This window comes from Dermacentor silvarum, chromosome 3 (genome assembly GCF_013339745.2).
Source record: "Dermacentor silvarum isolate Dsil-2018 chromosome 3, BIME_Dsil_1.4, whole genome shotgun sequence".
Lineage (NCBI taxonomy): Eukaryota > Metazoa > Arthropoda > Arachnida > Ixodida > Ixodidae > Dermacentor > Dermacentor silvarum.
Window position 1 is genome coordinate 218,917,428 of NC_051156.1, and position 121,896 is coordinate 219,039,323.

Consider the following 121,896-nt stretch of genomic DNA (forward strand, 5'->3'; position numbering starts at 1 on the left):
TTCCGCGTAATTAATTGAGTTATGTTTTCTCGTATATTCATTTTACAGTCCGAAGCTATCATGTCTGCAGCCTGTGTGTAAGCCGTACTATACGTATCTTTAACGCAGTTTACTTACAAACATTAATTTAGTCCACTACGGCACTTGCGCTTGGCCCAGAAGAATGAGGATGTATGCTGCACTTTCGCACACGTGCGTGCGCGCGTCACGTACGTCGCTTGAGGTGAGGGTGCTTGTGTAACCGTTTTCTAACGTCCGCGCCAGCTTCGCTGCACATAAACTTTCACAGGGTGGAATGGAGGCGGACTTTTTGACAGCGGAGCTGTGTAAGCTCTTGGTTAGGCCGCGTAGTGCGAATAAAAACTGCGGGCCAATCCTGGAGGTAGTGCAGAAATGGTCCAAGCCGAATGGCCCATACCCGTGCGAACTAGCGAAGCTGTTTAAGCTCGGGGATGGTCCGTCGGGTGTACGCCGCAAAACCTCCGCCTGGCGATAACGTCACCATGCGTCGCCTAGTAACGCGTCGCCCCAGCTGCGCCGACCGCGCCGAACCTCGCCACAGCTGCGTGAGCTGTGACGCCATTGCGCGCGCCGCAGCTTTGCCGAGCCATGAATGCACCACGCTGTGCAGAGTGGTTGCCGCGGCTGCGTAGAGGCGGAGCTAAGCCGTGACGTCACTGCACTGACCCACGGGATATATAGCTCCGCGTCGCTGCCGCGGCGGAGCTATATATCTCGAAGGAGAGGAAGCGCGGCGCGAAAGCCGCCATGCCTCTACTTGAGAGCGAGTGAGACGACTTCGGTCCGATCCCGAGTATCGCGCCGCCGAAGCGGCGGCGAAACGTCGGTGATTCGCAGGAGATCCGGAGTTACGAGCCCGCGAAACCGAGCAAAAGTGTTTGAGCGTCCAGAAGCCTCCAGATACTTTATTGACCGAGTGTTCGTTGCTTCTTGGGCTGTCGACGATTCCGGGGCGACGCTTGCGCAAAATGTGGCCGAGTATCGAAGCATAACCTCGCAGAAACTTAGCCGAATCAAGATAAAGCTAGTTGGTTCACCAGCTTCGCTGTTTGCCCAGTCTTCTCACTACTAGTGTGAAGCTGCCCCTAATTTTCTTCTTTTAAGTTCGTGTGCCATTATCAGGTCGCCCACTCGAGCTGGTGGAGCTGTGAACCGCTCCATGGTGATTGCACAATCTGGAGCAGGCTTGTTTTTCTTCGCTTTCTTTTTCTTCTTTCTTGTTTTCCTTTTTGACAGCGTTCCCACTATGAGTTGCACGAAAGGTGGATGCTGTCAGTGGTCTTTCACAAAAACCGAAGAATAGCAAAAAAGAAAAAAAAAAAGGACCTCACTTGACAGTCGGCACAGGAAAAACAAGAACAAAAGGATTGACATGGACACACTTAGCGACAACATTCAAATTTTGCTTTTAGCATGAAAACAAAATAAAGATAATTGGAAATGTATCCTCACGTGTGAGCGCGCGCCTCTTTCTTTCCTCGTCTAGTTTTTTGTGCGTTTCTTGCTCAGAATAATGCATTACCAGCACGTTCAAACCGCGCTACACTTGTAATCACGACACCTGCGGCAGTTGAAGTCGAAGCCTCGCAATAGATGTGAATGAGAGCGCAGCTATCGGACTTCCACGCCAGCTTTACACGGAGCGCTTTCGCATTAGTTTCGTTTTGCGCCGTCATTAAAGATGCGGATTCAGCCTTACTAAACAATGCGTCACGCCATGGGTTTCTTCGCAATTGTAAAACAAGTTGTGCTAAAGCTGCAAAGTTAAGTTCGCATTAACATTTCACGAAAGCACCGGCGCACAACTTGTGCACCTTTCCGAACGATAGCGCGGCGTTTGCGCCTACTAAGCGTTTCTCTATAGAGGTGAGTGTTATTTGTGCACCGGTTCAAACCCATCAGGCGACTTCAGCGGGCCGCTTTTTATTGAATTTGGCGGTCTATAGAGCCGTAAAATACAGACTGAGCTGAAATTAGATATCATTTTCATAAGCAACTTCGCGTGACAACTTCCACCGTGATCTAGCTTGGAGAATGTTTTTTTTCTTTTTGCCCTGGTGGATTTGATTTCGTTAAACATGGTCGCTCCCTCGGACTTTCTGGTAAAAAAAAAGTTGTCGCAGTTTCACCTGAAAGGCGAAGCATCAATTGCGATAGCAAATTTGTAGAGAGCTATACGGAGTAATGATAGTAGCTGTATGAGCTGTATAAACTTGGACATGCAGCAGCACCGGCCACACGCAGAACTGTTGTCGACGCCGTCGGCGTTTCGCCCGCGTTCGCACAAAATGCGTGCGGCGTTGGTGACTGTTGCCGGAGCCTCTGATATAAATAGGCACTTGGTGGCGCAGCTAAACGTCACCTCCCTTCCCTCCCCCTCCCCCCCCTCCCCCACGGCCTCTCGCGCGTCGGGAGAAGGCGCGTTTTGCTCTACATATATGGTGATTGTAAAGGAGGAAAGAGACGCCTGCTTCTGCAGCCCTTAAGCGAGCACGGCGCAGAACGCGCGTTTGTTCTCCGCCGTGCGTTCACTCCCCGATAAGTGGTTCTTGAGGGAAAGGGAAAGGTTGGCGCTATCTTCTGCAGCCCTTGAGGGAGCACGGCTCAGCGCCAACGGGGAGGGGTAGGTGGGAGCGAAAGAAGGGATAGAGTGGAGTCGCCATGGCTGGGCGAAGCAAAACCGGCAGGCATAGGCGGCACGTATCAGGCCGAGATGGAAGGCCTTGGTGTGCTGCAGAGTCTGCAGGGGTGTTGTGCCAGGCCGGTCAGGCCTGGGGTGGGGTGGGAGGCCGTGAGGCCTTCCCGCTTGTAGAAATGTCCTTAGAGGCGTGCGGAGAGCCCTGACGAGTCAAGGAACTCCACGACGCCTCGAAGTGCAGAAAGGTGGTGTCGGCCGGGGAAGAGGAGATCTTCCTCCTTGCCAGAGGGGAGGCCCAGGCGGCGGAACTCCTGCAGGAGTGGGCCCCGCTGCTGGAGGTACGCCGGGCAGGCCAGCAGGAGATGTTCGATCGTCTCCGGCTCCCCGCAGGAGCTGCAGGCCGGGGACGTCGCTCGTCCCAGTCGGTAGCTGCGTGCTGCCGTCCAGCTGCAGCCGATGCGGAGCCGGAGAAGGAGCGAGGTCTCCCTGCGAGCCAGGCCTCGCTGGGGGAGTGGTCGTGGGGGGCATCCCAGTGCCACCCGTTTGTCTGGGTGGTGGGTCGCCAGGTGTCGCCGCAGCCTCAGTCCAGTGAAGTCGCCCTCCGTCACGGCCCGACTGAGGGGCACAGTGGTGTGGTGGGCGTCCTTCGCCAGGGTGTCGGCTGCCTCGTTGCCCGGGATCCCTACGTGGGCGGGGATCCAGTGCAGGGACACCGGGTGGCCTGCGTCCTGCAGCGCTGTCAGCCGGGTAGACAGCAGTGCGACTCCAAGGCTGGGTTCACTCCCCGTGAAAGCGGGCGTCCCTCGCGCCCTTTCACTCGCACATACAGCGTTCGGCGGCGCGCGGCGACGATTTCATCTTCATTGACGTCATACGGAACCTCACGGCGACGGCGACGCCGACGGCAGAAATCTGCTTTTGAGTGTCCATATAATTGCTATCGCAATAAAATTACCTTTAGCACCGCTAACACGTCAAGGGTTGAACCTCGCTGCATAGAGAATGAATACAATATTATGTGTATTCCGGCATTTTCCGGAATTTATTGATTATTGATTGATTATCGATTAGCTATTGATTGACTATCGATTGGCTATCGATGACTGACTAAGCTTAAGTAGCCCCAACCATGTTTAGATAGACTTTACCAGGCTCAGCTTCGATAGTTCACAGAGATATGTGCCATTGCCCTTGGACCCTTTCTGCACTACCGCCAGGATCGGCCCACAATTTCCGTTCGCACGTTACGGAATAAAGCTCGGCTTAAACAGTTACGCTGTTAAAAATAAAATGACACTGACGAGAATGAGATATAACGGCTCTATTACTCTCTGACGCAGGTACACCGTTGAAAGTGTAAAATATTAGAGTGAACCACAACACAGACAACGAATACTTTCTCATGTCCATTTATTCGCATGCGCGTATGCGCTTTGCAGAGCTTATATGTCATTGTTTTCCATTGGTTCATGCAGGACGTCCAGACACAGTACGTGGTGGGCCCCAACCTAGAGCAACCTGGTGTCCTTAACGTGCCGAAGCCCTGATGACTTGCGTTACCAAGACGACCTCTCGTGTCGCTCCAATAGTAGTGTCGGATCAAATATAATGCCGCCTCATTGCAAGCCCGTAGGAAAATGCGGCCGTAATTATTGATACTTTCCTTGTATTCTAGCTTGTGCTTCACCGTATTTTTTATAGAATATTAAACAATACAACATGCATCGCAATCACGAAAATTAGTGAGAGAAACAGAGGACGACAAGGTACAGTTCACGCTTGCACAGGCTAGGCTGCATTGTGTGAACAACTGCGGAATTAATGAGCTCTATCACTGATGAAAATATTTTCATCTCGTCATCTCGCGGTGCTCGCATCCAGACGCACTTTTAATTAAACACAATCATCTCTCAGACAATCGCGTTTGTAGCTAAGTATTTAGCAAGCGAAAGCCGCTTGGTGGCATAGTCTATAGGGGCAAATACAAGCAGCAGCTGAACGAACCGGAAAATTTTTATTTACTTTGTATTCAATTAGGAGGTATAAATAGAACTAGCTACTAATATGACAACCTGTCATATTCCATGTATTTTTGTGCTGAGCAAAGACGACAGTAAAGTGGATACTAGCTATTCAGCTTATCGAATTTGTGCAGAACGTCGTTTAGAATGTCGAAGCGAGTAACACAATAGAAATACAATAATAGCAGTGAGCGGTAAAAGAATACACGTCTAAAGGATACTCGTTGTTTGAGCACTCCGTGGAAGGATTTAGATAAGGTGACCAACGGTGTGCTGAGACAGAAGCTACCACTTCTGTGGAGCCCCATTAATTAATTCTAGAATAGCCGGTAGAGGGGTTATGATGACATAGAAGAGGCATGCACAACGTTGAAGGTAAGTTCAGCATTCTGATGACTATAAACCGAGTCTAAAAAGGTTTTTCAGAAACGGCATCCGCCTTCCATAGCTTTTGTCAACATTAGGGTTATGTATATTGTAATATAGGCTTAATGTGTTATCTCTAGATCAGTACATCGACTATTCTTTCGCTATCGCAAATCGGCGCCATGCACACTAGGTGAGCAACAGGAGATACCTTGAAGATATCCAAGGCAGCACTGGATGTCATTTATGTTCTAAAATATACGTGTCCAGATATAATACGATTTAATATAAATACAGAATGCTAACTGTAGAATAAACCCTATCGAAAAGATAGAACAATTTCTAGACATTCACAATATTTTTAACAGATGTGAATGTCGTCATCATCATTATCAGCCTATTTTTATGTCCACTGCAGGACTAAGGCCTTTCCCTGCGATCTCCAATTACCCCTGTCTTGCTCTAGCGATGGAACGAAAAATCTTAGGACTAACGTTAAGAGACAGGAAGAGAGCGGTGTGGATCAGAGAACAAACGGGGATAGCCGATATTCTAGTTGACATTAAGCGGAAGAAATGGAGCTGGGCAGGCCATGTAATGCGTAGGATGGATAACCGGTGGACCATTAGGGTTACAGAATGGATACCAAGAGAAGGGAAGCGCAGTCGAGGTCGGCAGAAAACCAGATGGGATGATGAAGTTAGGAAATTTGCAGGCGCAAGTTGGAATACGCTAGCGCAAGACAGAAGTAATTGGAGATCGCAGGGAGAGGCCTTCGTCCTGCAGTGTACATAAAATAGGCTGCTGCTGCTGCTGCTGCTGATGATGATGATGATGATGATGATGCTCTAGCTGATTCCGGGCCGTCCAGCGAGCCGAGGAAGCCGCTTCGAGACAAGGTCTCGGAACCGCGTCCGCGGCGGGTGCCCAGACCCACTAAAAATACGCCGGACTCAAATCTTATCGATTTGATAATAAAGTTTACGTTCTTCTTCTTCTAGCTGATTCCAACTTGCGCCTGCAAATGCCATAACTTCATCCCCCCCCCCTCTAGTTCTCTGCCGTACTCGACTGCGCTTTCCTTCTCTTGGTACCCATTCTGTAACTCTAATGGTCCACCGGTTATCCATTCTACGCATTACATGCTCTGCCCAGCTCCATTTTTCTATCCGAATGTATCAGACGTGAATGTATCCGAAGTGAATTGCTTTCGAGCGAGTAAACGGGGGCGCTTAACTATAGACATGGACAAAAAAAAAATAAAGGGGGTGACGAGCGAGTGAGTGAATGAATGAGTGAAAACTTTATTGAAAATAAATAAACGAAGGCACGATGGTTGGAGCCCGTAGTCCAGGGCTCTACTGGCACGAGCAACTCGCTGGGCTTGGTCCAGAAGAGCCGATTGGCTCTCCCGGCCCTCGTCCACAAGCCATGCCTCCCGCTGCCTATTCCTCATTAGTGGAGAGAGAGAGAATAAACTTTAATCAAAAGAGCACACGAGCGCAGGTAGCTCTTCCGCTCTGCAGTAGGTGGTCCCCTCAGTCCAGGAGTCCAGCGGCCTTAGCTGCCCTTCTCGCTCGGTTGACCAGGTTGAGCTGGTCCGTCGAGTCGGAGCTGGACAGCGCTGCCTCCCATTGCCGTGTGGTGGGGTGTGTTATGGATGTGAGCTGTGGTGTGTTTGCGCAAGCCCATACCATGTGGTAAAGCGTTGCACATTAATCGCAGTGTGGACATTTATAGGAATACAGCGCAGGGTGTATTAGTGGATGTTTGAGTATTATGGGGCTGTGTATGTGCGGAGGCCTCTTTGTACACTCCCATGTGATGTGCTTTAGTGTGGGTGTGCCTGTGCACCACGGGCACTCGTTAGTGAAGCTCGTGGGGTGTATTCTGTGCAAGTGGTGCATGTTGGGGTATGTATTCGTTTGAATACGACGCCAGTCCCTCTCCTGTTGGCTGTTTAAATTCGAGTGGTGATGTCCATGGACGTGTGTCTCGTCCCATTTTTTTTCTTTCCCCTCCTTGCCCACGTTTGTTAAGTGCATTTACATGCTAACAATGCTCAACCAACTCGTCCAACTACTTGTGTTGAATAACTGAAGTTGTTATGTACCCGTCAGTGGGTGGCGAGCGACGTTTACGTGCAATTAGTACGCTTTGACCGCAGAAGCCTAATCATCCACATGATTGCTAGAAAAGCATTTAGCGAGGCGAAGATGTGCTGAATGCCGTCATACGATCCCAGGGTGTCTTTAAAGTAGCCTGCATGATAAAAACAGATATAGCAGAGATACGTTAAACAGAATAATAATAAAAAAATACACATTATCCCTCTATCCTGTATACGGAATTGGCTTTAATAAATAGAAGCGAAGACAACACAAGCGCTTTGTTGTCTCCCTTTTTATCTGTATTGGTCTTGCAACACGAACTAGCCCAACGTCGAGTACTGTTGCAGGTCACGCTCCTATAGTTCATGTCATGCTAGCTCCACACCTCGTTCAAACTTCCAAACGCATACCTTGGGCATTATCCGGGGGAGGGGGGGCACACCGGACACGTACCCCCTCCCCCCCACTCACCCTTCTAGCCCCCGGTCAAGTGCTTGCCCTCCCCCGCCCCCCCCCCCCCCCCCCAAAAAAAAAAAAAAAAAAACTGGCTACGCCTGTGGCACTCCACGTACGGAACAAGCAGTCGGATATTCGTATTGAGAATGCGGCATGGCACCTTAGAGACAGCAGCGTATAAGGACATCGAAACGGTCCCTAGACCGTAACTCAGTAAACAAAAAAATGTCGCAGTTTCGCCCGAAAGGCGAAGCATCGATTGCGATAGCAAATTAGTAGAGAGCTATTCGGAGTAGGGATAGTAGTTTTATCGGCTGCATAAACTTGGACACATTGGCTTACTAACTGAATTAACAATCGTGGTGTCAGCGCGCACAAGCAAACATGAATAGATCACACTGAATGACCGCAGCCAACGACTGTCAAAACGCTGGCAGCAAGCGCGGGTTCGCGCGGTCTATCGCTTCAACGGAAACTGAGCGGCGAATGCACAGCGTATACAAAGGTCAGAGCCGTGTGGAGATAAGAGACGGTGCGGGCGACCGGCACCGCCGGGCAAAGCGCAGAGAAGTTGTTGGCAGAGGAGAAGCTGCCCCCCCCCCCCCTCCTAACCCCTCTTCCCGTTTCTTGCTTTCGCGTGGGAGATTGAGTGGCAAGATACGCCTTTGGTGCCGGAGCACAGCGCCGTCCCGCCTCCCTCCCTCCCATACCCCCACGGCCTTTCGCGCGACGGTCGCGTTTGCTTTCCGCCGTGCGTTCGCTCTCCGTGATAGCGCGCGCGCTTTCGCTCGCGCATACGGCGCGCGGCGACGATTTTATCGCCCTTGGAATCTATACGGAACCTCACGGCGACGGCGACGACAACGGCGACGCCGATGGCAGAAATCCGGTTGAAGTGTCCATATAATTGCTATCGCAATGATAAAGCGCTATTTACTTCGCTCTTACCTACAAGTGGCGGTCTGCCGAGTAGCACGACTCCCATCACCGTGTAACATCCGCCGATCGCTAGAGAAAGGTTCTCGCAGCCGAAGTCCCTGATGAGAGCGGGGCAGGCCATCGGCGCCATCACGCCGCAGCTTAGGCCCTGTACGACGGCGCACGCTAGGAGCTGACCGCCAGAGAGGGACCAGACGAGGCCTTCGCAGGCTGCCGCGTTGCCACAGAGACCCAGCATCACCGCGGCGTTCAAAGACAACAGGCGTCGATCTACCACCACTCCAATGACCAGGCCTCCCAGCACGACGCTAACATTAAATGCGAGGAGAAGGTACCCCGCGAAGCTTGCGTCTATGCCGCAGTCTATCGTCACGTCCAGGTAAAAAAGAACGAAGTTGGACAGGGAGTAGTTCTGAACTGAAAATGACAGAGTGTCAAAGAGGTACAGCGGTGTCGCGATAACCTTCCAGTTTTTTTTAACGAAAGAGCTGACGAAATTTCTCAAGAACGCCATGATTTTGCACCATGGTGTTGCAGATCTTGAGATGCTGATCGCCGGGCAACCATCGTCAATGTGCTGCACTTTTATACACGTGATGGAGACTTTACACGGGTATGCGACAAGTAGGCTCTGTCCTGGAAGAGAGGTCTCAATGTCATCAAGAGTGCGGCAAGCCCCACTTGCTTGCTGACCTTCCGGGATATCCCGCAGTAAGGATTCGGTAGCACCCGCAACATCAGATGTCACCGAGATGTCAATTCCAGCCGGTGTGACGTCTGCCCTCTTATCTTGAACGCTTTTTAGGGACTGTTCGTTGGTCGCCCCAGGTATGGAACACGTGGGCACAGCGCCTTTTCTTTTGAGACGCCATGGCGGTGTCCTCACGAGGAGAGCAGCCACGAATCCGTTGAGTGACAGAGCACCCAGCAGCAGAAATATCTCGGGGGTGCCGTAGTGCACTCGAATGTGATTGGCCGCAAATGGAGTCAGAAAGTGGGAGCTCTTGGCGGCAGAGGAAATGGCGTACGCTGTGGCTCGCCATCGAACGAAGTACTCGCCCACCACCACGGATGTGACCACGAACATGCCGCTGGCTGCCAGTCCTGGAAGTATGAATGAAGGCTGGTTAAAAAGCTTGAAAGAGTAGCCGATGTGCTCTACCTCAATCTCTCCACAGCAAGCTATGTATAACAGAACAGAACATAGAAATGCGTTAGTGCATGGTCTGCCTATTTAGAGTACCTTAACCCTGTAATGCCCAAACACAGTTCCACATCAAGGAAACATGGAACAAATTGTTGACATTTATTTATGGCCATGGTGTGTTCATTAGTAGAAGAAGAAATGCTGGCTCTCCCGTAATCGAGAGTATATGTAAGCATGAAATGACTATACCGTATGGCGTCTTTTGCAGCCTGTGGTGCCACCGCCTTCAATTATTTTTCTAAGTTACAGCTTGAGTGATATTGTGAACAAACTTCAGGGAGAAATCGGAAGCAGTACTTGATGTAACTTGTTCAGGAAGTATCTAGTGTATGTAATGCGGTCCTGTACAGAGAGTTTGGGGCCTGAGACCACATTTTCTTAACTTTTGTCTGGTTTACCGGATGGTCTCGTTTTGGTCTCGCAACGATGCTGCTCCTCTATTGGCTGGGACATTACCGCCGAACGCTTATTCCGCAAACTACAGGCAACTTTCTTCCGACAGCGGTAACGCCAGCACCGCAGTATGCGGCGGCGGCGCGCTTACAAAGCCAGCTTGTGCATCTAAGGAATACAAAGTGGCGTACGGCATGAGTTTCAAGGCTTTGTGAAATGCTGTGTGCGACAGCTGGGGGTACCTCCAGGGACAGCTACTGCACAAACATGGATAGCCGTTTTATCGGTTTGCGAGTCTCGTCTACTTCAGCGTTAGCTACGTTTTGTGGTGCTTCCGCAACATTGCAGAACGATCCCGGCTGCCAAATAGAGCAATATACCCCAGGGTGCGCAAACTACGGGTGGTAATATGGGGTAATCTTGAAGAACAGCAGTTCAAACTCGGTGAAGCGAGTTTCTCCCGCACTGGTCTACGCAGTACCTAACCGTCTCTCGACGATAAGTCTTCCTACACCCAGAATGATGCCCAAGTTCTGTTTGCCTGAGTAGAGACTCTGTACTTGTGTGTGCCTCGAGTGTCATTCATGAATTCGAGACTGAGAGAGAGAGAGAGAGAGAGTAAACTATATACAAAAGAACACACGAGCGTAGGTAGCTCCTCCGCTCTGCAGTGGGTGGTCCTCTTAGTCTAGGAGTTCAGCGGCCTTAGCTGCCCTTTTTGCTCGGTTGACCAGGTTGAGCTGGTCCGTTGAGTCAGAGCTTGACAGCGGTGGCCTCCCATTGCCGTGTGGTGGGGTGTATTATGTGTGTGAGTTGTGGTGTGTTTGCGCAAGCATATACCATGTGATAAAGCGTTGTGTATTGATCGCAGTGTATGGCGTGGTAGAGACTGAAATGTGGATATGTGTTTGTTTGGACTTTTCGCCATATTACGGCTTACTCTCGCGTCAGAGCATTATGAGGCGGCGGTAGTGTTCTTCGTGAAAGGTGATAGTATTATAGGATGTGCGTGTAGGTTAATGGTAACACACACACACACACACACACACACACACACACACACACACACACACACACACACACACACACACACACACACACACACACACACACACACGCACACGCACACGCACACGCACACGCACACGCACACGCACACACACACACACACACACACACACACACACACACACACACACACACACACACACACACACACACACACACACACACACACACGCACGCGCGCGCGCGCGCGCAGAGAGCGAGACGAGTATCACTGTAGACACTTCGTCTTTGGTAAAAAAGCGCGCAGCATAACGCTCATAAAGGCACCATTAAGTTTTTGTTTTGCAAGCGCAAAGCCAGTCAAAGCAAGCGACAGCTGACGACCGAAATCGTCGTCTTATAATTGGCTGAAGATGTTTATTCTAAACCCAAACCCCAGATTGACATCATTCCTGGGCGAAATGACGTCATTCACGTCTTCCAGTCGCTTCGTGTGATGTTGTTTCTATAGTTCACTCCTTTCATTTACTCTCGCTTAAGAAGCCCTTCATAGGCGTTTGTGAATCCAGGGTAGGAAGTTTCGTCCAGCCGGCAACCATCTTACGGTGCTCCGCGCCTGGTGCGCGGTAGTCAGGTCAACATGACGGTGGGAAAAACCTGGCCACAGTGGCCTGGTATCGCGAAGTGAACAATGTGAAGCGTGCCCGACGCTAAGCGAGGTCACTAACACGCGTCGTATCAGCAAGATCAGCATTTACGTCGCTCGAATTATGCTGCCTTGTGCCCTCTCACGGCGGCGTACAGTTCGATCACTTAATTCAGTGCGTTTGGACAAAGCTGCGACATTTGTATGGGATTAGCGATGTAATTGCGTATCGTATGAATTGTACTGAAGGACTGAACGAACTTCACACCAGGGCCGTGGTGCTTGAAGCATACGGTTGACAACTGAATAATTATTTCATTTATGCACAACTTCCATATTTGCGTTCAGCCACAGCGCACGTATCCGCAACTTCCAAGGCTTCAACTCTGTCTCAGTGATAGTTCTGGCTTCACATATTTTAATTACCCGCAAGAAAAGTGGAAAAATGCTTATCGAGAAAACGGTCAGGCAAGGAGACACAATCTCTTCAGTTATATTAATTGCATGCTTATAAAAAGTATTCAAGCTATTAGACTGGGAAGGATCAGGGGCGATGATCAACGGCGAATATCTCACCAACCTTCAGCTTGCCGGTGACACTGTCCTGTTCAGCAACGCGGGGGACACATTGCAACAATTGACTGAGGACCTTAAGCGAGAAAGTGTAAAATACTTAACACAGTAAGTTAACAAAGGTAATGTTGAATAACCTGTCAAGCGAACACGAATTCATGATTGGCAGTCAGGCTCTAGAGTATGTACAGGAGTAAGATTACATTGGTCAATTACTCACAGCGAACCCTGATCATGAGACGAAAATTTACAGAAAAATGAAAATGGGTCGGAGTGCATACGCCCGGCATTACCAAATCGTGACCGGGAGCTGACCGCTGTCGTTGAAAAGAAAAGTGTACAATCATTCCATTCTTCAAGTACTATCATATGGGGAAGAAACTTCGAGGTTAACAATGAAGCGAGAATAAGTTAAGGACCACTCAAACTGGCGATGGAACGAACAATGTTATCCCTGACGTAAAGAGAAAAGAAGAGGGCGTTGTGGATCAGAGAGCAAACGGGGGTAGTGGTACGTAGTTGAAATAAAGAGGAAAAATGGGAGCTGGGCAGGCCGCGTAATTTATAGGGCAGATAATCGATGGTCCATTAGAAATACAGAGTGGGTGTTAGGTGAAAGGAAGCGCTGTCGAGGACGGCGAAAAATTAGGTGGGATAATGAAATCAGGAAATTTGCAGGCATAACTTGAGATCCCACTATCGCAGATCAGGCGTAATTAGAAATCGCTGGGAGAGGCCTTCGTCCTGCAGTGATCATAAAAGCACGCTGACGACGTTTTAGAACATTAAAAATTCGTGCGGAATTTTAACGGACTGTTGCTCTTGAGCCGCAGTTCGCTTCGTACTGCGACGCCACATTCGCATGTTTACAGAAGGGCGTAGGGGCGCCGCTTGCATACCACCAGCCCCATCTTGGCATATGTGCAGTGACTACTCTGAACAAAGTACGTCAGTGTCCCGAGATCGACGACTTGAACATATTTGATCCGAAACCAGCTAGAATGTTGAACCGCAATGTGCTTCGAATACGGTGCTGTGCAGTATTCTGACATGCTCTTGAGCGTGCGTTCTTATGAGGCTGGAAAATTTATGGCAACGTTGGTGCTGAGCATCGTGGTGATGTTGAATGATTAGCCTTGACTTTTATGAAGTGCCACATGGGCAGACAGCGTAGTTAGGGGCTCCAGGACAAGACGCACATCACCAACCTATGATTTATTACCGGTCTACAAAATTGATGTGCCTTCGAGTATTTTGCCTCTGTCGGAATGTGGCCGCCTGAACCTTCAAAACAATATCTTGACCTGGTGCGAGGCATCATCATGTTTTATCAGCTGAGGAGAAGCCAAGAAGAAGCGATGGACACTGATGTGACGTCAAAGTGTGATAGGCAGCGAAGCTTGCAGGTGTGGATGTTACGTAGTGAAGTTTTCTGTCATAATTTGGGAGTGCCGACAGGCACGGCTTCTTTCTGCATTTATTTTTTAGGGCTGCTAGTTTCATAGCTCCCCGTGCCCTCGACAGGGATCCTATGCGAAGGGAGCGTGCGTTCTGTCACCGGTTGGCGCTTGACGACGTCGTTTGATTAGAACCGCACCTGCAACCGTGTGCCGCGCATCACGTACCGACCCGGTGAACTTATGGGTGCAGTGCCCCTTGCCTTGAGGCCATACGAACTATATATTTTGGAGCATTTTTTTAATTTCCCTAATTAGTCTCGAAATAAAGACATTTAGTGGCTTTTTAATAGGGTGGTGGTGATGCATACAGGCGTGGTGAGCCTGGGAGACCTGGCGGGCAATTGCTCCGACTGAGCGTCTCTTTCTGCGCCAAATATGTCACCATGTGTCCCTCAGTCCTGTCTCTCGCAGAAATATGAGAAGAACGCATAATATTTTCATTGCAATTATTTTGACGATGGTGCCATGAACGGGCGAACGCGTTTGAGCATGTCGGTGCTGTAGCAGACGCCCGGAAAAGGAAGCTGTCGAATAGTGGTTCGCAGTGATTTGCCGTAAGAATATAGCCTCAACTACATATGCACGATGTGCGATCATGCTATGAGTTGACCGCACTTCTTTCATTTCTTGTCGTTTAATCCGAGCTTTGCTTCCTTCTCACTCCATAAGACGCTTAAGTTAAATGCGCTGCCATTTCGGTTGCAGCCTTATCTCAGCGTATAAGAACATTTTGGCTAAGAAATTGCGTACGAACAGCGCAGCTTAGTGAATTCCGCCCCTGTTTTGTTTATATCAAGTAAGATGTATTGCATGACCCGCCGTGGTGGCTCAGTCAGCTAAGGCGTTGCGCTGCTGAGCACGAGATCGCGGGATTGAATCCCGGCCGCGGCGGCCGCATTTCGATGGAGGCGAAATGCGAAAACGCCCGTGTGATTGCGTTGTAGTGCACGTTAAAGAACCCCAGGTGGTCAAAATTAATCCGGAGCCCTCCACTACGGCGTGCCTCATAATCAGCACTGGGTTTGGCACGTAAAACTCCAGAAAGAAGAAGAAGATGTATTGCATGTGCGATACGTTATATTGTACTCTACGTTCACACCACAGTTGTACGCGTGCCTACGGGTGAATAAATTTTCTTGTCAGCAACGATGCGCAGATGTTCTCGTTCGAGTGCCCGGATGTTCTCTTTTGAGTGCCAGGATGTTCTCGTTTGAGTGCCCGGATAACGGCTCTGGCTTCTGGCTCAAGGTCACTTGAAGATCGCCGACAAGGAAGCTAAAAGCATTTCATGCTTAAAAAGAAATGTGTTTCAGTTACAACTTAAATCAGCACTAATTAATTAATTAGCAAATGGTTCGTTACATTGCCAACTGCTGGAACTTCACTCCAAAAAAAAAAAAAAACACTATGAATTTTGTATTAGGATTCCACCCCCATTTCAATCAGCATTTTGAGGCATCAAACTCAGCGTAGCATATATGATACGTTAGGCATTACAGGGTTAAAGTATACAATGAGAACGGCGAATCACACACGCACACGCAAGAAGAAAAAAATACTTGCGCGGCCAGACGACGAGTAATTGTAAGAGGGAAGTGCATCCTTTTTTCGACTTTATTAATTTCTCTTGTATTTTAGTACCCATCCTTCCCGTAAAAAGTTTGTTCCTCGTCATTATTCTTTCCCCTCTTCGTGATTTTTCTACCTGTTCATTTTCTGTGCTTCTGGGCACTTACGTGATCGGCAGTACCACGTACGAAAATGGCATCACGTTTCGCGATATTCGTGTTTTTGACGTATTTCAAATCTAAGTTACTACAACCGTTTCTCCATATTACATGCACACTCGTTATTGTGCGTTTTACAGTAAAAAATACCTGAAAAACTACTGTTTTGCACTGCTCCACATGCACGACTAATGAGAGTTGTCGGTAACGCACGACGACCCCAAAAGTCCACCCACCCAGACAAGCACACTGACAAGATCCTGTAAGTATGTAACTTGTATACAAGAACCAGCGAAGAAATTTCAGTGAAAGGGACCTAACCTTGTACTGCCCCGAAGAAGAATGAAATGAAGGACACGGTAACGCCGAAGTAGCACACTATGAGGGCCAGAGACGAAATCAGAGAGCAGCCGAGAGCCATGTGTCGTAGCGAAACCACCTCGCACAGGAGGCTGGTGAAAATTCCTAGAACAATAAAGAGTAATTCAGTAAATTACGAGGTTGCCGGCATCTATCATTCAGTGCCACAAAAGAAGCAGCAAACTGCTAACTATAATTGATTAAAGTGACAGTTATAACTTTAAGCGACCCGCAAAACCACCCTGAGCTCGAAGGCGAGCGAAACCCCTTTCGCTCGCCTTTGGTACATTCTCCAAGGATGCTCTTTCTTCCTCGCCGCGTACTTCTCTAGGATAGATTTTCCAGGAGAAACCTGGATGCTACGTCAGTATACCATACGTCATGTTGGCGCTCTTGTTTGATAGAACCACCTACTTGTGATTGCCAAGGCTCTGCACTTTTCGGTTAAACGCTGTTGCCGCCGCACTCGCCGTGTCGTGCCATGCACCCGAAAAAAAAAAAAAAAAATTCGCAGACCTCATGTGTTGTGAGAATCAATGTTATAAGCGAGGCATTTTGCAGGCAACTGGCTATCCAGCATTGTTCGGTGTTCCGCAAAGCGTCACCCTGTAAACCAACCTGCGTCTGTAAGTCGAGTAGCTTTGTGTAGGACGCGAGTGTTAGGTGTATATGTGAGTGTACATGACGACAGCAGCAAGGTGCCGACGATGGCGACGATGATCGTACGGCGGACAGCCGCACGATTCCCGTACTGAGCCCGTTCGACACGAATTTACGATATGCCGATTGCTGAGTTCTGCATAGGTATTGAACGGGCTTAAGCTCGAGATACACGGATCGTGCATTAAAGTGATCTGCCACTAAGTGTTATACAATCGTACGTACCTACATCGTGTGGTCTATGTTAAAACGACGATGGCTTTATTAAAACGTGGTCAGCGCGGGCAGATCATGACGGTAGTAGCGTTAGCTGCTATGAGGAACGTACTGGGGGAACGTGGGCCGATCCCGAAGGCAGTGTAGTTTAACAAGGCGTCTTAAAGCACGGGATATAGCTGTCACGAGAAACTGGCACGTGACGCACGCGCCAAACGTCTCAAAGAGCTGGTATGCTTTGACACGAGAGTATTATGTGTGCGATCGTTCCCTAATGGCGTAACCGCCTAGTATCCTAACAGTATTTGCACTGAGACGCTAAGCTGTTTCTTAGGCTTCACGCAATTTGGTATCGATGGGTTGCACGTTACCGGGACGATAAGTCAGCAAAATAAGTGAAACTTACTCTGACTCACTCACACAATATATATATATATATATATATATATATATATATATATATATATGTGTGTGTGTGTGTGTGTGTGTGTGTGTGTGTGTGTGTGTGTGTGTGTGTGTGTGTGTGTGTGTGTGTGTGTGTGTGTGTGTGTGTGTGTGTGTGTGTGTGTGTGTGTTCCACTGTCATAAGAATGCGGCCGCAATGGCGAGGATTCGAATCCGCGACCTCGTACTAAGCAGCCGAACACCACAGCCACTGAGTCATTGTGGCAGGTAGGAGGAGAGTGCCACACTCTCTGAGTTAGTGCAGAATGTGCATACAGACCGAAGAGACCTATGGTTAAGGAGCACTCGACCGTACCTCCAACTAGACAGAGTGAAGACTGCAGCGATGGCGGGAATGAGGCGTCGCTGTGGCTGGCACCGAAATGTTCCCGCATGCCGACGTACAGGGCGCCCTGCGAACGGTTTCCTAGAGTTGCAGTGTGGAGCATGACCGTGCACATTGCCAGCGTGAACCAGCTCCTGCGACTGTCTTGCAGGCGAAGGCGCAGAGACTTGCCGGTCCTGGCATCCATAGCGACCGCTTCGGATACTATCACGGTTGCTTGGCTGCACGTCACTGTGTACTTGTCGAAGAAACAGATAGAAAGAGAACTGATTGACTGTGCTCAGAAAATAATGATCAGCGATATCAATACGAAACGGGGACAGACAGCAAGAAAGTGGTATCTCTGCGATGGTGTGGATGATACGAAGCGGAAATGTTTAAATGTAAGACGGTTTATTTATTTATTTATTTATTTATTTATTTATTTATTTATTTATTTATTTATTTATTTATTTATTTATTTATTTATTTATTTATTTATTTATTTATTTATTTATTGGTTATTTCTTCGGTGTATTTCTTGAAGTGATCAGGACTGGAGTGGTGCACCGCGTCGGTGGGCAGGTGGTTCCAGTCAGTTGCAGTTTTGACGAAGAACGAGTGTGCGAGCGCAGCTGTGCGCAGAGGGGGGGGGGGGGGGGGGGATAGACGGCTTTGGGATAGGTTAGTAAGTTTCGAGAATGTACAGGCCGGACACAAGTTACGTCTTATGTAATTCAAAATCCAGTTAGCTTTGTTAGCAAGGCCTGTTATACGAGATGACCAACTGAGATTATGGGTTATATTGATGGCTAAATATTTATACGATGATGCAACAGATACTTCAGATCCGATGTGGGTGGCTACGTTGGTTTGTTGGTATGGCATCCTCTACTTTGTTGTAGCCAAGCTGAACGACAGGGGCACAGAAAGGCACATTTGACAAACGCACAGCGCTGAGCGTTTGTCAAATGTGCCTTTCTGTGTCCATGTCGTTCAGATCCGGAGATGATGTATCTGTGCCCTGGATATAGGAAGACAGGGGCACAGAAAGGCACATTTGACAAACGCACAGCGCTGAGCGTTTGTCAAATGTGCCTTTCTGTGTCCATGTCGTTCAGATCCGGAGATGATGTATCTGTGCCCTGGGTAGGAGAGCCTTCAGTGAAGCAGTGATGTGGTGATGCGGTGAAGCGGGGAGGAGGAGGAGTTACATTGACATTTAATGACATCAGCCATCTTTGACACCAAATTTCGACGGTTTGCAAGGCCGTCTGCAGGATAGAGTTACCGTTGAGGCTAAGAATATGGTGAAACAGAACACAATTGTCAGCGAAAAGTTTAGTACCTGAAGAAATGCTTTTAGGCAAATCAATAGTATAGATTAAGAAAAGTAGAGGCCCGAGGACTGTGCCTTGTGGAACGCCGGAGATAACGGGATGTTAAGGAGGAGCAACGGCTGTCAACGTGCGCAAACTGCTGCCTGTTTGCTAAGAAGTTACATAACCACTCGGAAAGAAAGGTATTAAGATTCACACGGGATACTTTGGTAATGAGCCGATTATGTGGAACTTTATCGAAAGCTCTCTTATCTCTAAAAAAAGAGCGTCTACTGGTGTGTTAAGATCAGTACTAGAGCTAATGCCGTTAATAAATATAGCTATTCGGGTTTCGCACGAGCTGTCTTTTAGGAAGCCATGTTGCCGTGGCTAAAAGAAGTTAATGGATGCTAGGAACTGCATAATTTTATAACAACTTATATGTGCCACTAATTTTGACGATACACGTAGTAGTACTGCTCAAAGAAAAGTGATGGTAGTTGTGAGGTGACGATGACGAACCTTTCTTCTCCTTTGTATTGAGTTCCGCCACAAAGTGTTCTACATAGGTTGGCGGAGAGGTTTTCATAACAGAGAGAGAAGGAGAGAGAGTACAGTACCCGCGGTAACTACACTTACAGACGCAAAATAAGCAAATTCAGCACAGATTATGAAGTGAAATCACACATTCTTATGATGCACGTAGCACTTGCAATTGCGCATTGACGGGCAATGAGGCTGACAGGCTCAAACTGCTTGCATTTTCTGGTGGTATAACCTCTTTTCTTACACTAAAGACGGTCTAAAATACCACAAAAGATTAAATTTAAAGCAAAATTGAAAGGTCGTTCTCGTAAAAGATTTGTCTAAGTTACGGATAGCCATTTTCGATCAATCGCATTCCTCATCCCTAATAACGCACAGGGACTCAAAGGGGCAGGGACCTTAAAGGGCAATGTCAGATCCTCAGAAATGTGGATCGGCCCGGTTAGCTACACCTCTCCTACCTCACTGTTCTTGCTAGTGCTTGTTATGAAAGCATCCATTCGCATACAGTCCAATTTCTTCAACTTGTTCAAGCGCTTGAAGGTCTTCTTCTTCTTCTTCTTCTTCTTTCTGGGGTTTTACGTAATAATGATATCAGCTGTTACCAAGACTGAAAAGCAAACAATGGAAACTCCAACTGTCCATCTAGTTGGATCAATTCCACACGAACTAATGTCGATTCTCCAGCAATATGTGTCCAACCAATAGCGGCTTTAATTAACCTAGCGTTTAGGAGACAGCCAGGTTCCTTCATCAAAGGTTGGCGGCGGATCGGAAGCACCGCAGGTTTAAACTTAAGTAAAAGTGAATCGCGCGTCGGAAGCAAAGTACTCACCTCGAGTAACAAGGCTGCTTTCTGGTCTCCAACTCGCCTGGTAGATAGCTCCGGTCAAGCTGCTATCAGCTCCACAGACAACGTACGATCGCACGCACCTATCCACCCAGCACGTATAAATAACGGCTGACTAGTAGCCCGGCGTTCGGAATAAGTGGGGAAAGGCTCGCAGCACAGGCAACACATTTCGCTGTTTCCATCCGGAGACGAGGACACGTTGTGCTCTGTGCCAGGGTTTCCTGCTTCGGCAGCTGTTGTTTGGAAGCAGCTGCCTTGAATTGCTCATGCAACCCTCTGACCGTGTATTATATATACGCCTCCGGCCGACGCAAACATCGCTTGGGGAGCAGTGTCCAATGATAGCCAACGGAGTAATCGAAATTAATTTTGACTGCTTGTGTGCGGTGACTGTGCTGTACACCCTTAGGTGAACTGGTAACGACGGGGTGACACAATCGACCTCTTATACAGCGAAAGCAGCAGTTGGTGTAAAATGCAGTGAAAGCAGTATCTTATACTTTCTTTTTCTTTCTTGAGTTGCGACGAGTTATATTTCGTGAAATACATAAAAGAATTTGGGCCTGTTTCAAGCAGTTACTGCAAGAGGGACTGCACAATTCATGACACATTGCATGAGGTTGGTCAGCCCGTCACCCAACATTCCTAATGTCCTTTTTTGATGGATAGTCTTCGTCCCAGTGCAGCCATTTTCGCACTGTATGTGCGCGAGAAAGCGTAGCACATCCATTATAGAACGTAAAACGCGTACGTCATACGTGACCTCGTTTCAAACGTCATTGGAACTTGGGAAGTTGTGAGTGCACGTTATGTGACAGGCAATGGAGTGGAGCCGTTCAAGTCACTGTATTTATATATCAGTGAATTCACCTGAATTTAAAGATTTAATGAAAATTGAATTACGGTGTTTTACATGTGAAAACCACTATTTTATTATGAGGCCCGCCGTATAGTGGGGGACTCCGGAATAATTTTGACCACCTGGGATTCTTCAACGTGCACCAAACGCACTGTACAGGCGTTTTTACATTTCGTCCCCATCGAAATACAGTCGCCGCGGCCGGATTCGATCCCGCGCCAGTGGCTATGGCGTTTCACTGCTGAGCTCGAGGATGCGGGTTCGATCCCGGCCGCGGTGACTGCTTTATGCGATGGGGGCGAAATAACATAAAAATAATAATAAAAGGAAAGCGCTAGTGTACTTGTGCACGTCAATCCGGAGTCCCCAAATGCGGCATGCTTCATAATTAGATTGTGGTTTTGGCACGTAAAACCCGAGCATTTTTGCCGCGAAGCTGTTAGCCTCTAGTTGGTCGGGATTTTTCGTGAGCTCGGTCTGTGCTCACCCAAATACAGTACCGCCACCTAGCCGTCGCGTCCACTCAGACAAACCTCACAACGGCAGCTGGTCTAGGGCTTCGTCTTCGAGTTTCCGCGTAACAGAATTATGTTTCCTCGTTTATTCGATTTACAATCCGAAGCTATCATGTCTTCAGCTCGTCTGTAAGTCGTACTTTACAAATTATCTGAAGCAATTTACTTTGAAAAATTCAATTAGTTCAACAAGGCACTTGCGCTTGGCGGAAGGCCTACAAGGATGAGGATGTATGCTGCACTTCCGCACACGTGCGTGCGCGCGTCTCGTACGTGTACACACAATGTATCTGTCCTTGATGCATGGGCGCTCAGCGTGTGCTGTGACTCTAATCGACATGTATTTCGTCTTGTAATCGACATGCAACCATAATCGACGAGCACGTATTTTGTCTTATTGCCTGAATGCCGGTAAGACAAAATACATGCTTTTTGCTCCTGTGATCAAGCCAGGAAATTTCAGCGTGAGCATTTCATACCAGGGGCATTTATTAGACCAGGTCACGACTCAAAAATTCCTGGGAGTATGGTTTCAGGAGACTTATCTTGGAACGAACACATAACAAAATTAACGGCCGAATTAAGTAGAAGCATTGGATGCATGTACAAATTAAATTCATCAATACCACTGTGGCTCAAAAACACGCTCTACTATACTCTCTTCTATTCTCGACTTTCTTATTGTGCGCTTGTGTGGGGAACAACGACGTTGACCAATTATACTAAACTCATTATTTTGCAAAAAAAGGGTGCTGAGAATTTTCGAAAACTATAATGGCCCCTTACGCGAGCTGCGGACAAAACCACCTTTTCTAAAGTATCATATGTTTAAAACAATCAGGTATACTATTTCAATTTGTTTCAGTATATAAAAAGCAATAGACTTTTTTGCTTGCAAGAGTTTCAGGGTTCTCCTTATCCTTTGCGCACAATTGTTAGAAAGACTCCAAGGATTCGAACCACTTATGGAAGGCAACACACTACATATCAGGTGCCTACTTTGCTAAATAAAATCGACTGCTTCTTAGTCATAGACAGTACAACCTCTAAAAAAGTTTAAAATGGCTTTGATAAAAAATAACATTGAATTTTCTTAAATCTTTTTTAAATGCTCTTATGTTTCCCCTTAAAATGTCTAACACGAAATCATTACCTGACACTATACTTACATATATATCTACCTTATTATCTTGCGTGCTTCGTGTATATTGTTTTTTCTTCGAGTACTGTGTGTTGAGCAACTATAACTTGTGTGTGATGAATGGTTTCACAGTACAAGTGTCCCAATGTAACACTACGTGTGCCTGTAAATCAGGTCGCCTTATTGTGTGTGTTTCATAATTTTCACGTTACGGAACAAGTAGAAATTTCCAAAATTATTGATTCTTTTTAAAGCAATTTTTTTTCTCATGTGTTGCAATGTGTTAGTATATGTGTTTTGTTGTTTTTTTCTCAGTGTGCATGCTGGCCTGTGTGCCGCACTGTAATTGGAGCAGAGGCCTTTGTCAGGCTACTAAGCCTTTTGCCTTTGCTCCTGTTTCTGTACCTGTACAGAAAGAAACAAATAAATATGAAATTATGACGAACACTGTCCAAATAAAAGTGTTCCATCAGAAGTTTGTGATAGCCTAACGTCGCTTGTGCTGGCCGTGCTTGTATAACGTTGTCTGACGTCAGTCGGCGTGGTGGTACTAGTCTAACGTCGGTTGCGCTTGTCTAACGTCGGCGACAGCTTCGCTGTACATCTGCTTTCACGGGGTGGAATGGAGCCGTATTGTTTTCTAACTTGTCTCTTTTGTGCAGTCTTCGTGTACTGTTATTTTCTCCTACTACATCTGCATGTGATATTTGTGGCTGGATTTCAACGTCAGCCAGCAAGTGAGAAGAGAAAATTTATGCAAAGTTCGGGACGTGCACCAATCAACAATGCCACCAATCTTTAGACTACGCCGGAAACGCTTTTAGTGCCAAGCGCCTATCCCGTGCATTGATTAACTGTCGCAAAAGAACAGGTAAAAAATACATTCGTATTTAGAATGAAGGCATCGCATCGCCAGCTGCTTTCTTTTCATGTTAAAACTTGTTCATCGCCCCTACAATACAATAGTATTTTTGTTTGATTCTTTGTAGTTGTTTTTAAGGGACACACACCAAAGTGAAAAAATATTTGAAGGGGTGTGCGAATAGTAATTTGATGAGACCGAATTGAATAAGAATCGAATATTGCCAGAAGCGAATCGAATCGAATACCGAATACTTTTCGAATAGCTTTATAATAATGAATAGCCGCTTTCAAAATTAGTATAAAACGATGTTCACATCCCAGTATTCTTACATTCAGTAAGTTCATATCATTACGTAGTTCTTCATGAAGCGTCGTTTATTAAAAGCACATATGGAGCATTAGGTGACAAACAAGTAGTTTCTTCGCGTGTACGCTCAATATGACTTACAACACGGGAAAACACCCTTCAGCTTCTTTCAATAATAAAAATAACAAGTGCCATTTTTTTGTGAACAGGGGGCTACCAGTAATCGGAACGGTGTTGAGCAATTTAATCTGTGTACGCGCTGCGATGCTGTCGTACGGGCACTGTATAGCAGCAGTGACGTCAGGGCTTTTCAGAGAGTTCGAATGATCGCTGTACAGCTTGTAAAGTATGGCTACCTAATAGACGTAGACTGCTCCACTACGCAAGTTCTAATGTTTTATGTCTGTACTGTGCCCGCGGGGGTGAAAATTTACCGTACTTTTGCTCTAATTTTGTGTTTATTCGGGTTCAGTTGACGTTTTGTAGTATTAGAAAAGTATTCGAAAAATATTCGCATTTACGAATATTTCGATATCGAAGACCAAATCGAATAGGATGCTATTCGATTCGTTATTCAAAAATTTCGAATATTCGCACACCCAAAAATATTTGGTAGAGTAAAGACGAAAAAAAAAACAACAATAAACCGGTGGTGACACCACTTTCAAGTTCCCGCACCAGCTTGTCGTGACGCGTTTACTCGGGCCTAGTTAATTTTTGATCGGTAAACACCTAGTCGACTAAATTGCATTGTAAATACTGAACTTAGCAAGTTTCATGACGTTTTACTGAGTCACCAACGGCCCAAATACAAGAAAAATGCTTCGAAATCCACGACGTCACCCTGACGTACCAGAGCCGGCGCTACGACTCGAAATTCGAGAAATGGAACTTTGGCCTTCATCTCCTCTTCTAATAATCAACCTATTACCGCGGAATCAACAACGATAGAGTTTTAACGATTTATTTACCAGCCTAAACTAATTCAGTGTTTCTTTTTAGCGTCCCTTTAAGCACGCGCACGTGAGCTGTGCCAATTAAGTGCCCCGCCGAAAGTGCACAACTTAAGGTATGCTCGATGATTTAACGACGCAAGACTGGGAATATAACAAACATGCCGATAAACTTGCTATGATAAGCTACTGCAGCTCAGAAAAGCAAGGTTTCCTCTAACAAGGAACATTTATGTGCTGCACGGCGTACAAGACTCTCGTCTGGGCAAAGAAAGCGAGAGAGGGATGCAAGGTTAAATGCGAAACTAGAGAACGCTAGCCTGGCTGAAACCCTGGCATATTAGTCCGCATGTCCGGTGAAATATGGAATGACACATAAAGTGAAATTGAAAACACACAGCTGGCACAAAAGGCACGTACACGCACATTAAAGAAGGGTATACAGGGGCAGAAGGCAAAAAGATGTCAATGAAAAATTAGGAAGGTCTTAAGCTTAGATTAGCACAAACGCGGGAATTGTTATATGCGTTGTTGTTATAGGCAAATGCTCGAAATTTTCGAAAACAAAGATCATGAAGTCGATGTACGTGGAATATTTTAAAGTATGCTGACTGACTAAACGACCGACCGACCGATCGCGAGAACGTCCGATTGGAAACCCTACACAATGAGAAAAAAGAAAGATGACACACACACAAAAAATGTCACAGTTTCGCCCTAAGGGCGAAGCAATGAATGCGATAGCAACACAGCAATGTCATACGAAGTAAGGTGAGCGGCTTTGGTAGCAATATGAATTGTAGTAAACATGAGCTGATTAAGTAAGCAGGTGTGCTGCGGCGTAAGTAGACCGACATGAAGAGAGACTCGATGACCACGAGAAGGCGCGTGTGAAACGGTGGTGTTGATGAGAAGCGCTTCCCGTGGGCAGCGCGTGCGAAGGGACACACCTGTAGCGCTGCACTGCCGATCCGGGCAGCATTACATGTGTAGCGTGCGTTGGAAAATGTGGCCCGACTATTACTAACTGAATGAACAAGCGTGGTGTGAGCGCGCACAAACACGAAGAGATCACACTGAATGACTGCAGACAACGACTGTCAAAACGCTGGCAGCGAGCATACGCCGCCGCGGGTGAAGGTACGTGCGGTTTATCGCTTCAACGGAAACTGAGCGGCGAATGCACGGCGCGTAAAGGTCAGAGCCGTGTGGAGATAAGAGACGGTGCGAGCGAGCGACGAGCGCGGTTGTTGGCAGAGAATTGCGCCCCCCCCCCCCCCCCCCCCCTTGCTCCCTCCGGCGCTGGCTTCCTGCTTCCTTGCTTGCGCGTGGGAGATTGAGTGCGTTCGCTCTCCGTGATAGCGCGCGTACCCGCACGCTTCCGCTCGGGCACACGGCGCGCAGCGAAGATTTTATCTATAGGGAACCTCACGGCGACGGCGACGCCGACGGCAGAAATCCGGTTGAAGTGTCCATATAATTGCTATCGCAATAAAAAAGAAAATTACGTAGACACGCGTGCGCACTAGGGAAGCGTCACGTAGTCACGGCCGCTTGCAGAAACCACAAATGATAATTCAACGCACACTTACACAGCACGCACGCACGCACGCACGCACGCGCGCACGCAGTATCAGTTTCTTCAACTGTGCGGGGGTGGTTAGCACGACCATTGCCCTAGTAAGAGCGTACTGTGTTACTCCTTATCGCAGGTGAACTCGAAAAAGTGTTTATGAAAGTGATCTTTATTGTACACGTTTGATGTTTTTCGCGTCTTAGCGGACCGCGGATAGAAGACGCGGCAGCAGGTAGTCTTGGTATACGTGACGCCTGGGAGATACGTATAGAGAAGGGACGCTCCTTTCACCACACCCTGCACGTCTTCGCGAAGTTCATCTTGCTTCCTGGCGGGCACTTGAAGGCGGATACAAACTGGGGCGTGTTTCCCAAAGCCACGTTGACCCTGTAAGAGCGTTCATTTGGTTTCACAATGTTTGCAACATCACCATGGACAGTCGGCCGTATTGCCACGTCAACGATAAACCGGACGAACGCAGACAAAGAAAAAAAAAAAAAAAAAAAAACGGAGCGCTTGTAGTATTTGGCGCCGTGAGCCCGTATATAGAGGTCTCTTTAACTAGATATCACTCGCATGCCCCGCTCTTACTTTTCAGCATTCACGGGGCTGTTCCGGACAATAAAATTTGTCGGCCCATCCACTCCGTGAAGATGGTTAACCAGCGCAGCTGAAACGTTGCGCACCGGTGTTCATCACTGGCTAATCCCGAGGGCTCATTAAAGTATTTCTCAATTATGAGGTTGTAGACACGTTCGGCAGCGATGGAGAGAACGACGTCACTGACGGTATGCCCGCAGTCCGCCGCTGTCGCTTGCGTTCGATGTCTCGAGTTTTGCTCGGCGGCATGGGTAGCAGCACTAATTCGCCAGCCATAGCCGCTTGCGATTCTTTGAACTTAAATTCCTTCAAAATAAATATGTCCGGTACGTAAGATAATGAATGTCTCATACCCCGTTAACTGTCTCGCATGGTTGTTTCTTTCTTTCTTTCTTTCTTTCTTTCTTTCTTTCTTTCTTTCTTTCTTTCTTTCTTTCTTTCTTTCTTTCTTTCTTTCTTTCTTTCTTTCTTTCTTTCTTTAATTATGAGGACTTGCCTCATAGCCATAATGAGCTGGTTGTTGCTGTGCGCTAGAGCCACGGAATCTCACATGGATTTGAACAAATCCTTATGCAGTGCCGAAAGAAAAAAGAACTCAGACACATTAGCGATTCTGTAGCAATTGCTAGTGATGAAAACAATATGATGAGGTAATATTTACCGAAAGACAAAACCAAACAGTCGCAGTTTCGGCGGAAAGGCGAAGCATCGATTGCGATAGCAAATCAGTAGACAGCTAGCTATACGAAGCAAGGATAGAGTAGTTTTATCGACCTTATAAAGTTGTAAATATATGCTTACTAACTAAATAAACAAGCATGGTGTCACGCGCGCACACGTAAACCCAAAGACATCTCGCTCGATGACCACGGAAACTCGTCAAAACGCTGGAGTGAGAAAGCGCGCCAGTGGCAGAGAGCAAATTGACCTTCGCGCCGGCTCTCGCTTCAGCGCGAACTAAACGTTGAAAGCACAGCGCATACGAAGCTACCAGCACTCGGCTCATGCACTTTGTCCCACCGTAGATCACTTTGAAGATGAGGCCGCCGCGGACGCGTACTTCTGCCACATCGCAGATCGCTTTCAAGATACGGCGCCCGCGCGGCAGCTTCGTGAGCAGCAGCCGCAAGAGCAGAACAAACCACCCCCTTCCCTTCTTCGTCGCCTCCTCCCCGTCTCTCGCGCGCGAGCGATGAACGCGCCCTTCCGGCGGCATTCCTCTCTCGCGTGCGCGAGATTAAGCTGCGGTTGACGGCTCATCCTCGCACGCTTTCACTAGCATTCACAGCGTACGGCGCGCGGCGACAATTTGATCGCCATTGGACTTAATACGGAACCTCACGGCGACGACGACGGTGATGGCAAAAATGTGCTTGGAGTGTCCATATAATTGCTATAGCAATAAAAATGATTATGCGAGAGCTGTGCGGCCGCCGTAAACTTACGCTACATTTTAGCACAGCAAAAAAAAAAAAAAAAAAAAAAAGCGTAGCACTGTATGTCAGGAATTAGGGCTGAATTCATGAAGCTTTTTGTTCGTAAGAGGTGTCTGTCATTAGCCGGGCACATTCGCTGATTTCACTATATCATTACTGACTGGTGCTTGTTTTCACGAATAGGTCTAGCTTAACAAATGCTTGTTGAATAGGTGTTCTCACTTTATTTTCAACGAGCTCCTCTTTCTTCCCTCGCCTTCGTAACACACCTAGCTCTTTTAATATGGATTTCACCCCTGCATGAAACGGCCTACCTCTGCTCAGAGATGGAGTGAACGTCCTCTTCAATCACGAATTTCTTCTTAGCCAGGTCATATTTCTTGCACCATGGCTGTGAATAAATATTATAGTGGCAGGTTATGTATACTGTGTGTAATGTTAAGAGTATACTGTGTTTAGCAAAGTGGAACGTTGTTATTCTTGATACGCGTGCCCACAAAAGTTCTCAAAATGTGGAAACGTTTCAGAGAATAAAGCAAAAGTACTGCAACCCGTGTAGTAGAGTGATGAAAGGTCATTATTTCCCGGCGAAAGATGGTTACCATCAATGTACACCAGGAACTTATGTGATAAGAACTGATAAATTAGCAGTTATTATCGAGCGAGTGCATGTTGCGATTGTGGCATTGAAGCTGGTTAATGCACAGAGATGTTTAGTACCACACATTTCAAGATATTCGTCACCAAGATCTGCTACGAAGATAAGCTACGCCCTCTGCAGGACAAAACTAAAAACTCTTTGATCTAGCTTTGTCCTGCGCGGCTTTTAGTGAAAATAAGGATTTAAAGAGCGTTTCCCCGCAAGTTCGCAGAAGATGGGTCTCGAAATGAGCGGTACGTTCGAAACACTTATTTAGGAACATGCCTTGAACGCCGACTAACTTAAGTTCGACAATTGAGACAGAAATATATATATCAAAACGTAATTTAAAGAATTTAGGAAGAGAATCAGTTACTATCACATGATTATTTGGTGGAAAAGAAACCCTAATGCACTTCTTTTATGAATTAGTATACGTCAAAATACCCGGTACTATACAAATACAAATAAATATGGCGAGTTTATACCATCGCACAAATGTTTATTGAGGTTCTAAATGCCTTTATTCTAAAATAAATTTATGTGAGGAGATGTGAGCGCTTAGTAGGGACCCCGGTTACTCCGTTCCTACTTGCAATAGAAATAGAAAAAAAAACTTTTGTAAAACATAAAACCATATTCGCATAGTTTTCAAAAGTCGTGGCACACTACCACGGAGGCACACAATTTTAATGCAGTCCGTGGGAAAAAAGAAACAAAAAACAACGCAGGGACCGCCACAATACACCATATACCACAATACAAGAACATACATTGAACAATGAACATAACATATGGAATAATTTTTTTAAAGATTCTGTTGAAACGATTGGACTTCCTGCATTTGGTCAACAGAACTCTGACAGGAACTTCCGTAAACGCACCTGGGCAGCACCGATGAAGTGAAGTTGCTCGAAAGTGTAGGACTCAAGACCGGGAAGCAATTGCATCGAATCCTTCTCCTGCTGCATCAGCGCTTGGAATGCCTGCGCGGAAAAGTGGCAGTGCAGATTTATAGCCGTTAAAGCAGGGCTGGGGCCGCATTTCTTTCTTTTCGTTCTTCTATTCCTTTCCAGCCTTCGTATTTGGCTCTCACGAAGCCGCTCCACCTCTATCGCCAGAATTGTCCTCGAAGAGTGACGCATGGCATGAAATGAATTTGAGGAAACGAATCATTTCAAAACACAGCCCCCGATCTCGTATCTGAGGCTATATCACCAGCTCACAGGCAGAATATAGTTAGCTACTCACTATAAGAAATTAGAGGCAAAATTGAAAATATGAAATGGTCTGTATTCCACAGACCAAACGGTTAACCATTACACGACGAAAGAAAAAATGAGAACACGCCCATTGTACGAGATTTTATCATTGTATCATCCCGATATCGGAACAAGCAAGGGAAAAACCTAGACTTCACTTGCTTGGAAATTCGGCCTAGTTGGTTATTCATGATCATCTAATAACAGTGCGTAAAACTAGGGACGAACATAGAAGAGACATACTCGATTCTTCCATGTCTCTTCTACGTTCGTCCGTGGTTTTATGCGCTGTTGCTCTACAGATGAGCTCAGAGTGAGTGAGTAAGTGAAACAACTTTATTCGGTCTACAATAGACGCGAGTAAACAACTTAATTTCCACATTTTCGCAGTTTGCTGCACGGGAAGAACCAAGTTTGCTTTGAATCGGTACACATTTTTCTTGCGCGAGAACTGTGCTCGAAGTTTCACTCTGCGCCACTAAACTTTCGTAATAAAGACAATTTCGGCCACCCGGCATACCAATGACACTTTCCGACGGATGGAAGTAATAGGCCTTCGCTGGGGTTTCTGTCGACCACGGTAGAGTAAGCTAAAATGATGCTTTAGCGAGAAGAGTTTTCGAGCAATTTAAGATGGGTCATTCTCGTCCAATAACGGTGCAAAAAGTAAAAATACGGAAGAAGCAGAAAAAGGAAATCGTGCCCTTTAAAAAAGAAACACAAAAGAAACATTGATCGTCAAAACTATAGCGATTCGCAATATGGGCTTCCAAAGCATGACGCGCTGATCTAGTGTTCTCTTGGGCGCTACAATATCACCGCGAGCTTCCACGCTTCCGTTTAAACACTTTTCTAGGGGGATTCAGGACATGGCTGTCTGAGCGAAAGAAAAATTTTGCTGTGAGCGTACGGTATTCAGACAGACATTTAAAATAAACTTACCAAGTAACTTTGACGGCCGGACGCGTTGTCGGAGATGTCCTCGCCCAGCGTGTGAGAAGACGGCAGCTAGAAGAAAAAAATTCCTTGAATACGGAAATAGAACTTTTGACCCATATATGCAGCAGTTACACATGGAGAACAAGAATTACGGAGGCGTAATTTTCTAGATGAGTGAAGTTCCTTCAAATGTCTTAAAGGAACACGAGACACAGTGAAGCGGACAAGACGTTTACCAGCGTAATGAACCACCGCCGCATAACGCGATGTGCGAATGATTCTCGCAGTTTCACATCGTTTGGATCTCGCCTATTGTGTAATTTATATAATAGAGGCTATTGGCCTTTGACAACTACGTTGTCTATCTCACGGGTAGCCTGCTTCTAAAGCAATTGGTCCTGCTGATCGCATGTGCATCTTATTCACTTCTGCACCCTCTGTTTCGTGCTGTTGAGAGAGACCTTAGGAAACTGCACTTCTCTCGGAAGCTTAACTTTCACTAGAAGAAAATATTCTGATGATTTGTTCGGTCAGCGCAGAAAACTAGGATCGCGAGAGAGGCTGCATATGTAACGCTGTTCTATGGTTCGTACTAAGTGTAAAAATGAAGATATCGACATGCTAATATTGGGCAGAGCACTAGCTAGATATGAAATATTGTAGGCCAATTGTTTAATAACAACAGTGGCACACATTAACTAGTGTGATAAGTGATAGAGAGAATTGCATGCATTCGCTTGAATTTATCGAGGACGGAGACTGCAGCCCGTCGTCAGTGTTATCGAACTTCAGCTCCTGCTATCTGTGTGACGTCGCCGTAAAAGGTTTGTCGAGAAAGAAATACTTTCCAATTACAGACCCATATCCTTATTACCTACCTGTTACAGAGTGCTAGAACACATACTTCACAAGTATAGCATTTCGTACCTGTCTGCCAACAAGTTTCTGTTAAAAAATTAGCATGGTTTTCGACCTGAGTTTTCTACTGTGACTCAACTTAGTCAATTTAGTCATGACATTGCCTCATCCTTGAACTTATGTGGTCAAATCAACGCTGCTTTTAACGACTATACGAAAGCATTTGATATGATTTGTCACACCAAGCTAATTCTCATACTCGGGGCATTTTTTAAATGGTAAACATGGTACTAGATTAGTCAAGTGGATAACAGACTACTTATGATTAAGACCTCAATGTGTTACATTTGACCGCTCTCGGTCGTCACCGCTCACGTGATGCTGCAGGTGCGTCCAAGGCTCAGTATTGGGACCCTTTTGTTCCTTATTCATATAAATGACGTCATTCAAGTCATATCCAACACGCCACGTAAAATCCGCTTATACGCAAATGACTGCATTCTGTACTCGAGTGTCACTAAGCCGCACGAACAAGAACTGTTGGGGGCCCCTGTATAACTATTCTAAACTATTTTTATTCCAATCTCCTGACATCAAATTTACGCAAGCGCCGCCGCAAGCACCGGGAGGTGACCCGCAGCGTCGTTTGAACAGCACCCAGCCTTGCTCTCTCTCTCTCTCTTCAATCCAACACTTTCCTCGTTTATAGGAGGTCACTTTTGTTTGCTTTCAAAGCGAGCAGCATTACCTGCTTTGACAGGTTGGGCTTATCTGATTTGGTTTGTGGCGACGGTAGACAATGTGGCGTTCAACAAATCTGCTACTTCGTCAATGGCAGCGAGCGAGAGCGCTGCAACGGCGTAATGAAACTTTGAGGCTTGAGAGCGGATACCAGCGACTTGAAATTGCGATTCGGCCTGAAGAAACCACGCCGAAGGATGCTGGGTACAGTTCTGTGGGAGGCGGACGGCGATGGCCGAACAGGAGGGCTCACCGCGTTCGTCGGAAGGGTTCTGGCCTTGAGCTCTCGTAGCGTTGGTCTGGGTCCATGGTCGTCTCTACCACAGGAGCGTATGGCAGTATCACGTCCGAGGTCACCAAACTGTGGCGACGAGCGACCACGTAGACCGGGTAAAGTCTGTCTGTTCTCTCCCGCGAGAGCCCTGAAACTTTACCGGCCTACGTGGTCGCTCGTCGCCACAGGTTGATAAGAGGGGAGGAGCACGCAGAAGTGGAGAGGGTTTCGAGAAAGGGGAGGGGGAGGGGGGCTAAGCTAGCACAGATAAAGTAGATAACTGGATGAAGAGGGGGATGATGGCGTTTGGGATTGGCCCGCTCACCCTGGTTTAGCTTCCGGTGGCTGGTCGAAAATTGCGAAGGCGTGCAACCGGAAGGGTAAAAATGCCAATATAATGTGTCCTCAGTGAAGAATAGTTGGGAGACCGTTGTCGTGTACGTGCCGAAATGTTATATTGCCCCGTAAAAATGTTTATTATCCGCAAATAAACCCGTTCTCTCCGGCAGCTCCGAGTAGCAAGTGCCAGAGTGATCGGTGGGCAGATGTCTTCTATTCATTTCGGAACGGGGTTGTCCCCCGCTATTCTGAATAAAGTTCAGTTTTGTTCGGCATATTAATGCATGTTTGACGCGTACGCGTCACTTTGGCGTGGTGAACTATCATGGTTTTTTGACGTCGGGTAACAGAAAGACGAAGTGGGCGCAGCCCAAAAACATTTGACCAATAGCAGAGGGCTAATGGCGAAAGAGGTGTGCAATCAGAAATAATTATTTTTCCTTTGTTCGGTGTAAACATGCGTAATCAATGTTTCATATCCAATGGGGAGTTCACGCGGTTTTCGTGTCTGGGATGGCCGGCATGGCTGAGCTTACGGGCGAAAGTGCACACACGTCTCAGCAATTGGAAGTCAGCGTCTGTCCCGCTTATATGTATCTGTTATTTATGGGCGCCTGTTTCGCACTGAAATAATTTACTATTACGCACAAACTAGCTTAAGAACATAAACGTTTATCTCTGAGAATTGCGCATCACCCTTTCAAACTGCCTGTGGCCTACGACTGATTCTTGACTTATTTGTTTGTCTTACAGTGAAGCTGCTAGCCTCTATAGTTGGTCGGGATTTTTCGTCAGCTCGTGCTCATCCAAAAACAGTACCGATACCTAGCGGCCGTGGCCACTTAGACAAACCTCAAACGGCAGCTAGAAAAGGGCTCTGTATTTGAGTTTCCGCGTAACATAATTATGTTTTCTGGTATATTTGATTTACAATCCGAAGCTATCATGTCTGCAGCTTGTGTGTAATGCTATGTTCAGACTACGTTCGTAACGCGCGTAACAGCTCTTTCGGCGTATCGAACGTAACGGCTGTAAAAAAAGAACGTTACGGCAGTTAAGCCGACACCTTTGTTCACATTTACTGCTGCGTAAATTACGGCTTTTACGAGAGGCCCATCAAATTGGGAGCTGCCGAATCGACGTCACCAGCGGTCTAATATGACTCCTGTCAACATGAGAGCGCTGGCCGAGATCGAAAAAATTCACGCTCTAAACGAGCTTATAGTCATGTACTCAATCGCCCGAAGATGACGAAGGCGATGCAGAAGGGTTTGGGTGCGGCAAGTATTTGTCGACAGGGCAGTCGACGGCGACTTTCACAAGCTTTTCGTAGAGCTCCGAGTTGGTGGCGCTGCGATGTTTCATAACTTTATGCGCATGTCACCGCAGCAGGTTCGAATTCTTTGGAAACCCAGTGAGACCACTGGTCGACGTTCTGAGCACGCATCTGCGGCCATCGATTTCCTCGGCGGAGCGTCTTGCTGACGTTGTTTGTCCCTGTACGTTTTCAGACGCTGGTCAAAAAGCACGGGTCGCTGACGCACTTCTTCAATTACAAGTCGTCGCTTGCCAGTGAATCCATTTTGCACACTTTTACACTGCACACAAACGCACAGCGAAGAAACCAGACGAAATAAAAACAGTCTCGCAAGGCGCACTGCGCAAATTTTCACGGACTTGGCGGCAAACAACACCGCCAACAAATCGTGCGCACGGAATGGCGGAATGGCACTTCCCGCGGCCGGAGCTGCCTGCAGACGGAAGGCCGGAAGTCTCGCGTCCCCGGTTGTTGAAAACCGAAAGCATATCGGTCATTTGCTGTGTCGTAACGGTCGTAATATCACAGCCGTAAAAGTTGCCGACCCTTTAACACTCTCACCCACTATTTATGCGTGCATTTCGCACGTTGGTACATTTACCTTCTGACACTGAACTATAGACGCATACGCTTTTTGCGCTTCGGCTTACGCATGTTATGAAAGATCGGCGCCTCACGAACGTAGTGTGAACATAGCAAAAGGTGTACTTTACGAGTTTTCTGACGCAATTTAAGTTGAAAAATTCAATTAGTTCAACATCGCTTGGCGGAAGGCCTACAAGAATGAAGTTGTATGCTGCACTACCGCACACCTGTGTGCGCGCGTGACGCGTACGTGTGTGCCCATGATCCGTGGGCGGTCTGCCCGTCGCATCTGTCGCACACCGTGTGCTGCGACCGTAATCGACATTGTGGCAAACGCTGTCCAAATAAAATAATTACATCAGCAGTTTGCGGTTGTATAACGTCGCTTGTGGGGGTGGTGCTTGTCTAATGTCGTCTAACGTCAGTTAGGGTGACGGTATACTTGTCTAACGTCGGTTGTGCTTGTGTAACATCGGTAACAGCTGCGCTGTACATCAACTTTCGCAGGGTGGAATGCAGGCGGATTTTTTTTTTTTTTTTTTTTCATCTATTCGGGGTGACAACAAATTCGCTCACCTTCATCTGAGTTTCGGCGTCTGTGATGTTCCCGTACTGGTTCACGAAGCACTGGGCTTTGTCGCGAAATACTTGTGCCGTATTCGCAGTCCACCAGTCCAGTTTTCTGCCCTTCTCGTCATACAGCCTCCCTATACGAAGCACGAATGCCAGCCGGGAAATTAGCGTCTGGTTGCTGACCACATAGTTGTGCTCCAGTGGGAAAACTTTTGAACTTAATGGGATAAGGATGTATGAGAACGTGGGTGAAGAGGAAGTAGCTTCGATTATTAAATAGAACGCCATATACGTATCTCACCGTGTAAAAGAGACGCTGTATAGTGGAGGGATCCGGATTAATGTCGACATCATGGGGCTCTTTGCGTCTTCACTTCAACCGCATCCGATTGTTCTTGCATCACGCTCCTATCCGGAGCGGCCGCCGTTGTATAATTAATGCGGAGTTCAGGACTACGGTATTTAGCTCTCATGGTAATATGTTCATCATTAATAACAACAAAAAATTGGGGGTTCTATTCGATAGTTAAAGGCTCTTTTTTCTCCATAAATATTGTTATTCCATGACAAAATTAGATGCCGAATTCACAAAGGTTTTCGTTCTTGAGCGATATTACTATTGGCCGGTCGCCTACGCTAGTGATATGTCCAGCATTGAGATTGGCTGGAATTTTCTCTAATGAACAATTCTAGCATAACAGTTTTAAATATGGGCCCAGTTCTGCAACAAAAACTTATTCTCCTGGGCTTCGAGTTCTCGATGAATGCGGCCTCGCTCTGTGACGTGCGAGCCTTCTAGTTAGCCAATATTGTAGTGCGACTGCCCCGAGAAGGTTTTGGACTCAATTTTGATCCCAGTACAAGAATAGTCTTGCTTCAAGTGCGAAGCATTCTGTCTGAAAAATCCGAATAAGTTTCCCATATAGCTTCGTGCTATACTCTCCCGTGTATGACAGTGTTTTCCTCTCATATTCGTATACAAATCGAAAACTTGAGCATACGAACTCGACTCTCGAGTACGTGCCCGGCAGCAGAACCCGTAGCCTGCCTCTGAGACGTCGGATCTTAAATGCAAGAACACACTTCTCTGGAGAAGTGCTTTTTGCACAAGGTGCTCATAATTTACTCGTCCTCTAATACCTGTATGTTAAGCAATAAATAAATAAATAAATAAATAAATAAATAAATAAATAAATAAATAAATAAATAAATAAATAAATAAATAAATAAATAAATAAATAAATAAATAAATAAATAAATAAATAAAAACTGAATCCTCGTGAAATAGCCAGTGATCGGCACTCTCACCTTGACTGTCGAATCCATGAGTAATCTCATGAAATACTATGTAGCCGAGGATGGCATAATTTATGTACCTGTAATAAAAAGTGTGGCTGTCATTGTGAAATGCACGCTGTAACTCCGATTTTTTACTCCTTTTCCAGCTGTAAGAAAAGACGCAGTATGAACAACATTTACCAACATTTGAACGGCGATAGAAGGATTCTTCCTCATTCCTGTGTGGAATGGAGCTGACCTCATCCCTCCTTCCATAATTAGTTTCACTGTAGTGAAAAAAATGTCACAGTTTCGCCCTAAGGGCGAAGCAGTGAATGCGATAGCAACACAGCAATGTCATACGAAGTAAGGTGAGTGGCTTTGGTAGCAATATGAATTGTAGTAAACATGAGCTGATTAAGTAAGCAGGTGTGCTGCGGCGTAAGTAGACCGACATGAAGAGAGACTCGATGACCACGAGAAGGCGCGTGTGAAACGGTGGTGTTGATGAGAAGCGCTGCCCGTGGGCAGCGCGTGCGAAGGGACACACCTGTAGCGCTGCACTGCCGATCCGGGCCGCGTTGCATATGTAGCGTGCGTTGGAAAATGTGGCCCGACTATTACTAACTGTGGTGTGAGCGCGCACAAACAAACATGAATAGATCACACTGAATGACAGCAGACAACGACTGTCAAAACGCTGGCAGCAAGCGCATATACGCCGCAGTGGGCGAAGGTACGTGCGGTCTATCGCTTCAACGGAAACTGAGCGGCGAATGCACAGCGCATACAGGTCAGAGCCGTGTGGAGATAAGAGAAGGTGCGAGCGAGCGACGAGCGCGGTTGTTGGCAGAGTAGAAATGCGCCCCCCCCCCCCCCCCTCCGCTCCCTCCGGCGCTCGCTTCCCGTTTCCTTGCTTGCGCGTGGAAGATTGAATGCGTTCGCTCTCCGTGACAGCGTGCGTCCCCGCACGCTTCCGCTCGGGCATACGGCGCGCGGCGAAGATTTTATCTATACGGAACCTCACGGCGACGGCGACGGCGACGCCGACGGCAGAAATCAGGTGGAAGTGTCCATATAATTGCTATCGCAATAAAAAAGTTGCGTCAGCGAGTGAAAGGGTATTCAGTCGATGCTCATGTCACAACAGCTGGAAAATCTTAAGTGACCTCATAAAAACCAGGTCGGATATGGATTATGAGAAGAGTGGCGCCGTCCATCTCGCTCCAACATCTCCTTGCACACACTTAATAAATAAAAAAAAGGAATCCAGCACAGCTCTGTAGGCGGTGCTGTATCTCATTGTCGCGCGCTGTAACTAAAGGTAAGTAATATACTTATGCGGCGATAAAGGTAAGCGTGAGGCTTCGCACAGAGCTCCCGGTGAGCCGTGCGGCTGCAAACTGCAGTGAAATAAAACTGACACAATTAACTGTAAGCATTCAGACTAATAAGGTGTGCAATCATCGCCTCTACATTTGCACTTCTATTTTCATTTACTTAGAAAATTGCCCCTATGGTGTCCTTAATGTCATTCTTTGACTAATAAATACTGGCCCCCTCGATTTCCTATACATCATAAGAAGCCAACAACGAATGACAGACAACATAGGGTAAATTACTTGTACTTGCTAATTGAATTAAAGAAATTATAAATTACTGGAAATGAAAATGGATGAAAAAACAGCTGACTGAAGGTGGGGAACGATCCCCGTCTTCGCATTATTACGCGTGCAATGCTCTTACCATTGAGCTTCCGCGTTATATATATATATATATATATATATATATAACCGTAGTGGGGACTTAATATTACTTTATCCACCAGGAGTTCTTTTACAGGCACCTAAATTTAAATACGCGAGCGGTTTTGCATATTGTCCTCATGGAAATGCGACCGCCGCGCCAGGGATCAAACCGACCACACTTCTTGGTGAGGCCAGGTTTATATCAACATCTCTGCCATTTTTTTTTTTTGAGTCTGTAGATTGAAAAGTACGACTCTCGAAACTTGAAAAAGTACATGTGTTCTTAATATGCGCAGTTTGAAATTCAAGACGAATATTTAAACCACACTGAATAACTGTCAATGTTTTTGGCGCAATAAAAAAGTGGAAAGAAGAAGAGATTGATAGAATGAGAACCAAACTTCCTTTCTTCCGCTTTCCCTCCTCGCTAAACAGATTGGTAAGTATGTACTATCGACCAAAAGCGTCTATGGACCAAGGGATGTGACAAAAAGCTGAACATCTCCGCAGGCTCAAAACGAAGCCTGGTATTCCCATTTCCAGCCCTTGCTGGTATGTGCGAACAAGCAGTGTGATGTACGGTTTCACTGGCTCCTTTTAAAGGCTGCTCGGATATTTAGCGCTTTCTGAGATCCCCTGGGCTGTAAACTTTTTTGGTGGATAGTACGTGTCATAGCCTAGCACCCGGTTCATTCTGCTTTGTTTATAATAACGCTTCTGCACGCCTCTCTCCTCGGTACTGCTTTCGGAAATGGTCCCTAAGTGTTACCTTATTGTTTCAAATTTTATGACTATTATCATGGTTAAAAGCTAGGAAGCGTTTGCATTCGAAACTCGGCTCCAGAAGGTTGTACTTTTGCATGCGTGAAGTATATGCCTTGGCCGACCAGAATCTATGTATATCGTTGGCTGAATTCAAGTTTGAATTTGATGGGATATTCGCCAAAACGCATTTCACCGCTTGTTTTCTGCTCGAGAGCTCTGGAAATTTTGGCTGTTCTTGTCCAGAATTTTCACTAATGAGATAACATGTTTAGTTCTGCCATAAAAAAGTAATTAAGCCACTCGCAGAATGCATCTAGTTTGAATAATTGCCGCCCTTACTATTGACTCCAAAGGAAAGTGTATATGTTGCGACATAAGCATTTAAAAGTGTATTGAAACGCTCTTTGCAGGAAAACTATAATAAAAAGAGAGCATAAATGCCTAAATTAGCAACGCACGGCTTACTTGGGTAGTCCGGGGTCAAAGAAGGGCTGTTGCATGATGCCTGCCGGGATATCTGTCGCAAAGAATCGAAGCAACACAATATAGGATCATTGTAGGGTGGTGTTAGCACAACTAAGGGCGCTAAAATGGTGTCTTTTTGTATTTGCATCCTCAATTGCACCTATTTAGCACACATGTGTGACACTCAACAACATCACCAGGACATGCACGCACGCACACACGTGCACTGTTTATCTCGCAGTAAAGAAAAAGGAGATAAGGTACTCAATTTTCAACTATGTGAACGTGATGTATATGCAATAAAAGAAGAATGGAGATGAAAACAAGATAACAAAGCCAGCCCGCATGTAATGCCTCCTAAGTGGCCTCAAGAGAATGGCGCTTCAACCGCACAATGATGGTTTGCCGTTGTTCATATAAACAGGAACATCACTTCAGTCCGGTTGCCCAAAAATGATGAGGTTAGCGCTGTGCAACCTCTCTGTGCTGCATATTTTCATTCATTCATTCATTCATTCATTCATTCATTCATTCATTCATTCATTCATTCATTCATTCATTCATTCATTCATTTTTATTATTAGAGAGGCTCTCGTCAGAGACTACGCATAGAGCATCGAAGTGAGCGCTGCTTTCCCACAACCGTGCATGATATGTGAAAAGTACCAAAACATATCCTCGCGAGCGAATGCACTAAATAATGCCTCACAGATTTTGTTTTCCGTCCACTTGTAGAAGGCGTTCACCATGGCAGCGTTGAATGCTTCGCTGAAATTCAAAGGTGTGCAATCAAATTAAGCGTATCCAGCATTAGATCAACCATAAGTAAGGTCCACACTTTATGATATAGGCTGCTCCGACCCAAAGCACAAGTTTCTTTTGCTAGAATATTAACTTCACAATCTTTGGGCTATGCCATCTTGAGGGCTAGTATGGAAGCTGTACTATACCTAAATTCACATTCATCCGTGCAATCTGGGAGATAGATAAGTTATCGATTAACTGAAGCAACAATACATCAACTAGAGAAATAAAGCAACTATGACTATGGAATACTGCCGCAGTGTACTTGTAGACATGTGGAATGTTTGTAAACAAACAGACACAGTATTGACAATACCAGCAGTCTAGGTTCCTTCTTCGCTGTTCACCGCTTTGGACAATAATCTTTGTGAAATACCAAAGAAACCACGCTCACGTGCGTTATTCTTACCTTCATAGAAAATCTGTGGCATTAATGACACAAAAACCATTTTTTGCCCTCTCGGAGTGTGACTCATCATCTTGATCTCACGCTCTGCAGCTTGTCTATATTCTGCTGTCGCTTACAAAACAAACAGACCACCCAGCATATTTTAAACTTCAAGTTGGCATCAGCTGATAAGCCCGAATAACATATTAAAGCAGAAACAGTGACATCTATACTGTACGAAGCAAATTATTGAGGTCACAACTGGAGGGGCGGTCCTTTACTTTTGCACAGGAGGTTCCGTACACAAGTAAATGTTACAAAAATAAATTGAACGCAGTAGAAAGAATTACAGAAACGTTTCCTGTCAAAACGTCTAGTGTATACGATTTCATTTCAACACGTAACTCCCACAAAACAATGTAAAACACTTTTGGTTGTTGGAAGCAGCTGCTGCGCTAATAATGAACTCCTTTGACTTCGCAAAATTCTCTCAGACTAAAGAGTGCTAACAGAGATAAGGAAAGGCAGAGAAATAAACCAGAAAAAAATCCGGTTGGCTATACAGTGCACGAAGAGTAGAATGAAAAATGAGCGAGAAATGAAAGAGAGGTTCAAGAAAAAAAGAAAAAGGGGGGGGGGGGGGGGCGAAAGAAAAGCGTCGATAACGCGAGTGCATACGTGAAGGGACACACATTACAACCGCAGTCTCTTAGACATGTGCTTAAGAAGAACGTGTTGCTGCGGGCAGTTGGCGTCTAAAAGTAAAGTACCAGATTTCAGCGAAGCACAGACGACAGTGGTAAGCAGTAGATGAATGAATAGGATAGGCGATGCCCGTTTATGATCGAGCCTGTTCCTTTGTGGTCGTTTGCTTTTGCGATGAAATCTCGCAATTTACTCTCCCGGACAGCCCGTTGTCTTGAAAGGGCGCAGCAATGCCATCGAAAGCCAGCGTTGTTAATATTGGCTGCGAGCTTGCTTCTAAAGTTCAAAGTCTCGACAAGGACGGAGTTTCTTACAAAAATCACTATAAGGAAATCCGGTGCTATATTGTCTACGGTAGCCGCAACAATGACGCGCGCGCCAACATGGAAATCAAGGGAAGCACACGAATTTGCCTAAACTTAGTCTTTCTGGCTTAAAACGGCCTAGTGATTTTGGAAAGTGATCGTTTCTTTCGTGATCTGTAGATGGCTTCATAAATGCAACAATTCGCAATGACTATGCATGCGCGCTGAGACATACTGAAGCTTGCCCTGTTTCGGAAACTATGATTGCTTAGGAGCCATGGAAACATAAGGCGTACAAAAATTAATGATGCTAAATTGTCTGAAGCCAAGGCTCGAAGCTTAGACAAATCCGTGTAGTACATACCCATCATTCCCACGTTAGCTAATCGATCGCAGCTCCAGGGTTACCTCTAGTAAATTTTTTTTAAAAACATGCTGTCGACAAATAATTCACAATGTGACGGAAGGCCCAGCTCACCCCTCCGCCGGGTCCTCCTCCTGACGCAAGGAGCGCAGCTTGCTGACCTTGATTCGCCGTGCAAATGCAACGTAGTAGTACACGAAACGCTCTCCACCGACGTCATCGGACTGCAGCGTTGAACGCATGGATCAGTTGCACTATAGCATCAAACTTATAGCACGACATTTCTTTTTCCCTCGAAGTCATTTCGGTGGTGTTGATCGCGCACTCATATCTAAGGAAATAAGCCAGAGGCAGATAACGAAAGATAGCTGTCTCACTCTCTGCTTGGTTCTTATCTCTTTAAATAAATGTGCGCTATGAACACTATCGAAATGAAACGTTATCAACTTGCCCAAACATCCTAATTTTCACTACATAAGTCACGTTAGCTTTATTTCCCATTTGGTAGGGCAACTCTTTATTATTTGATATTGAGGTAAAACAAATTTGTAGGCAAGAACACCGCAGCTTACAGGTAATGTTGCGGTTTAATATAAATGACCTCTATTTGACCTTGACTGTCATAAGTTGGATTTCGCATTGGCTTTGGGACGGAATGCAACGCGCTGAACATAAGAAAGGGTGTTCTCGAGAAAGGTCAAATAGACGCATTAGGCGCCGTCTACTGCGCTTATTTGCAATAATGAACTTAGTTACACAGCGTCATTACGTTTCAGGAGTTATGCTAATATTCATAGGGTGTTTTAATACTATACAGAATTTTTTAAGATCTCCTGTGGCAGATAGCACAATTCTAGTACTTGGGCTAGTTTATTCGAAGAGGCAGACGTTCTTGTACGAGGAATTTAAAAGAACAATGGACTGATTAACAAAATTTTACTACTTTGGTTTTTAGCGAATTACTTTACTCCCATATTGTAATTTACGAATTGTACCGGATGCATTCACTTGGAATGAATTCGAAATATGACCCCAGTTTCAAGATATTCATTCCCAAATTGTGCAAAGAAATAAATTTGTGTTCCAGATATGTTCTTGCTTCAATGCGCAAAAAAGGTGTTTTGTTAAAGAAAAAAAAGAGTAAGTGGAAATACAGTGCCCTCTTACGGCAAGCATGGTATAAATTTTTTAACTGCGCTAACTCACACTGACAAGGACGAGGCAGACAAGACGTGCGCAGTTAAAAAATTTATACCAGGCATGTCAACCAACTAGCCCGACTTGGAGCTCTACCTCTTACGGCAAGTTTGACGGCGGATATCTCGAAATCGCTGCCATCCTCAGATTTATTTTCAAATGGTTGTGCCTTGTACACTAACTGGCTACAATTCGTAAATTACAATATGTGCCGTAGAGTAATTAGTGAGAACTTACTTTGTAAAAAATAAATTAGTCAACTATGCATTTCAGTTTATTGCGCCACTATTGTCCGCCTCTTCGAGTAGTCTGGCTCAAAGATTAGAACGTTGGAATCTACCACAAACATTTTTTTAATATTATATATATTTTAAATGGTATAATCTAAAAATACGTCCTATAAAAATGACCAAAATAATGACAACTATGATGCGACTGGTTTTGACTTACGCTTGGTGCCTCCAAAGAAATCTTCGTTTCGTTCATAATCCACTGGGGATAACCAACCACAGAAGACATCTTGGCAAGCTTGAAAATGGCCAAGGAGTGAACACGCAAATGAAATAAGTTTCAGGGGTTTTTACTTTGCGGTGTCGCTCGGGAGAAAGAAATCATTGTGCCCTTAAAAGTTAATTGTTTCTATAGCATATGCAATGTCTATAGGATGCAACCTATAGATTTTGTAGAGTAAACTTACTTTTAAGCTTTGCACTTATTGAACGCGGCTAAAATCTCACGTAGCTCGGAGGAAGCTCTCAGTCATAGGTTCGAATGATTGATCATCAGTATTCTTAATACACAATAAGATTTTGAGCATCTAGTGTCATCACTATCAGCATACTTCGCTGCTCAGGAACACTACATAAAATTACAAGTCATGCTAGAGCGGTAGATTGCGTTCCCGAAGTACCATAAACCGGACTTTTACCGAAAGCAGGGGCTCGATATATCATAAAGCCATGTCGTCATTGTGCCTCCACATTGTTCGCTTTGTAATTTTTATAAGGCGTCACAAAAAGCGCTTCGTGTGCCTTAGATCTGTATAGCACAGGAGAAAGTTATCCGAATGGCAGTTCAGTGAGCACCTTTGACTTACTTTCGATAAAGCTGCCGCTTTCGTTTTGTCGTCCATCCAGTCGCTGCTTTGCAGTTCCTTGCGAAATATGCTCTGCTGAAAGTTTACCATTTCCTGGACCTGAAAGTACAATCGTGACAAACATATGGCAGCTCAATCAAAGAACATACCCACTATACGATAAAGACGTAATTCAGTAACATCGTGCTGCAAATGCCATAGTCATCATATTTTGTATGCACGCGCCTGTTGTTCATTCGTAATGACAAGTGTTCTTAACACTCAAAATGTAAGTGAGTTCTTAACCTACTAGGCTATAGCCCTTAACGACTCTCCACTTATGGAAAACAGTGTTTATTATTCGCCGTGCTTGTTGAGTATACTACGTCTACAACCGATTTCAGTTAACCATGTGTGCCCCTCTCTTTTGGTTACAAAATACGAACGTTTTCCAGCCATATCGTCAAACCAATTGAATAATAGCAGCAAGTAATATACATGTCTGGCGAGTGCATCATTTGCCCACAATGATCAGAAAATTCGCGCAGCCTAGCGTTTCAAAGCTGACATCGCTCATGCGCGATAACTAAGATAGTGTATGTAGGCCATCTCTTGCACAATTAAAGGCATCGCACTTACGCAGAACAAATGTTCAATTAATTATTAACTTCTGGGGTTTTAGCATGTTACAATCACGATATGAGACACACCGTAGTGGGGACTCGGGATTAATTTTGACCACCTGGTTCTATAACGTACACAATGCACGTAGCACGGGTGTTCTAGCATTTCACCCCCATCGAACTGCGGCTGCTGCGGGCGGGATTTGAGCCCGCGCCCTCGCGGGGTTAGCAAGGCGCAACGCCTAATCCACCACCGCGGGTGGCTTTGGCGTTTACAACACTGAAACTGTTGCAGCACCTCCTGACGACAGCGCTGCTTCCCCACGTAGCAGAGCCTAAGGCACATTTTCGGAGATGGGTGTGCCGATTGAAGCACAACTGACAAGACATGCCGACGACGTGCTTGCAAGCAGCATGCAGGAAGAAGGCCTGTATACAATACGCAAGTGGCGTATTAGACGCATTGGACAGGACGGCTAACTACCAAATAATGATACCTTTCTGATAGTTTAAGAAGTACAATTGAAGTAGAAACGCCCCTCTGACAAGCCATACTGATACAAATAAGTCGCAGTTTCTCCCGAAAGGCGAAGCATTGATAGTGATACCCGCAACATACGGCGCGTACGCGCGATGGGATCTTATCGTACTTGGACTTTATACGGAAGTTCACGGTGACCCCGACGACGACGACGAAAATTTGCATGGAATGTCTATACCGGGTGTTCAAAATTAAGCTTTACGGAATTTTTTTTAATCGCCTGCGGCAGGTAGCACAATTCTTATCGTTGAGCTGGATTATTCGATGAGGGGGACATCAGTAACGCGAGAAATCGAAAAACATACTCAACTAATTAACAAAAATTCACTAATGAACTCATTAGTTTATTACTTTACGACAGATATTGCAATTTACGAATTGTAGCCAGGTGAGCTTGTCAGGCGTATCCACTTGGAATGCATTTCCAGAATGACACCAGTTTGAAGATATGCGCCATCAAACTCGCCGTAGAAATGCACTGTAGTTCCACTTACTTTTACCAAAATGCTGTTTTATACATTGAAGAACAAAAGCAACTGGAACGCCCATGTACTTTGTCCCACACATTAAGAAATAATATCTCGAAACTGGTGTCATCCTGGAAATTCTGTTCAAGTGGACGCGTCTTGCAAACTCGCCGGCTATAATTCGTAAATTGCAATATGCGTCGTAAATTAATTAGCTAAGAATTTCATTAGTCAAATTTTGGCAATTAGATGAATATGTGTTTCTATTTCTCGTGCTACTAATGTCCGCCTCTTCGAATAACCCAGCTCAACTATAAGAAATATGCTACCGGCCACAGGCGATCTTTACAAATTCCGCAAAGCTTAATTGTGAACACCCGGTATAATAGCCATTGCAGTGAAAAGTCTCTTACGATGGGCACGCTCGTCTTGTCAAAGAACTTGTCGACGTAGAAGCGGCTGTATGCCGCCGGCGCCACTTTGGCCAGGGCGGCGTTGCACTGCAGGGTCTGCGGCAGGACGGTCTGCGTCACGCTCCGAACTTTGCTCTTGAAGGCGGCGTTGAGCTCGCGCACGCTGGGTATCACTTCAACTCCCACCGTTTGCAATGCGTGCCAGACGAGGACATTCGAAACGATGTGCCTGAGGTAGAATTCACTTGTGAAGTGCAACCTGAATACTGTCGAATCTGAACAATGAGAAGCTGTCTTCGCGGTCCTTACCATTTATACAGAGCAAAAATGTGTGCACCCTAAGGGGTACCTGTTTGTTCCATGGATTGCACGTAATGCTGCTTAAAAAAAGGTTTTTGTGCACGAAAGCGAGCTAGCTGCACGTGCCATGGGGAAGCCGTAGTTCAAAGCTGTGTAGTAATTCTGACCACCTAGTGCGCACGAAAAACATCTGACACGAGAGCTTGACAGTGATGGCTGTTGAAGTTTATTTCATGCAGTTTTCGTGTCGTAAGTCGGCACTATAATCATGTTCACTTGCCACAAAAAGTCGCTAAACGAGAATCCTTTAGTTGTCCCCATCAAGGATTTGATATCACCCATTAAATGTGATGGTTTTAGCCATAGGACAGCCCAGTACCCTTAAGGGTGCAAAATTTTTTTTTTCTGATAGAGGAGCGCTGATGTGACAATTTTGACTTCCCCCCCTTTTTTTCGTTAAACCCTATAAAAGTATACTGGCAAAAGTCAAAATGACTTAAATAATTTTATGTAATATTTGCTTTTGCGAAAGACTAACCCCCGAATCTTCTAACAATATTCGACTCAAAATTCTTCTTACTCTCCTTGATGATGATGATTTACATTTCCTTCGAAACGGTGCGACGACAAATGGTCAACTAGCCTGCTTGAGTTAGTCAGGTATTATGTAAATCAGTTGCTGTCTAGCATTTTGTCTATCTCTTCTTCATCTTTTCTTTCTTATACTTACAACATCTAGCTCGATATTGAACAATTATCTATGAGTACCAACTCCGGTTCTATCAGTCTCTTCCCTGTGTTTTTTTTTTATCAACACAACGTATTTTATACTTATCTCGACAGCTGACCAGTTAATGCTTCTATCCGCTTTGAATCCCAGCACTTGTGCAAGGTGAATGTTCCCTACGGATCTTGCTTGGCATTCCAGTTACGAGTTGTGTTCCACAGAGTTCACTCTCACTACGCTTCTCAGTTATTGTTGTGGAGTGCCTCTGTAACGCAGCTGACCTATTTTGTGTATGGGCGGCACTGCCATCAACGTTCTCGAGTCGAGGTGGAGCCTTCAGTGAAGGAGCGTTCTAGAATGCGCGGGGGTCAGTGTCAGTACCCACCAGGGTTGCATGCGTCATGACGTAATTATACACTGGCTAACCCCGTTCTTGCAATCAGTGCAACTGCCCCACCCGGGCGTGGACGGAAGGAACGCGCGCAGCACTCTCTTTTATTTTTCTCTGGGCAACATCATTGTACCTATAGCCTTACTGCTACACGACGTCAACAAATGTTGTTCTGTCTCATGACGTCACGATAACGTGACGCCAGGTCCCGCAGTTAGAGCTTCAGTAGTTAAGTTAAAATATCTGTTAAGTGATCCTCAACGCCTGAATACTTGCCAAGTCCCACCTTTTTCGCGCAAGAAACGTGTGATAGAGTTTCTACAGCTTCGAAGATATGTCAGTAAGCTCCCTTAACGAAGTAGGGTTATGCTGTTTGTTTCTTTCTTTCTTTTTGTATCTTTTTAACAACGCGCAACCTGGCAACATAGCAGTTTTTTTTCCTGCGCAGAAAGCACGCGCAGGAAGTTGTAGTTATTTCTTAGTTGTCACAACATACACTACGTTGAAAGAACTGCAGTTGGTTTCCGCTGTTACTAATCGGTCCCAGCTGCCCATTCCGAACGCAATTAGCACCACCGGACACAAAGTTTTTAGCCTATAATGCATATATCGGATATGCTCTAGAATAGTGGCTCCAATATATGAGTTATAGGTGCGATACATGCGTTAGCATTGCATCCGGTGGAGCTAACTGTGTTTGGAGTTGGTAGCTGAGACCCATTAGTAATCGTGGCTACCTTGTTTAGTCAGTAATTTTGCTAACCCTACCATTATCAGCAGCAGTTATACCAAGGTAGTGAATGCTGCGACAACTAGTTAGTAACTGCAACGACCTTTTTTAAAGATTGTATTCTTTAATTGTACCAACCGGCGGTTTATTTCGATATCTCATTCTTTTCGAAATCTCATTCTTTTAGGAATGCGCTTCAAAAGCAGAAATGATCTGATTTTGTGGCTGCTATATATTGACTTGTATTAAATTTCTTACGTTTAAGAGAAGAGGTCAGTCTACTACTGCTAATCAAATTCTGTGTTAGGCATTAAATTTTCTTTGATTCTCGGACTTTAGAACGCCGCCCACCTCGGACGATTTTACCGTCTGCTCATTTCTGTAAATAACGTTTTCCTAACCCTCCTGTCGGACTTTGGAAAGTCACCGCCACCCCTAAATCCACTACATCCCGAAGGAAATGAGATAAAAATATGGTGAACTGTACAGCACACTCGCAAACTCCGCCGTATTTATTATCGAGATCACTTTTTCTATATGTCTAAATGCTGTTCGAACGGCACCACAAGGGTGTTGGAACATCTGTCACAGCTTTTTTTTTCTTTACTTACAACCTGTTATTCATTTGACGAGAAAGAAAATAAAACTGTAATTGAAAAAATGAAAGGAAGACTGCAGCATTGGCTTACTTTTCCCATTCACCGCAGGCCTTGAGAAGTAGCCGTACCTTGGCCGGTTCTGACAAGAGCACCGTATCGTTGATGTCCACGGTAACGTTGGCCGCGCTGAATATGTTATTCAATATCTGGTAGACGTTAACCATAGATCGTCTCTACGAAACAAAAGACGGAACGATAAAAACGAGGATCTGGCGAAATCTTGTCTGATCGCGGTGAAGATCATACACACAGCGCCGACTAAGGTAAAATGTATTCAATGAAATGTTTCGAAGTAGGACGCCGTGGCCTGAATAATGAGAGATTGTGCGTGCAAACCAAGAATCTGTTTTCGCTCAGTGGCGATGACGCAGGCGTCATCCAAGTTGATCGCGTGCCTAGTCGACACAACGTGCCCTGCGAGGGCATTAGACGCCATGTTGCGTTTTATGAGCCAGTGGTGACGCCTGTAGGATAACGCCAATGAAAGAAAACAGCAGGTGATAACACGTACGTAAGTTAAGTACTTCGCCGTTTGCTGTCATTGTGAAGAAGACTCCCGTGGTGAAGCCAAAGTGTATTTTAATTCAAAGCATTTTACCTTAGTCGGCGCTGTGCGTATATTTACTAAAAGACAACGAAAGATTGCACCTTCACGCCCCCCTGATCGCCTGTTGAAACTGCAGAGCACCAAACACTTTTAGTAGCAATGAGGAATCTCGCTGGACCCAACGTTTCAACAAAGGCACTTGTCTTCGTCCGGGTGCTGTTTCACTTGTCGAAACGTTGGCTCGAGGGGCATTCTTTGTTCTACCGCTGGTTATCACTTCCAGCCTCCATTTTCCTGTGAACCTCTGTCTTATCTGGATTCCAGAGGCAATAAACAGCATGACACTTACAGCACTGAGAGAATGCACCATGTAACGGCATCACGTTCTCTTTGAATGGAAACGCTAAATATTCGGAGGCCATATATTATTTATACACTCCTAGACTGTGGCGCGTCTCGACCTCTCGTGATTCAAGAAGTTCGCCACTAACTTCAATGATAAGTGCAGCACTCTAGGGACGACTTACATAAATGCCTACAGTTTTCTCTCCCTACTGATACAATTAAAGCAGCACTGCAGAGGCAGTTTTGTTCGCAATGTGAGACAGTAAAATCATGAAATAATTACAAATGTGTTACGTATGTATGCAGCAATCAGAACTATACTGTGCGTAAAACGTTTACAGGGTGTGGGTTTTTCAAAAAAGCTCACTTTTCGCACAGTGTTGTCGCGCAACTTTTCAAAATGTCGACCAATGTGTAGCTAGTACAGTGGTCGACAGGTGCCCCCCTCCCCTTGGCGCTCGCCAAACTTCATACTTCAGCAAAGTTGCCTACTTGCCAAGAGCAACTTCACTGTACGCGTTCTCTTGGTAGTCACCGATAAGAACAAAACTTGCCCGTAAAGATCCTTATGTCATCAACAACTATTCGGGTTTCTTTCCAAGTCTCACTCCGCATTTGTGCTTTCATTGCTTGGAACACTGAGATGAACAAAGGCTTCCTCACCAAATCGACGTCACTCTGGAGCTCACTGACGCTGGTAATGCTTGGATCAGATTCGCTGCTCTCCTTGGAAAATATCTACGCGCGTGAAAGGGAAAAAGGTGTGCATTTCATTCCGCGGCATTAGACAAAGCTCTTTGCAATATACGCATCACTCAAGGAAGGAAGGATCGCAGATGAAATGAAAGTATGTCAATATAAATGAAGGGAACGACACTACGCACACGTTATACTGCCAAGCGTCTGTTATTATTAGCCGCGCACCAAGCCATTTCTTCGCACGCAAAAATGTCTATACTTGTGTTTTACATCTCAAAATCATGATATGATTATGAGGCACGCCTTAGTGGGGGGACTGCGGGTGTTTTTGGCCACCTGGTTTTCTATATATATATTTTTTTCAAAGTACACCCAATGCGTTGTGCACAGGCGTTTTTGCATTTCGCCTTCGTCAAAATGCGGCACCCGCGGCCGGGATTTGATGCCGCGTCCTCGTTTATAGCAGCGCAACGCTAACGCCACTACGCCACCACGGCTGGTTCTTCGCAAGCAAACGTAGAAGCTTGCTTAGTCCTTCGTAAGGAGCCACTCACTCTCCACCACTTCCATGTTGACGAAGCCAAATTGTGGCGCACGGCTAGTTCGTGCATGACAAAAGTGAAGAACGTATAAAAGCGAAACAATGTGATTGTCGCTACTACTGCTACCGCCGTAAAAAATGAACGCAGACGAGACAGGCTGCGTCGTCTGCTGCCTTTCCGTCTTATCTTACATGTACTGCCCATTATTTCATGGAGATAATATCAGAAACCGCACGTATAGAGTTTCTATACTGCTGAATCTACATGAAAGGGATGACAGAAGCAGCGTAGGGTGCGCCACCTACAGAGGAAGAACCGTGCACAGCCAAATACGGCTCACCTCGGCCAAGGTCATTTCAAACTGCACCATATCATCGACAGTGGAGGCCAGCTGTGTAGCATTTAAGGAGGTCGTGTTGATCCGTTTTATGACCTCGCGTATGTACTCCTTGTAATGAGTTGTGCGCAGGTATTCTCGGTTCACAGGCAGCGAGCCAGACCGCACCTGCAAGGAAATTTTGATAACACAGCATTGGGACATATCGCACTCGTGCATTCCTGGGAAGGATGTCACATTCATGAGGTGCTGTTCGAGTATCAGCTTGCTTCAACGATAAATGTTATTTATACCAATGACATATAGAATGACGTCGAAAGCACTACTTGTACACACCTGTATTTTTTGTAAGCTTTCTCCTAAATTCTCGCTCTGTTTATTTTTAGCGTGGGGCGTACCGACGATGAAGACCCCAAACATGCACCTCATGTTTATTGACGGGGGCATTGCGGGCACATTTATACAGATTTCACCCGTTGTGAAGATAATGCTTTTTGCGTGTCTTACTTTTTTTTATTGTAAAGACCAGCCGTACTACTAGTGCATAACAAAGTGGTAAATGATAATTAACAATTGCGGATTGCTGACCAGTCTGAGCGAGTGTATAGCACGATTTTAAAGCGAATCTTTCTTTGTCTTGTTGAAAACGTCTTGTTGAAGTAGAGTGCAGTCACGAAGGCTGGCCATTTCTTTTATAATAATAATAATAATAATATCAATAATTCAATCAATCAGTCATTTATTTACAGTGCCCAGGAACAACCACGAGGTCTCAGTGTTGGCGCACGCATACATTAAAAAATGAAATAAAAAGAAACAGCAGGGGAATATAAGTAACAAAATATGAACAAACAGAACAATCTTGAAAAGAAGAGTGTACGTACAACAAGGCACGAGGTGAATACAAAAGAAAGATTGACCGCATATCTGCTTGCTTTGCTGCAAGTGACGTCGAAAGACGATAGTCGTCTGCCGCCCCTGCTACGTAACACCCTCTCTTCTCCTCCCTCCCACCCCTTCATGTGAGACTATGACAAAACAACGCAAAGCTCGGATAAGCACAATGACAGCGAGTTGAGAAATATATCAAGATCATGAAAACAGATGTTATAAAGACTGTATTCTGTGGCCGATTGGGTGTTGGAGATGACAGGCAGAAACATGGAAAGGTCTATGTTCTCTGGTGATATTGCGTGGAATACGAAGCGTAATACAACTGAGGAGTTCGGGGCACATGAGGATACCGTGAAGGAGTTTGAAAAGATACAGAAGGTCAGCGCGATTACATCGGGAGCGAAGTAAGGGCAATGACAATAATCCAACAGTGCTAGAGCAAGGTCCAGCGTCCGTGTTAGCAAAGCGGTGATGATATATGCTTAGAAACTTTTTCTATAATAATAATAATGAACACATGGGAGAGTGTCGAGCTTTCGGCTGGTGCGCTTGGCGTGCAATGGTCCATTTAGCATACCAGGTTCCGTTAACGATGAGTGATCTGCCTCTGAGATCCGCACGGCTCTATGTTGTCACGGAATAGGGACGTTAAAAAGGCTGAAGAATTACGAGCAATACTGAATAAAGAATCTGTTTATTGAACTAACTATAGTGGACAGCAAGCAAAATAAGATTTAAATAACTATATCAGCGCGCACGACTCGCGGTCGTCGAATCGAAATTCCATTGCTCGAGCTACGTATCTGTATCATCCGTCATCGTACATTCCTGAACATTAGGTAGCGCTCGCGTCGGTCCAACAATGTACTGCAGCGTTCGAAACGTAGCGTATTGTATCTAATAATGATGGGCCCATCTTGTCATCACGTTACGGCATCATGTTACGACAGAGTATCTTGCGCCGCGTCATAACAGTGATAAATCGATGAAAGCGGCTACCGCCCCCCCCCCCCCCCAAAAAAAAAAAAAAAAAAAAAAAAAAAAAACGATGCATATGCTATACCAATTCATCGGCCTTTGAATGATTGTGTCGTGTCGTTTAAGTTGGATTTACACAATGGGACGGGATGTCTCATTACGCGGGTGAGTATGACGTGGCTACGTCATGCTACATCTACGAGAGCAGCCTGATGATGATGAGAAAACGTTCGTGCATTTAATTGTTTAAAAGAGACAATTAATTTTTTTTCTAATTTGTCAAAAAAGGAAGAAGAAGAAGAGATCCGAAGGAGACACTTTTTCCTTTCATGAGCCTTCCTCCACCTTGTGCGCTTCCGCAGAACTGAATTGCAATATTCAGTGTACATGGGCTACGAGTTGTCGATTAATACGGCCTGGCCTCACTCTGGCGATCTGCTAGCCTCATGGTTAGCTGAGATGGTAAATCAACCAGCCCGGAAATGCGTTGGTTGCGAGTTCGATCCCAGAACCAGGATGAATTTTCCTTCAGTCTGCGATGCTTTCTTCCTCAGAAAGCTGCATTTGATTTCCTTTGTAGCTTCGTGTCACAGTCCCGCCCTGGATGTTCCTTTCAAGACCCAGTGCAATGTTGTGTGTGCTATTTTGAACAACATCGAGTTGAACAAGAGCCTTAGTGTGCATCTGAAGTATGGTAAGTAAATTATATTATTGCTTACGTGTATGATGTTCTTGTTCGTGTCGTGGTTCCGCTTCACTTCGACGTAGACGATGGGCTTATGGTTGAAGGTGACCATCAGGTCGCCGAGCAGCTGACTCCACAGCGGGATGATTACGTCACCCGGACCGTCGGGCCACTCCTCGACACCGATGTTGTGAATGACCTCGTTCCAAGCCTCCTCGTCGTCTCTGTCCTCGTCGTTGCCTAAATACGACAATGAAGTCCGAGGTCACCTATTACAGCGCACATGCGGGATTGACTGAACGCATCGGCTAAGCGAACTGACAACTAACGTGTTAAGCAACCAGTTAATTAATTGGTTGATTAATTGAGATGAGACCCTCAATATTTACACATGGTGCTGTGAACCATGCTCATCGCATATACCAGCGTCTTCAAAAAAGCGTTGAAGTGCTTTCATAGTTTTGTAGTGCGCTATTTTTATGGCCATACACCTAACACTAACACGAGGGAGCATATTTCAGGCTTTTGTTTGGTTTCTTTGATTAAGGAAGTTGTTTCCGCAATTTGTATGCAGTATGTGCCCTATGAAACTATCGACTAATGGCTGCAATAAAGCCTGCTTGCATGATCGATATACCATACATGGCTGTAATGAGTGACATTTTATCAAATAAAGTTTGAAAGAGAGAGTGAGAGAAGGAGATATATTACTCACCACCTAGCATGCAGGCAGAGTGAGCTTTGTATAAGAAACGTTGGAGCCCGCTGGACTGTTCGTAGGATAGCGACAGAGCACCTGCAGAAGTGGGCATACTTGAGTTAGCAATGGCTCATCTGTTTATATTGAAGCGACCTTACAATTAACCATCAAGAGCAGTTTTAGTTGCTTTACCCTCTTTGGTCCACAGCTTTCGTCGGCGTTCGTGGGATGAGTTAAGGAAACACTGAGACAATTATATAGACAGCATGAGTGGCAGTTTTTCTTTCCTTTATTTTTTTCTTTCTTTTGTACGTTTTCTTTTACCTTTCCCTGGGATATTTAGCCCATCACAAAATATATATTCAGCCCTAGCGCTACTGTCGTACACCCTTTGTACTAATGTCTTGTCGTTTCATTGCTTTAACACCACACTGATTTGTGGGCCAGCTGTTCTGCTTCTTCTTCGTGAAAGAAACGGTGGTAGTAAGGTGGATGCTCTAGCGTCTCGGGATTCTTTCGGCCTATCCCGGGATTATTTCGGATTAGGTTATAGAAAAATAGCGGCTCACCGTCAAACCCTTCTGCTACGAGCCTGAGAGTGCCTGCCATACTTCGTCTCCACTTTCCTGTCAATTTCCCAGTTTATTTATTTCTTTTTTTTTCTTTCATACCCAGTCCCATTCCCTCCCAATTCCCCCCTTATTCACAGCATACTCTTTTTACGGAGCCCGTGGCCACACACCTTTCTTTTCTTCTCCCTTTTTCACTACATCTATTTTCTCTCCATTTAATTTTTTGCCTGCATTATTAATTGATCGATCAATCAACCAACCAATTAGGTTGCCTCTATCTGTGCCGCACGTTGCTATCGTTTTAAGGACTAGCCAGGGGCGTGCATCGGCAACCAGACAAGTGTACGCGGGCACGGTACTTGGAGGGCTTGTTTCCAGGCGTTTTGGCTACTGCCACGGCGTCTGTCAGTCTCGTTGGCTCTCTGTCTACATAGCTGTTAGGAGTGCCAAGCATGATTGTCAACTAGACAACGGCTAATGCACCGGCCAATCAAGAACTGCATTTGCGCGCCGAAACCGGGGTAAAACTGGATCCTGTCTTACTTGAAATGTTGTACTTCACCACTTGGTCCAGCGCTTGAAATTGGCCATACACTGTGCCGTACTCGGGCACTTCCTGCCTCGACGTCCACCCACCGCAGGCGAATTGGAAGAAGTTGTCGCAGGGGTCGGCGCTTGTGTCCATGTTTTCTTTGATGTCCGCTCCTATACAAGCAGTCAACATCGGGCTAGTTGTTCTGAGCAGCTTTACCTTATTACATGGGACTCAACGCAAAAGAAGAACACTCATTTGAACAATTGCAGTAATGATCATGATACACTTGCTCGCATCAAACGTTAGGACATCAAAAGTGATAGGGAAAGGGCGCAGGTATGGGCAACAAATGCGCTGGTGCGTGTCTTCGTTTCATTTTGTTATATTTTTCAAGAAAAGTAGCAGCGAAGGAATACATAATCGCCACAAGCAACATGCAGAAGTAGGGTGCGGCATCAAAAGAATAAAATACATTGACATAATTTGTTGAAGGTCACGTAAGTGTACTCCCATCTCCTTAAGACATGTAAAATTACTAACATGCATAGACACTTAGTCAGGTGAAAATGTCGCTAGTCACTGTTGACGAAGGCCATGCCGATGCAGAAACGTTAGTAAAGGCGCCTATTCGTACGTGCGCCATTTCTTTAGTAATTCTGCTTCATTGAGACCGGATAAGTAAAGGTCACGTGCATAGTTTTCGGAAATAACGGAATTGGAATTATCTCTCTCTCTCTCTCTAATAAGGACACGTGGCCTGCCATTATTTATAACGCTTATGTGCACTCGTGGTTCTTCACTGACATAATCAACAATAACCTTCACAATCACCACTATCATCACAACTACCGGCCGTAATAAGCGGTTGGGAGCATAATTAAGGCCGACATTAAAATTCTGCCCACCTTTCTTTGCGCAGGCAGGTGTGCTGCAAACAGCTGGAGCTGACATTCCTGAGAAAAAAGAGCAGTAATTAAGTGCCTGCAGTTAATATAAATGGGGCCACGCCTGTGAAGTTATACATTGTCAAAGGATTGCGAAATGGGCCTGTTGGAAGGTGTTCGAGATGATCAACACACAGAAAAATGAATGCAAAATAAGGAAACACAATTTGTTCGAGAGCGCTTGTACTGTGTTTTCTAATTTTGTACTCGTTTTCGTGCGCGCTGATCCTTTTAAATACAAACTGACTTCAGCTGCGAATTCAGTGCTATCCGAGTACCTTTTCAATGTCACTCTCAACCATACTTTGTTTTTCTAATGTAATAAAGACTTAGTTTCGCCACGGTCCACCTTTCCAGTTAAAAAATTCCCCGATGCTGAACGCTCGCAATGCATACCAACACTCTAATAGTAATTAAGCAAAAGTTACATTTCACAATGCGAGTATACTACAGGTTGCACTGTTAAGACACCTCTTAGGTATTTCCGTCAAGTCATAAGTAGGCATGCCGCAGTCACAGATCGGGGAGGCGGATGGGGTGAGTCTTGTTTATAACTTAGAAGCGCAAACTTGAATGAAAAACAAAAATGAGACACAACACTGCACTGTGTGCATCCCGCCTCGTGTCCTGCGTCTACAGATTGGGTTGTTCAGTTCTAAAGATACTCCTGAAAACCTGCTCGCACATTAACGGTTTCTATCAGTAACATAATAAAGCAAAATAACAATAATTTCTCGCTTAAACAATACATTCACAGATGCGTAGAGCTTCATAGCTGCAAGAAACGCATATAGTGCCTCCACGGAGCTGGTTTGTCGACACTTACCGGTGGAAGCATTCATGATGAAAAATAGAACGAGAATTTTCACTTTCATGCTGCTTATCTCGGATCCTCCCTAAGTTATCAAGACGTTTGTCTAATAAATCTGGCTGTAAAATTATAATCTAACTTGAAATAGCGCTAAATTAAAGGATTCGCCAGTGAAAACATATACAAAAGCAAAGTTGAAGCGTTTTTCTCCGTGCAACTGCACCAACGAGAAAAACGAACAAGCCAGGCGCCTACGGTCTCACTATCGGAAACGTCACGTGATCGGAGAGGGTTAGTACTCGGAAAAGCAGCTGTGCACAAAAACAGTAGTAATATTATAAGCTTGAGCGAACAGCAAACATTTCTCCGTGTCCATATTTAAGCGCGTGTTTTTGCAAGCGCAAATGTGGCCCTTCCCCGTCCACCTATGGCTGCTGCGAGCAAGGCGCGCACAGCTTTCTCACGCGCCCACCAACAAGAAATTACGCGTCCGTCGGCAAACAATACGGCATCGAGACGGTCGTGATTTCAGCCGTTTCCCATTGTGGGGCCGACTGTATCGTAAATGCGTGACTCGAGCCTAATACGCGTGAGCGCTATAGCATTCCCACCGACCACCGTGTTTCTCGCGCGTTTCCCTCCTTTGTTTGACAGCTCTTCTTCGCTTCCTTATTTCCTCTCATTACACTCGTCACTCCCGTTGTACACTCCCGTTGCCTTAATTGCCGGCTCACAGGCAGCCACATTTCCCGGGATGTCATTAGCTAACAAACAAAAATAACGGCAGATCCAACGCACTTGTAACCAATGTTAAGCGAAGACATTTTCAAATGTTTCAATTAAATGCCCCGCAAAAAGCCACATCATGCCTGGGAAGATATTTTATTTCCAAGCGCGCGCAAGGAGCTGCTCCCGTTCTTCTACCGTCGAAGAAGTTATGTGTCATTTCACTTCACGGTAACGCACATGTTTGTGTTCTGTGGCACTAATAAAGTAAAGGTATTTCAATCTGTTTCTAATCCATTTCTGCGACTAGCCTTCCCCGATTCGTCAACATTTTTCGGGACGCGCCCACCTCGCCTGTCTGTCACGTAAGGCCACGAAAACTGCAATAACTCCCCATCTGAAATGACGTGTACACACTGATTATTCATGATTAGGCCGAACAAAAGAAGAAAGAAGTCATTTCCGATTCTATCCCTTTCTCGCTTTTAGCACTCCGCTATCGTTCAAGTTTCTTTCCGGCTGCGCCCACATTCACCTGTCTCTTCGCGCAACGTCACAAAACCTCGAAAACTCACCACGTCAAAGTGACGTGGACATACTAAAGATGCCCATTAATGTGCCGAAAGAAATTGCTTTTTTTTTAATAGACGAAGACTGCCTCGTTCCGAACGAAATAGAAGATTTCTGCTCACCGATGGCTCTAGGAATTGACTACAGAGATCTGCTGTCGAGAGTGGATTTATTTGAGCATAATAAAGAAAAAAAATTGTGTGGCAGTACAACATTGTCGAGCCCTTTCGGCACGTACAAGACATCGCTCCGCCAACTCTTCTTCACTGAGGATCTGTTATTAGCGGCATTTTTTCCTCCCCGTTGCATGCCGCCGCAATTTTCGATTAGCCACCGCCAGCTAAGCAAGAGGAAGCGGACCAATCGCACACGCCGGCACCACCCTTTTTATCCGGTTGTCTACTTTCATTGGGCTAGGTTGGCCCCAACGGAACCCTCTCCACTTATGCGCGCTCCTCACCTTTTGTCAGCGAATTAGATAAGAAAAGCCTGTCAATGTAGCCAATACTAGTCGCTTTGAAAGCTAGCAATAGTGGCCTCTATATAAACGAGGAGAGCGTTTGGTTGGGTTGCTCAAGCAACGTACGCTGCCGGTCACCGGTCAATGCTTGCGTCGACGCTTACGTAAATTTGACGTCGGGAGTTTCGAATAAAGTCAGAATGGCATAGTTTTACGTTATACGGCCCCTGCACCACTGTTTTTCATCATAGCGAATGCGTGCCTCCGCCACAAGACGGCAAGACGCGGAGACCCCCACGACGCGACCCACGAGACCCTACGTGACCCATGCGACCACGAATTGCACTGTGTCTGGGATCAGCCAAGTTTGGATTGCATCCCATCTTCGGGATCGGCCAGTTTAACTCGGCGGCAGATCGACCGAGAAACCAAGGAGAGGAAATGCAGGGAGGTCAACCAGATGAGCTTCCGGTTTGCTAACCTACACTGGCTCATCATCATAATCAGCCTATATTTATCTCCATGGCAGGACGAAGGCCTGCCGTACGTGGACATAAATGGATATAATCCATCGTTGAATATCCCTTCCTGAAGCCAGCCTGTTCTCTTGGTTGGCTGAAGTCAAGTGTTGCCCTGATTCTATTTGAAATCACCTTGGTGAATATTTTATACAATACTGAAAGCAAGCTATAATTCTTCAATTCTTTAACGTCTCCCTTCTTATGTATGAATATAATGTTGGCGTTCTTCCAGCTTTCTGGTACGCTTGAAGTCGTGAGGCATTGTGTATAAAGAGCCGCAAGCTTTTCAAGCATGGTATCTCCTCCATCTTTGATTAAATCGATTCTCCAGCAGCTTTTCCCCTGGTCATGTCTTTCAAGGCCCTTCTAACTTCATCGCTAGTTATAGAAGGAGCCTCTGTATCCTGTTCATCACTACTTCGAATGAAAGCAGCTTGGCTGGTCTGGGCACTGTACAGGTCAGTATAGAATTCTTCCGCTGCTTTTACTATCTCATCGAAATTGCTGATGATATTACCCTGCTTATCTTTCAGTGCATACACTTTGCCTTTTCCTATGTCAAGTTTTCTTCTCACTGATTTCATGCTGCGTCCATATTTTACTGCTTCCTCAATCTTTCCCACGTTATAATTTCAGATATCCCTTACTTTCTTCTTGTTGATCAGTTTCGACGGTTCAGCGAATTCTATCTGATCTCTCGAGTTTGACACTTCGAACGTTTCGAGCAATAGCTCACACCCCCCTAAACAAGCAAAACATGCAATGGCTCATACCCCGATAAGGCACTCAGCAAAGTGAAGCGAACAGCGCATACATTCATTGAAATCACCCATACAACACACAGAACAGCATATGTTTCAATAAGGAACAAGCTCAAAACAAGCATCCGAAACATGAGTAAAGCACTGTATGCCCTCTCAGCAGTTGTAGTGGTGGTTTTGCAACAGCTTCGCTGAATATCCACTTTCACAGGGCCGCGGCATGGAATTTTTGCTCGCTTAGGAGGGTATGAGCCACTGCTGCTGATGATGATACTTTTTCAAGTACGGCGCATTATATGTGAGATAAGAATAGCTCATGCAATGAACGACTCGCTCATAAAATGGCACAGAATGTTCCGCACAGAATATTCCGTGCTTGTCTTCTTGCTCTCACTCATTTTCCCCCCAGATTTTTAACGAAGAAATATTAAACTTTAACCAGGACTAACTCTTTAACTCATCATGAACCAACAAGCTCAGGCAAAGCTACTGTTGATGTTCTTTAGCTACTACGTGATGGTAGACTATTCTGACGCGTGCTACGAGCTGCTCGTGACTGCGTAATTCTGCACTGCCTCTGTATATGACACTGGCAGTCTGTGTGATTACGTGGTGTCTAGTCATTCTATGGAACATCACCCAGACAGATAGTCTTAAATTGTTTCATCCTTCCCTTCACTGCATCCATCTCATCCATCTTATGTACACTTTTCTCTTTGCCTATACAGCCAAACGGAGATAACCTCCTGTTAGCCTCCCTGTCTCTCCTTTCCTTGTATTCGTCCCACTCTCTCTCCATTGTCAATCAATCTTCTGGCGGCGTTTTTTCCTTGTGGCTGGGCATTTTTTTTTATATTGGACCTGTTATGCTGAACAACCCCGACTCTCGTCAGATTACCGTAGCAAATAAACATTATGCTTGTTCGGTACTTTTCAGGGAGGCCACGTGGTGTGTCAAGGGTTGATGGCTGTTCTTCTGCGGCGCTTTAGTGCAGCTGTAAGACTTGAGCGATACATTTGCGGTGTCGGGCGCAGCAGATGTCTCCCTTACTCCACAGTTCACAAGATCTCTCATTTCACTTTCTCTATTTTTAAGAAGTTCGACTTTCGTCTGCTGCGTCGTCGCGCTGCTAGTTTTTGTGAATAACGTTTTTCTCTTTACACGCAATACCTCTCTCTCTTATGACAATGCCGTGGACACGACGTAGATGACGGGTAAAGGTATAAAAATAAACGACGGCTCGCTGAGTAGGTCAACTGGGGATACCAAGCTTTTTCTCAGCTTGCATAAATAATTGTTCTTGCCCTTTCATTGAAGTACATTTAGAGATTACGATGTCAGGCCAGCTAAACTTGCGCCAGAGTGATTGTCTGCCTTATAATTAAGCGCATCGTAGGTGTGCCAGTAACGTGTTCCAGCTCCTTGGGCAAACAAACCGAAAGCGACGATACGGAACACGCAGACAAGAAGCCGCCTTGTGTTTTTTTGATGGAAGACCTGCAGGCGAAGGAACACAAAGGAAATCCGCGTAGCGTGTTTCGCCGGCTCCAGTGCGGCCGGCAGCTGCTCTCGGAAAAGGCCACGGCTTTTGACGGTGAGAGCTGCGACGTCGTCTGCGGGCGACGGCGACGTCAGATCATTTGGGAAGATGGCCGCCTTGTCTGTCTGCACTTCAACAGACTAACAGGGAACCGGGGGTGAGTGGCCATTGTTCACGGTTCTCTCTAGCGTCACAGTTTCTGTGAAATCGGGCAGCAGCTGAAAATTGGCGGTGAATCAAAGATGGCATAGTCCTCTGTTCCATAAAGGCGTTGAGTGTGCGATTCGTTTCAGTACATCAAAACCTCGGCAAGTGAGAGTATTTCTCGCATTTTGACGCCATCATAACGCAGCCTTCAACGATACCGTCGATCTGTCTGCCTAGCACGAAGCACCGGAACTCATTAGATGGTGAGTCAGTGTGGAGAGCAAAATGATCTCGCGAAAGCTAAGACGTACTGATGATGCAGTAAAAGCGGATATAGATTTTTCGAAGAAAAGCAACGTTAATCAGGGCATCACAGTTTTGGCAAAAATGTCAGTTTGACCAGCCAGAGATTCTCCGTGTAAATGCGGTTTTTAACTGCCATATTTTGTTGAACACGCATTGCTTGACAGGAGAATTGGTCATACACTATGCTAATTATAAATGCATGTGCGTTAAATCAAAGGCAGATGAGCAAAGAGTTCGAAATATCGCTCTTAAAAACAAGTGTGTCGCTAACGATGACCTTTAGGTATTTCGGCAGGACGTTCACCGAGCTTCGTGTCAATGTGCGTTACGAAAATGCTGCCGTGGCAGGCAGCATAATCTCTCGGAAAAAACCGAAGCATTTAAAAAAATAACAATCTATACGGGTAAACTTTAAAGTAGCAATATATTTATACCAAAAATTTGTGCTCAAGCTAGAAAACAGAGCGATGCAACATATGGGCATGTACAGCTTGTTGTAAGAGGTCTCCCAGTTCGCTGTGTTATAAACAAACTCAACATAAAAATAGCACTTGTTCCAACTTTATTCAAATGAAAGTGTTTCTGCGCTGTACACGGCATAGGTCAACACAAAAGACACATTCATTTAGTTTTAATCCCTCTACGATTCTCCAAGTCAGAACAAGGGGCACTCGTTTAAATGAGCTGGCAAAAAATACGTTGCTAATACAGCTCAACTTTTTATGAAAAAAAACTATCAGTTATTATTTGCAAATATTTTTCAACCTAGTGCTGCTTTCTCAACTAAGACATAATTGTAGCCACAAAATCCCGGGTGTCCAATCAGATAGCCAAGATTAGGAAAAATCGGAAAATAGAAAAACAACGCGCGGCACAGCGCTACAGCAATGTTTGAAGTTGTAGAAATTTTCGCATTTGCATTTAATCGTTAAAAAATAAATTTAAGCTATTTTACAGAGAACACACAACTACTACAAGTCCTCATTTGTAGGCTTTGGGGCGGTGAAAAAAAAAAGAAATCCTCAGAAGCAGGTCGACGAGATGGCTGCAAAGCAACGACATTCACCGGTCATACGCTTGACGTAAAGATCAAAAGCAGTGAAGAGTCCACGTGTTCTTGAAAGTGACTGGTCAGCCTGAACGTCTGTGACGTGACCTTATGGTGCGACCACCGTGCATATCGCGCAATATGATTGGGTGGGTAGTATCATAGTCGTTTGAAATGTACAGTCGTGAAAAACGACGGTAAGCTGGTACAACCGAAAGTGTCGACAATCTTGCATAGTGGCCTCGAACGTTTTCTCCCCTTTGACTCACCAGGAAACGAATGATTAGCGGAAAATGAAAACAATCGAATCAAAGGTGATTATTGCTTTATGGATCTTTGCCCTCGGGATGTCGCAAGTACTAGTAGAATCAAGGCGTGCCCACAAAGGTAAGCTTTTCGCTTGATTCAACTCTCGGCAAACACGCAATGCAAAAGCTGTTAAGTGTGGCTCGCGCTCTGGTTGGTTCTTGCTGCAAGTGGCCCAAAAGTTATTATTTGTGCAAATGCAGGTGCACACAAAATAATAATATGAACACAATGTTACGCAGATGCACACAAACTCTTGGTATAATATAGTTCTTTTTTCATCCCCATTGCACTTCAATGCGCGGCACGGGTCGAAAGGGCAAATCTTTAAAATAGCTATGCACGAATCAATTTCTATTTTTATTCCTTTGGCTTGCAGAATTGCAGATAAATATTCTGCTTCTCAATGAACAAAAAGCAAGCCAAAATAAACAGAAGAGAAGAAGACGTGAATTTATTATAGCAGCTGTGACTATCGATATTTGCCTGCCAACACTACGCGCCTAGGTCGTTACAGAATTGATTTGAAGACACCGGTGAAACCCATCAAGGAATATGTAGCCCAACAATGATTTTCTAGTTGTAGCGTATTAGGATGAAGAAAATAAATTTATTCGTGCCTCTTCGGCACCCCATGAAGCTTTTTATGATCATTATTTCCCCGCCCCCTTAAAAAAATATTGTTGCATATTTTTATTTTATCACAGTTAAATATACCATCGTTATTCTGCATTGTGCGAAGAGTGCCGTTATCTGTTGACGTTTACAATACATTTGTTGTATATTGTTTTATTCGTTTTAAGTAAATGTTGGAAAATGTCTGAAATGTTAGCAGACATTATTGACGTCTGTTTTATAAATGTTAAGCGTTTAAGTAACATATAAAAGCTAACATTACTAAAAATTATGAAGATATAAAGAAAATTATTTCACGATAATATATGCTAGCAATTTGTATGCAATAAGTGCACACGAAGAATGCTGTTTTTGTGTTACACATTACAAAGCCTTATATACAGTTTCTTTTCTTTTTCACTTAGAATACTTCTGTTTAAAAAGCTCACAAAAGCTACTCGAATGACGTCACCAGAGATTATCCCGGGCGGATATTATCTGCAAGAAAAACGAATGCAAGCAATTCATTAATAAGCTACCTAACTTCTTTTTTACAAACCTTGCACTGTTGTCTGCGTTTTCGCTTTGTTTCGTTGCAATCTCTGGGAGCTGCCGCTCCCTCGTTGCGGCAATGGACGAAGATACTTCCGAGGACCTTCCTGGCGCGCAGCCGTCAGGCCGGCTTACGTCCAGGAAACGCGGGAGCCAGTCAAGTGACACGGACAGCGAGGCCACCGAGTTGTACTCGGACAGCTACGATTCCTCGGACGACGACTTCAAGGTTGTCATGAGCCGAAAGGCAAAAAGAAGACTGCTGCGAGCGTCATCGCCGGCAAGTGTCTCCACCGTGAAGGATACACCACAGCACTGGCCGCACACTGTGCTCTTCTTGCCCGTGGACCCCACGACCAATCTGCGGCTCCTGAACAGGCAGGTCCTTTCAACGTTACTCGAGGGTATTGCACCGAATGAGATTAAGGATGTGAGAATCAACTCACGGAAGAATGTCATGGCTGTAGACGTTTTCCATCGTAGCGCACTACAAAGCCTTCGGAATGTCACAGAAATTGACAAAGTACAAGTGCGACCACAGATTGCTACTGGCGGTAACGGCACTGTTGGCGTCATTTATGACGTCGACATTTCCATTTCGAGCGACGACTTGCCAATATTAATAAAGCCAGCAACTGAAGGCACGCTCATCGCTCATCTTACCAGACTCGGAAACACACGCTGCGTGAAGCTTGTGTTTGAGGGAGATTGCCTTCCCTCTCACGTCAAAGTTGGTCATGTCCGCCATCCAGTTCGACCATACATACCGAAGCCCCTGCAATGTCACAAGTGCTTCAAGATTGGCCACATAAAAAGCGTTTGTGCTAACAATGCCGTGTGCCCACGGTGCGCTGAGTCCCATTTAGAAGACGCCTGCCGCGCGACCGTCCTGAAGTGCCCTAATTGCGGCGGTTCCCACGAAGCCTCATCGAAGGATTGCCCGCGGGTGCGGAAGGAATTCGCGGTTCTAAAGCGCCTGGTTCGGGATCATTCCACACACCGCGAGGCTGCCGCTACACTTAGACGGCGACGGCATCGCCACCGAAAAGCGCAACGTAAAACCGCACAAAGCAACACAACGTCTTCCGCCACAACGGCTGCTCCATCAAGGCGTAACGCGAACATGAAAGATGCCGCGCAAGCGAAGAAAATGTCAAGTGTCGATCATCCTGAAGAGTGGCCCGCACTTCCAAGTGCACAACCTGCCACGGAGACACCTCGAATGCCACCTCCATCGACACCCTCACCAACCACTGCTCCAACGACGACTGGTGATCGCCAAGTTATTATAATGTTGCGGTCACTGATGGATGCTATGCGAGTTCTCCTCAACAACATGAAAACCCCTGCGGCGCAGAGCGCGCTGCAGGTGCTGGACGCCCTGGGTCCAGTGCTTGCGGCCCTAGGGTAAAGCAATGGCCCGCCAGAAGTCATCGTTCAGAGAGGAGGTCCAGAATGCATCTGTCTTTGAATGGAACGCCAGAGGACTTAAGTCGCGTATGTCCGATTTTCGACAGTTTGTATTCGTAAATCAGTTTCCCATTATTGTCATTTGTGAGCCAAACCTGTCATATCCCATCAGACTGTCCGGGTATGAGTGCATTACGTCTTCCACCCAGGGGCAATGGAGCAAGGTTATTGTTTTCATACGCTGTGACTTGACATATGTTCATCATCCAGTGCCACCTGACACTGAAAACCAGTACGTGTGTTTGACTGTGAAGAAGAGCAAGGTCACCTTCACAATTCTGGGAGCCTACCTATCACCATCAAGTCGTCTAAACTGCGAGCGCTTACGGAAAATTTGACAACGACTCCACAGCCATGGGTTATCACTGGGGATTTCAATGCCCACCATTACCTCTGGGGGAGCTCCAAAATTAACTCGAGGGGCAGAAGATTGGTGTCGATTGCTTGTGAACAAGAACTTTGCTTGTTAAATGACGGAAGCCCCACCTATCTGCGAGGAACGGCGTATAGTAGCTGTCTTGACCTCAGCTTTGTTTCGCGCTCCTTTAACAGAAGAGTGAAATGGTTCGCGGACTTGGAAACGCGGGGAAGTGACCACATCCCAACTTATCTCACGATTGAGGGGCTGACTAGCTCCAAGTGCTCCGGTGCCGTCCAATCCATCGACTGGCCGAAATTTAAATCAATCCTGGAAGACCGCTGTCGAGACGAGATGCCATCCAGCCTAGGGGACGCAATAAAAGGTGCCTTACAGGTTGCCACACATTCGACTCTGAAAAGCTCCAAACGCACCGAATTCGACATCGAGCTAGAGAAACTTCGTGCACTTCGACGCCGTGCGGAACGAAGATATAGGCGCACAAAGTCCATTCATGATTTGAGATTGGCCAGACGCACACAGAAGAAAATACAGCGTCGAATGAATAAGCTGGCTTCACAACGATGGGCGTCTTTCTGCGAGTCTCTGGATCCGCGAAAGCCTTTGTCTCTTATATGGAGAACTGTTCGGGGCCTCCGTGCAACCCCTGGACAGCACCACCCATTTAATTCCCTCGCCCTTTACCTACAATGCAGCGAGATTGAAGTCGCAGAATCTTTTTGTAGGAGGATTGCCGGTGTAGCAAGTTCCACTGGAACGCAGACTCCTGACCACTCACCATCCTCACGTGATCCCCGTATGGAGTGCCCTTTTTCTCTGGACGAACTTGAAGCTGCGCTCGCTTTATGCAGGCGTTCCTCAGCCCCAGGACCAGATGGCATTACATACCGCGCTTTGTGTAACCTTGGTGAACGAGCTCGAATGGCACTCTTGCTCCTGTACAACGACTCGTGGCAGACAGGCACCGTTCCCCAGGAATGGAAATCAAGTCGCCTGATTCCGCTCCTCAAAGCTGGCAAGTCGCCTTTGGACATTTCGTCATACCGTCCGATCGCGCTTGCAAGTTGTGTAGGCAAAGTAATGGAACGGATGGTTCTAACGCGACTGGAGTGGTACCTAGAGCACTATCAAATTTACCCAGACACGTTAACAGGATTCAGGCGCGGCCGTTCGTCTATAGACAACGTTGTCGATTTGGTAACGTATGTCGAATTCCAGAAGGCCTGCAAACGCTTGTCTGCTGCCTTGTTTCTAGACGTTAAAGGAGCTTACGACAACGTCACCCATGAAGCCATCCTTAAAGCGCTAGAAGTAATAGGACTTGGTGGCAAGACATACCTCTGGGTTCGCAGCTACCTACAGATGCGATCATTCTACGTGCTCACCGGGGATGGCCCGACACCCCAGTATTACAGTAGCCGCGGAGTCCCTCAAGGCGGAGTACTAAGCCCGACGCTTTTTAATCTGACCCTTATTGGACTAATCGAGAACCTGCCAAGCACCGTTCGACTCTCTATCTACGCCGACGACATTTGTATCTGGACGTCGGGGGTGACACGGCTTCAGCTTCGCGCTCGGCTTCAGAAGGCGGCTTCATCGACATCATGCTACCTTCGTAAACAAGGACTGGAGGTGACGTGGGAAAAGTGCGCAGTGGTGGCATTTACGCGGAAGCCAATGTCTGCATACGGCATATCAATCAACCGACAAGTGATATCGTTCAGCAAGAGTCACAGGTTCTTGGGAGTTGTGATTGACAGAGATCTGTCCTGGACTCCTCACGTCAACCACGTGAAAAAGCGCCTGATGGCTATTTGTCATCTGTTCAAGTTCCTTGCAGGAAAGAACTGGGGGGTATCCACACAACCCATGTTACAGCTATACAGGGTGTTGTTTGTTGGGTTCCTCCGGTACAGCCTACCTGTTATATCCAACACCTGCAAAACTAATTTGCGTACAATTCAGAGCATTCAGGCGCAAGCTCTTAGGATATGCCTTGGAGTACCACGCAGTGCGTCAACGGCTGAAACTATCGCCATTGCTCAAGATTATTCTATCACAACGCACATCGCCATCGAGACAATGCGTGCACATGTCAGGCACATTGCCCGGACTCCTTGCCACCACCTCGCCGCACTCACCGTGGAAAGACCCCGCACGTCATATAGCACAACTGTCAGTGCATATCGTGCCTCGATTACATCGGGGTACGCACCTCCGGTCAGGCTGGTGTCTCCTCCATGGTGTTTGTGCCGCCCTGAAGTCCGACTTAGAATTCCAGGACTGCAGAAAAAGTCAGATTTATCACCGTCTGCACTAAAGCAATTGAGCTTACTTCTGTTGTACGAGAGATACAGCAGTCACGTGCACGTCTATACGGACGGGTCAACTACATCGACCAGTTCTGGCGGTGCTGTGTTTATACCGACGAGAGGATTAACAATGCGATTCAAGACCTCACATGTCACGACGTCCACGGCTGCAGAGCTCACGGCTCTGCGCAGTGCACTACAATTTATAGACGCAGAGAGTCCTGGCACATGGGCCGTGTTTTCCGACTCGAGACCGGCTTTACAAAGTATGCAGGCAGTTCTCCGACGTGGAGCTCACGAACAACTAACGTATGAAGTTGTCAAACTTCACCACGACGTCAAACAGAAAGGCCACGAAATTATTTTCCAATGGCTACCTGGCCATTGCGGGATCAGTGGAAACGATCTCGCTGACAAAGCTGCCCGAGAGTCACACCAAGAACAACACAGCGTTCCCATTCCTCTTTCCAGGACAGACGCTGGAAGGCAGCTTCGTCACCTGGCACGCAAGCTCTCTCTATCAGAGTGGAACACCCCAAACATAAGGCGCACGAGGCTACACGAATTGAACCCTTCGCTCCAACTCCGACCTCCACCCGGGATTCACCGACGTGAGGCATCGCTTCTATACCGGCTGTGGTTGGGAGTGGCTTTCACGAAGGCGTACTGTGCTTTGATTGGAATGACCGAAAGTGCCACGTGCGACGACTGCGGCAGCGAAGAGAACATAGAACATGTATTGTGTCACTGCGTTCGATTTCAGTCGGAAAGACAAACTTTATCGAACGCATTGCGACGACTTGACGATCGACCGTTTTCTGTGCAGGTGCTCCTTGAACACCGTCCCCATCGCTCGTCAGCCCACAAAGCTGTGAAGGCACTGTTGTCTTACTTGAGGACGACTGGCCTATGTGAACGCCTTTGAATTGCTCAGGCCCTCCGCGTGCGTGCGCGAACTCACCGTGTCCTTCCTCCCCCCCCCCTCCTCTCTCTATCTCATCTTTCTATTCCCTCTTTCCCGTCCCCCAGAGTAGGGTAGCCAACCAGACGCATTTCTGGTTAACATCCCTGCCTTCTCTTTCTCTCCTCCTCCTCCTCCTCCTTGCAACGGATATTTATATCGTAAAGCTGAAGGAAATTGTCGTAAAAGTCTAGTTCCATGTTTATTCAACATTTATAAACGTCCGTGTTAGCCAAATTATTTGGCGTCAATATATTTGTTGAATAAACTTGATTAAGTACGCATGCAGAACTGCGAAGCGCGGCTCGCGTTGCAATGGTCTTTCTGACGTAGCTGGGAGGCGTAACATGAAGCTGGGCTGCACGGCGCGACAAAGCCGCCCGTCTCGCCAACACCACATGGATAGCCCAAGGCCTGTTCACTGCGATCCATGACGTCATGCTATCTGGCCCGACTGCCATAGAATCTAATGGGCATTCTCCCGAGTAAGCAGCGGTGTACCTTCCGTATCGGAGACCGACGGGTGCTGCGCCACCCGCCGCCTCACAAGGTGCTAGGACCCAAGCTGGCACTGACGAGCACTCCGCCATGACCTCCCAAGGGGTGACACCGGGTCAGAAACACCAGCTGATTTGTACAAGCCAGCCTGACTGCAAGCGACAAGACACTGGTGACTCTGAAGACGAGTCAACAATCATCGAGGACGACAACGTGGCGAACCTTTCAGACCTCGACATGGACGAGGGTGGTTTCCGAGTTGTGCGCCATCGTAAAGACAGGGCGGAGGGAATTCCAGTGCTAATCACTGCAGCATCCGAGAGAGCTGATTTAAGGCAAGTGAACCCTATTCTCCTGTACTCTGAGCTTGAAGCGATTCTCGGTGGAGCACCAGTGAAGAGCCGCTTCACAGCACAGGGAGCTTTGCTCTTAGATGTGGAGACAGAAGGACAAGCCAACATCCTTCTAGAGACCAAGAATATCGGCGGCATAGCCATATCTTCCCGTGTCCCGCACAGTTATATGAAAAACACGTGCATTGTTAGAGGAGTCCCAAAATGGTACTCGGATGAGGAGCTGCTCACCTTCCTGAGACCTCAGGGAGTATTTCATGCAAAAAGAATCATCCGTCGGGTCCACACCTCGTCATCTGAATGGGAGTCAAGGCGCACTAACTCGGTGGTTCTCACATTTGCTCCAAATTCTGAACGCCCCGAGAAGATCAACCTTGGTTTCACCAGACACGAGCTTGTCGACTACGTGGAGACACCACCACGCTGTTTTAAGTGCCAGCGCTTCGGACATATCGCCAAGTACTGTCGTGGGGAACAGAGGTGCAAGCGCTGTGGGGGACCTCATGATTTTAAGACGTGTGCAAGCAAAGAAAACTCTGTGTGTGCAAACTGCGGCGGCGACCATCCTGCTAGCTACGGTCGATGTCCTGCGCGGACAGCTGCTCAACGAAGGAATAAGATGTTTGTTTTGGGTCCAAAGAATGCAAGCGCACCATCGAACACGAAGAAGACACTCAGCGCGCCACAACTAACTGCTTTGGAAAGAGACTACGCTTCTGATTTCCCGCGTCTCACACCGATAAACGAAGTTATTGAGCCAACGCAAACGGTCACCGCCGCTGAGAAACCTGTTCCTAAAGAGTCCGAAAAGCGCACCTATGCGGCCGCAGTGAACCGACCTCAAGCACCACTTGGAAGCAGTCAGCTGGAAAACTGCCAGCATGTGATACGCGCTCTGTTCACGGCACTACGTTCCCACGTCGCGAAGATGCCTGCGAGCTCAACGAAGGATATGCTGGAAGCAGTGCTGGCTCTTGAGTCAGTAATACTCTGCTCTACTTCCACATACCCTCAGTAGCATAATGGCAATTTCTCGCCCACTTGGTCCATTCCGTCGCCCAAAAGTGCCCTTAATAATGCAATGGAACTGCGCCGGCATTCAACAGCGTCTGTGTGAACTCAGCCTTTTCCTTCGAGACATACCTATACCAATTCTAGCCCTCTCGGAGGCTGGTCTCCCTAATGGAAGGACGATCCCAGGGTACATCAGACATGGAAATCCGAGTATACCGTCATTTGCTAATGGAAGTGCGATGATATACATCAGGCGAGAAATACCTCACGTCGCCTTACCAGTGCAGGATCTTTGTTCTACCTACTTGGAAGTCACCGCTGTGCAAGTGTGCCTAGGAAACCGAAAACTCAGTGTGGTGTCGGTGTATATAAGTCCACGCAGGAAGGTCTCTATGGAGGCGTTTATAAAGGACCTATGCATTCGTTGCCCCTCTCCTAGAATAATCTGTGGCGATTTTAACGCACATCATTCGCTTTGGGGAGATAAGATTGCAGATTTCCGAGGCAAGGAACTTGTCGCAGCCGCGGATGCTGCTGACTTATGTATCGCGAACGATGGTAAACCAACTTTCTTCAGACCACCAGATTCATGGAGTGCCATAGACCTCGTGATCCATTCTACAGACCTTTACGTATCGTCGACAACGGCCCCAGACAGGATGGGCAGCGACCATTTTCCGATCTTCACCAACATCACCGGATTTCACACTGCTGGTCGACAATTCTGTGCTGTGACACGCTGGGACACATACAGAGAAGCGTTGGATGAATCCCCTGGTGAGCTATTCGCAGATATGCTGCGGAGCAAGAGAGTGGCTACCTCAATGTTGAAACTGCCAGATCATTTTCCTACTCCTGATTTGAAACTAAAGAACCTCTGCGCAGCGCGTAGGAGAGCGGAGCGGAAACTAATGAGAAAAACGGGAAATCCCTCTGCAAAAACTGAATACAACAGGATAAACGCTGTCATCCGTCGTCACACAAAAAGGTTAAGACGAGTTCAGTGGGCTGCTTTCTGTGAGAGCTTATCGGCGTTTACTCCCATGACAAGAATATGGGGAGTAATGAATAGCCTATCCGGAAAGATTCGCCCGCACAGGCCATTTGAAGCACTTGCTTTGAAGCAAGGAAAAGATTTGCAAACCCTTGCAGAAGATTTTGCAGATGGATTCACATCTGGCAGATCAGCAGGAGTATCGAACCCTCTGTTGTCTCAAGCATTCCATACCATGGATACGCCATTCACTTTCCGTGAGTTGGATATGGCGCTCAGCAAATTAAGAAGACGCTGTGCTGTGGGTCCCGATTCGATCAGCAATCAGATGCTGACAAATCTGCCGTACGAACGAAGACGAGCCCTTCTGGACATATTTAATCACGTCTGGAGCACGGGAGAGATCCCAGAAACGTGGAAGATAGCATGGGTGGTGCCAGTACTCAAGTCCGGAAAGGATCCTGCGAACCTCACCTCATATCGGCCAGTATCGCTAACATCATGCGTATCAAAGTTGATGGAAAGACTAGTATGTGCGAGGTTAACATGGTATCTTGAGCAAGGAAATAGACTGCCATCGTGCATGACCGGCTTTCGTCCACGGTTGAGTGCCCAGGACAGTGTCTTGGATTTAATAAGCCATATCGAGCACCATCGCGCGGACGGCCTTTCCACACTCGCCATCTTTATGGACGTTGCCAAGGCATACGACTGTGTGCTTCATACAGGCATCATCAACGGACTCCAAAACATGGGCGTCTCAGGAAATGCTCTCCGATTCATCCATGAATTTCTCAGAGATCGGCATGCCCAAGTTAAGCTCGGAAGTATAATGAGTGATAAGCGACGAATTTCCCTCGGTGTCCCACAAGGAAGCGTCCTATCTCCCTTGCTTTTTAACGTTGCCATGGCCAGCCTTCCAGATGCACTGAAAGTAGGTCGGACGGCAGTTAAAATGTCCATCTACGCAGATGACATCTGCATTTGGATCTCGGGGTACCAACACAAACGGTTGGCCCGGATCGCCCAGGGGGCAATCTCCGCCATTGAACGCCACTTATCGATGCTTGGCCTATCATTATCAGCGGAAAAATCTGCCTTCATGCTTTTCCCGGGAGTGAGACGCAAGTCAACACGCCTGACGCTGAATATCAGAGGGCATTCAATTCTTCGTGCAACTCAAGTTCGATTCCTGGGCGTCACCATCGACAGCAAGCTACTATGGCGTCGTGCGGTCGAAAGTGTTGTGGCTGCATCAGTGCAAAGAGTCAACGCACTTCGTCGATTGGCAGGTGTACGTTGGGGAAACAATCCTATGTCCATGCTTAAACTGAATGCGGCACTGATAACAAGCCGCATTCTCTATCAGCTCCCTCTGATATCCCCGTCATCGAGTCAATTCGAGCGCTTGGAGGCTGTGCACAGAAAGGGACTTCGCTTGGCGATGGGAGTTCCACAGACGGCTTCAAACAAGAAAGTCACTAATGAGGCAGAATCTCTTCCACTCCGTCTCTTGGCATCTCAGGCATTGTTGACGCAGCTATTAAGGCTGGGCGAGTCCCGCGCAGGCACGGCGCTTCTCCGGCGGCTAAGAGCAAGAACTCGCTCACATTTCCATGCGGCGCTGAACACTTTCCAATGTTTAGGATTGGAATGGCCTAAACGCAGTCGCCTTGACCCGCCATGGTCTTTTTCGGACGTTACCTGCAGCCTCAGTGTACCCCACCTACCGGAGAAACGCACCATTTCAACTGCAGAAGCAAAGTTTATTGTGCTGGAACACTTGAGCACAGCATTTCAACGCCACTTACAAGTTTACACAGACGGCTCGGTGTGCGCACAAACAGATAGCTGTGCAGCGGCATTCTGCATACCATCCCTTGATGTGTCATGGTCTGGCCGACTGGATCGCGTAGTTTCCTCTACAACAGTAGAAAGCGCCGCAATCACCGCGGCTTTGCGGAAACTACGGGCCTTCTCTGCACGAGATGTCGTGGTGCTGACGGATTCCAAGTCAGCGTTACAGAGATTGCATCGTGGCCTACCTCTAGAGAAATTTACAAGGCAATCTCTGGCACTGATTAACGATCTAACAAGCAAAGGATTTAATATAAGATTCCAGTGGATACCATCACACGTAGGCATTGATGGAAACGAGAAAGCTGACGCCCTTGCACGCCTAGCGCTGACATGTGTCCCAAAAGTGAAAGCTCCAAAAGCTCTTCAGAACCCTAAGGGTGTAATCCGCCTTCACTTTAGGGGGATCCACAAGAATCCCCACGAACCCTGCGTGACTCATGGATTTACCCGCGAAGAAGCGACGCTTTTATACCGCATCAGGACCGACTCTGCGTACACCACAGCTTCTTTATTCAAGACTGGGCTTCGCGCTTCCCCATTCTGTGCTTTCTGTGGTGACATTGGCGACATCGAACATTACATTTGGATATGCCCGCTGTTTGACAAAGAAAGAAAAGCGATGATCGACAGCCTACAAAAGAGCGGTCTTACGCACATGACATTTGAAGACGTCGTTTTCCCCGGAGGACCTGCGACAACCAGGAAGAGAGCGCAACGACTGCTGCTGGCCTTCCTGCGAGACACGGGGCTCATAGACACTTGGTGACACACCCCTGATATCAACTCGAAGGAGGATCAGGCGGAACAATTGCCGGCTATGTATGCCAGGCTAACCCCGCCTGCTTCAACATCATCACCACCACCACCACCCTAAGCAGCGGTGATTTCGACATCGCCGCTTTCGTCACACATGGCTTGGCAATCGAAATTTCGGGGCCCGCTGCTGAAGGACTATGCGTTAAATCGGGAGTTTGGCACAGCGTCAATGGTAATAAGATTGCGGGCAGAGGGAAGTGCGACGGCAGCTTCATTTTTACGCCGTCCTGCTACGTCACAGGAAGGTTGCTCAGCGAGCTGTGCTTGCAGTGCTGCGTGCGTGATCAGGTAAGTCCAACTAATTATTTGAGGCCAGTTATACGGGCTATACTTGGTCGTTTTGAAATGTTGAAGGAACATGGAACTAGACCTTTTTTAGGAGGATATACTTCAGCTTTCCTTTATAAGTATGTTCCGTAAAATTTGTAACTAAGAGAGAGAGAGAGAGGAAGGATGCATAGAAAGGAAGGCAGGTTAACCAGATGTAGTTCCGGTTGGCTACCCTGCACGGTGAGAAGGGGTAGGGGGATAAAAAGAGAAAGAGAGTGGAAGGGGGGAGAGAAAGAAAGAGAGACGAGAACAAACAAACCGCGTACACTATATAGCGGTAGCGGGCGGCGTTCTTAAAGTCTATCGTGAAGGCCCGTAGACTGCGGGAACCTTAGTGACGCAAGTAAGGCCTTCAGCGCGGATGTTCTGTCAGATCACTGCCCTAAAGCTTTTAGTTCCGTTAGTGGACGATTGTCCAATTGGTCAAAGACTCTGCACAATACCTGTCTTTCGGCATTATAGCTCGGGCATACACAGATAATGTGTGCTAGCGTCTCATCGCTGCTGCACATGTCGCACGTGGGGCTGTTGGCCATTCCAATGAGGAAGACATAATAGTTTGTAAATGCAACGCCTAGCCACATACGGTACAGCATGGTCTGTCTCACGTCGTGGTAATCCAGGCGGTAGATGCGTCCGTATATCCGGAGACAACGAACGCAAACGGCACATGGGGAAAGTGTTCGAGTCCCACAGGGGCAAAGCACTTTCACGGAACATCAATCGCAGTCCAGCCGCAGCGTCTGTTCGCGAAAGTGGAATTGACCACTTGACCACTTTCATGTGCAGATCGGGCGGCCTCGTCGGCGTGGTCATTCCCGCTGATGTTGCATTGTCCTGGAAGCCATTGAAAGATTATGTTGTGTCCCTTGTCATGGCTGCGTTGATACATCTCTCCTATTTCTGAGGCCAGTTGTTCATTGGGTCCGTGGCGCATTGGGCTTTGTATGCACTAAAGGGCTGCATTGGAATCACTAAACACTGTCCATTGTTACGGTGGTTCCTGATTAATGAAATTAAGTGCAGCACGGAGTGTCGCAACTTCTGCACCCGTCGAGGTGGTAACAAATGAAGTTTTTAGCTTGATTTCTTTAGATTTTGCCGGGATGATGACTGCAGCAGCAGAGCTGTTGAGTTTTACCGAACCGTCTGTGTAGACATGTTGCCGGAATCTATGGACGTTGTAAATGTGTTGCAAGGTTGCTTGCTTCAAAGCTTGCAACGGCGCTCCAGCTTTCTTTTTGATGCCCGGAATTGTCAACTGTACTTGCGGCCGGTGCAGACACCACAATGGGGCTGATGATCGTGTAGCAGGCGTGAATTGTGAAGGCAAGTATAGGACTTACGTCTTACAACGCTTTTGGCAAATGTTGAATGTGGCCTGTTGTAACTACGAAGTTAATTATTGTAATTAGTTTCATTAGTGAAGTGAGTGCTGTTTTTTTTTGACAATGATGTCCTCCTGGGCACATAAATTGTCTGTAGCCATAGGATTCGAATAGATTTTGTGGGCTTCTTTCTTTTTTTAAGAGTTCGAAGTAAAAAAAAAAAAAAAACGCGCACACACTGTATAATAGGTATGCATATAAACTAATGGAACCTCTGAGAACAGCAAAAAAAGAAAAACTCTAATAATGCCTCTATGTTTAAAGGCATTCCATTATGATAAAAGTAAATTGCCAAGGCGCATATCTCCTGTAGAGGCGTTTACCCACTGACAAATGCGAATGTAACGCAGCGGTGAAGTGTGAGACGAATTTTTCACAAATGCTTGACCACACGAAGCAGCTGTGTTGGTGTGCCAGCATTGATGTGCTTTTATTAGGCGCTTCTTTTTTCAGTACGCATCCATTTGAACAAGAGTTTTCTTAACTTACATTGCGAATCGTGCTTTGAAGTACATTCCTCTATAAATGAAGAAAACTTTACAGTGTCTCTCCGTGCAATTCACCAACCTTTCGGATTGGATGTTACCTTATTGTCACACATCTTCATGAGTTCATCATGGTGTAACAGAAACCAACATACCTATTCACACACGCAGAAAGTCATTGTCAATGTGTGAATATGTGGAATGGAAAGTCGTATTAACTCAGACTGCACAAAGAAGAAAAAAAAAACAGCTTTATTTTGCTTCACCTTTTCCAGCAATGCCCACCACATACCATAAGGACACAAAAAAGACTAAAACCTCTTATTCCTCCAATGTGTGCAAAACAAAAGCTTGCGAACACAGGGGTGAGTTTGCGTGATAACCTTTCTGTCTCTTTCTTGTGGTATTTTTTATTTGATTTCTGGTGACTTAACGCAACGCATTCCGTTGAATATATATATATATATATATATCATTCGTCATTTCGGTGCGTAGGTTGTCAAAAACTGCAGATGACAATTTTGTAAGAACACGTTTAGCTTCATCAAGCGAAAGCTAAGTGCATATGTGAAGGTTCGAATTTGTGAACATATTTCTATTGCAAGAACACTACTTGGCCGTATAGTAAATCACAACTTGAACAACTTGAAGTACTCGCTGTGGCCAATAAAAATTAAAGAACGCGATAAAGCACCTAATAGTATTCAAAATAGTACTTTCATAGCATTAGGCAAAGAAGAAAGGGGCAGACAATAAGGGCAACACTCCAAATGACTTTCTTTGCTAGAACTTCCGATTTACATGTTTTCGAGATGACAGCGTAGCTTCAGCTTCTCCAAATAAAAAACTCATCAGACCATTGCTCATTACAAACCCTTCTGGTACGTCGTCACAACGTGACGTTGTTTAATGTTTAAATATAGCGCAGGAAGATGAAATGTAAGAACCACACTTTTGAAATCAAGATGTATAAGTTAACACACAAAAAAGTGAACTATACTTCCAATCCGCCAATTAGCTGTTGACACTCAACTGAGTTGCAGGAAATGACATAGCGTAACATGACTCCAGCTAACAATATTTTTTTTTCTTTTATTTAATTTTCCACTGTACATCAAGACTCCTGGCTCTCTTAGATGCGCACTTTTTTTCGCGAATGATGTGACTTTTTTGCTTAATGAGTTTTTAGGCCACCATCTTTCTTGCGGCGGAGGAACAAAAATATGGGAAAGTTTACAAAACTTCGGAGCTAAAGATGGTCGCAACACACTGGGGTGACTTGTTTCATTTCCACCATTGTAATATATAGCATTAACTCATTAATTTATACATGATGACAAATTATGATTCCAAAGATCATGTTTCCTCGATTAGCAGATGTGTTGCCTGAATTGATATGCTCTAAAATTGCGGTAATCGGCCCACAGGTAGCTACATGTGTTAATGAAAGCGTTTATTTTCTTCCCTGGAGCTCTTCAAGCGTTCTGCAGATGGCCGCAGCGATTGCCAGAGAGGGTTATTTGTGCATCACTGATATCCAGGCAGGTCGTGGAGATAAATTAATTTCCATTGCTCCTCTTCAATTGCCATGTATAGTCGATGACCAAAGTTGCAAGAAGGGCTGGTGCGATGCTTCTTGCCGTTCTGATCGAGATCTCTCTGCGCATTCTACATGCAGCCAAATACATCACGGCTGCCCTAAACAAGGACTACAAACCGTGCGATAGTTTCTACGACCACGTTTGCAGCAACTGGATGTTCTACAACCCGATTCCTGACGACAAGAGCACCGCCAGCGTTCTGGAAGGAATCGACGACAAGTTGACGGAAGACCTCAAAGGCAAGTAACCGTCTGACGCAATTTTTTCTTTTAAACCACGCTTGAAAGATCACAGAACAGACAAGCCGGATTATCGGCTAAAGTCCAATATTAAGTAAGATATTAAGTCAAGCTAAAGTGATATAATTATGATCGAAAAGGTCCAAGGCGCCCATTATATCGAGAAACGAACTTTAGTAAGCGAGAAATCGACGTAAATGTAGGTCCTGATCTGAGACTCTACCGGGACATGATTGTGTCACCGGTACTCAACCACTTAAAATAAAAAGAGAATTGCACTGAATTATAACACGGAATAAAATGCTACTTGTCCACTTCGATTTGATTCTTAGGAAAAAGAACTCATTGACGTTACCCTTGACAACGACGCGGATGGAGAAAAGGTTTTGTTCTCGTTCGACCCCACGCCGCCCGTGCGCACGTTTTGGTTGTTTCGGTATTGCGTATAGTGCGGCGCTTACAGCGAAGATGCTAGCCCCTAGTGTGTCCGGAGCTTCCAGTCTGTGCCACTCCGTGATCTGTGCTCAACGGAAAAGAAACGGCAGTTGGAAAAGTTTTTTTTTTTTTTTTTTTTTTTTTTTTTTTTTTTAGTTTCTGCGTAACAGAATTATGTTTTCTGGTATATTCGAATTACAATCCGATGCTATCATGTCTGCAGGTTCTGTGTAAGCCGTACATTACAAATTTCCTGTCGCATTTAACTTTGAGAAATTGAATTAGCTCAATAACTCACTTGCGCCAGGCGAAGGGCCTACTACAATGAGGATGTATGCTGCACTTCCGCACACCTGCGTGCGCGTGTGACGAACGTGCACGCGTTGTCCGTTGCATCTGACGCACAGTGTGTGCTGCGACCGTATTCGACATTAGGAAGGACACTGTTGAAAAAATTACAGTGACGTTTCACTTCGCGAAACTCGCGTTTCACAACGCGAGCTATGCACAAGCGTATGAATGCCGCGAACACACACACACACACACACACACACACACACACACACACACACACACACACACACACACACACACACACACACACACACACACACACACACACACACACACACACACACACACACACACACACACACACACACACACACTGCAAAAAAACCCTTAGCGCCGGCTTTCGGGCACTGATCACGCTTGCAGCATTACACTAACCCGCTTATGGCGGACGATTTGAATTTCGCTAGAAAACTGGCCCTTCAATCGGGTTTTTCTCTTGAACAAAGTCTTTTCTTGGCAGGAAGAAAGCGATGAGAGGTTTGCGTATTGGTATTTAACAGTCCACACTGACCTAACATATGCATCTGGTGTCTGTTTAAGTATGAAGTTACGGCGTGTTCTGCTAACTGTGGCGGTTGACTACGTAAAAGGCTAGGACACAACGCGCAGCCCTTCTGGCTACCATGTGGCCGATATACCTGCTTAAGCTTGATATCTATATCGAGGCAGAATGTGCGCGATGTGTTTGACGCCAACTCCCATGCACCGGTTTACTGATTCTCGCAATTCCTAAATCAGGCATATTCGAGAACACAACCTACAAGATGGAGAACCAAAACGCAACTGACAAGGTCCTAGGCTCCTACAAGAACTGCATGAACACGTGTAAGTCAGACTCACCTCAACGTCGTGTAGATGAAGTTGATGTTGACAGGCTCCAGCTTGCTGCGCTGGCGCACTCATTCTCAGAAGGAGGCCTTTTCAAACCCGTGTTTGAATATCCACACAACTGTGTTTGCAACTGACGTGTTCTATTCACTAATTATTTCAGTCATTTGAACATATTTGCAAAATTAGATCAAAGATAAATCTATTATTAGGCGAAGCTTTATAGGCTCAGAAGAAGTTTCGGCGGTGGTGGTGGTGGTGTCACGCTGAAAAGTGGGTCGATTCTGGTGATAGTGCAGAAAGGGTCCAAGCTCAATGACACATACCAGAGACAAGAAAAAAAAGTGAGAGAGAAGGAAGGAGAGAGACAAAAAGAGGGAGAGAGAAAGAGAGAGACAAAGGAAGAAGAGAGAGAGAAAGATAGACAGGGAAAGAGAGAAAGAGAGAGGGAGGGAGAAATTAAGAAAGAAAATCACCAGCCCTTCCCCTGTTGAGAAAATGGGGGTAAGCAAAACTTGTGTGTGTAGTTGACCTACTACTATCCCTTCCCTTTCCTACTACTTTTCGTTCCCTTTCCTGGTACTTTTCGTTCCCTTTTCTTCAACTTTTGCTTCCCTTTCGTGATATTTTTCCTTCCATTGCGTTGTATGTTTCCTTCCTTCGATGTATACATTTAATAAATGGTTATGGTTTATTACCGTGACATGTGAATTTTACGTCACCCTGACGAAGGTCAGATACACACGCGACAAGCTTCGCTTACCCCCATTTTCTCGACAGGGGAAGGGCTGGTGATTATATTGTGTAGTCAATAGTTATCTCTGTTTGAAGGGTCAAATTAAGCTGATGAGGATATCAAGAGGCCACTGTAGCGATCATGACTTGGATAATGGTAGCAAGTAACACAACAATGTTTTTTTTTATTATCGCTTTCACAATTACATGGCATCTCTTACATCGACATTAACAGACGTTCAGCTGCACCCGAAGTAACAAAACATTTTTGTGTTCTTTTGAGCGATTAATACTGATGTGCGGCAACAACCTCCTTACCTGAGGCATGAATGCACCTGAGAACCAAAGAAAGCGTCTTGCAATTTTGCTGCCACGCGTACATTGTCGTGATTGTTTTTGCAGTCGCGCTTCCTAGTTGTTGCTATAAACGTTGTTTTTATTCGTCTGCCTTCTCCAAGCGATTCCCGAGGCCACCCAGTTCTACGCCTTGATAGACGTGCTGAAGCGCGTCGGCGGAGAGTACTGGCCCGTCTGGCCTCCGCCAAAGGCACGAGAGGTTCTGCCCACGTGGGACCAGCTCTACACCAAGATCCACAACGAGTTTGCCATCAACTTGCTCTTCATTGTAGGAGTAGACAAGGACCCCAAGAACGTATCCAACAAAATCATCAGCGTAAGGCTCCAAATTGCACTCCTTTCTACAGCATCTCGTATTACGCTATAGGCATAAAGATATAGTCCCCTAAAAATGCGTGAAGTTCCCAAAGAACGATGGCATTAAACATTTTGACGAACTTGTTGTGAGATGTAATTTCAGTTTTAATAGGCCGCACCACTAAACAGGCTCTTCTTTCAGATAGAGCGGCCATCAGCTGGTTCAGATCTGTACTTGTTCAATAAACTAAGCGTGAGAAAAGGGAAGAAGCCAATAGGTGCGAGAGACATGGCTTACCTCACGTTGATGGCGTCGTGCATTAAGGCCTTTAACCCAAAGCTACCTTACAAGAAGGTCAAAGACGTAATACTGGATATTCTGTGGTTCGAGTCCAACATGACCAAGGTGAGATCTTGAGGAATGGCACTGCTGTTCCTGCATGCTTTCTTTAGAATCACGGTGGAACATAGCTAGACACTGTAGTATATTAGGTGCCCCGTACATGGTTATGGCAACCCATACTTCGCCTTGTTTACACCCTGTCATAGACGTATTAATATTAGCCAAAAGATCTTCTTTTGTCAAAATATCGGCATGTGCTACTAGCCATCTCGCCGTTTTTACATGTCGTGTATCTTATGACTTCAGTTCTTTGTGGAGGGTTATTGCTCTATGTACAAAAATTGCGTATGGCTGTTTAGTGTTATATTAACAGAGATTAACTTCGAAAACTACGACGTTGGAGTATGGTATGTGACTACTAAAGTGCCAATCAAGTTTGTGCAAAGGGGGCAGGAATTGTCCTTAACGAATGTAGGCAACGAAGAGTTGTCAGGAATTTTATGTATTGCTCAATCAAGCTTTGTTGTGTGTGAAGTTCCTGCAATTTATTAAGGTACATATATCACCGATGAAAACCATTAATGCGCCAGCACCCAAGGGGCAAATAAGTATGCCGAAGGCAGGTAGCACTTCTCAATCGTTTGCACTTTATAAAAACATTTTAAGGTAAGCAACTGTGTAAAGCAACTACTCGTCTCAAAGCTTTTAACAAGAACTAGTACTAGACATAGAACAGCAGTAACAGAAAGGTTCTCAGGGTACATACATGTGCCTGACCTTTTTCACGTACACGCCGATAGATATAATTTGTATATTTAATTGCGTACGCACCTGTCATAGTAGTTCGCTTTGTATAATGATATGAGTCGATGACGCATTTGTTCAGTGTAAATTGAGGGCCTCGACTTGTTTAATGTACCGTACCACTGTCGATAGGATGCATTTATTTTTTGTATCTCGTTACAGATACTTGAAGCTGCAGAAAACAAAACAGGAACCGATCTTAACTTTTTCAGAATGACCATTGCAGATCTAAGAAATATATCTGAACATGTAAGTTTATTCTTCACTGGTGAATAACACATTACCAATAGAAAGAGCGCTACCTTAAGTGTGGTCGTCGTCTTCTCTGCCATGCCACGTTAATATAGCTGATATCGTCATGCAATGTTTATGATGCACGGCCGAGAATACTTGTAGCATGCACCTCTCGCTTTAGTTCAAGAAAACGCCTGAGCACGTTTTGTTTTTCGTTTTTTACCTTCCAGTTGATTATTTGGTTTTTGTCATCTTGCTCTGCGAATTCGGCTAAATAAATAATGCTAAAAATATATACCAAAGACAGTTTGGTAAATCTTTAGCGCTAGACGTGGGCGTCATTGCATACGTAAACGTTGGGATGGCAGAACCAGCTAACGACTCGTGTAATAAATTGCGCAATGAATATGAAAACCATTAGGTAAATATTAAACTTCAAGCGACCCGGAAAGTATCCGCGGGCAAGTATTAGTATTCGCGCTATATTATGCACACACAAAAAGTGCGTAATGGTTGCGCAGTAAAGGTTTAGGACGCGCGAGAACAAATTTCAAGCGGTACTCAACAGAGCGAAACTCATCATATAGTTTCACGAACAGTAAGGAATCGTGGTCATCATCATCATCATCATCATCATCATCATCATCATCATCATCATCATCATCATCATCATCATCATCTTTATCAGCCTATATTTATGTCCACTGCAGGACGAAGGCCTCTCCCTGCGATCTCCAATTACCCCTGTCTTGCGCTGGGTGATTCCAACTTGCGCCCGCAAATTTCCTAAATTCATCACTACACCCAGTTTTCTGCCGTACTCGACTGCGCTTCCCTTCTCTTGGCATGCATTCTGTAACTCTAATGGTCCGCCCATTATCCATCCTACGCATTACATGGCCTGCCCAGCTCCATTTTTTCCGTTTAATGTCAACTAGAATATCGTCTATCCCCGTTTGTTCTCTGATCCATACCGCTCTCTTCCTGGCTCTTAACGTTATAGGCCTGACATTTTTCGTTCCATCGCTCTTTGTGCGGTCCTTAACTTGTTCTCGAGCTTCTTTGTTAACCTCCAAGTTTCTGCCCCATATGTTAGCACCGGTAGAATGCAATGATTGTACACTTTTATTTTCAACGACAGTGGCAATTTCCCAGTCAGGATTTGGTAACGCCTGCCGTACGCACTCCGGCCAAATTTTATCCTTCTATAAATTTATTTCTCATGATCAGGATCTCCTGTGAGTAAGTGACCTAGATAAACGTACTCCTTTACAGACTCTAGAGGCTGACTGGCGATCCTGAATTCTTGTTCCCTTGCCAGGCTATTGAACATTATCTTCGTCTTCTGCATATTAGCCTTCAACCCCACTCTTACACTTTCTTGGTTAAGGTGCTCAATCATTTGCTGTAATTCGTCCCCATTGTTGCTTAATAGGACAATGTCATCTGCAAACGGAAGGTTGCTGAGATATTCGCAGTTGATTCTCACTCCTAAGCCTTCCCAGTCTAAGAGCTTGAATACTTCTTCTAAGCATGCAGTGAATAGCATTGGAGAGATAGTGTCTCCTTGCCTGACCCCTTTCTTGATAGGTAACTTTCTACTTTTCTTGTGGAGAACCAAGGTTGCTGTGCGATCCTTGTAGATATTTGCCAATACATTCGCGTATGCATCCTGTACTACTTGGGGACGTAATGCCTCTATGACTGCTGGTATCTCTACAGAATCAAATGCTTTTTCATAATCTATGAAAGCCATATAGAGAGGTTGATTGTACTCCGCAGATTGCTCGATTACCTGATTGATGACATGGATATGATCCATCGTAGAATGTCCCTTTCTGAAGCCAACCTGTTCTCTTGGTTGGCTGAAGTCAAGTGTTGCCCTGATTCTATTTGAAATTACCTTGGTGAATATTTTATACAATACTGAGAGCAAGCTAAGGGGTCTATAATTCTTCAAATCTTTAACGTCTCCCTTCTTATGGATGAGTATAATGTTGGCGTTCTTCCAGCTTTCTGGTACACTTGAAGTTGTGAGGCATTGTGTATAAAAGGCCGCAAGCTTGTCAAGTATAATATCTCCTCCATCCTTGATTAAATCGACTGTTATTCTTTCTTCTCCAGCAGCTTTTCCCCTGGTCATGTCTTTCAAGGCCCTTCTAACTTCATCGCTAGTTATAGAAGGGACCTCTGTATCCTGTTCATAACTATACTTCGAATGAAAGTAGGTTGGCTGCTCTGGGAACTGTACTGGTCAGTGTAGAATTCTTCCGCTGCTTTTACTATGTCATCGAAATTGCTGATATTACCCTGCTTATATTTCAGTGCATACATTTTGCCTTGTCCTGTGCCTAGTTTTCTTCTCACTGATTTCATGCTGCGTCCATATTTTAGTGCTTCTTCAATCTTTTCCACGCTTTAATTTCGGATATCCTGGTATTCGTTCCCAAATTCGTGGGAAATAACTCAGGTGAAGCACAAGAAAGCACCTGCATATACATACGCAATCTTCTTGATGATTTTTCGAAAGGGTATAACTTCAAAGTTTCAAAATATAAAAAATATAGAAAAAAAGGCATGTCATGATTGGATTCCAGATGTATCTATACAACCTACATAAAAAATAACACTCAATATTGTGGAAAAGCTGCGGCATTCCAATTTTCTTTACTGTCTCCTCCACCAACACGCTTACTATCTTCTTCTTTCTGGAGTTTTACGTGCCAAAACCAGTTCTGATTATGAGGTACGCCGTAGTGGAGGGCTCCGAATTAATTTTGACAACCTGGGGGCTCTTTAACGTGCACTACAACGCAACCACACGGGCGTTTTTTCATTTCGCCTCCATCGAAATGCGGCCGCCGCGGCCGGGATTCGACCCAGCGATCTCGTACTCAGCAGCGCAACGCCTACGCTTACTATCACAGCAGCCTCCCACAAATATGTAGCCGCCGGGCTTGCCTATCGTGCCTACGAATGCATTACCATTTGAATGGTGTGTGAACCATTGTTTCACATGCCTGATTCCAAAGCTCAATTGTGATCATCATGGCTTTGTATTCCCCATAGGTGGACTGGCTGCAGATGCTGCAACGCCTCTTTGATAGTGTTAACGTGACACTGACACCGGAAGAGCCGGTAGTGCTCAATGAACTGTACTACTTCAAAACGCTTGTTGACTACATAACGAAGAACACATCCAGGTAGGAGGAAAGTGATGCCGGTAACTCGAAGTTTACTTTCCGTTTTACAAGGATAGAGAAGCAAAACATCGTAACCTATGACCGCTTTTTTTATAGGAAAAATAACAATAATCGTCTAGAAACATATACATATACTGAGCTCCTTTGACAATAACGAAAAGCCATATTTTCAGCTTATTTTAGAAATTCCTGTATTATTCATGTCCGAATACTTGTCCATTCGCTTCTTCGTTTATTCGTGTACATATATTCTTGAGTATGTATAATGTCTATTTGCTCACCATATCCGTATTCAATTTGCAAGTGTCCCTTCATTTGGGATTGGTTCGTACTTTGTATCTTCCATTGTTTTCTTTGCTTGAACACTTATGTACACATCTTATTAAATGTCTTGTCGTGTGCGTGTGTGTGCGTGTGTGCGCGCGTGTGTGTGTGTGTGCGTGCGTGCGTGCGCGTTCGTTGTGCGTGTGGCGTGTGTGCTTATGTGCTTAGGTGTTGTGTGTGTGTGATTGTGTGTGTGTGCGTGCATTGCGTGTGGTGTGTGTCTGTGTTGTGCGTGTGTTTGTTTGCGTGTGTGTGTGTAGCGCATGCTGTGTTTGTGTGCGTGTTGTGTGCTTGTCTGTGTGCGTGCGTTGTGCGTGTTTGAGTGTGTGCGTGTTGTGCGTGGTGTGTGTGTTTGTGTGTGTGTGCGTGTGTGTGTGTGTTTATGTGCTTGTGTGTTTGCGTTTCTGTATATGTGCGTTGTGCATGTTGTATTTGTGTGTTGTGTGTATATATATGTGCGCGTGTGTTTGTGTTTACGTGTGTGCGTGCGTGCGTCTGTGCGTGTTTATCGCTATCGTTTATCGCATTTGTGCGTATATATTGCCAGAAGCGTCCAATTCTATACGTTTCATAAATGCGTACCACGCCTAAAGCATCGTTGTTTATAATTGTCAGTGTAATATACGGCGAAATAAATTAGTCAATTTGTAATGAGCTGCAGAGGACAACTGTTGAAGGTTTTGGGGCTTCTGTATTACCCCACAACTGCGACTTGCCATTGCCTTTTTTTTTTTCTGCGGGAGAAAACCGGAAGCTCGCCAGGGACTGTGTTTGTACACAGCAAAGGGGTGCATAGTGTTGACGAGCGTATTTCATGCGAAAGTCTAAGGAGAGGGATTTGTAGGGAGCGGGGGCAACGACAACAAACCGGTAAAATTCTATCGCAGTCTCAATGTACTCGAGCCGTTCATTTGTATGCCTCGCTTGGTGCTCTCTTTTCAAATAGCGCCCTGCATGCACATAACATTTTCGGGCAAATTCAAACTGCGCATAGAGGAAGAGCGCACAGGACATTGTGGTACACTGCCCTGTTGCTGGGAAATAATCATTGTCTTTTTCATCATCATAATCGTCATCATCATCCCCGTTATCATGTGATTTTATATTCAGTGCAGGACGACGTTCCACGTACATTAAGTTATTCCTGCTCTAACGTCAGCCGAACCAATTTTAAGTCTACAAGTTTACTAACTTCATAACTCCACCCAACCCTCTGACTTACCAAGTCTGACAGATCGAGGGTTATCTACTCTGCACTTCACATGACCTGCCCAACTCCTTTCCTTTAAGTATAATATAATCCGCCTGCTTTCGCTCTGTAATTCGTACTAACGCCGTGCTAACGCCTTTCTATAAACGCTTCCGTTCCCCGTAGACATACGACTTACAACTACATGATATGGCGCCTTATCCGAAACTTTGGCCCCATGGCGCTGCCAAAGATGCGGCAGCTCTCCTTCAAGATGACCCAGGCCGCGCGCGGTGTCAAGAGAGACATTCCTCTGTCGACGAGATGCGTGTACTACATCAGCGACGTCATGGACTTTCCAGCTGGGAGACTTTACGTAGAGCGATACTTCAGCAAAGAGGCAAAGAAAGACGTGAGTCACCTTACTGGCCTTGAAAGTATACTTATCCACTAGTGCTACATTGCAACAATGTGTGTCTGGGCTAGTTGAATTGCAACATTACAGGCAGTCAAGCGAACTGCGCTGAGTCGAATCAATTTAGGAGGAACGCCAAGGGCGGCAGCGGTGATGCTTCACTGGGGCCTTTTTTCCAGATTGCTTGCATATATTTTGGCTTCATTTTTACCCGATGTGGTTGAGCCTGTATTCAAAGAACCTCGTGGTAGCGCATGTTTTCGGAATTACATCTGTGAGAAAAAGAGAGAAAGCTCTTTAATGAAAACCAGAGTGGTTAGCCCCTTGTATATTCTCCTACATGCTACTCTTCAGGGAATGGGAGGGAGGGGAAGAAAGGCAACAAGCAGATTTCCCCGAATAAGGTGAAAAATGTGACAACGATATTCTTACGTGAACAAACACAAAGATGCAGGTTTTTGCAGAATTGGGGCCGTGTTTTCTAATTACTCATTTAATACATTTTTTTTTCACAACACTTCGTAGTTTGATTTAACGTGTCTCGGACACCACCGTGTGGCGTTAGTCCTAGAAAAGGCCACTCAGTGATGCGCGTGATGAGAAAAGAAGCATGAAAAATGAACGACACAAAATTCAGACGCTGGATCGGCATTCGCAATACAACCCTTAAATAAAGGGTCTACTTTATCGTCGGCGTTGGGCCGCCCACCACACACGATAGCAATCGAGCTGCGTGATAACGAGACTATCAGCTCTGCGATGGGCTAATCGCAAACGACACATTCGGACCCAGGTGCTTCAGCGACATGAGGTGAGCGATCCTGGTTCACGCGCTCATACCGTAGGACACCGCAAAGCGCCTTTCCAGAGCGCTAATTCCAGCACCTTCATTGTACAACGCGAAAAGGACAGGACGAAAGTGGACAACACAACAGAAAGACAACGAAACGACATAAACACAACACAAATGTATACAAAGAGGTGACGACGCAACAGCGATGCGTTTCGTCCCCTCTCTGCCATCATGCTGTCCTTTCCGCTATGTGTGCACTGATTCATAGCATTCCAACATATCCAAAGTGTCTATCCTTGCAAACTGAGTGAAGAATAAAGAGAACGGAGGGGCTTGATTTTCGTCTGTAGGTACAACCACATGCTGAAGTACCAAGAATTGCTATGGCATTGCGCTGCTGAGCACAAAGTTTCGGGTTCGATCACGGCCGCTGCGGCCGCATTTCGATGGGGCGAAATGCGAAAACGCTCGTGTGCTTAGATTTTTTAGGTGCGCGTTCAAGAAACCTACGTGGTCAAAATCGACGTCCCCCACTACGGCGAGTCTAACAATCAAATTGTCATTCAGGCAGGTAATACCTCAGAATTTATATTCTCAAAGCATCAGGAGCCCAGTTGGTCGTTCCTAACCTCACCTAATACGCGACGCCTACAGTTGGATGTTCCACATCCGCCGCCACGGTCGTGACAGGTGCTGGCTAACCTTTCCCGGGGCTAGATCTCGTACACACATGCAAATGTCCAAGGAGGTGGATGGGATGGGGGCCACCGCGTTAGCTCATGTGGTAGAGCATCGCACTCGTAATGCATGCCAGGCGATCAGCCAGGCTAACATCTCCAGCATATCATTAAAGTTTGTATCTCTCGCTCTATCGTAATGCGGAAGATGTGGGTTCAGCTCCCACACGCGGAAAATTATATTTTCGTCCACTTCCATGATCGTTTTTCTTTACTATTTATACATTTCAACTAAAGAAATAACTGTTAATTTCCTCCTTGCTTTTCTCGGCTCATTGTCTGCTGGCTTCATGTGGTTGTAACCCTTTTGAACCATATTTCGAGCAGCGTTGACTCTACTTCATATAAACAGAGAAAATAAGAAGATCCTACTTGCATGAGCGGCGTTTTGCGCTAGTCTCCTACGCCGTAAACCGATTTACACCCTTAAGGGTCCTTAAGGGTGCAAATTGGTCTGTAGGACTCACACCCTTACACCCGTTGTGATGTAAGGTGGGAGTTATAGACAGTAAAGCACCCTTAAGTGTGTGACGCGGTTTACCGTGTAGAGGCGCATAAAAGTCATATCGGCACTACGTGAGCACAAATGTACCTACATGTACTTGGACGCAAACTCTTCAGTACGTAAGTGCAATAAATTCACTTATTTAAGTTCACGATGAATCTAATGCGGTGAATAGTACCATTTCAATCTTCTGTATGCATTACAAACTTCGGAAAAGTATAGAGCTCGTTTAATTGTGTACTAAAAAAAAAGCTTTTCTTTGCCAGATTCTTAATCTCGTCAATGAACTGAAAGAAGCATTCAGTAAAAGTATAAGGAGAACTAAATGGATGGACGAATCTACAAAAATACATGCTCTTAAAAAGGCAAGTACCTACCCACTCGACGATTCTCACTATTTTTGTGAACGCCTCAAGAGGCGCTCAACCTGGTTTCCCAGTGATACATGTCTGTCATCTATTCTTGCCTGCTCCAGCTGGAAACCATGGTCACACACGTTGGATACTCGGATGACCTTCTCAACGACACCTACCTGAACAACATGTTCAAAGAGGTCAGCACATTACGGTTGTATATGGCAATCTGGCCTATTGTGAATCACTTCCTTGTGGATGCGTGCGTGCGTGCGTGTGGTAACGAGCACTTCTCTTAAACTCTTCTAAATAAGTAAATGGTGTTGGTATAAAGTATCGAAACCGTTGCAAATTACTTTGCTAGTCAGCAAGGGGAGCAACCAGAAGTGTTCAGGTTTAAAACTTGTAATGCGTGCTTGATATTGTTTAGGTATCGTATACCGTCTGCCATTTTCGCGAATACCAAATACAGCCCTGCGAAGTTAATTCGGGGTGGGCCTCAGCCCCGGCCTAGGCTTCGGCCGCGAGCCCTTGGGCTCGGGCTGCTTCCTCGGCTCGCTGGACGGCCCAGAGTTGATCTTCTAATGTGGAGCTGAGCAGAGCCGCCCCCCAGCGCGCCCTGCAGTTCGAGACTGCCTCCTTGTGGTTCTGTGCTTCTAAAAAAATATTGCCGAAACATTGCTGCCGCAGGCATTCACTGCATTTAGGTCACGCTTCGTGCGGCCTACATATTTTGCATACAATAACTAGAATAAGCGTATATACCTTTCAAGCGTGCGAATCTGGAACGCGGATACAAACCTTCAAAATCCGGGCTACAAAGCCTTTGTCTTGTTTAAACATCTATGTTACCTGTATGTTTCCTAACATAAAGAAAACATGCTCATATTGATAACAATCTCCAGTAATCTCCTACATTGCGCACAAGAGCCACTCCAACGTGTGTATTTTGTGTATTTCAGGTCATTGACGCCAAGCCCGGACAGCCCTTCATACTCAATTACGTTTCATTTCGAAAACAATGGGCCAAGATAAACTTGATGACACTGCACAAGCCTTACAGCAGAGAAGAGTATGTCTTACCTCTATAAGCGATGAACCCTACAAATTTCCTGAAGAAAAAGTCTCGAACGTGCGTTTACCAGACATACAATGACTAGCAAGCCCGCGGTGGACTCTCTCGATTCTCTAGCATTCTCTATAATTCTTTCTTTAAATTGTACAGAGCTGTTTGTAAACGTATGACAGAATACTCAAAACAAAATACTCAAAAGTGGCTTTGTGTAGTAGTGATGGAGGCTTCAAACCAAGTTTTTGAGCATTATGTTCTCGTGGACACGCTGCTAAGAAACGAATCAAATGCCGTAGCAACTTAGCAACTTCGACTGTGTTGTGCTAACCAGGTCAGTCTGGTACAAAGCCGTCTTGTTGCACAAGCAGCACCGCCTAACGTACCATAATAGGGTGGGACACAGATACATGAGTAGACCAATGTAGTAGCATAAACGAAGGAAACCCGCATCAAGAATATTTTAAAATTGACCTCGAACAATTTCATAACCTTGCAGACAGGTCCATTCACTCTTCCTACTTCTCAGAACACCAGTGTATCATCTTTGAAAGCCGAAACAACTTATCACTTCTTTCTTATCGTCGTATTGCCAGCCTCTGTTTTTTCCATAGGTTTTTCTACAGCTCACTGCATCAGGCACCTCACATTGTACTCCTCACGCGCACATCACAGCGCATCGGGCATCCACTTCAAGTTTCCCGCCCACGTGCCCGAACTAAAGCCCTTAGCCCTTTTCAGCCTCATTTTTCTTCCGGGCCACGTAAGATTGGAACGGCCTTCCCCACTAAGTTGTATCTATAAGTTGTCCATCGATGTTTTTGCAAATGCTAGCAGAACTTGAATTTTAATAAAACAGCAACATGTAACCCCACTCTTTATGCATATACCTATAGCATAGTGGTCTTGGAAATAAACTGAACTGAAAAGAGAACAACAAAAGGCTTTCTTTTCAACTGAATGGTGGTCGCCGAACTTTTGAACAATAATGTGCGTTAATTATTATTTTTTTCATCGCTGTGACATTGCTGTGTGTATATTTTTGGTCCTTTTCCTTCAGATGGTCGTCAGGCCCCGCTGTCGTGAACGCTTATTATTACCCGCAACTCAATGGTATAAGTAAGTTGATCAGAATTTCTAAATTACTGAGTCATGCACGTATTCTCGAACGTTTGTTGTTCCCATATTATCTGTATTCTGTTCAGTATAAAGGTTCAAACATGCCTTTAAACGTTTAACACTAGTTATGGCGGCTTTACGTCACAAATGATATATGAGAGGCACCGCAGAGGAGGACGAGCTCTGCCTCTTTAAAGTGTACGAAAATATAAATTAACCGGCGATTTCGCGTTTTGTCATTGTCGAAATAATGCCTCTGTGGCTAGAAGTCCCACCCGCAACCTGGTTTCTTTGCGCACACAGTGCCCATTTGTTTGACTGACAATGCCGACAAAAATTGTCCCTAGCAACATTCTATTATAGAATACTTCTCCGCGTCCTTATTTCAGCTTTCCCTGCCGGAATTTTACGACCACCAGTGTTCGAGTACGGGGTTCCCATGTACGTGCAATAGTTCTGTTCTGTATTTTCTTTTTTCACATGGAGGTAACGTTCAGTTGACAGAAAACAATACAAGGGTGGTCACATTAAGTTTTTCATGCTTTCCTTTCTCAGGTATATTAACATGGGAGGAATCGGAGCTGTTATCGGACACGAGGTCACGCATGCGTTCGACGACACCGGTGAGTCTTTGTGCAGTTGCACTTCCGGTACGAGTTGATCAATTTCTTCTTACTGCTTGCCTGGTTGTTGTCGCTGACATTAGTTGAAGGCGCTGAAAAGGAGACATATGCCGCGTTCGCTACGGAAGGGTCAGCACAAGTATACAAAGAGTACATCCTGATCTGTTCATGTACCTTATCTTAGCTGTGAACTTTGTAAAGGTTAATTTAAAACAACAAATTATTAAAAAGCGAAGGAACGTATTCATATTGGCCATCACAATCAGATATTATCGAGTAAAGTAGGGGTCGACATTCTGCATCTGATTAACGGAATCTCGCTCTTGTACTTCGAACTTGACAATATTATATTAATATGTGCTCGAACTGTCAAGGAATGTTACAGTTCCAGAGCTGCTAAAGTAAGCTCACGGTATTTGATCAAAGAGAGTGATTCAAAATACATAGTGCTCACTGGGGAGATGGTAATGATCATTTCCTGGCAAAGAACGCGAGCCGCATTGAAAAGTTAGACCAACTAAGTAGCCGGTGGCAATGTTGTCGCAGATGACTGTCTGAACCTTTTTCGTGGTCATGGTTTCAACGGCAGACTTCTTTCTTAAGCAAATTCGTCGAATGTCAGCTTAAAAACACAGAGACACGGTAGATCGAAGTGAATATCATACAGAGTGTCCCAACAATCATGTACTGAGATTTAAGAATATGCAATTGCAATGTATCTGGACAGAACGATGGTAATGTTGTTTGCTGTTGCTTGGAGATAGTCAGATTATTTTTTGTATTGCGCCTAATTACATAATTGGTCCTAATTAATTCATCAACTTCTCAAATATTATAGTAAGATGAAAAGTGTCACTGAGAAAATTGTAAAGCAATATGAAAAGCTCCCGGTACAGCTTTCTGTTGCTCAATACGTACTACATAAAAGTGTTTTTCCGAGCGTCAAAGGTACTCGCAAATACACGCAAAGTGCCTGGAGCGGCCAGTCGCGCGGCGATTTTGCGTGCATTCATGGGATTATTTCACGCTCGGAAAGGCACTTTTATGTGGCACGTATTTAGCAACAGAAAACTGTATCAGGGGTTTTTCATGCTAGTCTACAATTTTATCATTGACACTTTTGATATAATTATAACATTTGAGAAGTTGATTCATTAAGACTTAGGTAATTAGGCGGAACACAAAAAGTTATCTGAGTATCTCCAAGCGACGGCAAACAACATTACATTGGTGCTCTCCAGCTAGGTGGTACTTGCATATTTTTAAATCTTGGTGCATGATAGTTGGGACACCCTGTATATTTATGGGCGTGGATGTCAAAAGGTGAACGCTTAATGACGCAGTTCGTGGTAAAGACACGTTAAGAACAAAACATACATTGGGATCACCAAGAAAGGTCTGTGTTCGACCTGTAATTGAGTATTTTTACTGAATGAATTGAAGACCACGCCTACTCTGCGGCTTAATTCTCATACGAGAGCGTAAATATCTGGTGCTTAAAAATAAAATTGCATTAGATCACTCATTGTATGAGATGAAAATGACATTGTAAGCCTCGCTGTACACGCTTCCTACACTTCAGGAAGCCAGTTCGACAGTGACGGTAACATGAAGAACTGGTGGACGAACAAGACCAGGGAAAAATTCCTTGAGAAGATGACCTGCTTCAAGGAGCAATACGGCAACATTACAGATGAAAGACTCAAAGTAAAGGTGAATATCTTTTACTTCAGCTGCTTCAGCAACTCAAGCAAGTGTTCTTCATACAGCAAATATATTAGAATTAAGACTTTTTTGTGTGGGATCAGGCACGACTGAAATCGGCAGGGTTTATTTCTTTTTTTCCCCCCTTTTTTAAGCAAATCTTTTCTTGACACAACTCTTTGTAGACCTACCGGTGTTTTCTGCAGATAATGAAGTAACTTTTCTTTTTCATGCAGTTATCATACAGGCAAAACTTCACACACCTCGAATCCGTCGACTATTGCTTTTAAAGAAAGTCGCGCTTGCGAAAAACGTTTCAATCATATGCCAGCAGAGCTCACATGTTAGCTTTAACCTCAGGCACAAGTGAGCCTCCACCCCCCTCCCATCTTTGCTGCACCCCGCTGCACGGCAACCTTGATTAAAAAGCGTATACAAGCTCTGAGAGTCACGGTGCACCATGAACATCCAGTTTCAGTTTCGGCCAACAAGCGTCTAGCCACCTCGCAGCATCCGAATTTTGAAACAAGCGCTTAGAATGCACTCATTTTTACACCCTCAAGGGTGCCGGTTTGTCCCATGGCTAACACCCTCACTCGAAAGACTATAAAGATTTCCTATACACTACAGCAATTTCAAACTACACCAGCGATGAGAGGAGTCGTAGTTGAAAGCTCTGTATTAATTCTGACCACCTAGTGGGTATCAAAATATCTGACTCGGGAGTGTGACATAGAATAGTTATTTAAGTTTATTTCGTGCAGCATTCGCATCGTCTGTCGTCACTGCTATCATCCTGTTTACATGCCACAAAAAGTAGCCAAAAAAGAAAACTTCATTTGTTCTTATCAACGATTCGATCTGACCCCTTAACGGTAAGAGCGTTAGCCACGACATAAGCAACTCTTTATGCACCTAAGTAAGGGTGTTTTTTACGTTATTGTTTCCTCTTCGGCATCAAGAACGAGCTAAACGTGGGTCAACACCCATAAGGATGTCCAAATGTTTTGTGCATGGCCGTCTCCTCCTCCTTAGTAATGGCCCTGTGCATGCTTTTGGAGATAGAGATGCTGTGTAAAGTGACGCTAAAGAAACTTCTTGAACACTCTGTTTGACTCTCTTTTTATAAGAAAGAGAAAGGCTTATGTCGTCATGGTTGTACAATGAGCCGGGGTTTCTCTTCGCCTCCCCAGCTTAACGGGAAGAAAACCGTGGGAGAAAACACAGCGGACAATGGCGGAATCCATCAAGCATACCACGTAAGTGGGCTTTAGTTAAGTTTAAAAGAGGGCACGATTGTTTGTACAACGAGTGTTCAACTACTTAAAAAAATAATAGTGAACGCTTCCGTCTCATGTAAAGGAGGCACGCAAAAGGAACGCTCGTGGCTCAATGAATGAATGAAAACATTGAAAACAAAAGTACAACTCTGACTAAGCTATGTGGTCGTATTTCTGTAACCAGCTGTCGTATCTCTCTCTCATAGTTGTTAGTGAGTATACTTATTTTTCACGCCCATGTCCTGTGCATTCGGGGCACGTTAAAGATTAGGGGCACGTTTTTCGGAGTCCCTCACTGCGGAGTGTCTCATAATCAAATCGTGGTTTTGGCAAGTAAAACCTCAGAATTCTTCATATTTATTTGTCACGTTCTGCTCTGTACTAGCTTCGATATAACTTTAAGCTCGAGAGCATAACATTAGCCGCGTTTCTGCTGTACCTGTGCAATCACTGAATCACAAAGGCAAAAACAAATTCGTCCTTTTTCGAATACGTACGTAAAAAGAATACAATATAACCGTGTAGAGCTTTTACAACATGAAGCAAGCACTTTCTGAAATAACAGCTGCTCATTTACGCACCTACGTTAATTACAACACTGTCACGCCTGATGCAGCAGGCATCTACACTAAATAACAATTTGTGCACAAGCTGCCGTTATATAACACCGGCACAAACAGTTTCAGTTTGTCGCGTTCTTTTTTTTATTATTTTCGATAACACGACAAAGGTAGAAAATGACCACCGTAATTCACGAGATACCGAATGTACAATAGTCACTGGTAGTCTAACACGAGTAAACCGGCTGTATCGGGTATATGTGAGTGCTGAGTAAAACCCGCGTCACTGTTTTCACATTATTATTATTATTATTATTATTATTATTATTATTATTATTATTATTATTATTATTATTATTATTATTATTATTATTATTATTATTATTATTATTATTATTATTAATAGCATGTTGTTGCTCTATAATGCTCTATAAATTCGCTGATGTTTACTTCGTGCGTAATTGTACAATGTTAGCGCACTCGTAGGATCTGAAATGCTTAGTGGTACTTAGCCGTTGCTGTACATTGTTCTATAAATTTGAAGAATCTAATGACAATGGACATTGCTACCATGAATTTTCACAGTAACGCTGTTGTAACGCTCAACATCGTGCACATGTGTGTGATCTGCTGTCAGACATGTCGTTTGCGGGGGCTCGGACCTTTGTCAGGCTTCGTGCCTTTAGTCTCAGTCTACGCTCGTTTGAATGAATGAGAAATAAAATTCAATTCAATTCAATTCAATTCAATTGCAGGCCTACCGAGCTTGGGCAAAGAAGCACAAAGTGAAATCCTTGCCTGGACTCGAGAGCTTCACGGCCGACCAGCTGTTTTTCATTTCAGTGGCCCTGGTAAGGCTCTTTCCTTTCGCTCTCAGTGACAAGTAGCAAGAAGTCCAGAAGCAAGGTCTGAAAAGTTATACGTCCAGCCTTGTTTAAAAGGCCCGAAAAAGAATGCATTTGCAGTATTCATAAACGCCGCAGTTACTTAATCCGTGGGACACCCTTACAAAGCGTTTTAACTATCGGAGGATCCGCAAGATTCTGCACGAAGAAGAGAGAACGGTGCATGCATACATCTGTGCATCAACCATATGCGATGTGGTTGCTCTGTACCACAAGCTACATGTTCTCGCTGCACTTACACCTCACACCATAAGGTATATACATGACGTATACAATCCACGACATGTCGTTACTTGCACTAGGTTCTTTGAATATTTGTCTTGCTTTACACAGTCGCGCTTTTCACACTTGGCATCTCGGAATTATTTCGTACATTATGCTCGCATCTCGGTAACATGAGACGGCTTGTCATCTGGGAAAGCAACGTTTTCGATTACATAGCCCGCGAGCGGCTCCGCAGCACTCGACACACACAGACTTCAAGCCCGAAATGCTTCCTCCTCTCTGCTTGAACGCAGTAAGCCAGGGTCCGGAGAAAACAAATTTGTACAAAACAAAAGTAATCCACAATACCATTCAATGTGAATCCAATGAAAATCAACGTGACTCCAAGAGTTAATAAGTGGAAACCATTAAACACTAATGGGAAATTAAAGCGTACCACCCGGCAAGGTCACGTAGGCCTTCCGCCTTCCTGCAACGGCGCAGCAGCTCCTGTGGAGACAACGACCTTCACTATTCAGTAAATCGCTTCGTGTCGGCTGCTTTGACGCATTTCATCATACTTGCGTCGACGTTTTGCCGTGTAGCTGCACAAAAGCCACCCCGTTGAAAGGAACGCCATGGAATGAAAACAATAGAGAGTTTAAGATTTTGCGCAGCCAAAATTTGAGGATGCACACGGCCGAGTTTACAGAGCGCAAAAAGGTAAACAAATGGAAAGAAAAGTTGATAGAAGAACGCATGCAGGGCGTGACGTTTTGAGTGCGCAAAGCCTAGCCCTATTTCTAATACTCCCTACTTTTAAAACTAACTTCCTAGTGAAACGTGCCATACTTACGCCTACCCTCTCATAACCCAGGCCGGCAGTTTCATTTAGCCTCCGAGGTAGCTTAGAGGCTTTGGCGTTGCATGCGCTGCGGAGTACGTGGTCGTGGTTTCGATACCAGCCGCGGCAGCCGCGTTTCGGTGGTGGGCAGAATGCGAAAGCGCTCGTATACTTTGCATTGGGCGCATGTTAAAGAACCCCAGCTGGTCAATATTAATGCATGGTACTCCGCTACGGGGTACCTCATAATTAGATCGTGGTGTTGGCATGTAAAACCCGAGAATTTCATTTTGTTTTTTCAACAGTTTCTTTTAATTTCTCTGGTGTAGTGCTTTTAGTCACAGCACATTGTTGGCATTGTCAGTCGTACTTTGCTTCAGCATGCTCCCTTCTCCTGTGCAGACATGGTGCAACAACCCTCGACCAAGACGTCTTCAGCAGCAGATAGACTCCGACGTTCACGCGCCGTCGAGATACAGGTAAGTGGGAAAGAGCTCAGACACGCGTTCGAGAGTTTCCACAATTATAATTACTTCGCAGTTACATCTTTAGAAAATTATTACATTGACATCCGTATGCAGGAAACCCTCGACGAAAGAGTTACAGGCGCCTCCAAATTTGAATCATTGTTACTTGGTTATCTATTCTGAAATTCGACAGAAGCCAGCCAAGGGACAGCACACGTCCAAGCCGACCTTGCCACAAACATTATTCCTTCAGTCTATATATATAAAAAAATGCGAGAGAACGAAGGATACCGTGCAACTGCGAATAAGTAACCAGCTTAAAACCAATAAATAATAAACTGGAAAAGGAGTTAGTCACTCCAAAGCGCCGAAATTTGCGAGTAATGAAGGCGATGAAAAATAAGATAACAATTAAAAGTTAAAGCAAACAAAAGAAGAAGACAAAGATATTCCGGAAGGTGCACGCAGAAACCGTGCATGACGGCACAAACAGGCACTACTGCAGAAGCCCATTTTCTTTACTAACTTCAATAAATACATAAACCCTAGATGTACCCCTGCCCATGACTGCGGCGAGGAACGATTAAAATACGTGAGCGGGCGATACAAAAAAACATATGCCGCGGAATAAACCAACATATAAAACAAGTTAGCATGATTATATAAAAAATTGGAGGACACTTTATCGGGACCTGTTCGCATCGCATCGTTCGCATCCGGCAAGTAGGCTTCATTCACTGCAACACAGAACGTGGGAAAGCCAGCTACAAAAACCAAGCTTACGCCAATCCCATTAAAGTCGGCTTCACTTTTAAATGGAGTGCATTGCTGGGAAGACGTTTTCCCAGGGGCAATATAAGTCGTCTTTAAATAAAATGTGAAGGCTCTAGGACCTTTTTTTTTCATTATTTTATTAATTGTTTGCTATTGCCCCGACGCGCGCGCGTTTCCAAAACGCATTTCTCAGGCCAAGTCTCAATTTGACTTGCCGAGGATGCCAGCGCCATCTGGATAAGATTTTCGCAAGTAGGCTCCCCGAGTGAGCCGGTGTTGTTATGGTAGAAATGCTGGCAAAAGAGGTTTGTGTTTAAGTTTCCTCGTAACAGAATTATGTTTTCTCGTACATTCAAATAACAGTCCGACGCTACCATGTCTGTAGGTTGTGCTTAAATTGTACATTACCGTTTTTCTGTAAGATTTCACTGTGAGAAATTCGATTTTTGTTCACTAACACCTTGCACCACGACGAAGGGCCTGCGCCGTCAGGGTGGTTCGGAATTGTTTTCTCCTGCACTAACACCTTGGCGCGACGCGGAGGGCCTGCGCGGTCGGTTTAGTTGCGAATGATTTTCTCCGCGACGAACGCCGACATGCACGCCGGCGCCGGATTTTCTGCGACACGGGGCCCTTAACGCTCTCGCGTGAAAACCCACATCGAACACATGCGTTCAGACAACATCGTTGAAGTTGTATATGGCACACCAGTGGCAGAGCACACTTTTTTCTAGCGCAGATTTTAAAGCACAGCTCTTAAGCGCCCGTTTCTGCGGCGGCGGTGGCGGCGTAACCGATCGAACGAGCACAGGGAAAGATGAAAGCGAATGCGGATCGCAGTCTGGGATGAAAGAAGCGAGGAGGAAAGCGGAGAGGACGGTGCAGCGGAACCGTGAGGCGGAAAGGGGAGGAGGGCATGGCGAAAGCGTGAGAAGAAAAGTGTAGTGTGGCGAAGATGGCTACGAGATGGCGCCAGAGTAGCGCGCGTTGTTTGAAGAAAGACTCAGTACCATGAATGAAAATAAATGGGCGGCTAAAGCGCACAAGTATCTGTACCTGAAAAGCGTGGACACAGTATGGAGGAAGAGATCAAGAAAGTTGGCAACCAAGTACAGGATAATCGAAACTGTAAATAGACAACCAGGAGTCATCAGAAAGAAAGTGAGGGAGACAGGGACAGGGAAATGGATCCAAATTGCTCAAACTGCCAAACATAATTACTCAGTATAAGTATATAGACTAGCTGCTGCTGTCTTAGCAAGCACTGCATGTTACTTGCTTTCAGTTAAACTTCTGTCACCATTTCATTAGGATCCTAACTGGAACCAGTTGCTACCAGTACAACTGGTCAATGTTCCAGTTGGAATCCAACTGGAACCAGTTGATTCCAGTACAACTGGTCAAAGTTCCAGTTGGATCCCAACTGGGTCCAGTCACTCCCAGTATAACTGGAAATTGTTCCAGTTGGATCCCAACTGGAACCAGTTGCTACCCAGTTGCTTTCCAACTGGGACCAATTGGTGTGTAACTGGGACCAGTTGGTTTCCAGCTGGAACCAGTTCATCCCAGCTGATCCCAGTTGGATCCCAGTTGGAAATTTTCACCTGGGAAGAATGAAAACAAAAAGGGCCATGACGATTTACAAAAATGAGAAGAAAGAAAAATTAGAAGATAAAATCTGTACGGATAACACAAAGGGGAGTGCCTTGCTATTTGAGGCTCGAGGCGGTTGTCTAAGGACAAAAATATGCCGGAGCAAATATTCGGAAAGAGATGAGGTATGTGTATGCTGCAGCAAAAATCCAGAAACCACTCAGCGCGTCCTAATGAAAGGCGAAGGGATTCACCCAGTGAGAACCGTAGGTAACGTGCATCTTCCAGAAGCGCTTGTATTCATGTCAGTCTGCTATCATTTCGATTGATTCGCGGTTCGCTCTTGTCACTATGAATTTAGTCACTCATTCAATAGAGTCACTCATTCAAATGAGCCACTTATTCAAATAAAGCAATCAATCAATCAATCGGTCAATAAACGCTAGGAGACTTGCTCCCAGCCCCGTATACGTAGCACGCACGCATTTGGTCACAGAGTACGAAGTGTGATGGAGATAGCAGCCTACTTTCTAACATTATTGTCTTTCTTCTTTCAGAGTAAACGTGCCCTTGAGCAACATGGAGGAGTTCTCTAAGGCTTTCAAATGTCCCAAAGATTCTCCAATGTACAGCAAAAGAAAATGTGTACTATGGTGAGCCCAAAAAAATATGGATCAAAGCAATGCGCACGGGAATTCTCGTCACGTGACCACATTGCCCCAGAAACGCCATGTAGCGTCGCCTAAGGTGGTCGGCGCACAAGAACCAGCGTTGCTGAATGAATAAACGCGTTTGTTTTGTTTTTTATTTTAAATCTTTATCTAATTGGATCTTTCTAAGCAGATAAGCGTTGGCCTCGCATAGAAGCACAGCGTTAATTTACTGGAAATATACTCGAGACAATTAGAATACAGGTGAGCTCGAAATGTATGCACTACGCGCACACGCCATGACTTCCGTGGCACCGGATGCAAACCAACATGATGTATACACGTATTGCGCATAATCCCGACGACTAACACCCTCTTACTACGATCAAAAGCGACCATAAATTATGTCTGAAATGGGCGTAGTGTCAGTACTTTCAGTGCACAACACTTGGACCGCCTATTATATTGCCGCGACAACTTGGCCACATTCAAGTTGCGCGCCCTTCGTATTGGACACTGTGCACGCCGTACCGTGGTGTTGTTCAGCAACAACAGGCAGCGTTCTTCGTGGCACGAGCACCCGGTTGGACCGGGCTCGCATGCGCCACGCGCACGAGGCAGGACTCGAGAACAAAGAAGAAGACGGTGGAACGCCAGTTTCAGAACGCGACTGTCGGGCATTCTTCTCGACCGCAGTGACTTTTAGTGGTGGGCACAGGTTCGCCCTTATTAAATATTGTTGTTTTCTTAACCTGTGTTCCTCAACATCGTTACAATATTATATAAATGCGACAAAATTCATGGTTGTCGAAAGGCCAACAACATCCGATCATTTACGCGAAACCTACTTGCTAAGTGGATGTGACCAGAAAAAGCCACTCCGCGTCATTTTCATTGATTAGGTCGCTGACCATGCTAGCCCATCACCTATAGAAGCCGCCTGCAAAGCCTTTCCACTCCCTGCAAACCCCATTTATGGTTTCCGCGAAACCATAAATGGTTTCGGTGGTGAAAGGACAAAAGTCAGAAAGTGCGTGATGCACAGGAGGAAGCTGCGCATAATTAACTAAAATTCATTAAGTGCCTCTAACTTATAGTAGCTTCATAGGTCAGGCGTACGTAATTGCGGAAGTGAACGCAGCAAATGTTGGTATCTGTTCACCAGAAATGCACAGTCCGGTGGCAGCTTCAAGACAGCTTGAACACAGCAGCACAGCGCAGGTGTTAGTGTTTCCATGTATAGTTTTAACCTTGCGGAACCTCTATATAGATTAAAAGAACTATTAGCCAGGCTAGTTCGCTCGTGTTTAGGGAAAACACAAATGCGCAATCTAAGACGTTCCCATAGGGAGAAGGACAAAATGACGAGCTCTAGTTTGCACTAGTGTGTTTTCCTTTCTCCATTGATCCCTATATACTCATCACCATGCAGTCTTCTTGTTCGCCTCACTTCCCTTTCCCCCAGCCTACATCACCTTTACGTTCCACTTTTCCTAACTTTATTTCCGTTCTCTGATTTCCCGCATCCTTTACCTCTTCTACTTAACCTCGCCTGCGATGTCCGAGTGGAGAAAGGGCATGTCTATCGGCCTCAGTTACCACCTATCTTCCTGGACGCAACCGCTAAGCAGGTAAATACGCGCAGGAGTGAGTAGTGTGTTGGTTTGTGCCTGTCTGATGAGAACTCCTTGTGTGCTTTCAAGTTTCTCGATCGATTGCACCTGGCAGAACTCATGAGCGCTGCCTGCGAGGCTCCGAACGGGCACTACAAGCATCTTTTTGAAAAATAAAGTGATTTTGTTCCTTCTTCTTGGGTGAAATTACGACCGTATGATTTACTGCACGACAGGAGTACACTGCTGAGAAGGCACACAAGAAACTTCTCTCTTATACAAAGGTGAGAACACGCGAAAAAAAATGAAAAAAGCACGAACCACAATGTGTTAACTAATTATCGAGTAGTTTATAATATTCATAACTTTTGAAAACGTATGACAGTGTTGTGCAACGGGGAAGTTAACGACGGTCGGCGGAAAGAGTAAGGGATAATAACATACAAACATAAGCCTGAAGAAAAAGTAGACTCGTACAAACAAAAAAATGTGGATGTAAACGCTGTGAACACGATGGTGGTGAGCTCGACACTGTCCGTGATTTCCGATCTATCTTGCATGTGCTCGTCGACGCCAGGCACCTTATCAACCGAAACAATGGTATCACTGACGCAGAATCGTCATACGCTATACGACAAGATGACCCCCCCCTCCCCGCTACCACAAGTTTGTCCACCGGTCCTATACGGAAAGCTGCTGTTATCTTACTAAGTCGACCAGAACAGTGATTCACACGTACCTACTACGAATGAATTGGTCTCCCGATTGTCGCATGCAGTTGTGTCCAAATACCTTGTATAGCCCTGTCCTATTCAAACCGGCGCATGGGTGCGCCTCGTGTGCGCATGTCAAAAGTTATCACATTACCCACTTAAAGATAAAAAAATCATGTTTATTCGTTAGACAAGATGTCTAAAGCCTAGTATCTTCAATCTCTGCATGAACGGAAAACCATTCGTTATTTTTTCTATAGTACGTTTACCTGTCAATTCACCAGGCGCATCCATTGCACCACGAGTCACTTCGAGTGCCTGTATGCCCCCTATACACTGCTATCTGCGAGATATGTGGTTGCTATCAGCGGCCAGGATCTACATGCTCTGATGCCCGTGCGAACTATCAGTTCTTCACACGGTCCATATCGCCGGAGAGCGCAATCGGCTTGCTCGAGGCACCGCTACATGAACTACTTTCCGGGAGAGAGATACTAGTTTGGAACGAAGACGAGATACGCCTTACTGCAATGGTGGAGGAAATCGGGTTCATGCAGTACTATGACTGTCCCACTATTTGAGGACACCTCAACTGCACTGCACAAGATTATGGGAAGTAAAAAAGAGCAATAAAATTTGGAGATGGCTGTCATTATAGTGCTGTTATCTTAGCTCTCACGACAACGCGTGCGGGAGGTCCACAAGACTGCTGGCGCCCATGTAACTGGGAGGCGTCGGCGAAAGAGAGAAGACAGCATAGATACAAGTTTGGATACAAGTTGTTAGCTGTATTCTTTCGATGTACGTCAAAATAATGGCTCTAAAATCGTACATTCCTTTGACACTTCTCCTATAGTCAATTGTGGTATTCGGTGGCATCATCATATGCAATGTGTCCCAGCTAACGTTAACCAAGCTGGTCAACGTAAAATAGATACATTTACAAGAAATACGGTGTTCGGTTGTCATAGGTCTGACGACCAAGAACAATAGGTCTTCAAATTGTATCCTCTAATAGATGGACTTCAGCCATGCTTGCATAATACCAAAACAAAGAGTGCGTGAGCAAAGTGAGCCTCGTGTCCTGCACTGTGCAATAACCTGCACTAACGACAAAGTGACACAACGCACCTCAAAGATCGGGATATACTATACACAACGCGTTTCTAAGAACGACCTGATGAGCATATATATATATATATATTATATATATATATATATATATATATATATATATATATATATATAAGGTGTTCTTTTTTAATTTTGTTTATTGGTCTTTTTAGCTGAACCTAATATTTAAGAATTGCCTGTGGCTGTATAATGGTAAAATCTAACCCTTGATCTAACGCTTTAGAAATCAAAATATTTAATTGAATAATTTACATAATCGCACTAATTACATTTTTCACTAACTAATTTACGGCGCATATTTAAATCTAAGAATTGTAGCTAGTGAGTTTGCAAGGCATTTCGACTTGGAACGAATTCTGAGAATGGCTCTTGTTTCGAGATAGGCGCGGTCAAGTTTGTGGTAAAAATGCACAGTTCCACTTACATTTTAAAGAAAACTACTTTATGCATTGAAGCGCTAAAGTAACTGGAACGCCAATGCATTTCTTCGGACACCTTGAAAATTAATACCTCTAAACTGGTACAGTCCTGAGAATTCCTTCCAAGTGGATACGCCTTGCGAACGCACTGGCTATAATTCGTAGATTGAAATACGTGCCGTAAATGAATAAATAATTAAGGTTACAAGAGTAACTATGTTAATTATTCAAATGAGCATTTTCATTTCTCGTAGAATTAATGGCCGCCTCATCGAGTAATTTAGATCGATTAAGATTAAAAATTGACCTAACTGCCACAGACAATTTTGAAAATTTTGGTACAGTTTTAAAAAAAAGAAGCACTTTGTATAGCCATAACCTTTAGGAGTACAATTTTTGCAGGTGTGCACTTATGCATCGGGACGAATAAACAAAGTTATGAACCTATATTTGTATAACTAGCGTTCTGCATATATGTGCGACACAACGCAGCCCACAACGCCCACAACTATTACTCGAACATAATGATAGAAGCTACAGTTTTTCTGACCATCCCATTAAGACCGCCACTACATAGCATAATAGACCACAGGTGGCGGTGGCACATTACCTCTTACTAACCGGGCTGTGAAACCTACTAACTGCTAAGTAAAGGCAGAACTTACTGTAAGTCTGAATTATCCGAAGTAGTAAGCAGCAAGTAAAAGGGGATTAATGAGTGGTAAATTCAGTGACTACGCCCATTACTACCTCTTTTTTTTATTTTCTAAGAGTGAAAATCATCAATTTGAAAAGCCGTTTGAAGTCTAAAAAAAAAGAAGCACTTTGTATAGCCATAACCTTTAGGAGTACAATTTTTGCAGGTGTGCACTTATGCATCGGGACGAATAAACAAAGTTTTTTTATTTTCTAAGAGTGAAAATCATCAATTTGAAAAGTCAGTTTGAAGTTTTAAAAAAAAGAAGCACTTTGTATAGCCATAACCTTTAGGAGTACAATTTTTGCAGGTGTGCACTTATGCATCGGGACGAATAAACAAAGTTATGAACCTATATATTGCCTAAGCTGCGTTTAAAGACGCAGCTTAGGCAAAGCCATATCCCCACGTTGGATGGACCGACACGCTTGCAGCTTCCGTAGACATGCACTAAAACCAGAGTTCGTTCTGGCTATTTCTGTAAGAAACTCTGTGCTCTAGCTCGAAGGCTCACAAACCGAGCAGAGCCTCGACCACACTCTCAATCCCCACAAACATTCCAGGAGAAGCCAAGCTAGGAGAACAACGACCCATCGCGAATGGCCCCACGCGAAGTTCTTGCTAACCAGCGGGGCACGCGACAAAAATGCAGCGCGCCCCTCAAATCATTAGAAGGGGAGGACGCCGTAGACCTCCGTAGGATCCAAACGGGGGGTCTTTCCAAACTTACAAAGATTAAAAACAAAGGGTTTTTTTTTTTTTTTTTTTTGAACTCTGTATGGGCACGCCTGTCCGTGGTGTGGCGGCTGGCCATCGCTATATCACATTTCGTAGGGTTGCCAAAACATACCAGCAAACTTAAATATCTTTTTAGGTAAATTTAAACTATCAAACACTTTGGAGCAATTGGAGGCACAACTCGCCAGCTCTGACCCGGAGGTACAGCTTGCGCTTCTGGGTCACGTCAGGCAGGCAGCAGAAGCAAGTGGAGCGCTGGACTTGGGTCCCCACCCATCGAGCTCATAACCCCTTACCCGAACCCCTTTTCAATAAAGTTATTCTTCTTCTATGCTGGACGCTGTTTCGAGCCATCGCGGCAGGCAGATGTGTCCCCGCTGCACCCACCGAGAGAGTCTCGCGCGCCGGCCGAAAGAAGAGGTTCGCGAGCGCGGGCGCTAGGCCCCGACGGAAGCCGCAGCCGGAGCTTCGTTCCCCTCCAATGTCGTGGGCTGTGCTCGCCCGGGCGCTCCTGGTGGCCGTCCTCCTGCTGCTGGACGCCGGACGCCGCGGGCATGCCGCCTCCCGTGAGTGCGTGTGTGTGTGTGTGGCGATCACGCCGTGCGTGTACGTCACGACGTCGTGCTCCGTACGACTCGTGTGGACGGCTGCACTGCAATGCTCTATGGTTCATCTACAGAGCTTCATGGTCTAACAGCCCGCAGGGCTCCTCAAGCCCATGTCCCCATCTCTTGTCCCTCATCGTGCGCTGAGCGTTCTGGAAATACCGCGCTTGCTTGTCCTCATGTTTAAGAGTGCAGTCACGTGTTAACTACATACACATGCCGATCGTGTACCCGTGCATGTGTGCACATGCCCTGTGCAACTGTATAGCACGGGGCGCGCAGCTCACTACCCCTTCAATTGTACAGTCAACCACAAAATTCTACGGAACACGAAATCTGAGAAAAAGCTGAATATATGCGCAGCCTCACACACATCCTCTACCAGTATATGTGAACAACATTGTGATGCTCGGTTTTACTGACTACTGTTACAGGCTGCTCAGAAATTGAACGTTTCATGAGATCCCGTGGTCCGTAAACTTTTGTGGTTGACTGTGCATCTCTATATGGCTATTTACTTTTTTTTTTTCTTCTTTTTTGTCGCAGTCTCATAAAGCGGCTGGTCCCATATATGGACAGAAGTGGTCGCTTTGGTCGGAAACCGACTGTTTTGGGTCAGTCGCTCGCGGCTCGATCGCCCGTGTGAATACGTTTGAAAGTCAAGCGATCAGCAAGATGGCATGGCCGGGCTAAATGAAGTTTGGAACGAGTCCAAGGAGTGCCACGGGTGTACGAATGCCTATCGTGTTGTGCGAGATAGAACGTCTCATTCAGAAATGTAATCATCTCTAAAGCAACGAGTCACCGGGAAAATCACAAGGATACTGCTCCCGGCCAAAGTCTATGAACAGTCTGTGCATTAACGTGGGCATATAAGTATGTTATGATGAACGCTAAAGCATTGTAGGTTTCATTGCATACGCAGATGTATGCAAAGAGAGCGAACAAAATGCTCACTAGAACAAAGCTCATTAGACTGTCTTTATTTTTTTTTCTCTGTTCATTGTCTACGCTCTAAGAAAGCATTTTTACCCTTTGGGTCTTGCCCCCTATAGACGTCTTGTTAGTCAACCAACACGGTGAGCAGCTGCGTCCGTTGGAGTCTCGCGCGGGTCCCACACAGCCTGTAAATCAGGGACCCTCCTAAGGTTTCCTTCCTCCATGCAGGTTACCCAGGGTAGTGAATATGATACACTGACATCATCCTATAGGCGCCATATTGGAGAATCATCACGATTAAAAGCTGCGTCCGTGATGTATTCATCATGTATGTTGCGTGCATTTCGTCTCTTCAATGTACACTGCGTTCCGAGTACTTTCAGGTCGCAAACAGCATGCGTGTATCGGCATCACATAGCGTTCCCAACACAGCGAGCGCAAAGTGCAAGAAAGTGTATGCAAGATTGATGACATTGTTCGTGGACAAGATAAGCATCAGATGGTGTAATTTTTTTTAGAGTGTAGAGATCATTCGTGTTTCTCATCGATCTCATCGAGATGTGCCAGAGCAACGGTTCATTGGTTTGCTGTTAATCGCCGTTTGTGTACCGTCAGCTCGGCCAGAGATCATCCCATCTTCGAAGTTATAGATTTGTTTAACAATACAACTGGTAGACTCGTCAAGAAAAAAGCCCACACGTGCGCAGCTTCACGGAATCCGTATCATGCCGTGCACTGGCCTATCTAACACGCATTGTAAGAAAGCGAACACAGACACTCGAAGGAAACTGAGTTCTTTGCGCGGTGTACAGACGACGGGCAGTCTCCGGTGGCCGAGCTCACCTGGTGGCGGCAAGTGGCCGAGGAAGCCAGCGTCAAGAACAGCGCCTCGTCAACGCCGCAGTCAGGAGGGAGCAGCCAACAGCCCTCCAGCGGCGGCAACGATGGCGTCATGGCCGTGGCTGAGGTCGGCAAGCCGGGCAAGATCGTGCTGCTCTCGCCTGGACAGCTGCTCAACGACACCGGCGCGTACCGCGTATCCGGCGACGAGCGCGTCCGCAAGGCGGCAGGGTTTGAGATCGCGTACGACTACTACTTCAAGGCATGTATATATACCGCTTTCCAGATTTTGTGCGGATTGCGACTATCTCTTCTCGTGCATTATATATATATATATATATATATATATATATATATATATATATATATATATATATATTAATGGAAATGAAAATGGATGAAAAAACTTCTATTGACGCCTGCGGCAGAAAGGATGTTCCACGTCCGCCGCCATGGTTTGTGAGTGGTGGCGCTGGCTAACACTCCCAAGGTTAGTTCTAGTTGTAAAACATAAATACCCCAGAAAGTGGATGGGAAAACGGCTCCGCGGTAGCTCAATGGTAAGAGCATCGCACGCGTAATGCGAAGACGTGGGATCGTTCCCCACCGGCGACCAGTTGTTGTTTCATCCATTTTCATTGCCATTAATTTATCATTTCTTTAATTCAATTAGTAAGTACAAGTAATTTCCCTTATGCTATCCTTGCTGTCATTGTTTGTTGGCTTCTTATATATATATATATATATATATATATATATATATAGAGAGAGAGAGAGAGAGAGAGAGAGAGAGAACAGAATCGCGAAACGGCGCGAGTACTTTGTAGCATAATAAACTTTAGCAGATGCAGGATGACACAAGAGACAGGACAAGGAGCTACTCTCAACTGAAATCTTTATTATGTAATATGCCTACTTATACGAAAACTGCCATAAGGGTCATGCGTATAGAAGCCATTATGAGAAAAAGAGCAATGTCATACAAAAGATTATTTTATTCAATTGTATGGACACTCCAAGCGCATTTCTACCGTCGCCGTGATGTTCCGTATACAGTCCACACACGATAACATCCTCGCCGCGCGCCGTCCGCTGTATGTGCGAGTGAAAGCTTGTGAGGGTGAGCCGACGATCGCGGCTCAATCTCGCGCGCACGAAGAAATGCGGGGTGGAAGCGTGCCGTCTTCTGTGGCGCGCGAGGCACGGGGAGGGGGGGGGGGGGGGTGCCGAGGGAGGGGGGTTCTAAGTAGAAGCGGCTGCTGCTTACGGCGGCCGTATCTTGACAGCTATCTGCGACGTGCACAAAGTTCGCGCCCGCGCGGGCGTCCTCCTCAAAGCGATCTGCGATGTGGGCAAAGTACGCCCAGTGCCGGTAGCTTCGTATGCGCTGTGATTTCGGCGTTGAGTTCGCGTTGAAGCGAGACAGCACGAAGGTCGATTCGCACGCTGCTGTTGCCGCGCTTCCTGACTGCAGTGTTTTGACAGCGAGTTTCCGCTGTCATCGAGCGAGATGTGTTCTTGTTAAGCTGTGCGCGCGTGTCTCCGTGCTTGTTAGTTTAGTTAGTAAGCGAATTTGTTCAAGTTTATATGCCCGATAAAACTAATACTCCTACTTCGTATAGCTGTCTACTAATTTGCTATCGCAATGGATGCTTCGCCTTTCGGCCAAAACTGCGACTTTTTAATTTTATTTTAATTATGATGTTTTACGTGGCGAAACCATCATCTGATTATGAGACTCTGTAGTGATATACTCCGGATGAATTTTGACCACATGGGGTTCTTTAACGTGAGCCTAATACACATGCCTATTTGCATTTCACCCCCATCGAAAAGCGGCCGCCGCGGCTGGGATTCGATCCCGAGCCCTCGGGATTAGTAGCGCAGCGTCATAGCCACTACGCCAACACGGGCGGTAGAAAATATTATTAACAAAAAATAAGAGTCAAGCTGGCCTCAAACAGACCGTGATATTGAAAAAAGGAGCAAGGATACCAATGCCCGAGAATTCTCAGATTGGAATGTGTGTATGTTACTTCTAGTACTCTTTGTACAACACTGAAGCCCGCACATTTGGGTCCTCTTTGTTCAGGAAAAGTCTACGAAAGTTACCAGGATGAATTCTCTTTTGTTTTTAATGGCAACGCTGTTTTTCTTTTCGTATAGCTTATAACGTTGCAAGTAAGCGCATTTACCCCCCACTCACGTTAAGAATTACATTTATGCGATTCTAGAAAGCACCTCGCTTACACATTCAGTGTAATACTACTGCAAATCTAGCTTAACATTTACTTAAAAGTGACCGAGAAAAAAGCAAATGAGGTCTCTTCTGACCGTGCGCGGACGCTTACGTTTTGTTTTGTATACTGATGGTTGAGAATTTGGACTCAGCGCTTGCATGAATAAAGGTCCGCTGCCGCTCGAGAACGTGGCAGTATCGTTCTTCAATTTGTTGAAGCCTGCATCTATACGCTATACCAGAGCTCTTGACAACCCTTCTTGCTCGCGCAACGCGCAGCCTCAAGACCCGAGCGTGCCGAACAACAACTTCAAGAGCATGACCAAGAAGTCGATGCCGCTGATCCTGGCCACGTCCTTCCTCATCATCTTGATCGTGTGCATCGCTGTCTGCATCAGCGGCATCTGCTGGGAGCGCACGCGAAGGCTGGTCGCATCGCGCATGTCGTCAGGCGGCCCCGTGGAACCGTCCGACATGACGGCGCGAAACGCGGCCGCGGGCGACTCGGGAATGTCTGCCTACGGCAACGACAAGTACATGATTTGACGCGCCGTCACCAGCACCGACATCGCGGCGTCACATCAGCGCATACGTCATCGTCACCGCCTTATAGGGGGAAAGAAAGACCGTCGTTCCCTGCCAGGCTTCGTTCACACAGAAACGTCTTCGAAGGGGCCGGATGCGCATGAAGCGTTCTTTAAGAAAACGACGACGCAAAGAATAAAGAAAATAAAAAAATAACCTTCGCAGATTATGCAAATCCGAGCAACTCATACGCCAAAGGCACCTGTATAAGGCTGTTTTTGCACAATTCGGAAGTCCTTGTGTGGGTCTGGTTTGCCGCTGCCCGAAATCTACCGAAGACTTAGCAAGCGCGTCACTATATCTGGTGCAATTCCTGCGCTAGACCCGAGTCTTTTCAAACGCTTCATTATATTCGATCTTAGTACCTTTATAGTCTCCGCTGTAAACTACGGATGTTCCAATATTCTACACCGTAGTCTATACCGGTACCAGGTGCGCGTTCCGTTAGTGTACGCAGTGCGCACAGCCACTTCGGGGTTGCGATGCCAGCTGTTTTGCTGGCCAATTCATAACCGACTCTGCTTCCGGCTGCGCTTCTCACCGACATCCCTATATATATATATATATTTAAATATGGGGTTTCACGTGCCAAAACCACGATCTGATTATGAGGCACGCTGTCGTGGGAGACTCCAAAGTAATTTGGACCACCTGGGGTTCTTTAGCGTGCACCTAAATCGAAGTACACGGGTGTTTTCGTATTTGGCAAATGCGGCCGCCGTGGCCGGGGGTTGATCCTGCGACCTCGTGCTTAGCAGCCCCACACCATATCCACGAAGCAACCACGGCGGGTCCGACGACACCCTTGTCGTAAGGCTGCGTTGCTGACTCTCAATTTTGACATTTGATAACGACTCCGTCACACGAAAATCGTTGTGGAACTCGCCCTCAATAACTAGAAATGGCTTTAAGCGCAAAAATTAAGACACCGACGATAGAATAAAAGACGCGGACTGGCGCACACTCCCAATTGAATTTTATTTTTCTCGTAGCTTCGCTTAATTAACCCTCAGGCATGCGTACAAGAACATAAACAATGAGTTCACATGATATAGAAAACAAGTCTAATCACATCCTGTCAGCAAGGGAACTAAACTCCTCCTCGCAAAAAAAAAAAAAAAAAAAAAAAAAAAAAAAAAAAAACGACGGAACCCTGATACACTGGTCACCAGACTTTCTTATGTACATCACCTCTGCTTGTTCCCGTGCCACCGTATCCTTACTTTTCCTTAATATGGATATGTTTTCCAACAAAGGTTCACACGTGCGCACTTTGCAGTGATCAGGCAAATGCGAGCGTGTCCCATTCTTGATTGATACTGCATGCTCTCGTAGGCAATCATTTATACAACGGCCAGTTTGACCGATGCATACCTTGCCACATTCTAAAGGAATATTATACACGACGCCGGCGGAAAATTTCTTTAAAATAAAAAAAAAACTTTGCGTGTTGTACGCAGGGGACAGGTGGTAGACTGCATCTCGGCCACCGGAATAGACATCACAGCCATGGAAGAGGCCGGTATAGCCTTAGCCATGCGTAATCCAAGAGCCACCTTCGGCCTCACGGATTCCCAGGCGGCGTATCGCAATTTCGCAAGAGGTCAAGTCGGCCACCTCGCACACTCAATACTGCAACAGGCTGCGGCCAATCGCCAAGAGGGTCAGTCGAAACAGCTGCTGTGGGTACTAAGGCACGCGGGAGTTCGAGGCAATGAGATTGCTCATGCCTCCGCCGATTCCTCCACAGCACAACTTCTCGCTGACCAGGACGATCCTCAGCCCCTTCTTTTATATTCTGAGATCCTACAACACCTACGGCTGAGTAGACTCACTTTACCCCCGCCTGATCCCAAATTAGATAAGGCAACGCAGGTAGCATGGAGACGCTTACAAACATTGTCATTTCCAAATCCTTATGTATTATCAAAGATAGATTCTATGACGTACAATCCGCAATGCAAATTCTGTCCCCAGACGGCCACGTTATACCACATGGTCTGGGCGTGCCAACAAAATCCGCAAATATCGGCCAAGCATAATCCGACGATAGTCGAGTGGGAGGCGACCCTGTCCAGCTCGGACCCAGAACAGCAACAAGCCCTGGTCAACCGAGCCCGGACGGCGGCAAAAGCCAATGGTCTTCCGGACTAGGAGGTCCGACCACAAAACGGCTATTAATTTTTACTAATAAATGTTTTATTATCTCTTCTCCGAGCCGCCTGTAACGGTATCCAGTAAAATACATCCCACTGTTGTTCGCTTATAACTAGTAGTGGTTGGTAATGCGAATACAAGGCTGCGGAGATATTCAGCTTTTTCTGAGATTCCGCTAGTTGAAAAGCGAGAGCGAGGTAGTTCCAATAATCTGCCGCTTTCGGGATCGCTTCAGATCGTAACGAATCCACAGTTGTGATGTTTTGATTCCCGGCTGCGACAGCCACATTTCGATGGAGACGGAATGCAGAAACGCTCGTGTACCGAGCTATGGCGGTGCACCATACAGAACCCCAAGTGGTCGAAATTGAACTGGAACACAAGGAATGCGGGATATGGAAATTCAAGACGATGAGCAACACGAGAACAAGGTGAGAGCAGGAGCCAACGTTTCGACAAGTGGACTTGTCTTCTTCAAGGCAAGAAGACAAGTCCACTTGTCGAAACGTTGGCTCCTGCTCTCACCTTGCTCTCGTGTTACACTATACGGCGTCTCTCATAGCCCCAGTGTTGCTGGGGCGTCAAGTCCCATGAATCAATCGATAAATTTCCTAAATTGAAATATAAATATGTATGTTAAACATAACAACTTATAGATGTCGCGAAGCATCTTGCCGGTAGCTGGCTGTCCAGCATTGTTTGATGCTCGGCAAAGCGTTAGCAGATATAGATTAGGGCGAGCAGCCGACGCCAGCGACACTGCTAAGCACGAGCTCGCAGAAATAGCAGAAAAGGAACACAGGCCCCTATGGCTCGCATTTCTGGATATCAAGGGAGCCTATGACAGTACTGTAATCCAAAAGTATTTGTGGAACATACTGGGCACTCTAGATGTGGAAGATAAGTAAGCTTTAAAAAAATATCTATAAAAGTAACAAGGTGCTTATAAAATGGGGGGGGGGGGGGGGGGGAGGTATCTGAGCCTATAGAGATACAGCAGGGGCTCAGGCAGGCGTGCCCTCGGTCACTTTTGTTGTTCATGCTGTATTTACAAGGATTAGAGAAAAAGTCGCAGTTTCGGCCAAAAGGCGAAGCATTGATTGCGATAGCAAATTAGTAGACAGTTATACGAAGTAAGGATAGTAGTTTTATCGGCCGTATAAACGCGTAAGCATTCGCTTACTAACTAAATTAACAAGCATAGTGTCACGCGTGCACAAGCAAAAATGAACACATCTCACTCGATGACCATGGAAACTCGCTGTCAGAACGCTGGAGTGAGGAAGCATGGTAGCAGCAGCGAGCGAATTGGCCTTCCCGCTGCCTCTCGCTTCAACGCGAGCTAACCGGCGAAAACAGCGCACATCGCAGATCGCTTTCAAGACAAGGCCAGCGCGGCCGCGCCATATTTACCCTTTTCGCGGAGCAGTTAGTAAGTGAGTGGTCCTGATCCCTTTTGACGCAGGGCAGGCGTTTGTTTGCTCTAGAGGAACGAGATGGCGCTTTCGACGGCGCGCCATACGTTGCCTCAGCGAATGTGCACGAATACGAAACCACTACTGCTTCTGCCCTGCTACTATGCGATCAGCTGTCGTAAATGCAAGTGGGTGTTCGATAATGCACTGTGCCCAATTCACGCTGCAAAATGTGTAACGATAAAGGGAAGACGTGTGTGGTAGTTAGCTGCAAAAATAGTGACTCGCATATCATGGAATGGAATCAACCTGTGTCGCCGCTGCTACATGAACTGCCTGTGTTGTCGGCCCTTCGCGATGCACGGCTTTCCTTGAGGATAACAAAGAATAACTCATCCGCCAGCGCAGTATAGCTAACCTCCAAAGAAAGTACTCCAACTCCGTAGCATCGGCACTTAAGAGTGACTGCCGCTCGTTACAAAAGGAAGTAACGCCACTTACTGGCACAGTAAATTTCTCGCACGTTATTTACACACATCTACCCCTACTCGCACGCAAACTTTCACGCACCCGATCGCCAACGTATCAATAATAAGTGAATGTGCGCACACTTGAATCAATGTGCTGAAGCGTGAGTGACGGCGACTACACCAAGACACGAATGTTGGAAGCTGAACGTTTCGTGACGGTCCACAGAGTAAGCGACGGACTAGCGATAATACGTCTTTGCTACAAGCTACCAAAAAGTACAAAACATTTACATTCCAAGCTTTGTGCGCCGCAAGAACAAATATATCGCAGCAGAGCACAACCGCGAGCGCGATTAGGCTGAAAATAAACAATCAACCTCACCGAGGAACCGAAGAACTTAGTATTACTGAGTCAGAAGCACGACAAGCCGCTGCTTCAAAATGTTTGCCAAATAAAGAACGAGAACAGTGATCCTGATTTAATTCGTAAGCGGGAAGTTTGGACAGCTCGGAATGCATTTCTAGCCTCGCTTTTAGTAAAAGCACCGTATACGTTGCTCGCGCCGTTTGGACAAGGTGAAATGAGCTCTGAAAGCACTTACATCGCCTCTAAAGCTGTGGACAAAGCTTCGTGTCGTCCACAGAGTCACTAGTCTACGATATGCGTCGAAACGGAGGTTTGCTGCGCCGCACCGGCGTCACGCGCTTGCATTGTAAGCACGGAGGCAACGGCGGCAGCTGAGGCAAGCAATGGACGCGTGACCACGCAGGGGCGGATCCAGGTTTTTTCTGAGGGGGGGGGTCAGCTTTTGTCGGTGATGATGATGATGATGATGATGATGATGATGATGATGGCTTCTCATTTACCGAAATTCACCGTTTCTGCTCACGATAAACCCGCGTTTGATATGGCTAGAGCAACACCTGTAGCCCGCCGTGGTGGCTCAGTCACCTCAGGCGTTGCGCAGCTGAGCACGAGATCGCGGGATCGAATCGCGGCCGCGGCGGCCGCATTTCGATGGAGGCGAAATGCAATAACGCCCGTGTGCTTACGTTGTAGGGCACGTTATAGAACCCCAGGTGGTCAAAATTAATCCGGATCCTTCCATTACGGCATGCCTCATAATCAGAACTGGTTTTGGCAAGTAAAACCCCAGAAAGATGAAGAAGCCCTATAGCGACGCCAGGTATCGGTTTCTCCGAGCTTATAGGAAAATGACATTACCCAATACAGCCATGTGCTTGGCGGCTGTGCCTGATAGTACAGGGTGTTCAAAACTATGCTTGATGCTTTTCTTAAAATTAGGCACTGGGAGGCACGCGAAGACCACCTGTGCAAATTAGTTATGTGGCCAGGGGGGCACAGAGTGAGATAATTATCGCTGTGAGCAGCCTAACTAACTAAAATTGAACAAGAATTTTTGTCGACTGCAGTAAGTGGTTATGTTTGTATTGAAAACTTAGAGGCAGTCGTGTGTCTATACACAGCATCAGTCGGGAGAATTATTCTAGCGTGTTCGTGGTCCGAGATATCCGACTCCAAATTTCAATTGTACTGCGCAGAGTTATCGAGTCGACGCGAGAGCGGTTTATGCTTTGCATTGCTGTGGAAGGGAGGCATTTTGAACATTTTTAGGGCATTGGCATCTTGCTGGGTGAATTGTTGTCATGAAATTTGTGCATGACAACACCAAATTTAAAGCGGCAGTATGAAATATTCGTTAGCATAGCTAAAAAGGTTTCTGCTGTTGATGGTACCGTTGTTGCTTTTGATTTCAATAAAACTTACAATACTTGGGAAATCAGCAGTCACTTTATTTCCGTAGCCCAGGCAAGGACCATGCCCGGTCGTCTATAGTCACCATTACGCACGCGCACTGCCCTCCGGCTTCTCTGCGCGCGCCATTATCTCGGCATGGCAGCTGCCGCCATTTTTACAGGCTGCGCGGTCGCGTGTTACGACAGCGGTTACGGGTTCTTCGATTTTTTTTTCGCCAGCCGTGAGGGGAAGGGGGACAGTTATTATCTTTGCCAATGCCTCCGCCGCATTGTCAGACTAAGCGCCGTACCCAACAGCCGCGGCACATCAGGGAGGAGCTTTGCGCCGATCCTCACTCTCTTGCATGCGTAATCATGCAAACGACAATTAAAATTTGTAGTTGGATATCTCGGAGCATAGACACGCTATACTCGCGGACAACTTTCTGTGGCAATGAAGGGCAAGCTACGGGTGCGTGGATGCTGCACATGTGTTACCGCGCCAAGTAGACTACTGTCCGGCAGCGTTTGACAGTGCTTTTGGTTGCTCGGAACAGACGCTGAATCGACGCAACTTCCACGTGCGACGATTTCGCGTTTGCCCAGACGCGGAAGGGAAAAGCCGCAAAATGAGTAAACTTTTACACTCAGTGGTGTGTTCTGTCTTATTTAACTGTTGCTAATAAGCTGTTTATGTTTGCTCTTCGCCAACATAAACCAACGTGAATTAAAACGCGGGACTCTTTTCAGAAGCACCCTCACTTGTGAGCGCTTTGCCTCCGTAGCTTTCCCTTCATTGCCACAGAAAGTTGTCCGCGAGTAAAGAAGGATTCTTCGAAGTGAAACTGTGTAGAAACACGACTGCCTCTAACTTTTGAATACAAACATACACACTTACTGCAGTCAATAAAAAGTTAATTATTCAATTTTAGTCAATTCGGCTGCTGACTAGCGATAATTATCATCTCACTTTGTGTCCCCCTGGTCACATAACTTATTTGCGCAGGTGGTTTTCACGTG

The 121,896-nt window shown here is 45.7% G+C and overlaps 5 protein-coding genes across 9 annotated transcripts in view; 3 read left to right on the top strand and 2 right to left on the bottom strand.

Annotated features, from left to right (window-relative positions):
* Positions 1-4,389, top strand: part of LOC119444204 (uncharacterized) — a 21,882-nt gene extending 17,493 nt beyond the window's left edge. Inside the window, exon 6 of the mRNA XM_037708641.2 lies at positions 4,135-4,389. Coding sequence (XP_037564569.1) covers positions 4,135-4,206 — 72 coding nt within the window. The 3' untranslated portion in view covers positions 4,207-4,389. The remainder of the gene's footprint in view (positions 1-4,134) is intronic.
* A 2,794-nt stretch (positions 4,390-7,183) lies between these two features.
* LOC119445223 (uncharacterized) lies at positions 7,184-17,826 on the bottom strand. The gene is made up of 4 exons (XM_049664931.1): positions 17,563-17,826; positions 15,888-16,031; positions 8,562-9,656; positions 7,184-7,308 (listed from the first exon to the last, which is right to left on the bottom strand). The coding sequence occupies exons 1-4, from the start codon at positions 17,777-17,779 to the stop codon at positions 7,184-7,186; spliced, it is 1,581 nt and encodes a 526-aa protein (XP_049520888.1). The 5' UTR covers positions 17,780-17,826.
* Positions 17,827-26,665: 8,839 nt separating this feature from the next.
* LOC119444205 (neprilysin-1-like) lies at positions 26,666-112,390 on the bottom strand. 2 transcript variants are annotated; one of them, XM_037708643.2, is made up of 20 exons: positions 112,256-112,390; positions 57,754-57,801; positions 56,857-57,018; positions 55,757-55,837; positions 55,076-55,281; positions 52,488-52,652; positions 51,570-51,644; positions 50,045-50,187; positions 47,208-47,436; positions 45,185-45,283; positions 44,539-44,616; positions 43,006-43,115; positions 41,035-41,093; positions 40,326-40,377; positions 37,378-37,445; positions 36,073-36,203; positions 31,385-31,450; positions 30,065-30,166; positions 28,855-28,931; positions 26,666-26,891 (listed from the first exon to the last, which is right to left on the bottom strand). In XM_037708643.2, exons 2-20 carry the CDS (start codon positions 57,797-57,799, stop codon positions 26,792-26,794), a joined length of 2,049 nt encoding a protein of 682 aa, XP_037564571.2. In that variant the 5' UTR covers positions 57,800-57,801; positions 112,256-112,390; the 3' UTR covers positions 26,666-26,791. The 2 variants fall into 2 exon arrangements, with proteins under 2 accessions (XP_037564571.2, XP_049520287.1); XM_049664330.1 differs by lacking the exon at positions 112,256-112,390 and adding an exon at positions 58,619-58,816.
* On the top strand, positions 63,186-104,712 carry LOC119446682 (membrane metallo-endopeptidase-like 1). 4 transcript variants are annotated; one of them, XM_037711175.2, is made up of 21 exons: positions 63,187-63,339; positions 64,956-65,070; positions 79,292-79,381; positions 80,695-80,856; positions 82,384-82,470; positions 83,667-83,881; positions 84,065-84,268; positions 85,172-85,258; positions 88,313-88,446; positions 90,146-90,371; positions 92,676-92,774; positions 92,885-92,962; positions 93,725-93,834; positions 94,892-94,950; positions 95,340-95,391; positions 95,506-95,573; positions 97,156-97,286; positions 98,471-98,536; positions 99,873-99,968; positions 101,473-101,549; positions 104,462-104,712. In XM_037711175.2, exons 2-21 carry the CDS (start codon positions 64,977-64,979, stop codon positions 104,559-104,561), a joined length of 2,235 nt encoding a protein of 744 aa, XP_037567103.1. In that variant the 5' UTR covers positions 63,187-63,339; positions 64,956-64,976; the 3' UTR covers positions 104,562-104,712. The 4 variants fall into 4 exon arrangements, with proteins under 4 accessions (XP_049520286.1, XP_037567103.1, XP_049520285.1 ...); XM_049664327.1 differs by lacking the exon at positions 63,187-63,339 and adding an exon at positions 63,359-63,592; XM_049664329.1 differs by lacking the exon at positions 84,065-84,268 and having other exon boundaries at positions 63,186-63,339.
* On the top strand, positions 109,742-115,222 carry LOC119445225 (uncharacterized). Its single transcript, XM_037709547.2, has 3 exons — positions 109,742-110,434; positions 112,225-112,514; positions 114,771-115,222. Exons 1-3 carry the CDS (start codon positions 110,350-110,352, stop codon positions 115,035-115,037), a joined length of 642 nt encoding a protein of 213 aa, XP_037565475.1. The 5' UTR covers positions 109,742-110,349; the 3' UTR covers positions 115,038-115,222.
* The last annotated feature ends 6,674 nt before the right edge of the window (positions 115,223-121,896 follow it).

Excerpts from the sequence above, each read along its gene's own strand:
- LOC119444205 (XM_049664330.1), bottom strand. The coding sequence starts at position 58,667 with ATGAAAGTGAAAATTCTCGTTCTATTTTTCATCATGAATGCTTCCACC. Across the intron at positions 50,188-51,569 it reads TCCAGAGTGACGTCGATTTG|AGACGATCTATGGTTAACGT; the intron begins GTGAGGAAGCCT and ends TTTGTTTCGTAG. Across the intron at positions 44,617-45,184 it reads AAGCGGCAGCTTTATCGAAA|CTTGCCAAGATGTCTTCTGT; the intron begins GTAAGTCAAAGG and ends GCCATTTTCAAG.
- LOC119445223 (XM_049664931.1), bottom strand. The coding sequence starts at position 17,779 with ATGGATGCCAGGACCGGCAAGTCTCTGCGCCTTCGCCTGCAAGACAGT. Across the intron at positions 16,032-17,562 it reads TTCACTCTGTCTAGTTGGAG|GAATTTTCACCAGCCTCCTG; the intron begins GTACGGTCGAGT and ends TTATTGTTCTAG. Across the intron at positions 9,657-15,887 it reads CTTCTTCGGGGCAGTACAAG|GACTGGCAGCCAGCGGCATG; the intron begins GTTAGGTCCCTT and ends TCATACTTCCAG.
- LOC119446682 (XM_037711175.2), top strand. The coding sequence starts at position 64,977 with ATGAAAACAATCGAATCAAAGGTGATTATTGCTTTATGGATCTTTGCC. Across the intron at positions 83,882-84,064 it reads TATCCAACAAAATCATCAGC|ATAGAGCGGCCATCAGCTGG; the intron begins GTAAGGCTCCAA and ends CTCTTCTTTCAG. Across the intron at positions 94,951-95,339 it reads CCCGCAACTCAATGGTATAA|CTTTCCCTGCCGGAATTTTA; the intron begins GTAAGTTGATCA and ends TCCTTATTTCAG.
- LOC119445225 (XM_037709547.2), top strand. The coding sequence starts at position 110,350 with ATGTCGTGGGCTGTGCTCGCCCGGGCGCTCCTGGTGGCCGTCCTCCTG. Across the intron at positions 110,435-112,224 it reads CCGCGGGCATGCCGCCTCCC|ACGACGGGCAGTCTCCGGTG; the intron begins GTGAGTGCGTGT and ends CGCGGTGTACAG. Across the intron at positions 112,515-114,770 it reads CGTACGACTACTACTTCAAG|CCTCAAGACCCGAGCGTGCC; the intron begins GCATGTATATAT and ends CGCAACGCGCAG.